This window comes from Anguilla anguilla, chromosome 16, assembly GCF_013347855.1.
Source record: "Anguilla anguilla isolate fAngAng1 chromosome 16, fAngAng1.pri, whole genome shotgun sequence".
Taxonomy (NCBI): Eukaryota; Metazoa; Chordata; class Actinopteri; order Anguilliformes; family Anguillidae; genus Anguilla; species Anguilla anguilla.
In genome coordinates, this window is record NC_049216.1 from 3,126,993 (window position 1) to 3,271,171 (window position 144,179).

Genomic DNA, 144,179 nt, shown 5'->3' on the forward strand with positions numbered 1-144,179 from the left:
ATTCATGTCTGTCCTCTGTGGAGGATGTGAAATTTCAGTTATATCTTCAAGCCTTCATGATAGCTTAATTGTCTCTGTGTCTATAATACATAATGGTCTTTAAATGTCATAAATTTGGATGTGCGATTGCATGTACTTTGACCTGGCGGTCTTTCCAGAGTTAAAATTATTACTATTTTTTTATTTTTATTTTAGTAATAATAATTAAAACTGCACTTAGAAAGCATTATTCCTAACTGATTGATTGTTTTTATTTTTTATATTTGTATTTTTATACATTTGTATTGCTATATATATTATAACACAAAAAATATACGAAAAAAAAAATAATTTTGAGCCTATTTTCTCCTGGGATAAAGCTTAGTTGCTGATATCATTTTAAAATGCTCCCAAACTGCAGACTGCTCTCTGTTCCTGGCTGGTTCCATCCCTGCACAATGTCTCGGATTCTTAAAGCAGTCACTGTGACTCACTAGCTCACGACCAACACAAACTGATTGCTCCCTCCACGAAACCTGCACCAAAGCTTTGCTTCCTTTGAATTAGTTACCAATGCGGTCACATGGTTGCGTGTACCGAATGAAGCTTCGGACGTCATTGATCACGTGTTTATGGCAGAAACTAATCAAGCCTCGGCACATTGTTTCTAGTGCGCTGGTGGTGTTTTTCTGGACACACGCTCCTGAGCTTCAGTGTCAAGGGTAACACCACTCCTTTTGAGATGTCTGTATAGTACATGTTCAGGGCCCATTTAAATTATGCATTACTTCCAGTCAAAACTACACTATATTGTGTGTGTATGTCTCTTTGTGTCGAAGCGAGTGCTCAGTGTGCTCATGTTGTGTGTTTGCAGGCTAATTTGGGTTGGAAGCCACTTGTGGTCCAGTCTGGTCTGATGTGTTCCTGTCTCCTTAGATAGGGGGCGCTGTTTCTAAAATGAATCTCTCAGAGGAGCCAAAGACCAAAGGAGGAACCCTCAGCAGTGAGAGGAAGAGGTACAAATGCATGAATCAGATATTTAATGTGATATGAGTTAGAGCTGCATTAAGAGGATGAATTTAACTGGAATCTCTGTCTCCATGTTTTGTTCACAGGGTCCAGGTAGAAAGAGCAGGGTCACCTGTACCCAGCTGTGTGTCTCTGAAGAGTGATCCTTCATTGGATCCTCCACTCACTTTCAAAGGAGAGTTCACAGGTGATCAAAGGTAATTCAATGGGCTTAAATTGACACTACTATTTAACCCCTTAACCCCAAGCATTTAAAAAGGCAATTTCCGCCTGGTTTGCACTACTCTTAAAGGCCCAGGAAATTGGATTGTGGTTATATTCCCCAGAAGTGACGACAGATTTTCTTCTTAATGCTTCTTTCACGGTTTTAATCAATTAGAACCTGTTACGACCCGAAAACCCAGCAGTTTTGCAATAACATAGAGGGCGGAATTGGTCGTAACATTAAACCACCACAACCTCAACACCAAGACGCAATCGGCACGTAGATGTTTAAATAGAGAAAATGATTATTTATTAATACAGAGCTGAGAAGGGTTTCCTAAACTAGCAGTGTCAGTCTCTAATTGAATAGTCATGGACGCGCATTTTGCAGAGCCTGACTGGGCAGCCAGTACAGCGGTCCGAGTCCCCCTTGAGGCCGGTCCTCTCCACCAAGTCCAACGGCAGGGGTCCCGTGATGTTTTAACGTCCCATGCTGCTAGCTTCTGAACTGCTGGATACAGCGTGCGTCTGATCTAACTTAGAGGTTCTGAGAGGGTAGAGGGAATCTTCGGAGAAGAGCGAAAACGGTCGTGGCTTCCAGCGGCAGGTGGATTGTCGGTTCTCTTTACGATGACGGCGTCCAGCTGTTCTATAGGTCAGCATCATTCTCTTATGCGTTGCTCCGCAACGGTCCCCGGTGTCCCCAGCTACGGCCGCGTCTGGTCCAGTCTTCATGCGACGGCAGCGGCGTCCCCGTCTCCACGCATCCTCCAAATCGGTTTCTCCGCAACAGTCGTCGGTGCGTCCATTCCTACAGCATCCTCCAAGTCAGGTCGCCCGGCAACAGAATGCATGCTCACCTCCACCTGTATAGGGGAACACAAACAAACAGCGGTACCCAGCGAAAACCCCCAAAACAGCAACAGCCTTTAAAATAATAATAATCTATAGCACACTGGGACATAACAGAACCATTGAATTGTAATAGACAGGATTAGATTATTGCGAACTGTTTAGCAGACATGGGCAGGTTGGGTGTGTATCCTGCGCTCATTAACATTCATACCTGTAAGACACATCATACAGTATGTAAACCGTTTCTCATCGCTAGCTAGGTCAGAGCTGGTTAGAGCAGATTGTCCCATGCAGTACCCAACAAAATGAAAGAAAGCAACATAAACTAGGCGTTCCCATCGTATGATTAAACCTGAAGATTATTCAACTTGTTATAGCATTGTAACACTGAGCTACTGTACACTAACGTTACACTTTATAGCAGTCTCAAATTCTGGACATTACACTCAAATAAAGAAAGGCTTTGATTCCACATGTCTTAGCTTGAAAACGTTTTAATTGTCGCTAGCTAATGGTAGGCATCCTTACCGATCCAGCACGTTCTGCGAAAAGTTATTTTGTTCTGAGAAAATGGGCAATGCAAATACTAACTGCACTGGTTATTGTAATACTGGAGTGCCTGTGGGCTCCAGAATTAAAACCCATTTCTTGTTGGTCTCTTCATTTTTGGCAAAATCATATATTGCTTTCTCCACATCCAGAAAAAGGGCAATGCTTAGGCATTTTAAATTTAGCTTGCCTAGCATGCACAAAAGTGGCAAGAGCATTATTTACACATCACATGTAGAAAGAATTTCACTGGACTTAAGGGGTTTGTTACATAAGTAACACCCAATTGCCTGCCCATTGAAAACCTGGCGTTTAGCCAAGGGGGAGAGCAAGCCAATTTCGGCACAGGCTTTTATTTGTTTTTTCTTTTTTTGTTTTCTGCAATAATCGTTTGAAAGTATTTCTGGGCCATTCGTGAATGTAAAACAGTAATAAAATGACACATCAGCAAAGAATTCACAGATTGTTGTACAGATAACTAAATGCAGTGAAATGTTGCAATGGATTTTCCAAGACATCCCAAAACCTTTCCAAATTGCACATTTTAGATAACGTTTTGAACAGGTTGTCTACACTACAAAAGAAGTTTTCTTCTCTCAAAATCACATATTTTCAATAATTAGGTGAGGTGAATCGGTTCTAACGTTTTTGGGAGTTAATTTCTTACAGCAGTTAACATTATGCTGAATGTTGAAATACAAATGTTACAGTAGCTGGCAGGAATTAGCAGAAATTATAACAGAAAACTAATATTAGTTTGAGTTGAACTTGCTTTGCTGCTGCTGCCTTTACTCACTTTGCTAGAGACTTCATCCATTAGAAGCTTTGCAAAAGAAAGAGACGGTCTGTATCTGTCGCTGCTGCAGAGGCTGATTGCAATGTCAGCTGCAAGTGTGTTGTTTACATTCCGAACATTCCACTAGTGTTATTTAATGGGAAATGTTCTTGGTAAACATAAATAAAATATAAATAACAATGGTAAATATCTCAAAAATATTTGCACTACTGGCAAGAAAAGCACAAGCAACTAGGTGAAGCTACGAGATAAAAAAGGTAGGTGTTCCTGAAAAACTGTAGGAGGAGTAGGGTACAGGATGTTGACTTGATGTGGAATAAGAAGAAATAATAAGGAGAACACTAAATTCACTTCAGTAAACTTACATGCCCAGCAGTATGTTCTGACAGCTTAAATGGAATAAATTTTTTCATGCAAAAATTAGAAAGGCAAAGTAATTATGGAAAGTATAAAAAACATGTTTTATGATGTGGGTTAGTGTGCAATGAGTGATTGGGGGATGGGGAGGCTCCTTTCATTTTACTGACATTTATTGCCATTAGCGCTGATAAGGGAACGAGTGGTGTTGTTGGCCAAAAAGGAGGCTGTTGCAGCCGTTGAGCTTGAATTTGTGACGTGTTTGTAGCCCCTTGTAGCCCCTAAATTGCAAATCTCTACTTTATCCCCATTCTGTTTGCACTGCTGCCCATACCACTAGGGGGCAGGGGGGAAATATACCTTTCAGTGTCACTGTCACCTTTCAGGTGTAGGTGGGTGTATTATGTCACATTCAGGTGTATGTGGGGTTTATTATGTCATCGCCAGATGTGCAGTGACATAGTGCTGTGCTTAGATGATGATTTTAACTGGAATCTCTGTCTCTGTGTTTTGTTCACAGGGTCCATGTAGAAAGAGCTGGTTCACCTGTACCCAGCTGTGTGTCTCTGAAGAGTGATTGTTCAATGCCACTTCCAAACAATTTCAGAGGAGAGTTCACAGGTGATCAAAGGTAATTAAATTGGCTTAAATTGAAGCTACTATTTAACCCCTTAACCCCAAGCATTTAAAAAGGCAATTTCCACCTGGTTTGCACTGCTCTTAAAGGTCCAGGAAACTAGATTTTTGTTATATTCCCCAGAAGTGACGACAGATTTTCTTCTTAATGCTTCTTTCACGTTTTTAACTGAATTAGAACCATTGAATTGTAATAGACACGGTTAGATTATTGAGACCTGTTTAGCAGACATGGGCAGGTTGGGTGTGTATCCTGTGCTCATTAACATTCATACCTGTAAGACACATCATACAGTATGTAAACCGTTTCTCATCGCTAGCTCGGTTAATTTTTTACATTTACATACATCAGGTATCAGTGCACGCACCAGGGTGCATTACCCTATCTAACAGGGAGTACTATACATCTCCCCTACTACACAGGAGGAATACCAGTAAACCCCCCAGTATCTAGGAGCAGATCCAAACAGTAGGTGATGATGGGGTGGTGGAGGGTGAGCGCAATTCTGAGCAGTAGCAGTGAAGCAGGCAAAAGCAGTGCAGGCAAGCAGCAGCACTGAGAGGTCTGATTGGTGGTTTAATAAGGCACTCCATTGGTGATGTGTGCCTGTGATTGGATGGGTAAGAGAAGAGTGTTGTGTGTATGCAATTGGATGATTGTGGAAACGCGCGAGTATGCGGTTAATGGAGCCAACCGATTGGTCAGCTGCAATTTTTGAGTTTCCTGACAGAACTTGCTTTGTGCATTCTGTGCGTACCACTCATTCATTTCTAACTCTGATGTGTGTACAAGAGAGAAACTATGCAAATGGTTCAGTACACATTGTGTAAAACAGATTCTTCTGGATAGAGCTGCTGTAAGAGGATGAGTTTAACCTGAAGCTCTGTCTCCATGTGCTGTGAGTTAGAGCTGCAGTAAGAGGATGAGTTTAACTGGAAGCTCTGTCTACATGTGCTGTGAGTTTGAGCTGCAGTAAGAGAATGAGTTTAACTGGAAGCTCTGTCTCCATGCGCTGTGAGTTAGAGCTGCAGTAAGAGGATGAGTTTAACTGGAAGCTCTGTCTTCACGTGCTCTGAGTTTGAGCTGCAGTAAGAGGATGAGTTTAACTGGATGCTCTGTCTCCATGTTTTGTTCACAGGTTCCAGCAGTCACTGAAGTCCAGCTCTTTCGAAGAGAAGAGTTCAGATAAATTATCTTCCACAAAAAAGGTATGAGATCTTTTTTAATTGGTTATGTGTTTTCTTTGTGCAGTAAATCCATTTGAGTATATATAATGCCTATATATTTTAGTGCAAGGATAATGTTTACAAGTGCCTGACATTGCCCTTAACATTAATAATATATTGCACCTTTTTTATATTATTCATGACCATCTAAAGTGGAATATCATATGAACACAATAAACCAGCTTTTACTTAAACATTTTAAAAAATGCAATAAAAAATGCTCTATTTTAATGATCTTAGCGCATGGTCTAAAGTGCATGGTACAAGTGCATTTAGGTTTTGTCCAAACCCACTTATACTCGTTTAACAGTGGATTATTTGAGCGCAATGTAAGGCACAAGGTTCCAATGGGCTGATCCTACTGTCTTAATTTATAGGTGTGTCCTGGGCATAAACATGTGATAAACCAATCAGCATATCATCTCACATTCCTTATAAAAGCCACCTGCACTTGCACCTTGGTGGATTGATAATATAATGGTGGATTTTAAAAGTCTTAGAAAAAACGGATTTACCTCTGTCATAAAAGACCTGTTTCTGTGCGAGTCCATTAAAATTCGGAGATCTAAAAAACGACCATCACGCTCAGTGAATCCCGCAGAACATATCTGAAAATAAATCATAAAAAGGTGATTTAAAATGTGGAAATAAATGCAGTATTCGCTGGGCAATGTTGTGGATTTTTTAAATCAAATGAACCATTCTGTCTGCTTGGCTGGCTATAGATGAAGCTGCTCTTCTGCCAGCTGATTCCTCCTCGCCCGTGCTGCTGGGGTATCCCGGTTCATTAATGTGCATCAGCACATACAGTTCAGCATCACGCCTTCTAAAGTCCTATAATGTTTCCTCATTTATGTCTGAGGCATCCATGACTTTGGCAACGTTATGCAACACACAACACGCCACAAAGAATATTCAGGCCTTCTGAGGGCTGTATTGTAAAGTTCCACCTGACTTATGCTAACATCTGAAGTGCGTTTTCAGCATTCCAAACGTCCTCTCTATTGGGCTACAGTGCATGGTTTTGTGAGTTTTCGATTGAATGACTATTCACAGACTCTATTATATTATCTTCAGCCGTGTCTTTAAAGGATAGCCATTGTCCCCTAACAGCCACCCCTCCAGGAGGGGGATTCCCCTTGAAGACTGCCGGAATGACAGAGTTGGTCAATATAATGGAGTCATGTCTTTATCCAGGATAATTTGCAAATACATTTCTAACCTTACATGTAGCATCGCAAAACTTAAATGTTACTGTTCGCATGTATTATGGCCCATTTTATTTGTCATGTGTTCATTTATTATTGTGATGCAGCACACCTCTTCATGTGTTTATTTCACACTGATACAGATCACCTCTTCATGTGTTTATTTCACACACAGTTACAGCACACCTCTTCATGTGTTTATTTCACACTGATACAGAACACCTCTTCATGTGTTTCTTTCACACTGATACAGCACACCTCTTCATGTGTTTATTTCACACTGATACAGCACACCTCTTCATGTGTTGATTTCACACACTGATACAGAACACCTCTTCGTGTGTTTCTTTCACACTGATACAGCACACCTTTCATGTGTTTATTTCACACTGATACAGCACACCTCTTCATGTGTTTATTTCACACACTGTTACAACACACCTCTTCATGTGTTTATTTCACTCTGATACAGCACACCTCTTCATGTGTTTATTTCACACTGATACAGCACACCTCTTCATGTGTTTATTTCACACACTGTTACAACACACCTCTTCATGTGTTTATTTCACACTGATACAGCACACCTCTTCGTCTGTTTGTTTCACACTGATGCAGCACACCTTTCATGTGTTTATTTCACTCTGATACAGCACACCTCTTCATGTTTTTGTTTCAGTCTCTCCTGCGCACTCTGATGAAGCTGAAGGATGAAAAGCTGAAACTGTTCCAGAGCCATCTGAGTCAGGATTGCCCTGAATGCTGTCTTGAAGATCAGAGTCTGCCTGAAGATCCTACTTGGCTGGATAAGTTTATGAAGTTTATTAATGAATTGTTTGACAGTCATGAAGCTGATGATTACCCAGAATGCATTGAGAGAATGTACATAGTTGAGAAGGTGCTGGAGACCTGTGGTAGTGAGAGGTCTCTGAAGATCACACTCGACATCTTGAGGAACACGAAGCAGAAGAATCTCGCTGATTCACTGGAAAGAGATGAGCGCAGTAAGATCTTTCTTTCATTGCTACTTTCTAATTGTGTCAATTTGAATTTTGAAACGAGTTTAGATAGCAAATCTAACAGTGAGCAATGTTCTGATTTACAGCATCTACACTTTCATAATACTGTTTTACATTGACAATATTAGATACTTTATATAAAAGGCCAATAACATTTATTTATTTTACATTTAAATTTATTAAAATATTGCCTCAAGCTGTGATTACAATGACAAGTAAATGAACAAGATTAAATGTCCCTGAGGGGGGGTTTAAAGGCAGAATCTTGTGCTCAAATACCAGTAACTAGACCATTGTCCCATTAGACAGACTGCCCTGAGTTTGTATCCAGGAATCAAACTCAGCAGTCAGTATAAAAGTATTAGATTAGAAGTACTTCCGGGTGTCTCACGCTGTAAAGAAGCTTGTTCCAAAAGCAAAAGCATGACCCTGCAACGGGGTGTTTGAGTCCTACTTGTGCGCCTGCAGATGTGCAAACCGAGAATATGACGACCTCTTTATCCTCCTTCGTCGTGGGAAGCACATTTGTACTGCGTCTGCAGTGTGGAAAATAGCCCCTACAGGATGAAAGGAAACCAACTAAAAACACACAACCAAGGAACCACCACAAAAATAAAAAGAGAAAAACTCTTCTTCTTCAATACTCCAAAACAAAACGCGACACAACTTCCTCCATTCTCTCTTAAATGCCTTACCCAGCATGGCTTGATGATGTTTGCCCTGATTGGGTGATGCCGAGTTAAGGTGTAGGAGAGAAGGGAAGGGGGGTCAGACTCATTTATAAAAAGGACTGGCCTACCTAAAGATTGCATTCAAACTTAAAGAGGACATGGGAAATGGAATTGTTAGGCTCGTCGCTATGCAGGGGTGAGACCCATAGATTGTCTACCTAGATTAGGGTATCAGTGGATTTTGAATTGCCCCAATCACATTTGCTTTGATGCTTGTGATGGGGGGGCCAGGCCACATTCTTATTCACTGTTTCCCTCTCGAAGGCCATAATCTAAACACTACATATCGTACAATATATATATATATATATATATAATGATAAAAGATTAATTCACCTGTAGCAGAGCAGTTAAGCAATCCCAATAGCAGATACTATATATATATATATATATATATATATCTGTATGTGTGTATATACAGACGGGCACAAATTAAAGGAAAAACCAACATGAAGTCTCTTAGTTAGGTGGGCAGCCACGAGCCGACAGAACAGCTTCAGTGTGCCTTGGCATAAATTCTACAGGTATCTGGAACCCTACTGGAGGTATGGAACACCATTCTTCCGAAAGTATTCCCTCATTTTTGATGATGGCGGTGGAGAGCGCTGTCTAACACATCAGTCCAAAATCACCAATAGGTGTTCAATTGGGTTGAGATCTGGTGACTGCAATGGCCACAGCATATGATTCACATCATCTTCATGTTCATCAACCATTCAGTGACCCCTCGTGTCATTGTGGATGGGGGCATTGTCGTCCTGGAAGAGACCACTCCCATCAGGATAAAAATGTTTCATCGTAGGATAACGGTGATCACTCACATTAACTTTGTATTGATTTGCAGTGATCCTTCCCTTTAAGGGGACAGGTGGACCAACCCCCACAGCATAACAGAGCCACCAGACCCCCTCACTGTAGGGGTCAAGCATTCAGGCCTGTACCGTTCTCTTGGTGTATGCCACACATGCACTCGCCCACTTGTCGAGAATATGGTGAAGGATGACTCTTCTTACCATATCACTTTTTTCCGCATCTCTGTAGACCAGTGCCAATGGGTTTTGCACCACAGAACTCTCAAATTGGCATTTAGGGTTTGTGCACTGTAGCCCTACTATAATATCCCTCTCTATGTAGTTGTTGATGGACTGTTCTTGCTGGCTGTGTGATTACATCCTGCATTGACATTCTCAGTCACCTGAGGAAAAGTTGCCCTTCTGTTTTTCCTTACGCACTAATGCACGATCATCACAGTCATCAAATGTGCGCTTTCGACCCCAATTTCTGACCCTATTTACTGATGTCTTTCCCATAGATCCAAATGCAGGTATCACTTTGGTCACTGTTCCTATTGAAACACTAGGCAGTTGAGCAGTCTTTGAGACTGATGCTCCTGCCATCCGTGCCCCAATAATGAACCCTCATTCAACGTCACTTAGGGATGGTGGCGAATACAAATACCACATTTGTCAACACTCGAATAATGCATTCTCCCCGAATGTTTTCTCCTCTCGAATTTGGCCTATATTATTCAGATTCGGATCTATTTTCTCTTTTATGTGATTTTCTCACAAGTCAGCACCAAGTTTCTCAGTTAGACACACACACATTTGTAGTGAGAGTTTCCTTTAAGACTAGATAGACCAGAGCGTGTCAATCATGCATTGGGGACTTTATAATTAAAATTACTCCAGCACCTATAACATAAATGCCTATATCATCCCCCTTCCATGACTTTCCTAAATATTTGTGCTTAAATAACTGTTTTTAAAATAAAATAAAAATCAACTCAGTACAGAAATACAGGCAGTCTGTGCCATTTTCTTCACAAAGCCCCCCGCTAGACAAGAGACAACAACAGGTGCTTTGACCCAGGTGCGAACGTGTCGCTGTCTACTCTGCACCCTATTGAACAACTGAATGACCTTTACTTTGAGAAGAATTTCCCAATAAAGTGCTGTTGAAAGTACTTTCACACATACAATCATGTAGAATTCATTCACTGAAACTGTGATGACGTTGATAAAGCCTTTAGGGTGGGGATGAACAATTGCAGACGCTGTAGTTATATAAATGATAGGCTTAGAACTCCATGGATGTAACGCCATCAATATATTTTTGTGTTTTCTCTGAAACTGAGACTTTGAATAAACTAAATAAAATAGCTACATGACAACTGAGTGAAATATATCCGATTTGTGTGTGTGCGGTTCCAGCAAACCACCAAAGCTGCACGTTCTCTGTGGAATTGATAAGAGGAGAGTGACAGTGCATATTGCACTTTGTATTTCTTTAACTACTTTTTCTGTTTCGCATTTTGTCATGCACATTTTAGCGCTTTTCTCAGTGTTCCTGTAATATGCCTCGATTCATTTTTCCTTAGCCTATATAACAAAACCGCTAAAAGTTAGAAATACAAATGTTAAAATTGATTCAGTTGTGTACTTTACTTCAAGAAAATAGTTTTGCAATGTACAGTTTTGTAAGCGGTAGTACGCAGCAAAACAACAAGGCCTTACTAGAGTTAAAACATTACAGGTTGTTGGCTAATGACACACCTAGCACTGGCTCATGTGACTCTAAAATATCTGACCTGCCCCCCAACGAGTGTTTCAAGCAACTTTCAACATAGCAAGGGATGTTGTGTCTCCCCAACCAGACTTCCCCCAGCTCATGTGCAGGAGCTTGTCTTTACAAAATAAAACTTGTGGAAGTTTGAATAAAGCATAATGGCTGAAGATGTATTACACCCCTGGAAGCTTTTCAGTTTTTTCTTTTCTTTACCTAAGCTTATGCAAATCAAACATACAGCTAAAGAGGAAAGAAAAAAATATTAACAAACAAAAAAACATCAAAACATTTTAGGCTAGCATTATGTAGTTTTTTTTTTCCATTAGGGGTTCATTGAATACAGTAGTTAATAATCAAGATGAGAAACAATTTTTTAATCATAAAAGCATTTTTTCAGTTTAATTGACTTCACTGTCCCTTAGGTAGGGGTGGTGGGATTCATGCTGTTTGTAAGAGTAAGAATGGGTAACTATGTTTTGATTCATGAAATCATTTTTCCTATGTCTTATTAACCTACGTTTAATGTTACCTGGTCTGGCACCTGCGTTTTCAATACAGTGATTTAGGGTTTCATTTGATGCATTTGCCTCTACAGCAGAGGTTCTGACAGTAGGAGGCAGCAGATTGTAACTTTTTATCTATGTTTTTTCCTCAGAGACAGCTTCCATCATTCTGCATTGAGAAATTGTACTTGATGTCACACTACGTTGTATTTTGGGGTGACTGGCCATCTTTAGAGGAGCGCTTAGCTCTGTGGTTTTGAGATATAATTTGTACGCTATTTGGGAAAAATAAATTCCCAGCTAATAGTGGTCTGGTATCGGGTATCATACTTTAGGATAGTAGTCAGCGTAGTCGCCATTCAAGTATTTTTATGGATCCGATCCCTAACTCTCTTGTCATATTGTAAGTCTGCAATATAAAACCTGTGTAAGACTCTGGTCAATCCCGTTTTGGCGATTTTTCAGAAAACATATTTTTACAGTTCATTTTTCATGTTCAATGTCAGAAATGCTTCAGCTATAATCAAATAGCAACATATAAATTGTTAACTTGCCAGAAAATAACAGCAGTTTCCTTTAATATGATTCCAAAAATTAGCTTCCCTCTTCCGTGTAGCTAGTCACTCTTGTTGGAGGGATAGCTACACATCATCAGACACTGGCAGTAGGTTGGGAACTCAGAATCGAAAAAGTGCGTTCTCCTTTTCACCATAATAAAAAAAAAACCCCATTTGTGTTCATTCAATCAAAAACGATTATAGCGAGAGTGACAGTGACACTGATGCTCGTGCAGCAAGAAATTCAATTTCAAGGATGGAATGTATGTAATACTGTGTGAGTATGGAATGTATGGAATACAGTGTTACACACTGTGATAAAGGCGTGTATTACTATGTGAGGTGTGTAACATACTGATAGAAGTATGTAACACTATGATACAGTATGTGTAAGATACTGTGAACACTGAGTGCACTAATATTTTTATTGATTGTTTCTTCTTAAAATCTGTTAATTGAAAGGGAAATTTTAATCTTATTTTAAACAGTTATTTATCATATTTCCTCTTTTCAGATGAATCCATAAAAAGAGCCCAGCAGGCACTGAAAACTCATCTGAAGAGGAAGTTTGAATGCATATTTGAAGGTTTAGCAAAGCAAGACCACTCAACCCTCCTCAATGAGATCTATACAGAGCTCTACATCACAGAGGGGGGAAGTGGGGGGGTCAATAATGAACACGAGGTCAGACAGATTGAGACAGCATCCAAGAGACAAACCACACAGGAGACTGCAATCCTCTGCAATGACATCTTTAAGCCTTTACCTGGACAAAAGAAACCCAGAACTGTGCTTACAAAGGGCATCGCTGGCATTGGGAAAACCGTCTCTGTGCAGAAGTTCATTCTGGACTGGGCAGAAGGAAAAGCCAATCAGGACGTTGATTTCATCTTCACCCTTCCTTTCCGAGATCTGAACTTGAAGAAGAAAAGAGCATTCAGTCTGATGCAACTTCTGCAGCACTACTTTCCACAACTAAAAGAGATCAAAAGTGTTGATGGTGAAGAAGTCAAAGTTTTATTTATCTTTGATGGTCTGGATGAGTGTCGACTTCCTCTAGATTTCCGAAGCAATAAGAAGTGCTGTGATATAACAGGGTCATCATCAGTGGATGTGCTGCTGACCAACCTCATTAAGGGGAATCTGCTTCCCACTGCTCTCCTCTGGATAACCTCCCGACCAGCAGCAGCCAATCAGATCCCCCCTGAGTGCGTCCACCAGGTGACAGAGGTACGAGGGTTCAATGACCCACAGAAGGAGGAGTACTTCAGGAAGAGAATCAGAGATCAGAACCAGGCCAGCAGAATTATCTCACACATAAAGTCATCCAGGAGTCTCTACATCATGTGTCACATACCAGTCTTCTGCTGGATTTCTGCTACTGTTCTGGAGACAATGTTGGGTAAAGCCGAGAGTGGAGATCTGCCCAAAACTCTGACTGAAATGTACACACACTTCCAGCTAATTCAGACAAATGTAACGAATCAGAAGTATCATAGCACCAATGTGACAAACTCAAAGAAGATGTCAGCATCAGATACAGAAATCATCCTGAAACTGGGGAAGCTGGCTTTTCTACAGCTGGAAAAGGGCAATCTTATATTCTATGAAGAAGACCTGAGAGAGAGTAGCATTGATGTCAGTGAAGCTTCAGTGTACTCTGGGATGTGCACAGAGATCTTTAAAGAGGAGTGTGGGTTGTACCAGGAGAAGGTCTACTGCTTTGTGCATCTGAGCATTCAGGAGTATCTGGCTGCCTTGTTTGTGTTTCATTCATGTGTAAATGAGAACAGAAATGTACTCAGAGCAGAAAAATCAAAACCTCGCAGTGACAGAGTGCAGCTGTCTGAGTTACACAGGAGTGCAGTGGATCAGGCCTTAGAGAGTAAGAATGGACACCTGGACCTTTTCCTCCGATTCCTTCTTGGCCTCTCTCTGGACTCCATTCAGACTCTTTTAGGAGGACTACTGACACAGACAGGAAGCAGATCTGATGGAGGAAGGCACAAAACAAATTCTGTTTTGACTCTCTTTAAAAGACTACAGACACGGACAGAAAGCAGATCACGGAGCATTAATAAAACAATCCAGTACATTAAGGAGAGGATCACAGAGGAATCATCAGCAGAGAGGACCATCAATCTGTTTCACTGTCTCAATGAACTGAATGACAGCTCTCTAGTGAAGGAAATCCAGAATTCCCTGAGATCAGGAAGACTTTCTGCTACAAAGCTGGAACCAGACCAGTGTTCAGCTCTGGCCTTTGTGTTACTGATGTCAGAGGAGATCCTGGATGAGTTTGACTTGAAGACCTACAACACATCAGCAGCAGGTCATCAGAGACTGCTACCAGTAATCAGGAACTGCAGGAAGGCCAAGTAAGTATTACGTCATTAATAATGTAGATGATTGACAGCATATTTACCCACTTTCTATTTCTAGTGAGAATAAAGATTTCTGGGCAGGAGAAAATTTGGTTAAAAAAAGATTTCTGAATCAGAAGTTTCAACTGGTGCCCTTATTTAATGTCTTATATCCAGAACATAAGCAACATCAAATGCAAAACCTCATCACTTACCATATATTTTATTTACTATTACTATTTACTGATTTAATACATTTACTAATTATTTGCAAAGATGGCAATTGTGAAATAAATAAGGAGTTCATTCATATGCAGAGTAATCTGATGGATCAACCTTTGTCAGAACATACAATTCAAGCAGATTAAAATGAAGAGATGCTATATTAAGTTTCAGTATTAAGAAAAGGGGCCCTATTTTGGTGACAGCATAGACACAAACGCAGTTGGGATTGCTAGTGTCATATTTTTCACTTTCACCATGGTTGTTAGTTTTATGGTCTGCGGTTAATCTGCTTGTGTCAACATGGGTTTGTTGGTGCAATCAGGGATGTGTCAATAGAAACTTTCACTATGTGAGTTTGGTGTTGAGTAATGTGTTTGCAGTCAAACCAACCCATACCAGGTTTTAACTCGTGCTATTTTGGGATTATAACTGTGCCACACATGTGAATCCGTACACACATAACACAGATACAAGAAATAGTTTGTTGATTTCAGTTTAACTTTTTGAAAGGAAAGCTGTATTCAGTTATGCAGTCCAATGCTGGCTATTTAGGCAGTGGAGTTAACTGTGTAAACTACTTGAATGAGGTAGGAGGGAGACCGGCTTTACACCCCTCAGATAGTGTTTACAATGAGCCCAGAACACACTGGAAACTTGCTTTTAATAATGTGTTTGGCTGGGCTGGGTCAATGATTGAGTGGACCTTTGGAATGTTGAAAATGCATTTTAGAATTTTGGATGGATTGGGTAGTACATCACTGTACAGCCCTCAGAAAGTCAGTGCATTCTTTGTGGTGTGCTGTGTTCTACACTACATAGCCATACACCATGGATGTGACATAGACCCTCACAGAGGACACATTACAGGACTTTCATACGCAGAGAAGCAGAGTCGCATGTGACAATCACTACAGATATTACAGAGCACAGAGTGTACGAGAGAGCAGGGACTGGTTGCCTGTGGAGCCGTTTCACTAGTGAGTGTACGTTCATCTTATCAAGTGCATGTCTGAAATGAATGACACTTAGTTGAAGTAAATAATTTTTTTGTTTATTTTAAATAGTGGTATTAAACAAAAATTGACAGCAAAGAAACAAAAAAGCTCTAGTAAATCCAGACAAAATGCTTAATTCCTACAGAACCATTTATTATGCCTCTTAGCACTGGCATATGAACAGAACATACACTGTTTTTGTTTAAATATTAACACAATAATGAATCTAAACTATTCAGTTTCATCTTCATTGGTTTGTAGAGGTCCTCATAATGGTTGTAATTGTTCATAATGTTGGGCAGAGAAAATTCTCCCCGTAGAATAACCAGCACGGCGAGGTATATCCATGTAAGAAATAGGATTTATTTCTGCAGAAAGAGTCCGGAACCTACACACAACAAGATGGATAAGCCTGAGCTGGAGAAAGCAGGGGCAGTCCCTGCTTTCATAAGCAAAAAGTGTTTTAACAATAACATACATAATTCTACATCTGATTGGCACAGACAACAAGATGAATAAGTCCAGTCCCTGCTTCTATTAGCAAAAAGTGGTTCACAATAACATACATAATTCTACATCTGATTGGCACAAACAACAAGATGGATAAGTCCGGTCCATGCTTTTATTAGGAAAAAGTGGTTAACAATAACATACATAATTCTGATTGGTACATGATTAATACATATGCATATTGTAAGATGTAACAAAGTAAATGTTTGGCCGTGTCTAGTCATATAGCATGAATACTGAATAAGCACACGGTGACCTCTTAGTCTTCAGTGTTACATAAACAAGCTTTATATCACATATAATAGTTTGGTCTTTATCGATCGGTTGCTTTCAGAGTCCTGGGCAGCATGGTGTCATAGCCGGTTCCTCCCTGGCAGGATGGCAGGGGGAGGATAAGTAGGAAAGCCATGCTCTCCAGAGCTTACATAAGAGACAGAGTTAAAGAAAACCAGACACACACATAGACACACACACACATACATACAATATTTTTAACTTCTTGTTGTCCTTGGGAGGTTTGGTGCCTGGAGACGGAGGGGCCCTGCTGCAAGGCCTAGGAATTTAGTGTTGTACAGACTTCTAGTTATGCTAGAGAAAACTCTCCTCCCTTCAGTAGAGATGATCACAACACGCTTGCTCTTCAAAATACTGCAGTTGGAGAGTGTAGCACAGACATCTTCCTCAGAGCATCATCAACCTTAAAATCCTCAATTTCACTCCTCATTACTGAACACTATCATTGGCACATTTCCCCTATTAGATACATGCTTCATGTATACCTAATATAACAATACTATAATATATTAACTCTTCTTTGCAGACTGAACAACTGTGAACTCACACAGAATTGCTGTAATATTGTGGCCTCAGCTCTCCAGTCATCAAACTCACCCCTGAGAAATCTGGACCTCAGCTACAATAACCTGGGAGATTCAGGAGTGAAGCTGCTCTGTGCTGGACTGAGGAGTCCAAACGGTAAACTACAGAGACTGGGGTAAGTAGTGCTGTGTACTGTGTGATCTTAACACACCTGGAATTGCTTGTGTCATATTTTTCACTTTCACCAGGGTTATTAGTTTTATGGTCTGTGGTTAATTGTTGTACGTCGCTGTGGATAAGAGCGTCTGCTAAATGCCTGTAATGTAATGTAATGTTAATCTGGTTGTGTCAACATGGGTTTGTTGGTGCAGTCGGGGATGTGCCAATAGATACATTTGGCACTGTGTTAGTTTGGTGTTGAATAATGTGTTTGCAGTTAAACCAACCCATACCAGGTTTTAACTCGTGCTATTTTGGCATTATAACTGTGCCACACATGTGAATCCATAAACACATAATACAGATACAAGAAATATTTTGTTTATTTCAGTTTAACTATTTTAAAGGAAAGCTGTATTCAGTTATGCAGTTCAATGCCAGCTATTTGGGCAGTGGAGTTAATTGTGTAAGCTACTTGAATGAGGTAGGAGGGAGACCGGCTTTACACCCCTCAGATAGTGTTTACGATGAGCCCAGAATGCACTGGAAACTTGCTTTTAATCATGTGTTTGGCTGGGCTGGGTCAATCATTGAGTGGACCTATGGAATGTTGAAAATGCATTTTAGAATTTTGGATGGATTGGGTGGTACATTACTGTACAGCCCTCAGAAAGTCAGTGCATTCTTTGTGGTGTGCTGTGTTCTACACTACATAGCCATACACCATGGATGTGACATAGACGTCACAGAGGACACATTACAGGACTTTCATACGGAGAGAAGCAGAGTCGCATGTGACGATTCCTACAGCAATTACAGAGCATAGAGTGCACGAGAGAGCAGGGACTGGTTGCCTGTGGAGCCGTTTCACTAGTGAGTGTTCATTCATCTTATCAAGTGCATGTCTGAAATGAATGACACTTAGTTGACGTAAATCATTTTTTTGTTCATTTTAAATAGTGATATGAAACAAAAATTGACAGCAAACAAACAAAAAAGCTATAGTAAATCCAGACAAAATGCTTCATTCCTGTCCTCTGGTGCACAAGCACCATGCCTGCCTAGCTGAAACAGTAGCGGCAGCAGCAGGATGGAGATGCCGACTGGAGGCTGTCTCTGCCAGCTGCCTCCTTCTCAGAATCAGAATCAGAATCAGAATCAGAATCGAATTTATTGCCAAGTACATTTACACATACGAGGAATTTGCTTTGGTCAACACACCGAGGCAGCCATCTGCGGCGCCAACTTATTAGATGAGAAATGAGAGAACAGGAGGAAGGAGGAGGAAGAAAAACAGTCCTTTCAATGAAACGAGAGGGCACTCGTTTCATTGAAACGAAGAAAAACCTCAGCACATAGCAACATCATAAAAACATTACAAACATTACAAACATTACAACAAAAACTCGAAGACTTGCACATGTGGTAGGGGGTAGGGTGTCGGGGAGGGGAAGTGTCGCAGCACAGACACTGGGGGGAGGGCGCAGCCGCTCAGGCGCAGCGCATCAACGCTCAACAGACTGCACTGTAACGGGGGAGGGAGGGGGGGTGGGAGCCAAGAAGGCGTTGAGTAGGAGGTGGTGTGTGTGTTATCTTCATGTGCGTGTGTGTGTAAGTCCATGGACTTCATCTCCACCACAGTCTCAACATTGTCTCTGCCGTCTGATACTGATGACGAGGACACGGCCGTTGCCGTGGAGATGACCTCGAAGAGTCCTGATCCAGAGACAAAGTTCCATAGGAGCAGGGAGGTGGGGGTAGGGCCGAGCATCTGGCTGCATAACAATCCAGGAGAGTGGAGAGATATCAGCCTTCCAAGGCCGATGTGGGGGAGCCAATGAGGATAAGGATTGTTTTGGGTTCAGGCAGACTTCTGCATTTTTCGTCTACCTTTAGTCCTGTGGTTCTCTCAGCGTTGTTCCAATCATCCGAATTAGTGGCCCATTTCAGTGAGCCGAACCGACAACTTCTCCAAGTTGGTATCCGTCATGCGAATTTGCGATCCAATCGCATCCAGTTTGCGATTGAGCTCACAAATCGCTTGAGTCTGAGTGTTGACAGCCCTGCCCGTTCCCTCAATGGCGGGCAGCTTCCCAATTAGTGCTGCCAACGCCCTCGGCATTTTGCGATAAATCAGGATGCTGCCAGCTCCAAACAGCAGAAAGCCTGTTATCATAATTCCAATCAAGTAAACGTCTTCAACATCCTCAACGGAAAGGATCGACAGGCACACGACCCTCCACTCGTTCCAGGAGTCCATCGTGTATCCGGCTGCAAACGTTCCGTCAGGGCAAGAGGGCTCTCCCTGACCCGTTCTTCTCGTCGAGAAAATACTATCAATTGCGTTGAGAGACCAGTTGATCAGATCCATGCTTTTAGGTTTCGGAGAGAAATGCAGAGAGAGGCTCCGGATAGTTCAGACAGACGCAGCACAAGACAAGAGAGCAGCAAGCAGGGGCAGATAAGGGCAGGGAGGGAGCAGAGGAAAAAGCGTCCGCCTTCGTTGAGAGCAGGAAGAGAAGGCAGAGAGCAGGAAGAGAAGGACTTCTCGTGGCCAGTCTGGGAATATTCTCCCTGCGGAACTGTTCTTGGGAACAGAACCATTTATTATACCTCTTAGCACTGGCATATGAACAGAAAATACACTGTTTTTGTTTAAATATTAACAAAATAATGAATCTAAACTATTCAGTTTCATCTTCATTGGTTTGTAGAGGTCCTCATACTAGTTGTAATTGTTCATAATGTTGGGCAGAGAAAATTCTCCCCGTAGAATAACCAGCACGGCGAGGTATATCCATGTAAGAAATAGGATTTATTTCTGCAGGAAGAGTCTGGAACCTACACACAACAAGATGGATAAGCCTGAGCTGGAGAAAGCAGGGGCAGTCCCTGCTTTCATAAGCAAAAAGTGTTTTAACAATAACATACATAATTCTACATCTGATTGGCACAGACAACAAGATGAATAAGTCCAGTCCCTGCTTCTATTAGCAAAAAGTGGTTAACAATAACATACATAATTCTACATCTGATTGGCACAAACAACAAGATGGATAAGTCCGGTCCATGCTTTTATTAGGAAAAAGTGGTTAACAATAACATACATAATTCTGATTGGTACATGATTAATACATATGCATATTGTAAGATGTAACAAAGTAAATGTTTGGCCGTGTCTAGTCATATAGCATGAATACTGAATAAGCACACGGTGACCTCTTAGTCTTCAGTGTTACATAAACAAGCTTTATATCACATATAATAGTTTGGTCTTTATCGATCGGTTGCTTTCAGAGTCCTGGGCAGCATGGTGTCATAGCCGGTTCCTCCCTGGCAGGATGGCAGGGGGAGGATAAGTAGGAAAGCCAAGCTCTCCAGAGCTTACATAAGAGACAGAGTTAAAGAAAACCAGACACACACATAGACACACACACACATACATACAATATTTTTAACTTCTTGTTGTCCTTGGGAGGTTTGGTGCCTGGAGACGGAGGGGCCCTGCTGCAAGGCCTAGGAATTTAGCATTGTACAGACTTCTAGTTATGCTAGAGAAAACTCTCCTCCCTTCAGTAGAGATGATCACAACACGCTTGCTCTTCAGCCATGGTGAAATTAGCATATGGCTGTGTTTCCTAAAGGGAAATAAATGGGGTGATCTGATTGGCAATAAGGAAACCAAACCCAACTACACCTACAGAACCATTTATTCTTATTGAGCCTCTTTTATAACTGTGCCACAGTTGCGCTAGTGCCTGGAGTCAAGAAATTACTGAAATACCCAAATTCACCAGAGCCTTGCATTGCTGCTAGTGTTTGACAGGTGTGCCTTGACTGAGAAAATAGGGCCCAATTTAACATCTAATTTAATAACACAGGCTCAACTACATGAACAAAAACGATATTAGACAGTCCTGGAAAGGAAGTAAAAGATAATCATGAAAGAAATGAATGAAAGACAAAGACAACACCAAACCACAGCTTGTCTCTCCCACATTAAAACTGTTCAAAGTCAAAGACGCACAGCTGAGAAGAAAGACAAAGCTGAGACACAAGACCAAAGGCTCATGTCTGCTTAACAAGCCAGCACTTTAAAGCCTGTATTCAATCAACATTTGTCCTTAATTTGGACTTGGACTAGTAAATGCACTTCATGCCTTTTCTTCAAAAACTCAGTTTGGTGAATTAATTCAAGTTATTGCTGTAATTGCCAAACTGTTTGTGAAGAAAAAACATTCCTTGCTTTTAATTCTAAGTTTTAATTATAAGAACAAATGTTGTTTGAATCCCTGCCATGTGTTTGAAAGAGGGGGGTTCCCTCTTCCTGGTCTATGCATAATTAATTACTGATTAGAAGAGAACAAAGGAGAGACTTATCTATACCCCTTTTTATATTTTACTTTTAAGCCACTTGATAGGATAGCACTTCTTTTCAATGTCATAATTAAAATTATGTTAAGTTTGGATTGGGAGGGATATGTTTGGTTATTACATTACATTACATTACATTATAGGCATTTAGCAGACGCTCTTATCCAGAGCGACGTACAACAAGTGCATAGGTTTCATGATGTAGAGGCGCAAAAGAAACACTAGAGTGAAGTAAGGATCGTAGTGCCAGAAGTGACCACATCGATCAGGACTCCAACCCTGTAGAGTAAGCTTGTTCAGCAAGCAAGAATCCTACCAAGTACAAACTAGCACTGGAATCACACCTAATCATACAAAAACAATCCTGCCAGATACACTAACAATCAAATTATCCTAGCTAGGTATAGTGAGCTGAACTATAGGCTAGGGAGGGGTGGAGGAGAGGTGCAGCCTGAAGAGATGAGTCTTCAGTCTGCGTTTGAAAGTGGTGAGATTCTCTGCTGTTCTGACCGTCACGGGGAGTTCATTCCACCAGCGAGGGGCCAGGACAGACAGCAGACGGGAGCGGGAAGTGCAGACGCGAAGAGGGGGAGGTGCCAAGCGTCCAGAGGTGGCAGAACGGAGAGGTCTGGCTGGTGTGTAGGGTCTGATGATCCTCTGAATGTACCCTGGTGCTGACCCCTTAGCTGCCTGGTATGCAAGCACCAAGGACTTAAATTTGATGCGAGCCATAACAGGCAGCCAGTGGAGGTCAGTGAGCAGGGGGGTGACATGGGAATGTCTGGGGAGGTTGTAGACCAGACGCGCTGCAGCATTCTGGATGAGCTGCAGGGGTCTGATGGCGGATGCTGGCAGACCAGCCAGTAGCGAGTTGCAGTAGTCCAAGCGGGACAGGACCATCGCTTGAACCAGGAGCTGGGTTGCGTAGGTGGTGAGGAAGGGGCGGATTCTCCGGATGTTGTACAGGAAGAACCTGCACGTTCGACTCACCGCCGTGATGTTCTGGGAGAGGGACAGTCTGTTGTCCATCACCACTCCAAGGTTTTTTGCGGTGGGTGATGATGACACCACAGTGTCCCCCAGGGAAATAGAAAAGTCAAGAAGGTTAGAGGATGGAGCAGGGATGAAGATCATCTCCGTCTTGCCTGGGTTCAGCTTAAGATGGTGGTTATCCATCCAGCTCTGGATGTCCCTCAGGCAAGCAGAGATGCGAGCAGAGACCTGAGTGTCAGAGGGCGGGAAGGAGAGAAAGAGTTGGGTGTCATCGGCATAACAATGATAGGACAACCCATGGGCAGAGATTACAGGACCAAGAGATTGGGTGTACAGGGAGAATAGGAGGGGACCAAGGACAGAGCCCTGGGGAACTCCTGTGGCAAGGGGGCGAGGTGCTGATACTGCACCAGCCCAGGCGACTTGGAAGGAGCGACCGGAGAGGTAGGACTCAATCCAGTCAAGTGCTGTGCCACAGATCCCCATAGCTGCCAGGGAGGACAGGAGGATGGGATGGTTGACGGTGTCAAAGGCAGCAGAAAGGTCTAGGAGGATCAGGACAGATGAATGGGAGGCTGCTTGTGCGACGTGAAGCAACTCATTGACCGAGAGGAGTGCGGTCTCTGTCGAGTGGCCAGGTCTGAAGCCAGACTGGTAGGGGTCTAGGAGGTTGTTCAGGGAGAGAAAAGAGGAGAGTTGATTAGAAGCAGCTCGTTCAATTGTTTTGGATAGGAAAGGGAGAAGGGAGACAGGACGGTAGTTCTGGATGACAGAGGGATCCAGAGTGGGCTTTTTCAGCAGTGGGGTGACGTGGGCCAGCTTGAAAGAAGAGGGGAAACATCCAGAAGACAAGGAGGAGTTCACGAGGGAGGTGACATATGGGAGGATGTCAGGTGTGATGGTCTGGAGGAGAGAGGAAGGGATGGGGTCAAGAGCACAGGTGGTAGGGCGGTGGGAGAGTAGGAGCTGGGAAACATCAGAGTCAGTGAGGGGAGAGAAAGTGGAGAAACAAGGGGAGGGAACAGAGCTGGGGGAGTGGGGAAGGGTGGTGGTGGACGTGAAGGAGCTGCGGATGTCTGCAATTTTCTCATCGAAGAAAACTGCAAAGTCATCTGCAGCGAGGAAGGACTGAGGTGGGGAAGGAGTGCTGAGGAGAGAGGAGAAAATGGAGAACAGCTGATGAGGGTTAGAGGCAGATTTATGGATTTTTGTTTGATAATAATTAATTTTGGCAGAGGTTACAGCGGTAGAAAATGTAGCTAGTAGAGACTGGTAGGCAGACAGGTCGGATTGAGCCATGGATTTCCTCCACTTCCTCTCCGCTGCACGTAGGCTGGCCCGGTTGGTTCGGAGGGGGTCAGACATCCACGGACTGGGAGGGGACGAGCGTGCCTGCCTGGACACTAGAGGACAGAGAGAGTCAAGTGCTGAGGAGAGCGAGGAAGACAGAGTGGAGGATGCAGAGTCAGTGGGAAGGTTGGAGAAGGATTCAAGAGTGGGGAGTGAAGCAGTGACACTGGAAGCGAGAGAGGAGGGGGAGAGGGAGCGGAGATTACGGCGGACCATGACAGTGGGAGTGGATGGAGGGGAGGGAGGGAGGGGAGTAAGAGGGAGGGAGAAGGAAATGAAGTGGTGGTCAGACTGGTGCAGAGGGGTCACTGTGGGATTGGAAGAGGAGCAATTCCTCAGGATAACCAGGTCTAGGAGATTGCCAGCTTTGTGTGTTGGTGGGGAGTGCATTAGGGAGAGATCGAATGAGTGAAGTAGAGGCAGGAAGGCTGCGGAGTGGGAGGCATCAAGGTGGATGTTGAAGTCTCCCAGGAGGATCAGTGGGGTGCCATCCTCTGGGAAGGAGCTCAGCAGGGTGTCGAGCTCATCAAGGAAGCTTCCCAGGGGCCCTGGAGGGCGATAGATAACTACAATATACAAGTTAACAGGATAGGTGATTGAGACAGAGTGGTATTCAAAGGTAGAGATGGAGAGGTGAGAGAGGGGGAGAACAGAGAATTTCCAGGAGGGAGAGATCAGCAAACCTGTGCCCCCACCACGGCCAGATGGGCGGGGGGTGTCAGAGAAGGAGAAGGAGGAGGAGAGGGCTGCAGGGGTTGCAGTGTTGCCTGGTGTGATCCAGGTCTCAGTGAGGGCAAGGAAATGTAAAGAGAGGAGGGACGCGTAGGCTGAAATGAAGTCAGCCTTCCGCGTAGCAGACTGGCAGTTCCATAGCCCTCCTGCGACCGTGAAGTTGTCACAGGGGGTCAATGAGGGATAGCGAAGGTTGGAGGGGTTCCGTCGCCGCGGGGGGCCTCGCCTGCAGAAGCGAGTTCTGAAGGGGAGAGAACAGGTTGGGATGGGATGGGCACATAGCATAGCAGTGAGGACAGGGAGTAGAGAGAGGAAGGGTGATGGTAGAAGGATAGGGATACAATGACACAAACTGGGAGCGAGCGACGCTAGCGTCGCTCCAAGCCAGACTACAAGCCCTAATTAGCATGATTCAAGTTATGAATTAAATGTTTGTGTTTCTATGTTGGGTGACCAGGGCAGGCAGTAAATGTACCACCGTAGCACCACCCTGCTCTCTGCTTTATTCTCTTATAGTCTGACCCAGAATCTCCAGCATAGTGCCTGTAGATAGAGTGCAAATAGGAAGGTAGAGGAATCGTAGGATATAATGGGTGCCAGAGTGAGGTCTTCCCAGGGAACTGTTAAATTTGCCTCTAACCCCAGCGCCTGTTCTTGAGTTAATTCTGAGGCTTGTCTCAGGCTAAAGCCTCACCTGTACAGGGATTCTGAAGTTTCCTAGAGCCCAGAACAGACTGAATGGTGTCTCATTGGGCACTGTCATCAAATGTATCACAATCTCAACAAAATAAACTCAAAGGTATCATTAACAGGTGTTCCCACAGACCTTTGGAATACCTTGTTTCTCTACCTGTCATATGTAATACCAGAAGACCGGACACACAGCTGGTTATATGTGAACAGATCACTTCCTTGTCTTTCTGCTTCTAAAGTGAATCTACTATTAACTGTATTTTAGATTGCAATGCTGTGGGTAGTGTGGCAGGCTCACGGGTGTGGGGTTTCCACGTCACCAATTCAATAACTAAACAATCACACGAAAACACAACTGGAGTGAAATTGGGGGATTTATTTAGGGAAAATTTACACAAGGAGGGGAAGGGGAAATTCAGCAACCAATCCAAAGTCCACAATCCGTTCTCGTTGTCCTTTTCCGTAATCCAGGGATATCCAAAAACCAGGTCCTCAGCCAAAACAGTTCAGTACACAGCGGGGTTTGTCAAACAGTCCGGGTCACAACAGGTAATCACACAGATATTTTTCGCTCTCACTTACTCTCCACAACACGCGTTTCCCTCACGGTACTTTGCGCCGTTTGTGCACTCCGCTTCCCCTTTTATCCCTCTGCCCTTAATGGCTTAATTAGGCCCAGGCTTGCCTCGTTGGGGCAGGAAGTCCATATAAGGCTCGGGGGTGGAGCCAGCGGGCGGCAACGTATCTGCCCTCAATTACCACTCCCCTCACCTCTCCCTGCCGTCTGCCACAGTAGTTTGTCACAGAAAACCAAAACTAAAGAAACAAACTCACTGTCCTCTCTGGAAGATGTGCATTATCATTTTGCATCTTTCCTTTTGGTAGCTGTGCCAAGCATTCAACAGCTTTGCAAGTTAATTCACTGTCCATTTTGAAAGATGGCAGCTGCACTTCTGGAATGGGATGGGAGGGCTAAGCCCAGATAACAGATTATAGAAAAGGTAGAGGAGCCCTTTGCCCCAATTCAGAGAACTTACAGTATAAGAAAAGGGGACATTTGAGTCAGAATTACATCTGTAGAACAGTCAGAGTTCAGTCCAGCAGGATGTTTAATTTTCAGGTCCAAAATACTGCAGTTGGAGAGTGTAGCACAGACATCTTCCTCAGAGCATCATCAACCTTAAAATCCTCAATTTCACTCCTCATTACTGAACACTATCATTGGCACATTTCCAATATTAGATACATGCTTCATGTATACCTAATATAACAATACTATAATATATTAACTCTTCTTTGCAGACTGAACAACTGTGAACTCACACAGAATTGCTGTAATATTGTGGCCTCAGCTCTCCAGTCATCAAACTCACCCCTGAGAGATCTAGACTTCAGCTACAATAACCTGGGAGATTCAGGAGTGGAGCTGCTCTGTGATGGACTGATGAGTCCAAACTGTAAACTACAGAGACTGGGGTGAGTAGCGCTGTGTACTGTGTGATCTTAACTAAATAGAATTTGTGATTATGGTTCTATTCAGTGAAATATTAAAAAGCACTTTCTCTCTCAGTTTACTCCTCTGTCCACCAGCATTCTTTCTTTGCCCATATATACCTTACTCCTCTATCACAACAAGCAAATAAAAGCAGGATGAAACCTTTTGAGGATTGCCAGGTTTGTGGTTCCTGAGCAGAATGTAAGGTTTCAGTGGAGTCTGTAGTATCAGGACACAGGTGATGACTGGATGCTGAGTGTCTGATTGACATGGTAAAAGATTGACCACCTGCATAGTAAAATGTTTCAGGTCTGTCAAACATTGCAGTCTACATCCATCTCCATTATTCACTACCTGCTATGAACTCTAATGAAATCCATACATTTACCCCACTCTCTTTCACACTGACCTTTTGATGAAAGTGAGTTTTACTCCTTCATCACACACCTGTGTGCTGCAGGATTGTGGTGTTTCTGAAAGGAATGTGAATAAAATGGTATTTTATTCTGCTGGTAAAGCCGGGCATTAACTATTGGCCGGCAGGGTATGTGTGTACATCTTGGTGGGAGAGTGTCCATCTGAACAAAATGTGAGCTGCTGTTTGGAAGCAGTGTTACCTCGTTTAGTTTAGTCACTTTTCTGTGGTTCCAGTCCCAAGTAATAATCTGGATATTATACCACTGTAAGCAGGCATGCTGTGTGGAATAGCCTGATTCAGAGATCAATGTTCTGGCTCTAGCTCCTATCATCTAAAGGATAACATCATTTACAGGAGTATTTCTTAGATACGTATTCTAATTCTTTCAAATACCCTGACTTATTACATTTTTTGTGCAGTTTATATTACTCCACAAGGTCTACCAAACATGTTGATAAGGGGTTCTAAAAGAAAAAAATGACTTAATATATCAGGCTTTTATTATCATTATTATTATCATTGTTACAATAATAATTAAATGCAATGCAATAATTAGCCTGTTAGATAATTAGCCTGCGAGAATAAAATGAATGGATGGATTATAGGGCAAGGACACACAGAACATAGGTGCAATGTGTGGAATTTTCAAAAGACACCACGTTTTTAAAAATCTAGTGTCTACCAGCAGTAAAAGTTAGTGGCAATAATCAGTTGTGGTGTTCTCATACAGCCACTAGATGGCGATGCAGTGTAATTCCAGTTGATGCCGTGGTTCAGTGGTACTCACTAATTTTCTTAGGAGAGCCACTTATGAGTAAGACCATTACTCAAAGAGCCACAGAGATTGCAGATATAACTCAGATGTTTTTTTTTTTATCATCACTCTCAAGATATCTCACTCTCATCTTTGTGTATGTTTAAAAAAAATACAGTACCATGCTTTACATCCTTACATCTCGTTTTATTCTCAATTCATTATTGCATTGCATTATTAAAAGATATAATACTTGTGTGTGAGTGTGTAAGGCTGGGAGTGGAACTCATCTTATGTATGTGTGTACATATGCAATTATAGATAAGCATTATCAACATGAAATAAAAAAAGTTCACATAAATGTATTAGCCTACTAATAGAGATGAAAAACGTCTTTTTCTCGGTTATATTTGTATCAATATGTTGAGGCTCTCATGTGTTTTAGCTGTCCCTTGACTTTCTCCATGCAAAACTTGTAGTTAGTGGTTGCAATCCTAGTCAAACAATCAAGATGCACATCTGTAAGTCTACTTCTATCTTTTCTTTTGACAATGCTCATTATAGAAAATTTTGCCTCACATGAGTAAGTGTGCACAAAAAAGCTCATTACCTTCTGCACACAGAGCTTTAAATGTGGATAATCTGAGGCTGGGACCATGCTCCAGAAATGAGCAACGCCTGATCTGAGCTCAGTTTTCAGTACATCGTTGACCTGCAGCTCAGGAATCTCACTCTGTATTACAGCAAGGTCTGGACAAAGGTTTTTCAGAGCAGGTGTAAGGCTTGACAATGGCACATTAAAAGGGTTCTCAATGAAATTGAAAAGCTCCCTATACCCCACAACATCTTGAAATCTCCTTTCAAATTCATTTCTTATTTCCTCCCATATGCCTACAAATTCATCATAGTCAAAATGTTGCAGTAGATCAGGGTTATCAGTTGTGCAGGCTCTTAGATTGGGAAAGTGAAGAACTTCTCTGTCGGGTATGAAGAGAGTGGTGATCTTGTGCTGGAAAGCAGTGACTGCTCTTAGCATGTTACCTGGGTGCTTCCCTTTTCCTTGGAGTTGGAGGTTAAGGGAATTCAGCTGGGATGTGATGTCAGTGAGGAGTGTCAGCTGTAATATCCAGTGTGGATCCTCAAGCTTTGGCTCAGCCCTCCCCTTGCTTGCAAGAAAATCAGGGATGTGAGGAAGTTGAGTACAGAATCGTTCAAGCACCCGGCCACGCGATAGCCATCTCACTTAGTTGTGCATCACCAGATCCTCGTACTCTGCCTCGTATTCCTCCAGAAGTGCACGGAATTCCCAGTGATTAAGTGCCCTGGCCTCGATATAGTTGATGACTCACACAACGAGCTGCATCGCATTCTTTAGCTCTTGGTTTTTAGGTTTTGAAATTATTATTACTATTATATTATTATGCACGGTACATTATCTCAGCTGAGGTCAAAAAGCATTGTTTAACAATTTCAGCATCCGTGAAAGCCTTTTTATGCCTAACTAAAATCCATGCGATCTCCTAAGTGGCCTCGGTCGATTTCTCGGCAACAGAGACTGATCTCGCCATCATTTTTTGCTGCTCAGTCAGAGTCTGTGTCAACTGTTTAATTTTATTAGTCCTGAGGTTGCTACCTGACTTGGCGTGAAAAGCACTAAAGTGGCGTTCAAGGTTAGACTGTTAACAATTGGCACTAGTCTTCTGTCAAATTAGGCAGAATGGAGTGGATTCGTATTGCACAAAGAAAAACTCATCAGTCCATGTATCCTGAAATTTTCGGTGTTTGTCCTGAATTGACCGCACCTTTTTCTTTGCTGGTGCAGCATCGGTGTCTTGGGCTTCTCGGCCAAACTGATCTGCATTTTCCCCCGTTCTTTCCTCACGTTGCTCTTTCTCCTCAGGCCTGTTTATAACTCCGTCACCGTCAGCTAATGAAGAATCACTTTTCTCGTTCTGATTTTTTCTAATTGTAAATCTGTCCATTTTGAGTGGGCAGAGGCCGAGACAATATTTGATATTACCTTATATCAAACGGCATTATGGAATATCGAATTTAGGCTTACGTGCTAAACTTGCAAAACCATTCGCAAATGCAAAGCTACACACATAGACTATACGACTACGTTCTTTGACGTATCTTCAGTATGCTGCCATCTGCTGGATAATTCATTTCAATGTGCTAAATCAGGACATACATGGAACATATAGAAGTAAGTTATAGCTATATTCTTATTGTTATCAGTATATATATTATATATGAGCCGCAAAACAAAGTCTCACGAGCCGCGTAATGAGTAACAATGTGCTACAGGAATGAGGTAGAAGGGTACAAGTGATAAGTGATCCTAGATTGGGAGTGCCCTGCAGAGAGTGCCCTGGGAGTGGTGGCAGTGTAGCACAGTGGGTAAGGAACTGGGCTTGTAACCGAAAGGTCGCAGGTTTGATTCCTGGGTAGGACACTGCCGTTGTACCAAGGTACTTAACCTGAATTGCTTCAGTACATATCCAGCTGTATAAATGGATACGATGTAAAATGCCATGTGTAAGTCGATCTGGATAAGAGCGTCTGCTAAATGCCTGTAATGTAATGTGATGTAATAAGTAGTGATAGTTAGTCCAGGTACAGACTGAAGAGATGCATTTTCAGACTACGGCAGAAGGTGGGCAATGCCTGAGTGGTTTGTAGAGGAACAGGGAGTTCATTCCAATACTGGGGAGCTAGTGTGGAGAAGATCTGTGGTAGGGAGATCCATTCACCCCGAGGGAGTGCAAGTCACCCTGCTGCCGCAGAGTGGAGTGGTCAAGCTGCCGTGTAGGATTGAATCGTGGTCCTATAGGTAGACGGGAGCTGTTCTTTTGGCTGCAGTGCAGGCAAGGGTCAGGACTTTGAACCTGATCCTGGCGGCGATCGGTAGCCAGTGGAGTGACCTCAGCAGGGGAGTGATGTGAGAGAACGTAGGAACGTTGAAGATAAACAGCAGCATTCTGAATCATCTGTAGTGGCTGTATGGCACAAGCTGGCTGGCTTACAAGGAAGGAGTTGCAGAAGTCAAGACGGGAGGTCACCGTAGCCTGGACAAGTAGCTGGGTGGAGTGCATAATCAGGTATGGTCGAATCATCCAGATGTTATACAGGAGAAATCTGCAGGACTATGATGTTGCCTTGACGTGCTCCTTGAAGTCCAGCTGGTCATCCAGGACCACCCCCAGGCTCTTTGCGGAGTGAGAGGCAGTCACTGTGGTGCCGCCAGCAGTGATTAAAGCTCCCGCAGTAGGGAGGTCTTGTGATGGATGAACAGCAGCTCAGTCTTTTTGAGGCTGAGCTTCAGGTGATGGCTGGCCAACCAAGTTGAGATGTCACCCAGGTTGGAAGATATTCTCTCATTAACCGTAATGGAAGAGGGAGGGAAAGGGAAGAGTTGTCTATCATCAGCATAGCAGTGATAAGAGAAGCCATGTAAATTAATGACCGAACCAAGAGATTTGGTGTAAATGGAGAACAGCAGAGGCCCCAGTACAGATCCCTGTGGGCCTCCTGTGAAAAGGGGATGAGGTGCAGAGACAGACCCCATCCAGGTGACCTGGTAGGACCTATCTGAAAGATAGGAAGCAAACCAAGACAGGGCAGTTCCAGAAATGGCTATCTCAGCCAAGGTGGAGATGAGTAGTTTGTGGTCAACCGTGTCGAATGCTTCAGACAGTTTTAGTAGGATCAGGCAGTGGCAAGTGCCTCCGTCAGAGCCAGGAGGGCAGTTTCTGTTGAGTGCTCGGATCAAAAGCCAGACTGGTAAAGGTCAAACAGGTTAACCAGCATTTATTACAGTAAAGAGGACAAAGTTATTATATGAAGGACAAAGGTATTAGATTAACCATTTTTATTATGGACTGCATTTATATAGTGCTTTTATCCAAAGCGCTTTACAATTGATGCCTCTCATTCGCCAGAGCAGTTAGGGGTTAGGTGTCTTGCTCAAGGACACTTCGACATGCCCAGGGCGGGGTTTGAACCGGCAACCCTCCGACTGCCAGACAATCGGTCTTACCTCCTGAGCTATGTCGCCCCTATATTAACCGTTGTTACAGTTGTTCATGTGGCTCTGGTTTGTTTGCTTTTTACCTTAAATAAGGTTTAGCCCTGCATTCAAATGTGACATCAATCCATATTTGCTGGAAAAATAAGCTAAAATTCCCTGTTTTGCATGAGGGTGCAGCCATGCTGCCTACCCTCCCTTCCACGAACATTAAAGGAAACGTCCTTTACGCCACTCTGATACCCTGATCTAGGCAGCCGACCTATGGGTCCCACCTCCTGTCTCGGAAAAAACAAACCAGAAGACAAAGGTATTTACGAGGCCAGAGGCCCATCGTAGCTACAGAACAAGTAAAGATCCGGTTCCGTTTGATCTTAAGTTTAAATGTAATTTGTGGCATTCAATTGAAATCATTGATTGAAAAATCTTTATATCTATGTTAGAAGAAGTAAACTTCCATGCTTTTTATAGGTATACAATAGCTGGACGGAATTACCTCTTATACTACCTATTATATTTCTGTCATGACTATTTAGCCCTGCTTTCAACAACATAAGGTCACTTTAATGTAATAAGTACACTGTCAGCTTTTAGATAGGCCAGTCCTTGTCATAAATGAGCCTGGAAGAGTGGCACTGGAAGAGGGGCATACTTTGATAAGGTCTGGCTCTTCAGTCTCTCTCTCTTTTCTGGTAATCTCAAATCAGAATATTGTTTAATTTCTTCTGTTTTGTACCTTAGATGTAAAAAACTACATTCAATAAGTGCATAATTTCAAGAGTGCATCATTTCAATTCACTATTTTAATTGACTCCTTATTTAATAAAATTATTTAGTCTTCTGACCTGATACAGAATTTGTTTTGGCTTGTAACTTGATTCCACCAGGTTGCTGTCGATTGACCTATCAAAGAATTTGTCTATTTAATTTATAAATGTCATTTTCAATAATAATTGTTAAATTAAGTAATGTAAAGTACATTTTATATGTAGGTTAAGGGAGAGGTTCTTGCACGCATTACCACTTGTGTTCAAGGGCATTGACTGAAAATACTTGTCTGAGGGTGGCACGGTGGTGCAGTTGGTAGCACTGTCACCTCACAGCAAGAAGATTCTGGGTTCAAATCCGGTGTCACACAGCATGACTACCCTAATAGGGACAGAAGAGCTGGACACAGGGAGATGTGTAAATTCCAGATATCTCCAGCATTTTATTGGGATAGCGAGAGAGACCGTAATCACAAACAAACACAAGCGAAAAACCTTTGCCCGTCACCCTCACGGGATCTGGGCAAAGACAATAAACTAAAATAACAAAGAGAAAATAAATGAAATTATATGAGCCCTTTTCAGCCTTTTCTCTGGTCTGTACGTGCTCTCTCTCACCGTCGTGGGGGATCCCGGTCTCAGACGCCTACTGCGGAAAGAAGCACACTTCTAAATCCTGGATTGATTCGTAACATCATCCAGATGTGTGTCTGCTTAACCAGTAGGCGTGGTCCTCTAATTGCCCTGAATTCCTCCCGCAAACTGAGCCCTGCCACATCCGGCCTGGGCCTTTCTGTGTAGAGAATGGCCTTTATTTTGTATGTTCTCCCCGTGTCCACGTGGGTTTCCTCCGGGTACTCCGGTTTCCTCCTACAGTCCAAAGACATGCAGATAGGCTAATTGAAGACAGTAAAGTGCCCATAGGTATGAGTGTGTGAGTGCATGGTGTGTGTCTCCTGCAATAGATTGGCAGCCTGTCTGGCCCAATGCACACTGGGATAGGCTCCAGCACCCCTCACGACCCTGCCCAGGATAAGCGGGTATAGATAATTGATGGATGATGGATGGATGTCGGTTGTCCAACAGTGCTTCCTGGAGTTTTACATTCAATATTGAAATGGAGTGATCTTTGTCTGATGTTACGTGTGCATGTAAATACACTGCTGTCTGAGTTTTAATCACAATATAGACCGCTTGGGTCCGTACAGCCTGCTCACTGCTTATTCCTGTATTTTAATGTATACACACAGCGTGCAGATGTTCCTCTGTCATACAGTACTGCACTGCTGCCCTGCTCTCCCTGGGAGTATCGGGGCTCCCCCACTCCCTGCCCACTGATCCCTTAGCAGTGTGCAGCACCAGGGGGTCCTGAGACGGCCTCAGCACAGGGGCTCAGCTGATCCCTTAGCCCATAGTGATGGATGACGAAGGGATTTTACATTTATGCAACCTCATATTTGTACCCCAGTGAAACAGGAAATTTCTGCCACCTGGGTGTGATTAGGATCAGTGTGAAGGTCTACTCTCTCACTCTGGCTGGAGTGAGAGAGATGGGAGTGAGGGGGGCAAATGCCTGTGAAGAGATCTACAGCTGCACAGCCAAATCTCTGCCATAGCATTTACACAATCTGGGGATGGAGACACCATTCCCCGTACAGTGGGTTTCTCCTTGTCAGCAGATCAGCGCTCATGTTCAGAATTCCTTGAACATCAATCAATCAATCAAATTTTATTTGTATAGCGTATTTCACAGCAATTGTCACAATACGCTTCACAGACAACCCTGGCCTAGACCCCCACAGGAGCAAGCCTAAAGCAACATGGGTCACGCGTAACCACAGAAAGTGACGGCTGCTCCAGACCAACAGTCTGTGGGCTAGACCATGGAGCTGGAGGGAGCGCATGCCACCTTGGTGATTGACATATGCTACCGCAGTCATTATCGCAGCGTACCAGCACATGATGTTGCCTTAGACGGGGAAGAAAATATCTGAGAGCTGTCTATATAGTTAATAGCTAAAAGAAAATTGATTCACCATGTAACCCTCCTGAGACCCCCCACCCCAGAGAGGGATGTGTGTGTCCCCATGTCTTTCCTCATGAGAACGATCCTGAGAGGGGTTCCCTGAGTGTAAAAGTCTGTGTTTTCCCAGTGACACAGAGTTACAGAGAGCTTGTGTGTCACCGTGAGACGGCGATGGAGATCGCACACAGGGCTGAGGTGGAGGGATGAAATCCACCTCATAAAGCCCCTCATTCTTAACAGCACCAGTGGCAAAACCTGAGAGGCTGACACCATCAGCCCCTGTAGTCTGAGGCATGTGTGATACTGCACTCTTGAGCCTGGTTTGAACTGAGAGAGACATACTCTGAGAGATAAAATGCAGTCTGCTGATAGGCAAGCTCACATGGATACAGAGTATAAATCCACTCCCAAGAACGTTTCACTCCGGGATGGGGAGAGATTGCTCTTGGGGAGGTTTACTCTGAAACCAATGTGTCAGATGTGTCAGAACTCACTGAGTGTCCTGCACAACTCTGGGTTTTGAATTGGCAATAATCAGCCAATCGTCTGTATAAATCAGTATTCTGATCCTCATTAGTCTCAGTGGAGCCAGACCCGCCTCTACACAAATACAGAACACCCGTGGACTCAGGGAAAGGCCGAAGGGTGGAACTGTGTATTTGTAGCAAACACCGCGATGGGCGAAGCGGAGGAATTTTGTGTGAGGGGGATAAATGCCTACGTGGAAGAAGGCATCTTTCAGATTTACTGATGTGAAATAGTGATGTTAAGTTAATCAATTAACTGTTAATTCTTAATAAGAATGTTTATTGATGAATTTCTATAGATTAAACAGTTAATTTTCAATGAACCATTTCAATGTATAACCTAATGTTGGTGATTAGATTTCAAATTAGAGACGTTTCTAAAATGTTAAATTAGAGAGTCACGGTTCCCTTGACTGGCAGCATTAGTGAAACGTTATTGGTCCATTCCTGGAACATCAGTGCCATCTGAGCACGTCTTCTCAGCTGCTGGTCTCACCTTCAGCAGACTGCACACCAGACTGACCCCAAAGCACACAGACATGCTCATACTCCTTAACAAAAATGCTTAAGTATTAAGCTAAGCATATTTTAAGTCATTCTTTTTATAGGCCATGGAGTAGATTTTAATCTAATCAGTTAATCATTATTAATCAATTATTGGGTGCCGACGATTGATTAAAAGAATTGCACAAAAGTTTCCAGTCGTTCTGACATATTGAACGTGAAAGAGTGCTGTATGTTAACATTTTGAAATTATATTGCCTCAAATGTTTGTTTAACACTGAGATCCAAGACAGGAAGTTGAGAACCTTCCTTCTTTGGGAGCTGGAAATAATGAAAATAAAAACTATGTTGGGTTCGATCTCTGGGAACCACACGTATTTCCCCCTTTTTGTAAGAAGGAAGGAATTTATTCCTCTTAAACATGGGAGCGCTCTCTTGTGTTTGAGAGTAAATGACTCTGTTGAAATGGGGGGTTTCACTCTGAACTGGAGTCTGTAGCCCTTGGCTATTGTCTGTAGCCCTTGGCTATAGTAGCCCTGCAGGGTCCTATATGCTTTTCCTGGAGGGCGGTAGCCTCCTTTCGCATTGGACGCGCTACTGTCTGTCAGAGCCACACTTGGTGCAACTGGATGCTTCTATGGAGGTCTGGACCGGATGTCGTTCCCTAGAGTTGGCTTTCAAACACAAGATGACGAAAGAGAAGTTTATTTATGGCACCAATGCAGTGATTTGTTCGAGCAGAGATGCACACTTCAGTCAGTGTATAAGTAAGCCACGTACTTTGGATGCGCTGTAAGAGAAAGAGCACTTTATCATATGACTAAATATGAGAGTTGGCAATAACCATGAATAGAAAGCTTTAACAGTGTTAAGAGGCAATCATTTTATTTACCAGACATGGCAAGATGGACTGGACACTATGCTGTAAGAGAGGAAAGGACATGCACCTGAAGAGATTGTAAGATAAAGAAACGGAACACAAAGAAATTGTGATGCATACCAAAATGCTTTTTAAGAAAGGACTTTGGATAATGAAGTAAATTGTTTGAGCTTCCCTTAAATGCTATCCAGAGAACATCTCCCACAATCCACACTAGTTTACATTTGACAAAATAAAGTCTAACCTGAACAAGACTCTAGTATCTACCACCATCCCCAGGAGACCACCCCCCCCCCCCCCCCCACCCTACAGGGACAGGGGTGCTGCATGGTAATTATACTGACAGTAAATAAGGGGCATTGTACTATTGGTGTGCCCTAATGATTGAATATATCATTCCTGTATGTGTTGCATGTCCTCCTGCAAGGGTTTACAGTGATGGTCCTTCTAAGGACTGCTTTATACTTCTGTGTAGTCTGCATAGTTTGCATGATTTGCATTGTGTGCTACATTTGCAAATCATTTATATGGCATGTTGTACAGGTACAGGTTGTGATTTTCCACCCACTTACAGATACCTTCAATTCCATATCTTTCATATCCTTTAATAAACTTTTATCACATCCATACTGTATGCTATAGGAACGAGGCACAGACGAGGCAGACAGTGCTGGCAACATGCCTGTTGAGGACTTTTATTGTGACAGCGGTATCACAATGAATGAAGACGGGAAAAGTGAAACACGAAAGAAGTGGTGAAAGACTACTCAAAGAGAGAGATCAGGCTACTCAAATGTCGGGTGGGTCCAAAGTTCAGGCCACGAGGAGGGGCACGTCCGAGTCTGCCACAAAAAACAAAAAAAAACGAGAATCAGAGACTCTGTTAGTCGATCAGTGAGGGGAAAGCCAGCACGCCCCTGGAGTGAGACCATGAGGCCTATATAGGGCCAGCAGCTACTCAGGCAAAGGGGAAAGTGGTGTGGAAAAAGCACTGGTATGCTGCCGGTGGCCTGACTATATCTCAGGTCCAGGACTGAGTGCGGAGTGGAGGTGCTGAAACTCAGCCCTGTGCCTCCGGCGCTGTCCAGGTCTGAGTGTGGAGTGGAGGTGCTGAAACTCAGCCCTGTCCCTCCGGTGCTGTCCATGGTGCTGCAGGCTGGCCAGTGAGACGCAGGTGATGTGGAGCAGAGTGGTGGCTTATGGCAGGGAGGGGCGGGGCTCCAGAGGCCCTCACCACAATACATATAAATGAGCATGTGCATTACTTCCTGTTTCTACAGTGAATATGCCTTTAGCTGTGTATTAGCTTGCAGTGCTGTGGGAAGTTTGTCACAGAAAACCAAAAAGAAATAAGCAAAATCACTGTCCACTCTGAAAAATGTGTGTTGCCTTTTACATCTTTACTTTTGGTGGTGGCCAAACATCCTACAGCACTGAAAACTAACTCACTGTCCACTCTGATAGATGGCAGCTGCATGTCTAGTATGGGATGGGAGGGTTAAGCCCAGAGAAAAGATCATAGAAAAGGTAGATGAGCCCTTTTCTCCAATTCAGAGAACTTACAGTATAAGAAAAGGGGACATTTGGGTCAGAATTACATCTGTAGAACTGTCAGAGTTCAGTCCAGCAGGATGTTTAATTTTCAGGTGAAAAATACTGCAGTTGGTGAGTGTAGCACAGACATCTTCCTCAGAGCATCATCAACCTTAAAATACTCAGTTTCACTCTTCATCGCTGAACACTGTCATTGGCACATTTCCCATATTAGATACATGCTTCATGTCTTTCCCAATAAACTCGATCCTCCTCATTAATGTCGAATCTGAAAGCTGCAGTGCATGTATTTGCTTTATTATTGCGTCCTTATTGGTGAAGTTACGGTACATTTTCTCAGCTGAGGTCAAAAAGCATTGTTTAACAATTTCAGCGTCCGTGAAAGCCTTTTTATGCCTAGCTAAAATCCATGTGATCTCATAAGTGGCTAGGTCGATTTCTCGGCAACCGAGAGTGATCTCGCCATCATTTTTTGCTGCTCAGTCAGAGTCTGTGTCAGCTGTTTACTTTTATTAGTCCTCAGGTTGCTACCTGGCGGGTACAACATGTTGTACTTGGCGTGAAAAGCACTAAAGTGGCGTTCAAGGTTAGACCGTTAACAATTGGCACTAGTCTTCTGGCAAATTAGGCAGAATGGAGTGGATTCGTATTGCACAAAGAAAAACTCATCAGTCCATGTATCCTGAAATTTTCGGTGTTCGTCCTGAATTGATCGCTCCTTTCTCTTTGCTGGTGCAGCATCGGTGTCTTGGGCTTCTCGGCCAAACTGATCTGCATTTTCTCCCGGTCTTTCCTCACGTTGCTCTTTCTCCTCGGGGCTGTTTCTAACTCTGTCGCCGTCAGCTAATGAAGAATCACTTATCTCATTCTGCTTTTTTCTGCCGAGACAATATTTGATATATCCTTACGACGAAAGGCGTTATGGAATATCTAACTTAGGCTTACGTGCTAAACTTGCAAAACCATTCACAAATGCAAAGCTACGCACATAGGCTATACGACTGCCCATGATCTCTCGCTGTTACATAGCCTATGTTCTTTGACGTATCTTCAGTATGCTGCCATCTGCTGGATAATCCATTTCAATGTGCTAAAACAGGACAATCACGGAACCTATAGAAGTAAGTTATAACTATATTCTTATTGTTATCAGTGGATCTATATGAGCCGCAAAACAAAGTCTCACGAGCTGCGTAATGAGTAACACTGATCTAAGTGTTCTCTGACATTAAGACCATCAGTCATAGGAGGTAAATGTACTGCTCATCCAGGAATTTTGTGATTCATAGACTTCTGCCCTGAAGGAGCAACTTAACCTGTAAAATCAGCAGATGTAAGTGCCAAAGCTCACTACGCTCATACCCAGGAATCTTGTGATTCATAGACTTCTGCCCTGAAGGAGCAACTTAACCTGTAAAATCAGCAGATGTAAGTGCCAAAACTCACTATCACAGTGATCAATCAAATTAAGGCTTATCTGGGTAGTGAGTAGGGGTGGGTGATATAGGCTTAAAATTATATCACGATATTTCATGGTATTGATATAAATGACGATATGAAAATAGTACCATTCAACACTATCTTTTGGCCACAAGTCACATCAGCATACAGTCTTGAGAAACACAAACATTGATACAAAAAAGTAAAACTTAATCCTGACCATCATCAAATACTAAACTATACCAATTAAGTAGGCTAAAAAATAGAATATGAATTTTATTCACAAATTAAAATTCCAGTGAAAATGCAAACAACAATACTCGCAGGATTCATAATCTAACCCCAGGAAAAACAAATGGAAATGTTGTAAAAATACTTTTCTTCTGTAAAAGTGCAAATAATGTTTAAATAGTGCAAACTTAACAAGTCTTAAACTATGCTGCAAAACATCAGAACAGTATATAAACACAGTAATGATTCAAGTCAAGTACAAGTTTGAAATGTAAACACTGACTTTAATCATAAACTACATACAACAAATGAAAACGTAAACACTTATTCAACCTCTGTTGTACTGTCATGGCACAAATAGTCGTAAAAATAGTGCAAACAGAAAATCAAAAAGTAACAATCCCAAACATGTCTTCAGTTAGGTTACAAGACTGCATAACAGTGCAAAAACAACCTGATAAATTAACAGCAAATTAACAAATAAAATACAAGTTCAATGAAAATGTAAACACTGATATACTCTGAAATTGTAAATAAAATAACTTATGTGGAAATGAGGTTGTGGCTGGAACATGCCACAAATTAGGTAGTGCAAGTTATCACACACATACTACTGAAGCATGTGATTCAGGAAGAGGTAGCTATCAAAAAGAGAACAGGACATCACAGCTGAAGATTTTTGGTTAAGAAGACTATCATATTAACTGTGGCTGGTTTCAGAGCAGACCTTTGGCATGTTACTATATTTCCCCCAGCACTGAATAGCCTCTCTGAGGCTGTACTTGTGGCAGGGATACACAAGTACTTTTTTGCTGAACCACTGATCTGAGGAAAATTCACCTCGTGTAGCTTCCACCATGCGAGGGGATCGCTCTCGCCATCTGCCAGTGGACAAAGCAAATAGCTGTTTAATTCAGCCTCAATTTTCTCTGTGTCAGAACGGCTGGTCAGCTCAGCAGCTGGTTTCTTGAAAAAGCTTCCAAGACTCTTCCTCTCCCTCTTAGATGCACTTTGGGCTTGTCCTGTAGATCCAGGTGATTTTTCAGAGGCAGCAGTGTCACTTGGCATGACAGAAAGGGATTCCACCTCTCTGACTACTCTGGCTTTGATGACCAGGATCTCTTCTTGACTCGTGCTGAGTGCGGAAGCGTGGATCAAGCATTGTTGCCATGTTGATCAGTTTCTCAATCTCTGGCTCCTTGTACTTGGTGTTCAGATAGTCCAGTATTGAACTTTTAATTGTCTTGGTGAGATCTGTGTCTTCATCTTTCCCCTGTAGCAGCTCACTGTTGAATAGCTGAAGAACAGGCTTCAAGCATGACACAGTGACATAATTTTCAGCAGAGAGAGCATCTGTGAAATCAAGGAGAGGCCCTAGTGCCTTACTCACAGAATCAAAGACATCAATGTCCTGCCATGTAGGCACCAGATGCCTGGTTGACCTATCAGCAGCTAAGACTTGTGTGAGGGCCTTTTCTTGTTCAAGCAGTCGCTGAATCATCCTTTGCCGTGATCCCCATCATGTTGGAGATTCTATCACCAGTTTATGCTGAGGGCGGCCAATTTCTTCTTGAGCATCTTTGAGTGCCCGCTGCCTTTTCCAGCTGTGTGAGAATGCACTGACGACCTTTTTACAAACTCCCACAGCTTTGTCAATCCTGGCAGCCCTCATGCTTCTCTCTGCAAAAAAACAATGAATGAGAGTTCAGTTACATATTAATTTCATCATAATCTTAAATACACACAATACATACATATATAATTACCTCTTATGTCTGTGCCACGTGTCTGTATGTTTTAATATCTTTTTTTGTAATGTATTACTTTTCAAAAAGTATAGTTATATGACTGTGGGCAACAAAGGAAGTTGTCTCTGAAGAACATTTAAGATTAAGCTCATGCATGCTCAACGTGCATCAGTTTTGGTTTCTTCCAAAAGTTGCTGGATGAAATCGGTTCGCAACAGCAGGTACGCACACACACACACAGCACTCTGATGCGCATCAATGCTGGAGGAGATGTATGCTACAGCTTAATGGTGTGTTGCTGAAGTGGTTAGTAGAGCATCAATCCCTTTTTCAAACGTGTGAAAATGAAATGCAATTAGTTATAGACACTTAATTGCATTTGAGAAAATATAGGCATAGTTTGCTTTGCAAGATAGTTGGCTAGTACCAGCTAAAGTTAGTAGCTATCCCTCAATCCGGTTGTTTAGCCTTCTGGCTCGCTAGCTAGTCGTGATTTGTGATAACATAGCATCCTATTTAATATTGGTAAAGGAGAGCTGTGTGAATCTCATGACAGTGAGCTGATAGATACCACCACTATCACAGGTTATAGTTAGCAAAACACTGAATTTCATTTGATATCTCCAGGTCAAGATGTAGAGGAAAATCTTGTCATTCTTTAAAAAAACGACAGAAAGCCCCAGCCCTGTGCTCAGTCAGGAGGTTGATAGTGCAAGAGGTAGGTTTATCTTAGGTGAGATTTATAGTGATAGGCTATTTTTCCTTCATGGAAATGTATGCAGATTGAATTGTGTGTAGGTGTGGTTACAGGTTATATCTACTTAGGCTAGTGGTGATGTTGGATCTTTAACGGAGGCTGAGCAGTTTGGAAAATAGGTTACTACTGCTCAGTCTGAGCTTTTATTTTCAATGGAGCAGATACTGCTATGTGATGTCAGCACAGTCTCGTATGTACTCATGCTGCTTCCTATGCATTGTGTTTGAAAATACAAGCTATTACCATGTTGGCAGGTTCCTTTCATCTGTGGCTTTATTATCTATGTTCTCTAAATTAATTTGCATTGTGGATATAGTCTTTTTATGTGAATTTATGTCCCTTAAAATTTTTGGGTGAAGCAGACAAGATTTAGCTCTTTTTCAAGAAAAGTGGCAGCAGTGTAGAAGCTAGTGTAGAAGTGAGTGAATAAGTGAGTGTCATTTCCAATAAACATAACAGCACAAATAATTGACATGAAAATCTCCAAATAAATATACAGTATTTACCCTAATATAAAGTGGGAGCTTCCTGTGCTACAAAAACTGATTTAGTGACGTTTTAAAATAATCCCCCCAAAGTCTTTGAATGTATATGTCAGATTGCAGAAAATTGCATCATTATTTTCTTTCTTTTTCTGGGGAAGGACTCCCCTGCTCTAATTGTGCCCCTCCAGAATTCTGCATGACGCCCCTGCATGCACGCATGGATGCATGCGCGTGTGCGGTCACAGCTATTGCAGATTGGCGCTTGTTACCTTAAATAAGATATGGCCCTGCATTCAAATCTGAAATTGATCCGTATTTGCCAGGAAAAAAGCTAAAATTCCCTTTTTTACATGAGGCTGCAGCCATCTTGGAACAAGCTAGTTTGTGACATCATTGGCATTAGTCTCGGCTGCTCAGTTCCTATTGGTAGATGGCTGACTTTCAGTGAGCTCAGCGATGAATCAGGAGGAAAGAAACAAAACAAAAATGCATAGAGAGTCCTTTTGTATTGCCCCAGGGTGCTCAAATGAGTATTACTACACAATCATTTTCATGAACTGCCTCTGACGAGACTGCAACCACTGAGCTGCTGGCTGCTCAGAAATGGTCCACCTGTGGGATGGGGCGACGGGTCTGCAGTGATGATTTGTTCTTCAGACCAAGAACCGACTGAAGCCAGACGCTGTGGTTGGGCGGGAGGGCAAAATTAGCAATGAATTTATCTACAGTATGTCAGATATCAAGTGTTTAGATTATGGCCTCAGAGAGAGAAACAGTGAACTGGATACAATATTGGCTTGAAGAATGCTGCCTACCCTCCCCTCCACGAACATTAAAGGAAACGTCCTTTACGCCACTCTGATACCCTTATCTAGGCAGGCGATCTATGGGTCCCACCTCCTGCAGAGTTTGTCTCAGGAGAGACAAACCAGAAGACAAAGCTATTTACAAGGCCAGAGGCCCAGTGTGGCTACAGAATGAACAAAGATCCTGTTCTGTTTGATCTTAAGTTTAAATGCAATCTGTGACATTTAATTGAAATCGTTGACTGAAATCTTTATGTTTATGTTAGAAGCACAAGTAAACTTCCATGCTTTTTATTGGTATTCAGTAACTTAACTGAATTACCTCCTAATATATTCATGTTTGGTCTTGTTAGAAAGGGACTAAATTCCTGAATATTTTGGTAATAATATGGTTCTTAGCCATGCTTTCAACAACATAAGGTCACTTTAATTAATAAGTACACTGTCAGCTTTTAGATAGGGCAGTCCTCGTCATAAATGAGCACGCCCCCCTTCTACAGCTGAACTCAGCATTGCCCAAACAGGGCAAACATGCTCAAGCCATGTTGTGTCAAGTGTTTATGATGGCCTCAGGAAAAAGTTGTGTTGTGTTACAGTTGGTCTTTATTTTGGTTTCTTGGTTGTGCGTTTTAGTTCATTTCCTTTGTTCCCGTGGCACTGGAAGAGGGGAATACTTTGATAAGGTCTGGCTCTTCAGTCTTTCTTTTCTGGTAATCTAAATTTAGCATCTTGTTTGATGTCTTCTGTTTTGTTTTGTAACTTAGAAGTAGACCTGATACAGAGTTTGTTTCGGTTTGTCAGTTGATTCCACCAGGTTACTGTTGACTGACCTACCAATGATTGAATTCATAATTGTCATTTTCAATAATACTTATAAATGATACAATAAATTAAATCACGTAAAATATATTTTATATGTAGGTTAAGTGAGGGGCTTTAGCACGCAGTACCACTTGTGTTCAGTATTCAGAGTGCTGAACATTTTAACAAGGGCATTGACTGAAGCACTGGATTCAGAAAATAAACATATTTTTACTTAATTGTTGCTTGCCCGACAGTGACTCCTGGAGTTTTAAATACACTGCTGTCTGAGCTTTAATCTCAACATAAACTGCTGCTGGGTCCGTACAGCCTGCTCACTGCTTATTCCTGTATTTTAATGTATAAACACAATGTGTAGATGTTCCTCTGTCATACAGTACTGCACTGCTACCCTGCTCTCCCTGGGAGTATCGGGGCTCCCCCACTCCCTGCCCAATGATCCCTTAGCAGTGTGCAGCACCAAGGGGTCCTGAGACGGCCTCAGCACAGCTGATCCCTTAGCCCATAGTGATGGATGACAAAAGGATTTTATATTTGTGCAACCTCATATTTGTACCCCAGTGAAACAGGAAATGATGAAAGGCAGCAAACAGTTCTGGGGGACTGAGATCAATTTTTTAAAATCAAATTTCATTAGATGCCACTTTGTTTGGTTTTATTTTAAATATTCTTTCAGGGTACCAATAATTTTGACCCCTATGTTTTTGAGAAAAATACTATTTATTAAAGTGAAAGTAAGCAGTTTCTACAAATGTTTGAGCAGAAAATTTGAATCATTATGTTAAAATGTTTCTTTTATACAATCATTTATGCTCATTTTAATGAAGAGTGCCAATAATTCTTCTTTACTTGAATATATTAACTCTTCTTTGTAGACTGAACAGCTGTGACCTCACAGAGAAGTCCTGTGATAGTGTGGCCTCAGCTCTCCAGTTATCTAACGCACCCCTGAGAGATCTGGACCTCAGCGACAATAACCTGGGAGATTCAGGAGTGGAGCTGCTCTGTGCTGGACTGATGAGTCCAAACTGTAGACTACAGAGACTGGGGTGAGTAGTGCTGTGTACTGCGTGACATTAACTAAATATAATTACTGATTATGGAAATGTAAGGGTTTAAATTTTGTCACAGGGAAGACTAATTTCCTGACTCCATTCATTTTCAGAGCCTGTAACCTGAATGTTTGTGTGAATGTGAGTTTGCATATAAGATTATTGACTGGGATGTGCTATGAAATGATGGGCAGCTTGAACCTGTATCCTGGAGAGAGAGACTAGCTACTGCTGCCAGGCATTCATCTAAGTGTTCTCTGACATTAAGATCTTCAATCCTGGGAGGTAAATGTCCTGCTAATTCAGGAATCTAAAACCAACAACTATCCCTGGGATTAAGCTAATAAAGATTTACCCCGTTTGGGTAGCGAGACTATATAAATATCAGAAGGCATGACTTCTGCATTATTCTATTAAATTACATTTTTGACCCTAGCAGCTATCCATGAAGAGCTGCATATCCTGCTAGTGAATCTAACAATATGCACAGTGAGTACCTCAGTAAGGGTGTTACCCCAAAACTTTAAGTTACTGTCGCTACCCTGGTTCTCTGAAACGCAGAGTAGAGAGATCCACGTATGGGGAATGACATCCGGTCATCCAATTGCACCGAGTGTGGCTTTGACAGCCAGTAGCGCATTCAATGTTACAGGAGACTACTGCCCTCCTGAAAGAACATATGGGACACTGCAGTGCTACTACTCTTCATATTCACTTCTCATGCGCGGCAAGCAGGGCAGTTTTGGTGGATCTCTCCCCCAGGGTTACAACAGTAACCTAAAGTTCTCTTTCATCATCTCGTGTTTGAGATACACCTACGGAGAGATATAGACAGCTCCCAGAATGCCTTATGCTCACAGCTGAGATGCTGTCAGGCCAGCAAAGCATGCCTTCTCCCCTGAGGGGAGGGTGGTGTCTGGCACATCCCATGTAGAGAAGTACTGAAGCCTTTCCACTGCCCAAAGCTATAGCCAGGTGCCGGGAACAATGTGAAGTACTAAAACCCATAGCAGATGAGGGGAGATGTGTGCACCTCACACAGAGCTCACCCCCAGAACTGAGTGGGCTACCGGCCTCAGGCAGTGGAACCTAGCAACAGTATCTGGAGAAACCCAGCCCGCGGCTGAATAAATTTCCTGCAAGGAGACCCCATGAATAGGGCCCACAATGCAGCCATGCATTACATTACATTACATTACATTACAGGCATTTGGCAGACGCTCTTATCCAGAGCGATGTACAACAAAGTGTATAACCATAACCAGGAACAAGTATGACGAAACCCCTAGAGAGAAGTACCGGTCCAAGTGCAGGGAACAACCGCATAGTTCAACTTGGACCCTGAAGGTTAAACTGATTAGCACTAACAACGAGAACGGCAACAAGGCAGTCTATGGAAAAAATACAAGCAGTAGTTAAGACAGTTAATGCACCTAAGTCACCTACGAAACAGCTGCCTAGTTACAACCCTAAGCTTACAGTCATTTACAGGGGGGTAGGGAGGGATGGGGAGAGGTGCAGCCTGAAGAGGTGAGTCTTCAGTCGTCGTTTGAAATGGGTCAGTGTCTCAGCTGTTCTGACCTCCACAGGGAGGTCATTCCACCATCGTGGGGCCAGAACAGACAGGAGACATGTTCTGGAAGTGCAGGTGCGAAGAGGGTGAGGTGCTAGGCGTCCTGAGGTAGCAGAACGGAGGGATCTGGCTGGCATGTAGGGTTTGAATATCTTGTGGAGGTATGCTGGGGCTGATCCCTTGACTGCCTGGTATGCTAGGACCAATGTTTTAAATTTGATGCGAGCTATAACAGGCAGCCAGTGGAGGGTAGTGAGCAGGGGAGTGATGTGGGAGTATCTGGGGAGGTTGAAGACCATGCCCCTCGTAGCATGAGTCCTGAGGCCCAAGAGGGTGTTATCCTCTTTGAATCATATGCCATAACAGTAGCTTCCACAAGCCAATGGGACAGCTGCTGCATAGAGATGCTTTCCCTTTGCAGGCAAGTGCCCAGGTGACTAAGAGCTGGTCGCTTTTTCTAAAAGCCTTAGTCTTTGTCATATACGTGTGGAGAACACAGCTTATGCAGCCCATGCTCCTCTTCAGAGGAGAAAGGTGGTGGCTGAAAAGCTTCAACACCTCACATGTGAAAGGAGGGAAGCTTTTAGGCATAAATGCTGGATTGAGTTTTAGAAAAAGCCCATCCATCTTAGGGGAGAATATTGTGCATGAGAGATGCACTGAGAGCGCATGGAGGTCACTGACTCACTTAGCTGAGGCTAGTGCAAGCAGCAACGCTGTCTGGAGAGACAACAGTTTTAAATTTTAAATCTCCTGTATAGGCTCAAATGACCTTAGAGACAGAGCCTCCAGCTCCAGTGATAAATCCCAAGGGGAAATGAGCTTTTTAGCAACAGGCAGAGAACCGTGAGGCCCCTTCATGAACCTGTGAATGTGGGGGTGCTGCCCCACTGCATAGTTTCTGAAACCAACATGACAAGCAGTGATAGCTGCCAGGTAGATCTTAATGGTAGGAAAGGATTTCTCTTTATCCATAAGGTTCTGTGAAAAGCACAGCACATCAGAAACAGAGCTCTGGTAAGACACTGACTGACGAGAAGCACACCATCTTTCTAACACCTGACACTTATTGTCATAAAGTGGCCTAGTAGAGCAGTTATCCATATAGTTAGTAGCTCCAGATAATTTATGTAAGCTGAGCACAGCTGGGTTGCCCACATCCCATTCACCATGTGACCCTCCTGAGTACCCCCCCCCCACCCCCCAGAGAGGGATACATCTGTCCTCACGTCTTTCCACATGAGAATGATCCTGAGAGGGGTTCCCTGAGTGTACAGTAAGAGTCTGTGTTTTCCCAGTGACGCAGAGCTGCATAGCGCTTGTGTGATACTGTGAGACAGTGATGGAGATCGTGCAGGGGGCTGAGGTGGAGGGATGAAATCCACCCCATAACGGTGAAACCACACTGTACGCAGTAATGCCAGGCAGCGACACCGCCTGCATTCATTTAAATGAGAGGTGGCAGCACATCAGCAAGGCAGTGGGAGAGATGACCAAAGTTTAACATCAAACCCCAGGCGGCACAACTACGCGTTGTGGTAACCAATCAGATTTGACCTAAAAATAAGTCAAGTAAATTGTCCCCCTTTTCATAATTTAGTTCCACATTCTATAGTTCCACATTGGAGGACTCCCTTTAATTGTCGTAAATCCTGCGCTGCCCTCCTGCAGAGACGCTGACCAGAGGAACGCAGCGTGGAGGAAAGTCTCTGAAGTTGTCGGTGGCTCTGCTGTGTAGACAGTCATTACTCTATGTACAGTGTAAATTTCACAGAAGATGCAATGCTGCTGACGAGCTAATGGCTAGTCGATATCAGATAAGCTAATGAAGTTTGTCTGCATGAATGCCAATGAATGTATATTCTGCTATATTGCAAACAATTTTTTTTTCAAACGTCTGTTTATTAGTATTTTAGTTAATAAACAATCAGTAATCACTGTATACAAATTATATAAAATGTTGCAAAAAACAATGCAAAGATTTCATACACATAGGAGAGGCATAGTACATATACAGTATACAGTGTAAATATCAACCAAGGTACAAAGCTGCTTTACGTGGTGATTATTGACATCTTATATTAGGTATAGCCTAGTTATTGTAGTAAAGAAATTAAGAGGGTGTTTATTGCCTGGCCTCTACATAATCAATTAAGGGTTTCCAAGTCTTATGGAAGTTCTCAATGGAACCTCGTAGGGTGAATCTGAGTTTTTCCAGTTTAAGGTGTTGCATTACATCTTTGACCAACGCAGTGTGAGTGGGAGGCTGTGTCTGTTTCCAGTTCAATAGAATTAATCTGCGTGCCAGAAGGGTTATGAACCTTGCCACAGTGGAATTGAGTCCTCTAAGAGGACTATCCTCTCCTGGCACCCCAAATACTGCCAATACTGGGCCAGGTTCTATCATGTGCCCTAGGATATCAGACAGAGTTTTAAAAATAGAATTCCAAAAATTGGATAGTTTTGGGCACAGCCAGAACATGTGCCCCAACGAGGCAGGAAATACACCGCAACGGTCACACAAAGGATCTATATTAGGATACATTTTAGAAAGCTTGACCTTTGAAAGATGAAGACGATGCAACACCCTGAACTGAACAAGACCATGCCTGGTACATATAGCTAGATGCTGTGTGCACACCCTCCTGTGCCTCTATCCATTGCTCCCCCATTAAGCTAATGCCTAAGTCCTCCTCCCAAGCGGATTTCAGAAAATCTAGGGGTATGTCTAATTGTTCGGACATATGGTTATAGATATAAGATATTATCCCCCCTAGATGAAGGATCAACAGAAAACAAGGATTCCATCTGGGTGTTATTAGGTGCATTAGGAAAGGTAGTTGTATTAGATCTAATATAGTTGCGAATTTGTAGAAATCGAAAGAAATGGGTTTGAGGCAGATTGAATTTACTGCGTAGTAATTCAAAAGAAGGAAACGTGCCATATATATTTATATTATATATTGCAAACAATTTTATTTAAAAAATAAAATAAAATAAATGATAGCAGCACAAATGTTTTACCAAAGAAACTGGTGATTTGAACAAGAACGTTTATAGGATAACAATGAAGCACATCCTGATCTAGTTGTGAGAGAAACGTAGACTAAGTGAAATCAAGGTGACCATAAAACTAATAATATATTAGTTGCTTGCTGTTTGTGATCATTTCTACCAGCCACCTAGCTAGCTAACCAGATCTAAATTTGATGACATTAGCTGGCTAATCCAATTCAGATAATGATAAAAACCAATAATCCTACTTCTCTTTATAAAGTTCTCTCCCTCCAAAAATTTGAAAACAAGCAGGAATGGATTCTATTTGATATTAAATTTAAATCACAAAATGAATAAGGGAGCCTAGCCTATCATAATAATTGAAATACAATATCTTACATTTTCATAATTTTTAAAGTTTATTCAAACTGGACAATGATTTGAAACACATTAAACCCGTTCAGCATTTAACAAACACAACTGTCTGTCATAAAATAGGTGACACGCCCACAAGCGGCCGATTGTGGGACGCGGGAGCGGTGCCAGGCGGCTTTGCCAGAATCAGTGTGGCTTCACCGTAACAGCCCCAGTGGCAAAACCTGAGAGGCTGACACCATCAGCTCCTGTAGTCTGAGGCATGTGTCATACTGCACTCTTGAGTCTGGTTTGAACTAAGAGATGCATACCCTGAGAGATAAAATGGAGTCTGCTGATAGGCAAGCTCACATGGATACAGAGTATAAATCAAGTCCCAAGAACATTACACTCCAGGATGGGGAGAGATTGCTCTTGGGGAGGTTTACTCTGAAACCAAGAGACAACACATGTGGCAGAACTCGCTGAGTGTCCTACACAACTCTGGGTTTTGAATTGGCAATGATCAAGGACGGAGTGTGGCACAGTGGGTAAGGAACTGCGCTTGTAACCGAAAGGTCGCAGGTTCGATTCCTGGGTAAGGACACTGCTGTTGTACCCTTGAGCAAGGTACTTAACCTGCATTGCTTCAGTATATATCCAGCTGTATAAATGGATACAATGTAAAGTGCCAAGTAAAAGTTGTGTAAGTCGCTCTGGATAAGAGCGTCTGCTAAATGCCTGTAATGTAATGTAATGATCAGCCAATAGCCTGGAGCCAGACCCGCCTCTACCCAAAGACAGAACACCCGTGGACTCAGGGAAAGGCCGAAGTGTAGAACTGTGTATTTGTAGCAAACACCGTGATGGGCGAAGTGGAGGAATTTTGTGTGAGGGGGATAAATACTTACGTGGAAGAAGGCATCTTTCAGATTTACTGATTTGAAGTAGTGATGTTAAGTTAATCAATTAACTGTTAATTCTTCATAAGAATGTTGATTGATGAATTTCTATAGATTAAACAGTTGAATTTCAATAAACCATTTCAATGAATAACCTAATGTTGGTGATTAGATTACAAATTAAAGAGACATTTCTAAAATGTTAAATTAGAGAGTCACGGTTTCCTTGACTGGCAGCATTAGTGAAACGTTATTGGTCCATTCCTGGAACATCAGTGCCACCTGAGCACGTCTTCTCAGCTGCTGGTCTCACCTTCAGCAGACTGACCCAAAAGCACACAGACATGCTCATACTCCTTAACAAAAATGCTTAAGTATTAAGTTAAGCATATTTTAAGTCATTCTTTGTATAGGCCACGGAGTAGATTTTACTATAATCAGTTAATCATTATTAATCAATTATAGGGTGCTGACGATTGATTAAAAGAATTGCACAAAATTTTCCAATCGTTCTGACATATTGTACGTGAAAGAGTGCTGTATGTTAACATTTTGAATTTATATTGCCTCAAATGTTTGTTTAACATTGTGATCCAAGATAGGAAGTTGAGAACTGCCTTTCTTTGGGAGTTGCAAATAATGAAAATAAAAACTACGTGGGTTCGATCTCTGGGAACCACACGTATTTCCCCCTTTTTGTAAGAGGGAAGGAATTTATTCCTCTTAAACATGGGAGCGCTCTCTTGTGTTTGAGAGTAAATGACTCTGTTGAAATGGGGGGTTTCACTCTGAACTGGAGTCTGTAGCCCTTGGCTATAGTAGTGCTGCAGTGTTCTATGTGCTCTTCCAGGATGGCAGTAGCCCCCTTTCACATTGGACATGCTACTGTTTGTCAGAGCCACACTTTGTGCAATTGGATGCTTCCATGGGGGTCTGGACAGGATGTCATTCCTTAGAGTTGGCTTTCAAACAGATGATGATGAAAGAGGAGTTTATTTATGGCACCAATGCAGTGATTGGTAGGAGAAAGAGCACTTTATGACACAATATGACAGTTGCCAATAACCATGAATAGAAAGCTTTAACAGTGTTAAGAGGCAATCATTTTATTTACAAGACATGGCAAGATGGACTGGACACTATGCTATAAGAGAGGAATGGACATGCACTTGAAGTGATTGTAAGAAATAAAAGGAACACAAAGAAATTGTGATGCATACCAAAAATGCTTTTTATGAAAGGACTTTGGATAATGAAGTAAATTGTTTGAGCTTCCCTTAAATGCTATCCAGAGAACATCTCCCGCAATCCACACTAGTTTACATTTGACAAAATAGAGTCTGACCTGACCAAAACTCTAGTACCTACCGCCATCCCCACCAGGCTAACCCCCCTCTGTCACGGGCAAGGGGTTTTGGACCCAGGCGCAGAGTGGGGAAAAAAACACGAAACTCAAAAATGTAGATACAAAAGACTTTACTAACAAAAACAGAACAAACAAAGAGCCACGATGGGCAAAAATACAAACTCCAAAAATATCTAAGATAAAACGGAAAACAAGAGGAACTCAAAACATGGGCAGGGCAGAACACAGGCAGGCAGAGTACACGGGTAATACATACAGTAAGGAACTAACACAAGTTGGAAACAAACACAAGGAACCAGCACCCGAGTCAAGGGGACAAAGAACTTAAATAGACAGGGGTAACAAGACACAGGTGAACTCAAAGAACAATCAAACCAGAGGGAAGGAAAAACGAGGCAGGTGGAGATGATTAAATAACGAGACAATAATAAAATAAGTGAAAGCAATAGTCCAATTAACAGGGGAACGAGCAGGACACAAAACAGAAGTGGGCCGCCATCTGGCGGCCCAACAAGGAAAGACAGACGGAAACACAGAACCATGACACCCTCTCTACAGGGTTTGTGGGCACTGCATGGTAATTATCCTGACAGTAAATAAGGGGTATTGTACTACTGGTGTGCCCTAATGATTGAAGCTATAATTCCTGTATGTGTTGCATACTCCTCCTGCAAGGGTTTACAGAGATGGGCCTTCTAAGGACTGTTTTTTACTTCTGTGTAGTCTACATAGTTTGCATGATTTGCATTGTGTGCAACATTTGCAAACGGGCAGAGCATTTATATGGCATGTTGTACAGGTACAGGTTGTGATTTTCCACCCACTGACAGATACCTTCAATTCCATATCTTTCATCTCCTTTAATAAACTTTTATCACACCCATACTGTATGCTGTGGGAATGAGGCACAGACGAGGCAGACAGTGCTGGCAACATGCATGTAGAGGACTTTTATTGTTCATAACAAGAGAAATCACCGCGCTCACCCGTTTTAATTTGTTTGATGCGTAGAAACCGAAGAAATATCATCAATTGAAAAGAAATTGGTTCGCGCTCAAAAAAATGGCTACAAAGCTTCAAAAAAATATCATTATTTTTTATTAGTTTTCTTTAATGCAGATTCATGCACAAACGTTTTGGTGTGTTGCCTTCTTCAGTGTGAAGGTACAATGATTAAGACATTCCACCTTCTTATAAACAGGTAACAGCTGCCTTTCATTAGGGCTGCTGGCCAATTATTATGAGACAATTATTTATTAAGGCTGCTAGACAATCATAGTGAGACAATAGATCAATTGGTAAATTGGTTAACAAGAGCTATCTTGGAATTTAAATATCTCTCTGTGAATCACCCTACCATACCTGTACTATATGCATTGCCTAAGATTCATAAATCCCATGAAGATCCTCCTTTGAGGCCTATAGTATCAGGCATTGGCTCTCTTACTGAGAACATTTCTCGGTTTGTGGACTTTCATGTTTACCCCATATTTAAGCTATTACCATCATACTTGAAAGACACCACAGATTTTTTAGTGAATTTACAAGCATTGTCAAACATAGATGAAGGTGACTTTTTAGTTACATTAGATGTTGGTTCTCTATACACCTCCATACCTACGAATACCAGCCTGGAGGCTCTGAGATTCTTTCTTTCCAATCATGAAGGTAGTGTGCCTACTGAGTTTATTATCAGTCTCACTCAATTATTTTCTCTTTGATAAAGATTACTACTTGCAAACACATGGCACTGCCATGGGGACTCCATTAGCCCCCAACTATGCTAATCTGTTCATGGGAAAATTTGAACTTGATTATATTTATGAGAACAATCCTTACATAAGTTCTATTAAATACTGGACAAGGTATATTGATGATTGTTTTATGATATGGAATGATTCAGAAATGAAGCTGATGGAATTTGTTAATTACATTAATTCAGAACTACCATCTATTTCCTTTTCAGTTGAGAAGAGCCCAGAAGCTATTCACTTCTTAGATGTCTTGGTCACTAAATAAGGCAATTCCCTTAGTACTACGGTATATAGAAAGCCCATTGACATACAATTTTGTCAGCTGACAGTTATCACCCATTACCATTAAAGAAAGGGTTACCTGTGAGTCAGTTGCATAGGCTTCGCCATATCTGTGACACTGAAGAAGAATACGACAAACAATCGGAGCTCCTCATTGAGCATTTTCGCTCAAGAGGATACTCTGAAGTATGGCTTAATGACACTAAACAAAAGGTCAAAGGTCTCAATAGAAATGACCTGCTAAATAAAACACAGAGTAAGCAAAAAAAAGACATTCTCTGTTAACTATGTTCTGACTTACAATGACTGTTCTAATAAAATTAGATCTATCGTAAACAAGCACTGGCATATTTTGTCCTCAGACACTTCTTTAAACCAAGCCTTTCAGAGCCCCGCTCTATTTACTTATAAAAGAGCAGGGAATTTGGCAAATATGCTAGTGAAGTCAGACGTAGTTAAACAGAAAAAACAAGCTTTTATAACTGGTTGTTTCCCTTGCAGGAGCTGTGCATCTTGAGGTAATATGATGAAAGGACATAATTTTGTGTGTCCCCAAACATCCAGATCTTATCAAATTAAATCTTGTATCACTTGCAGTACAAAAGGTGTAATCTACTTGTTGAAGTGTCCCTGCCCCAAGGTGTATATAGGTAAAACTACACGTGCTTTAAAACAACGACTTGGGGAACATATCACATCTTCTTATAGATGATTTATCACCTCACCAGTGGCAAGGCACTTTATAGAACAGGAACACTCTATTAAAGACCTTCAATGTATGGGTATAGAAAAGGTAACGCCAGCCCGCAGGGGAGGTGACTTTGAGAAAAAACTACTCCAAAGAGAGGCCTTCTGGATATAGACTCAAATCTGTGTCACCAGGGGGCCTCAATGAGGAGCTGGACCTTATTCCTTTTCTTTAGATTTCTGTGTATGGCCTTTATGCCTGCTTTTTTGTTGATTTCGATTTTACAGTGTATAACCTGAATGCATTTGTGATTGAGGGGCGTGACTGGGCTCACGAGTGGCCACATGGATTTATGAACGGCTTAGCCTGATGTCTTCTATTGTGGCCACTTGTGGATACATTCACCCCTCTACTATTCTCCTTGATTGCCCCTGTTAACCAATTTACCAATTTATCTAATTGTCTCACTATGATTGTCTCGCAGCCTTAATAAATAATTGTCTCATAATAATTGGCCAGCAGCCCTAATGAAAGGCAGCTGTTACCTGTTTATAAGAAGGTGGAATGTCTTAATCATTGTACCTGCACACTGAAGAAGGCAACATGCCGAAACGTTTGTGCATGAATCTGCATTAAAGAAAACTAATAAAAAATAAATTATGACGTTTTTTTTTAAGCTTTGTAGCCATTTTTTGAGTGAGGACATTTATTGTGACAGCGGTATCACAATGAATGAAGACAGGGGAAAAGTGAAACACAAAACAAGATCAGGCTACTCAAATGTTGGGGGAAGCAAAAGTGCTAGGGAAGTGCAGGCGGGTCCAAAATTCAGGCCACGAGGAGGGGCACGTCTGAGTCTGCCACAAAAAAAAAAAAAAACGAGAATCAGAGACTCTGTTAGTCACTCAGTGAGGGGAAAGCCAGCACACCCCTGGAGTGAGACCATGAGGCCTATATAGGGCCAGAAGCTACTCAGGCAAAGGGGAAAGTGGTGTGGACAAAGCACTGGTATGCTGCCGGTGGCCTGACTGTATCTCAGGTCCAGGTCTGAGTGTGGAGTGGAGGTGCTGAAACTCAGCCCTGTCCCTCCTGCGCTGTCTAAGTCTGCGTGTGGAGTGGAGGTGCTGAAACTCAGCCCTGTCCCTCTGGTGCTGTCCAGGTCTGAGTGTGGAGTGGAGGTGCTGAAACTCAGCCCTGTCTCTCCGGCGCTGTCCAGGTCTGAGTGTGGAGTGGAGGTGCTGAAACTCAGCTCTGTCCCTCCGGCGCTGTCCATGGTGCAGCAGGCTGGCCGGTGAGACTCAGGTGAAGTGGAGCTGAGTGGCAGCACATAGCAGGGAGGGGTGGGGCTCCAGAGGCCCACACCACAGTACATATATATGAGCATGTGCATTACTTCCTGTTTCTACAGTGAATCTGCCTTTAGCTGTGTTAGCTTGCAGTGCTGTGGGAAGTTTGTCACAGAAAACTAAAAGGAAATGAGCAAATTCACTGTCCACACATGGAAAATGTGTGTTGTCTTTACTTTTGGTGGTGACCAAACATCCTACAGCACTGAAAACGAACTCACTGTACACTCTGAAAGGTGGCAGCTGCACGTCTAGTATGGGATGGGAGGGTTAAGCCCAGAGAAAAGGTCATAGAAAAGGTAGATGAGCCCATTGCCCCAATTCAGAGAACTTACAGTATAGGAAAAGGGCCCATTTGGGTCAGAATTACATCTATAGAACTGTCAGAGTTCAGTCCAGCAGGATGTTTAATTTTCAAGATTGTGGTGTTTCTGAAAGGATTATGAATAAAATGGTATTTTATTCTGCTGGTAAAGCCGGGCATTAACTCACCGGCACGTTATGTGTGTACATCTTGGTGGGAGAGTGTCCATCTGAACAACATGTGAGCTGCTGTTTAGATGCAGTGTTACATCGTTTAGTTTAGCCACCTTTCTGTGATTCCAGTCCCAAGTCATAGCCTGGATATTATACCTTTGTAAGCAGTCATGCTGTGTGGAATAGTCTGATTCAGAGATCAATATTCTGGCTCTAGCTCCTATCATCTAAAGAATAACATATTTTACAGGAGTATTCTAATAATCTTCAAATACCCCCACTTATTAATTTTTTTGTGCAGTTTATATTACTCCACAAGGGCTACCAAACATGTTGATAAGGGGTTTTAAAAGAAAAAAATGACCTAATACATCAGGCTTTTATTTTCATTATTATTATCATTGATACAAAAATAATTAAATGTAACGCAATAATTAACCTATTATATTCGCAAAAGCGTGCGAGAATAAAATGATTGGATGGATTATAGCGTAAAGACATGGAGAATATAGGTGCAATGTGTGGAAGTTTCAAAACACAGCACATTTTTGAAAATCTAGTGTCTACCAGCAATAAAAGTTAGTGGCAGTAATCAGTTGTGCTGTTCTGATACAGCCACTAGATGGCGATGCAGTGTAATTCCAGTTGATGCAGTAGTTGCATTGCTGTAAGATCGTGCCAGATGAACTGAAGTATAGCACAGCTCGTACACGGCTCCGGCACTGCTTCAGCTGTTAGCAGGTACAATATCGCAGGTCTGGCCAATAATATCATGACTGGTTAGATAAAACCTTCATGTTATTTTATATACTGGTGTATATATTTAAGTTGTCTGTGACAGTTAGCTGCTTAGTTCCTCACTGGCTCCGCTAGCTAGGTTGGGTCATGAAGTAACGTTAAGGTAGGTTGGGCTGGCTAGCTAGCTAACTCGTGCCTGTGACTGTGAGTCAAAGCGAAAGCTGAACTTAGAACAACGGCAACAGGTGTCAACTTGAGGGTCATGTTGTTTGATGTAAATGGTAAACAAATGATATTTGCGAAGTGTTAATAGTTATTATCAAATAATTGTGTCATGTAACTGTAGTTCTGTATTTTCAAAGAATGAATTAGCTGAGGTAACACAGTAAACAGCTCAGAGCGAGCTGGCATCGCCATGGTAACCAACCGACCCTCCTAACGGCCACGTTTTAAACAGCGTCGTCATGGTTACCGTCACGTTACTTTGATGAGAGGTAAATAAGGAAGAGCGCAATTTTGTATTGAATGCGGTTTCATTTCACCTTGCTGAATATTTTAAAATTAATGTCAAAAATCCTGACAGACTGTATAATTTGTTAAACTTAAATTGTTTGATAACTTGATGGTTACAAGATTAGGAAGGAAATATTATCATTATAACAGTAATGTATTTAGCTAATGGGTTATACGAGTAGTTATACATTAACAGTTATATTTATCTATTCAGAGTGATGAATATTCAGCGTCTTTGAAATGTATAGATGTTTATGAACTGAAGAACATGTCAGGTGAGGTAAAGTGCACCATAAAAATGCTGTTTTTTGTGTTTGCAGATGAAATTAATATGTTTGCAAATAAGATAAGTTCATCACATGGAAAGGGTTATTAGAGCCCAGTAATTGCCTTAGACTATTGTGGATTAGTCAGAATACTTTATGAACTTAATTTACACACCCCCCTCCCTGTTTTTGTGTGTACATCTCAGGAATGCGTAGGTACATATGTATCAACTGTCAAGGTGAACAATGTCACAAAGAATTTGTGCGTGTGTTTGTGTGCGTGCGTGTTTGTGTGTGTGTGGTCTCTCCACAGGCTGGGTTGGTGTAATCTCACAGAGGGCTGCTGTGATGTTCTGGCCTCAGTCCTGCGTTCTCCTCACTCAAAGCTGAGAGATCTGGAGCTCAGAGACAACGAGCTGCAGGATTCAGGAGTGAGAGCGCTGTCTGCTGGACTGGAGGACCCACACTGTAAACTGCAGAGACTGGGGTGAGTACAAACACAAACCCCTTCAATCCAAAGGGCTACAATGTGACTAAATACAACACTGATGTCAATGTTCCTAATGTGAAAACAGACACTTCACGGAACTGAAACAGCATGTTCCTGTTCTTCCTCTTGGTAGAATTTGACTACACAAATGAATGAAGAAAATGAATTAGTCCTGTTTACTGAACTGTAGTGGGGTGTAAACTCAAATGTGTTTGATAATGACTCATTCCACATTCATGTTATTTTAGTTTAACACGCACAGCCCTGTTAGTTTATATTATATTACATTTATTTGCCAGACGCTTTTATCCAAAGTGACGTACAATAAGTGCATACAAAAGGTAATTGGAACAACTACATAACACAGGTCCAATAAGGTACACAGGGTTCGTACGGTCATGAAAAACCTGGAAAAGTCATTGAAATTTAAAATGCAATTTCCAGGCCCTGGAAAAGTTATGGAAAATAATATTTTTTGAAAAGTTTTGGAAAAGTAATGGAAATATAGCTAAAGTTGCATCAAATATAATTACTAATTAATCCAATCATAAAAATAGTATGTATAGTAATAAAATGTAAATTGGCACGTAACCTTCGCGGTATTTTGGTGGTGTGAGAAGTTAATTCGGTCCGGCTCAGTCTGTTTACAGGCACGCCTCTGCTGATGTAGCAGTTAGTAAACGTAGGCCCTACTGTGCCGACAATATGCCAGGTGTGCAGCTTCAGTAATATATCAGGGCTCGAAATTAACTTTTTTACTTGGTAGCACTGGTGCTCCCAACTTCAAAAACTTAGGAACACCCACCGAAATGTAAGGAGCACCAACAATATATGCAATAGATTTTTTATTAATAAAAACGACAATATAACAGTACGGTTTACAAGGAACAGTTAAACTGTCACGCATAAAATGTGTCGACTCTTCAAGGAATTGCGTGTTATCCATTCAAACGACAAAGCGCTTCTCGTCACATTAATTACGCTAATTAAATCAGTAAACTGCATCGGAGAAATTAGCTGTTCCAACCGGGTCGCTACACAAAACGTCCGCTTCAACTTTTCAGCTTTCGATAACGCTAATAAATTGAACATAAACTTTTGTCTTCAGGTAACATTAGTTACGCGTCGCGTGACAGTGGAGTGCAGGGAAAGGGAGTGATTGAAGGCTAATATTAACCTATTTAAAATCAGCATTAAAGGTAAGAATGTCAAGCTCGCGATTGGTTAGAAGGGTCACCGTCAGCTCACAAGGGACATGCTGAGCGTATTAGCGAATGTACAGAGAAAGAGACGTTCGACTGGAAAAAGAAAAAAAAAAGGTCGCACCAGAACAATTATTTGCACTCGCACAAATGCTCCCAATTATATTTCGAGGTCGCACAGATTCAATTTCGGGAGCATATGCGACCAAAATGGTCGCAATTTCGAGCCCTGTTTGAGACATTGACAAAAATGTTAAACTATTCGAATTAAAATATAAGAGAATGTATCTAAGTGTGTCTGTCTGGTGTTTGTTTGTTTTAGAGAGGCACCATATGTTTCAGATGCAGACCTAATTTTACTTAGTGTTATTTATTTATTTATTGACCTTTCAGCATTATTACAGGTTCATAAAGACAGTTGTCATTAAAAACACTGAATTATTTTGCTGTTGCAATAAAACATCAATACTAAGTAGACAAAAAATTTTAAATATTGCAATTATCTAAACTGAGATCTAATCTCGTATCCCAAATTTAAATTTAAAATCCGCTGTCATTTAGGAGTCTGCACATATAGGGGATTGGTGATCTCCTGTATCTCTCAGTTCGACATCTTGGGATGGCCAGTTTGTCATGTTCCGGTGTTCCTGTCTGCGTTTTCCCTGTTGGGCCGCCAGATGGCGGCACTTCTGTTTTGTGTCCTGTTCCCCCCTGTTAATTGTATTATTGGTTGTCTCGTTATCCCATCATTGTTCCCACCTGTGTCTTGTTATCCCCTCCTTCTGGTTTGATTGTTTTTTGAGTTCACCTGTGTCTTGTTACCCCTTGTCTATTTAAGTTCTCTGTTCCCTTGACTCGGGTGCTGGTTCCTTGTGTTTGTTCCCGATATCTGTTGGTTTCAAGCGTATGTACCTGCCTGTGTTTTGTTCTGACTTGTGTTTTGTTTGACCTGCCCTTGTCTGCTACCTGCCTGTGTTCTGCCCTGCCCATGTTTGTGAGTTCCTCTTGTTTTCTGTTTTATTTAGATATTTTTTGAGTTTGTGTTTTTGCCCCTCGTGTCCTTTCTGTTCCCTGTTTGTTTGCCTTATTTAGATTTTTTGAGTTTGTGTTTTTGCCCTTCGTGTCCTTTTCTGTTCCGTGTGTTTGCCTTTCTGTAAGTAAAGTCTTTGTTAATTTTCTCCCCTTTGAGTTTCGTGTTTTTTCCACTCTGCGCCTGGGTCCCAGCACCCGTATCGTCACAGAAGGAACCAGCCAGTTTGGGACCCAGCAGAGGTTTTTTTTTTTTTTTTTTTTTTTTTTTTTTTTTTTTTTTTTTTTTTTTTTTTTTTTTTGTTTAAAATGCCATCGGGGTGGTGGGAGCTTCAACCTCCCAGTGCCCGGGGCGGACGGTCGCGGAGGCGCCGTGGTCGGGCTGCCTCCCGGTCGGCCAGACCTCCAGCTGATCAGCCGGCGGATCCTGACCCTTTTGAGGGGTCGCGGCTTGCAATCTTCCCAGGGTCCGGCCCGCGGGGGTCCCGCCGGTCCCGTCCGGCTGCCCAGCCGGGTTCCCTACAGCTGTGGTCTGTGTTCCTGTCCCCTGCCCAGCCCAGATGGCAGGGCCCTCGGCCTGCTCCACCCCAAGTCCCAGAGGGACCTTCATGGCCTGCTCTGCCCCGAGTGCCGGAGGGACCTTCACGGCCTGCTCTGCCCCGAGTGCCGGAGGGACCTTCACGGCCTGCTCTGCCCCGAGTGCCGGAGGGACCTTCACAGCCTGCTCGGCCCCGAGTGCCGGAGGGACCTCCACGGCCTGCTCTGCCCCGAGTGCCGGAGGGACCTTCACGGCCTGCTCTGCCCCGAGTGCCGGAGGGACCTTCATGGCCTGCTCTGCCCCGAGTCCCGGAGCGGCCTTCACGGCCTGCTGTGCCTCAAGTCCCGGAGCGGCCTTCACGGCCTGCTCTGCCTCAAGTCCCGGAGCGGCCTTCACGGCCTGCTCTGCCTCAAGTCCCGGAGCGGCCTTCACGGCCTGCTCTGCCTCAAGTCCCGGAGCGGCCTTCACGGCCTGCTCTGCCTCAAGTCCCGGAGCGGCCTTCACGGCCTGCTCTGCCTCAAGTCCCGGAGCGGCCTTCACGGCCTGCTCTGCCTCAAGTCCCGGAGCGGCCTTCACGGCCTGCTCTGCCTCAAGTCCCGGAGCGGCCTTCACGGCCTGCTCTGCCTCAAGTCCCGAAGCGGCCATCACGGCCTGCTCTGCCTCAAGTCCCGGAGAGGCTCCCAGATCCGCCTCGAGCCCCGGAGAGGCTCCCAGATCCGCCTCGAGCCCCGGAGAGGCCCCCAGAGCCGCCTCGAGCCCCGGAGAGGCCCCCAGAGCCGCCTCGAGCCCCGGAGAGGCCCCCAGAGCCGCCTCCAGCCCCGGAGAGGCCCCCAGAGCCGCCTCCAGCCCCGGAGAGGCCCCCAGAGCCGCCTCCAGCCCCGGAGAGGCCCCCAGAGCCGCCTCCAGCCCCGGAGGCCTCGCCTGCTCTGACCCTTCCGCGGAGGCCGCCTGCTACACCCAAGTTTCGGGCTGTACTTGTGCCTCGAGCCCCGGGGGGGCCTCCGGAGCCGCCTCAAGCCCCAGGGGAGCCTCCGCAGCCGCCTCGAGTCCCGGGGGGGCCTCCGGAGCCGTCCAGAGCTCCGGAGAGGCCTCCAGAGCCGTCCAGAGCCCCGGAGAGGACAACGGTCCCATGTGTTGTCCCGCAGGGGCCGCCGCAGACTGCTCTGGCCGCCCCGCAGGCTAAGCCGCCTGCCTTGCCCCCTAGCGTTCATGCTCCCCCTGGCGTTCGTGCTCCCCCTGGCGTTCGTGCTCCCCCTGGCGTTCGTTCTCCCCCTAGCGTTCGTGCTCCCCCTAGTGTTCTCGCGCCCCCCAGTGTCCGTTCTTCCCCTAGTGTTCTTGCTCTCCCTAGTGTCCACACCTTGCCCCCTGGCGTTCGTGCTCCCCCTGGCGTTCGTGCTCCCCCTAGTGTTCTCGCGCCCCCCAGTGTCCGTTCTTTCCCTAGTGTTCTCGCTCCCCCTAGTGTCCACACCTTGCCCCCTGGCATTCGTGCTTCCCCTGGCGTTCATGCTTCCCCTGGCGTCCGTGCTCCCCCTGGCGTTTGTGCTTCCCCTAGTGTTCTCACGCCCCCCAGTGTCCGTTCTTTCCCTAGTGTTCTCGCTCCCCCTAGTGTCCACACCTTGCCCCCTGGCGTTCGTGCTTCCCCTGGCGTTCGTGCTTCCCCTGGCGTTCGTGCTTCCCCTGGCGTTCGTGCTTCCCCTAGTGTTCTCGCTCCCCCTAGTGTTCGCCCTTCCCCCAGTGATCGTCTCTCCCCCGGTATCGTCGCTTCCCCCAGTGGTCGCCTCTTCCCCGGAGTCTGTCCTCCCCCCAGTGGTCGTCCCTCCCCCGGTCTCGTCGCTCCCCCCAGTGGTCGTCTCTCCCCCGGTGTCGGTCCTTCCCCCAGTGATCGTCTCTTCCCCGGAGTCCGTCCTCCCCCCAGTGGTCGTCCCTCCCCCGGCCTCGTCACTCCCCCTGGTGTCCATTCTCCCTTTGGTGTTCGTCCTCCCAACCGTGTGTCCGTGTGTTCCCCGGCCCCCCTGTCTAATTGTCTGCCCGCCTGTTTGTCTGTTGGTCTACCCGTATGTGTGTCAGCCAGTTTGTTGGCCTGTTTGTCTGCCCCCCAAGCCGTCAGCCCATCGGCCAACGTGTTTGCCCGCCTGTCTGCCTGTCTGTCAGTGTGCCAGTCCGCATGTGTTTTGTCTTGTTTGCCTGTGTGTCAGTCCCTATGTCAGTTGTTGGGCTCCCCCCTCGCCTTCCCTGTCTGCCTGTCCCTTTGTGTGTCCGTCGGTGTCGCCGTGTGCCTCCCCGCCTGCTTGTCCCTGTGTCTGTCCTTGTAGGTCTCCCGATTGTGCCAGTATCTGGCAGTCTGTTTCCCCCTCAGTCTTGTCCAACCCAGTCCTGTGTTGTCGTGCCCCGTCTCGTTGCTGTTCTGTGTCTACCTCGCCCCAGTCCAGTCCTGTGTCCACCTCACCCCAGTCCAGTCCTGTATGTCTGCCTTGCCCCTGTCCAAGTCCCCCCTGGTTTCCTGAATCCCCCTGTCGCCCGTGTGCGGGCCCTGAATTTCCCCGTGTCGTCCGAGTGCGGGCCCTGAATTTCCCTGTGTCGCCCGAGAAGTGCGGGTCCTGAGTTTCCCCCGTGTCGCCCGATGTGCGGGCCCTGAGTTTCCCCCGTGTCGCCCGATGTGCGGGCCCTGAGTTTCCCCCGTGTCGCCCGATGTGCGGGCCCTGAATTTCCCCGTGTCGCCCGATGTGCGGGCCCTGAGTTTCCCCGAGTCCTGCCCAGCCCTGAGTCTCCCCGTGTCGCCCGGGTCCTGCCCAGCCCTGAGTCTCCCCGTGTCGCCCGGGTCCTGCCCAGCCCTGAGTCTCCCCGTGTCGCCCGGGTCCTGCCCAGCCCTGAGTCTCCCCGTGTTGCCCGGGTCCTGCCCAGTCCCGAGTCCTGTTCCCCCGTCCTAGTCCAGTCCCGAGTCCTGCGTCCCGTTCCAGTCCCGAGTCCTGCGTCCCGTTCCAGTCCCGAGTCCTGCGTCCCGTTCCAGTCCTGTGTCCCGTCCTGTTCCTGTCCAGTCCTGTTTCTGCCCTGAGTCCTGTTTCCAGCCCCGAGTTCCCGTCCAGCCCCGAGTTCTCCTCCAGCCCCGAGTCTTATTCTTGTTTTGTTCCTGTCCTGCCCAGTCCAGCCCCAAGTCTTGTTCTTGTCTTGTTCCTGTCCTGTCCAGTCCAGTCCTGTTCCTGCCCCAGTTCTGTGTCCAGTCCCTGTTCTTTTCTGAGTCCTGTCTCTAGCCCCCACCCTCTGTTGACTCCCTCCCCGGGTCGGCCTCCTGGGACGTCAGGAGCCGTCCCTTGGGGGGGGGGTACTGTCATGTTCCGGTGTTCCTGTCTGCGTTTTCCCTGTTGGGCCGCCAGATGGCGGCACTTCTGTTTTGTGTCCTGTTCCCCCCTGTTAATTGTATTATTGGTTGTCTCGTTATCCCATCATTGTTCCCACCTGTGTCTTGTTATCCCCTCCTTCTGGTTTGATTGTTTTTTGAGTTCACCTGTGTCTTGTTACCCCTTGTCTATTTAAGTTCTCTGTTCCCTTGACTCGGGTGCTGGTTCCTTGTGTTTGTTCCCGATATCTGTTGGTTTCAAGCGTATGTACCTGCCTGTGTTTTGTTCTGACTTGTGTTTTGTTTGACCTGCCCTTGTCTGCTACCTGCCTGTGTTCTGCCCTGCCCATGTTTGTGAGTTCCTCTTGTTTTCTGTTTTATTTAGATATTTTTTGAGTTTGTGTTTTTGCCCCTCGTGTCCTTTCTGTTCCCTGTTTGTTTGCCTTATTTAGATTTTTTGAGTTTGTGTTTTTGCCCTTCGTGTCCTTTTCTGTTCCGTGTGTTTGCCTTTCTGTAAGTAAAGTCTTTGTTAATTTTCTCCCCTTTGAGTTTCGTGTTTTTTCCACTCTGCGCCTGGGTCCCAGCACCCGTATCGTCACACAGTTGGTTTGAATTCCTTGTCTGACGACCTGTGAGCTCCTCCCTGAGGGGGGGTAGCCAGTCACTGAAGTTGGACTTGAGCAGCTTTCAGGCAAAGCCAAGACACAGCTGAGTGCGTCTCTTTGATAGAGTGCACAATCCGAGAGTGCAGAGAGCCTCTGGGTACCCTGAGTACCTCTGGCCAAGTATGATTTTACAAGGCCGTTTCTGCGTGCTTTCCAGCCTTTTAGCCTGGTCTGTAGTGAGGGAACTGTGCCAGACGGGGACTGCATACTCCAGCACCGGGCGTACGTAGCCTATGTAGATGGAAACCAGTTCTGGGTCTCGGACACCAAATTTCTTCAGGCGACACAGAGCAAAAAGCTTCCTGTTCGCTGAGGTCAGCATGTGGTCCACCTGACTGTCCCAATGCAAATTACTCTGGATGGTGACCCCCAGGACCTTGACAGTGTCACAGACTTCCACGATGTTCTGGTCAATGGAGAGAGTCGGCAGGGCGGGTGGATGCCTCATGTGGGTGACTTTACATTTCTTTGGGTTGAGTTTCATTTTGTGCTCCTCTACCCAGATATCAAGACCATTCAGGGTCTGTTGGAGGGTACAGGGTAGTTGGAGCTGTTACAATAAATAATTTTAAATCGTCCCACTGAGATAAAGTCATTTGTTTTGGTCATGGAAATTCAGTTAAGTGGTTGTGGAGAAGTCATGGAAAAGTCATTGAAAATCATTGGTGAAAAAGTGTATGAACCCTGGGTACAATACTTTGCACAGTTATTCATAGCCATGAACATATTAAGTCTAGTTCACACAGTGAACATTACTCTGACCTAACCTATGCTAAGTCAAACTAGGAGGCATTACAAGCAACATCTAGACAATGATACAAGGCACAATAAGTGCTGGATGGAGGTACATGTAACATGAGTGGCACAGGAGGTACATGTGTAGAAATAGGGGGATTTAAGTGATAGAAATGATCTACAGAGTGGTGATAGTTAGTCCAGGTATAGTCTGAAGAGATGCATCTTCAGACCACGGCGGAAGATGGGTAGTGAGGGAGAGGTTCGTAGAGGAACAGGGAGTTCGTTCCACCACTGGAGACCTAGGGTGGAGAAGCTCCATGGTAGAGACAAGATTGAACCCTTTACCCGGATGGCAGGGGGTGCAAGGCAGTGGTCAAGTGGCCGTATAGGATTTAATCATGTGCTGTAAGTAGACAGGGGCCGTCCTGTTGGCTGCAGTGTAGGTGAGGGTCAGGACATTGAACCTGCAGTGACTGGTATCCAGTGGAGTGACCTCAGCAGGGGAGAACTTGGGAAGCTTGAAGGCAATTAATGTGTGTAAGGTGTGTAACACACTACTATTTGTTTGACACACACAGCCCTGTTAGTTTATATTAATGTGTGTAAGGTGCGTAACACACTACTATGTGTTTGACACACAGAGCCCTGTTAGTTTATATTAATGTGTGTAAGGTGTGTAACACACTGCTATGTGTTTGACACACACAGCCCTGTTAGTTTATATTAATGTGTGTAAGGTGAGTGACACACTACTATATGTTTGACACACACAGCCCTGCTAGTTTATATTAATGTGTGTAAGGTGTGTAACACACTACTATGTGTTTGACACACACAGCCCTGTTAGTTTATATTACTGAGTTTAAGGTATGTAACACATTGCTATGTGTTTGACACACACAGCCCTGTTAGTTTATATTAATGTGTGTATGGTGTGTAACACACTGCTATGTGTTTTACACACATAATCCTGTTAGTTTATATTAATGTGTGTAAGGTGTGTAACACACTACCATGTGTTTGACACACACAGCCCTGTTAGTTTATATTACTGAGTTTAAGGTGTGTAACACATTGCTATGTGTTTGACACACACTGCCCTGTTAGTTTATATTAATGTGTGTAAGGTGAGTGACACACTACTATATGTTTGACACACACAGCCCTGCTAGTTTATATTAATGTGTGTAAGGTGTGTAACACACTACTATGTGTTTGACACACAGAGCCCTGTTCATTTATATTAATTTGTGTAAGGTGAGTAACACACTGCTATGTGTCTAACACACACAGCCCTGTTAGTTTATATTACTGAGTTTAAGGTGTGTAACGCATTGCTATGTGTTTGACACACACAGCCTTGTTAGTTTATACTAATGTGTGTATGGTGTGTAACACACTGCCATGTGTTTGACACACACAGCCCTGTTAGTTTATATTAATTTGTGTATGGTGTGTAAAACACTGCTTTGTGTTTGACACACACAGCCCTGTTAGTTTATATTAATGTGTGTAAGGTGTGTAACACACTGCCATGTGTTTGACACACACAGCCCTGTTAGTTTGTATGAATGTGTGTAAGGTGTGTAACACACTACTTTGTGTTTGACACACACAGCCCTGTTAGTTTATATTATTGTGTGTAAGGTGTGTAACACACTGCTATGTGTCTAACACACACAACCCTGTTAGTTTATATTAAAGTGTGTAAGGTGTGTAACACACTACGATGTGTTTGACACACAGAGCCCTGTTAGTTTATATTAATGTGTGTAAGGTGTGTAACACACTGCTATGTGTTTGACACACACAGCCCTGTTAGTTTATACTAATGTGTGTAAGGTGTGTAACACACTGCCATGTGTTTGACACACACAGCCCTGTTAGTTTTTATTAATGTGTGTAAGGTGTGTAACACACTACTTTGTGTTTGACACACAGAGCCCTGTTAGTTTATATTAATGTGTGTAAGGTATGTAACACACTGCCATGTGTTTGACACACACAGCCCTGTTAGTTTTTATAAATGTGTGTAAGGTGTGTAACACACTACTTTGTGTTTGACACACACAGCCCTGTTAGTTTATATTATTGTGTCTAAGGTGTATAACACACTGCTATGTGTCTAACACACACAACCCTGTTAGTTTATATTAAAGTGTGTAAGGTGTGTAACACACTACTATGTGTTTGACACACACAGCCCTGTTAGTTTATATTAATGTGTGTAAGGTGTGTAACACATTGCTATGTGTTTGACACACACAGCCCTGTTAGTTTATACTAATGTGTGTATGGTGTGTAACACACTGCCATGTGTTTGACACACACAGCCCTGTTAGTTTATATTAATGTAAGGTGTGTAACACACTACTATGTGTTTGACACACAGAGCCCTGTTAGTTTATATTAATGTGTGTAAGGTGTGTAACACACTACTTTGTGTTTGACACACGCAGCCCTTTTAGTTTATATTAATGTTTGTAAGGTGTGTAACACACTGCTATGTGTTTGACACACAGAGCCCTGTTAGTTTATATTAATGTGTGTAAGGTGTGTAACACACTGCTATGTGTTTGACACACACAGCCCTGTTAGTTTATATTATTGTGTGTAAGGTGTGTAACACACTACTTTGTGTTTGACACACGCAGCCCTGTTAGTTTATATTAATGTAAGGTGTGTAACGCACTGCTATGTGTTTGACACACAGAGCCCTGTTAGTTTATATTAATGTAAGGTGTGTAACACACTGCTATGTGTTTGACACACGCAGCCCTGTTAGTTTATATTAATGTGTGTATGTTGTGTAACACACTACTTTGTGTTTGACACACGCAGCCCTGTTAGTTTATATTAATGTGTGTAAGGTGTGTAATACACTGCTATGTGTTTGACACACAGAGCCCTGTTAGTTTATATTATTGTGTGTAAGGTGTGTAACACACTGCTATGTGTCTAACACACACAACCCTGTTAGTTTATATTAAAGTGTGTAAGGTGTGTAACACACTACGATGTGTTTGACACACAGAGCCCTGTTAGTTTATATTAATGTGTGTAAGGTGTGTAACACACTGCTATGTGTTTGACACACACAGCCCTGTTAGTTTATACTAATGTGTGTAAGGTGTGTAACACACTGCCATGTGTTTGACACACACAGCCCTGTTAGTTTTTATTAATGTGTGTAAGGTGTGTAACACACTACTTTGTGTTTGACACACAGAGCCCTGTTAGTTTATATTAATGTGTGTAAGGTATGTAACACACTGCCATGTGTTTGACACACACAGCCCTGTTAGTTTTTATAAATGTGTGTAAGGTGTGTAACACACTACTTTGTGTTTGACACACACAGCCCTGTTAGTTTATATTATTGTGTGTAAGGTGTATAACACACTGCTATGTGTCTAACACACACAACCCTGTTAGTTTATATTAAAGTGTGTAAGGTGTGTAACACACTACTATGTGTTTGACACACACAGCCCTGTTAGTTTATATTAATGTGTGTAAGGTGTGTAACACATTGCTATGTGTTTGACACACACAGCCCTGTTAGTTTATACTAATGTGTGTATGGTGTGTAACACACTGCCATGTGTTTGACACACACAGCCCTGTTAGTTTATATTAATGTAAGGTGTGTAACACACTACTATGTGTTTGACACACAGAGCCCTGTTAGTTTATATTAATGTGTGTAAGGTGTGTAACACACTACTTTGTGTTTGACACACGCAGCCCTTTTAGTTTATATTAATGTTTGTAAGGTGTGTAACACACTGCTATGTGTTTGACACACAGAGCCCTGTTAGTTTATATTAATGTGTGTAAGGTGTGTAACACACTGCTATGTGTTTGACACACACAGCCCTGTTAGTTTATATTATTGTGTGTAAGGTGTGTAACACACTACTTTGTGTTTGACACACGCAGCCCTGTTAGTTTATATTAATGTAAGGTGTGTAACGCACTGCTATGTGTTTGACACACAGAGCCCTGTTAGTTTATATTAATGTAAGGTGTGTAACACACTGCTATGTGTTTGACACACGCAGCCCTGTTAGTTTATATTAATGTGTGTATGGTGTGTAACACACTACTTTGTGTTTGACACACGCAGCCCTGTTAGTTTATATTAATGTGTGTAAGGTGTGTAATACACTGCTATGTGTTTGACACACAGAGCCCTGTTAGTTTATATTAATGTGTGTAAGGTGTGTAACACACTGCTATGTGTTTGACACACATAACCCTTTTAGTTTATATTAATGTGTGTAAGGTGTGTAACACACTACTATGTGTTTGACACACACAGCCCTGTTAGTTTATATTACTGAGTTTAAGGTGTGTAACACATTGCTATGTGTTTGACACACACAGCCCTGTTAGTTTATACTATTGTGTGTATGGTGTGTAACACACTGCCATGTGTTTGACACACACAGCCCTGTTAGTTTATGTTAATGAGTGTAAGGTGTGTAACGCATTGCTATGTGTTTGACACACACAGCCTTGTTAGTTTATACTAATGTGTGTATGGTGTGTAACACACTGCCATGTGTTTGACACACACAGCCCTGTTAGTTTATATTAATGTTTGTAAGGTGTGTAACACACTGCCATGTGTTTGACACACACAGCCCTGTTAGTTTTTATTAATGTGTGTAAGGTGTGTAACACACTACTTTGTGTTTGACACACAGAGCCCTGTTAGTTTATATTACTGAGTTTAAGGTGTGTAACACATTGCTATGTGTTTGACACACACAGCCCTGTTAGTTTATACTATTGTGTGTATGGTGTGTAACACACTGCCATGTGTTTGACACACACAGCCCTGTTAGTTTATGTTAATGAGTGTAAGGTGTGTAACGCATTGCTATGTGTTTGACACACACAGCCTTGTTAGTTTATACTAATGTGTGTATGGTGTGTAACACACTGCCATGTGTTTGACACACACAGCCCTGTTAGTGTATATTAATGTTTGTAAGGTGTGTAACACACTGCCATGTGTTTGACACACACAGCCCTGTTAGTTTTTATTAATGTGTGTAAGGTGTGTAACACACTACTTTGTGTTTGACACACAGAGCCCTGTTAGTTTATATTAATGTGTGTAAGGTGTGTAACACACTGCCATGTGTTTGACACACACAGCCCTGTTAGTTTTTATGAATGTGTGTAAGGTGTGTAATACACTGCTATGTGTTTGACACACAGAGCCCTGTTAGTTTATATTAATGTGTGTAAGGTGTGTAACACACTGCTATGTGTTTTCCACACATAACCCTTTTAGTTTATATTAATGTGTGTAAGGTGTGTAACACACTACTATGTGTTTGACACACACAGCCCTGTTAGTTTATATTACTGAGTTTAAGGTGTGTAACACATTGCTATGTGTTTGACACACACAGCCCTGTTAGTTTATACTATTGTGTGTATGGTGTGTAACACACTGCCATGTGTTTGACACACACAGCCCTGTTAGTTTATGTTAATGAGTGTAAGGTGTGTAACGCATTGCTATGTGTTTGACACACACAGCCTTGTTAGTTTATACTAATGTGTGTATGGTGTGTAACACACTGCCATGTGTTTGACACACACAGCCCTGTTAGTTTATATTAATGTTTGTAAGGTGTGTAACACACTGCCATGTGTTTGACACACACAGCCCTGTTAGTTTTTATTAATGTGTGTAAGGTGTGTAACACACTACTTTGTGTTTGACACACAGAGCCCTGTTAGTTTATATTACTGAGTTTAAGGTGTGTAACACATTGCTATGTGTTTGACACACACAGCCCTGTTAGTTTATACTATTGTGTGTATGGTGTGTAACACACTGCCATGTGTTTGACACACACAGCCCTGTTAGTTTATGTTAATGAGTGTAAGGTGTGTAACGCATTGCTATGTGTTTGACACACACAGCCTTGTTAGTTTATACTAATGTGTGTATGGTGTGTAACACACTGCCATGTGTTTGACACACACAGCCCTGTTAGTTTATATTAATGTTTGTAAGGTGTGTAACACACTGCCATGTGTTTGACACACACAGCCCTGTTAGTTTTTATTAATGTGTGTAAGGTGTGTAACACACTACTTTGTGTTTGACACACAGAGCCCTGTTAGTTTATATTAATGTGTGTAAGGTGTGTAACACACTGCCATGTGTTTGACACACACAGCCCTGTTAGTTTTTATGAATGTGTGTAAGGTGTGTAACACACTACTTTGTGTTTGACTCACACAGCCTTGTTAGTTTATATTATTGTGTGTAAGGTGTGTAACACACTGCTATGTGTCTAACACACACAACCCTGTTAGTTTATATTAAAGTGTGTAAGGTGTGTAACACACTACTTTGTGTTTGACACACAGAGCCCTGTTAGTTTATATTAATGTGTGTAAGGTGTGTAACACACTGCCATGTGTTTGACACACACAGCCCTGTTAGTTTTTATGAATGTGTGTAAGGTGTGTAACACACTACTTTGTGTTTGACACACACAGCCCTGTTAGTTTATATTATTGTGTGTAAGGTGTGTAACACACTGCTATGTGTCTAACACACACAACCCTGTTAGTTTATATTAAAGTGTGTAAGGTGTGTAACACACTACTATGTGTTTGACACACAGAGCCCTGTTAGTTTATATTAATGTGTGTAAGGTGTGTAACACATTGCTATGTGTTTGACACACACAGCCCTGTTAGTTTATACTAATATGTGTATGGTGTGTAACACACTACTTTGTGTTTGACACACGCGGCCCTGTTAGTTTATATTAATGTAAGGTGTGTAACGCACTGCTATGTGTTTGACACGCACATCCCTGTTAGTTTATACTAATGTGTGTATGGTGTGTAACACACTGCCATGTGTTTGACACACACAGCCTTGTTAGTTTATATTAATGTAAGGTGTGTAACGCACTGCTATGTGTTTGACACACAGAGCCCTGTTAGTTTATATTAATGTGTGTAAGGTGTGTAACATACTGCTATGTGTTTGTCACACACAGCCCTGTTAGTTTATATTATTGTGTGTAAGGTGTGTAACACACTACTTTGTGTTTGACACACGCAGCCCTGTTAGTTTATATTAATGTAAGGTGTGTAACACACTGCTATGTGTTTGACACACAGAGCCCTGTTAGTTTATATTAATGAGTGTAAGGTGTGTAACACATTGCTATGTGTTTGACACACACAGCCCTGTTAGTTTATACTAATGTGTGTATGGTGTGTAACACACTGCCATGTGTTTGACACACACAGCCCTGTTAGTTAATATTATTGTAAGGTGTGCAACGCACTGCTATGTGTTTGACACACAGAGCCCTGTTAGTTTATATTAATGTGTGTAAGGTGTGTAACATACTGCTATGTGTTTGTCACACAGCCCTGTTAGTTTATATTAATGTAAGGTGTGTAACACACTGCTATGTGTTTGACACACGCAGCCCTGTTAGTTTATATTAATGTGTGTATGGTGTGTAACACACTACTTTGTGTTTGACACACGCAGCCCTGTTAGTTTATATTAATGTGTGTAAGGTGTGTAATACACTGCTATGTGTTTGACACACAGAGCCCTGTTAGTTTATATTAATGTGTGTAAGGTGTGTAACACACTGCTATGTGTTTTCCACACATAACCCTTTTAGTTTATATTAATGTGTGTAAGGTGTGTAACACACTACTATGTGTTTGACACACACAGCCCTGTTAGTTTATATTACTGAGTTTAAGGTGTGTAACACATTGCTATGTGTTTGACACACACTGCCCTGTTAGTTTATATTAATGTGTGTATGGTGTGTAACACACTGCTATGTGTTTTACACACATAATCCTGTTAGTTTATATTAATGTGTGTAAGGTGTGTAACACACTACCATGTGTTTGACACACAGAGCCCTGTTAATTTATATTAATTTGTGTAAGGTGAGTAACACACTGCTATGTGTTTGACACACACAGCCCTGTTTGTTTATATGAATGTGTGTAAGGTGAGTGACACACTACTATATGTTTGACACACACAGCCCTGCTAGTTTATATTAATGTGTGTAAGGTGTGTAACACACTACTATGTGTTTGACACACAGAGCCCTGTTCATTTATATTAATTTGTGTAAGGTGAGTAACACACTGCTATGTGTCTAACACACACAGCCCTGTTAGTTTATATTACTGAGTGTAAGGTGTGTAACGCATTGCTATGTGTTTGACACACACAGCCTTGTTAGTTTTTACTAATGTGTGTATGGTGTGTAACACACTGCCATGTGTTTGACACACACAGCCCTGTTAGTTTATATTAATTTGTGTATGGTGTGTAAAACACTGCTTTGTGTTTGACACACACAGCCCTGTTAGTTTATATTAATGTGTGTAAGGTGTGTAACACACTGCCATGTGTTTGACACACACAGCCCTGTTAGTTTTTATTAATGTGTGTAAGGTGTGTAACACACTACTTTGTGTTTGACACACAGAGCCCTGTTAGTTTATATTAATGTGTGTAAGGTGTGTAACACACTGCCATGTGTTTGACACACACAGCCCTGTTAGTTTTTATGAATGTGTGTAAGGTGTGTAACACACTACTTTGTGTTTGACACACACAGCCCTGTTAGTTTATATTATTGTGTGTAAGGTGTGTAACACACTGCTATGTGTCTAACACACACAACCCTGTTAGTTTATATTAAAGTGTGTAAGGTGTGTAACAGACTACTATGTGTTTGACACACAGAGCCCTGTTAGTTTATATTAATGTGTTTAAGGTGTGTAACACACTGCTATGTGTTTGACACACACAGCCCTGTTAGTTTATACTAATGTGTGTATGGTGTGTAACACACTACTTTGTGTTTGACACACGCGGCCCTGTTAGTTTATATTAATGTAAGGTGTGTAACGCACTGCTATGTGTTTGACACACACAGCCCTGTTAGTTTATACTAATGTAAGGTGTGTAACGCACTGCTATGTGTTTGACACACAGAGCCCTGTTAGTTTATATTAATGTGTGTATGGTGTGTAACACACTACTTTGTGTTTGACACACGCAGCCCTGTTAGTTTATATTAATGTAAGGTGTGTAACACACTGCTATGTGTTTGACACACGCAGCCCTGTTAGTTTATATTAATGTGTGTATGGTGTGTAACACACTACTTTGTGTTTGACACACGCAGCCCTGTTAGTTTATATTAATGTGTGTAAGGTGTGTAATACACTGCTATGTGTTTGACACACAGAGCCCTGTTAGTTTATATTAATGTGTGTAAGGTGTGTAACACACTGCTATGTGTTTTCCACACATAACCCTTTTAGTTTATATTAATGTGTGTAAGGTGTGTAACACACTACTATGTGTTTGACACACACAGCCCTGTTAGTTTATATTAATGTGTGTAAGGTGTGCAACACACTGCTATGTGTTTGACACACACAACCCTGTTAGTTTATATTAATGTGTGTAAGGTGAGTAACACTCTGCTACGTGTCTAACACACACATCCCTGTTAGTTTATATTAATGTGTGTAAGGTGTGTAACACTCTACTATGCGTTTGACACACAGAGCCCTGTTAATTTATTTTAATTTGTGTAAGGTGTGTAACACACTGCTATGTGTTTGACACACACAGCCCTGTTAGTTTATATTATTGTGTGTAAGATGTGTAACACACTTCTATGTGTTTGACACACAGAGCCCTGTTAGTTTTTATTACTGTGTGTAAGGTGTGTAACACACTTCTATGTGTTTAACACACACAGCCCTGTTTGTTTTTATTAATGTGTCTATGGTGTGTAACACACTGCTATGTGTTTGACACACACCACTCTGTTAGTTTATATTAATGTGTGTATGGTGTGTAACACATTCCTTTGTGTTTGACACACAGCCCTGTTAATTTATATTAATTTGTGTAAAGTGTATAACACACTGCTATGTGTTTGACACACACAGCCCTGTTAGTTTATATTAATGTGTGTAAGGTGTGTAACACACTGCTATGTGTCTACCACACACAGCCCTGTTAGTTTATATTAATGTGTGTACGGTGTGTAACACACTGCTATGTGTTTGACACACACAGCCCTGTTAGTTTATATTAATGTGTGTAAGGTGTGTAACACACTGCTATGTGTTTGACACGCACAGCCCTGTTAGTTTTTATTAATGTGTGTAAGGTGTGTAACACTCTGCTATGTGTTTGTCACACACAGCCCTGTTAGTTTATATTAATGTGTGTAAGGTGTGTGTGTCCTTCTCTCTGCAGGCTGTCAGGCTGTAGAGTCACACAGAGAGGCTGTGATTCTCTGGCTTCATCTCTGTGTTCAAACCCCTCACACCTGAGAGAGCTGGACCTGAGATACAATCACCCAGGAGACTCAGGAGTGAGAGCGCTGTCTGCTGCTAAACTGGACACACTCACACTGCTGTAAGTACAGAGAGTTTCCACACTGCACCTCACACACACACACACGCACACGCACACAAACGGAGTTCGGGGGGGGGGGTGTCATGGAGGGCACAGTTCACACCAGCGTTACTCAAGAGGGTTGGGGATCTCCTGTGGAGGGTGCTGCAGCGGATCACTGCAGTATATAAGATGTGGTTGTTGTAGTTAGGGGTTTGATCAGGGACACAGTGATGGTGGAGTTTCAGTATTACAAAGCAACGGAGAACCTGAGTGTGTTTCATAGTGTGTGTGTTTTATGTTCAGTGGAGAGAGGGGAGCTATTTTTGCACATGGAATAGAGTGAGGGAATGGAATAAGTTTCCTTTGTGACCGATTTGTGTGTTTTTCATATGATCTTGGTTTTGTGTTTTATTGTGTCTTTGTTTTTATTTATGTGATGTCATTGGTGTGTTGAGAGTGGAAAGAAAGGATGGTTAAAATTCAGAATTCTGTTCTGCTGTTCTTACAGTGTGGACCATGGAGGAGAGAACAGGACCAAACCAGGACCCAGGAAATGTGAGTGTGTATCGACACAGAACACTTTCCATGGGTACACACTCTGCTGTGTGTGTGTGTGTGTGTGAGAGAGACTTCTCTCTTTCACACATAAACACACAAACAGAAGCACACTTGTACACAAACACACACACAGAGATACTATCACAGCTCTCTCTCTCTCACACACATAATGAGGTGAATATTAATAATGATAATTAATCTCATTAATGTCTCTGGTGTGCAGATGGCTGTCAGCTCACACTGGATCCAAACACAGTGTACAGAGGGCTGTCTCTGTCTGAGGGGAACAGGAGGGTGACAGACACACCGGGGAGAGTGGAGCCATATCCTGATCATCCAGAGAGATTTGAGTCTGTGCCCCAGGTTGTGTGCAGAGAGAGTGTGTGTGAGCGCTGTTACTGGGAGGCTCAGTATGAGTTCAGTGTGTCTGAGCGGGAGGGATGGGTTTGTATAGCAGTGACATATAAAGGAATCAGCAGGAAAGGAGGGGGTAATGACTGTAGGTTTGGACACAATAAAAACTCCTGGAGTCTGAGGTGCTCTAAACCCAGAGACTCTGATAAACTCAGTTACTGTGATAAACTCAGTCACTCTGTCTGGCACAATAAGAACCCAACACACATACCTGCCCCCCCCTCCCCCTACCGCAGAGCAGGAGTGTGTGATGCTGGTAGAGGAGTGTGCGTGTGCAGGGTAGGAGTGTGTGTGGACCGTCCGGCCGGCACTCTGTCCTTCTACAGCGTCTCTGACTCTGACACACTGACCCTCCTGCACAGATTCCACACACACTTCACTCAACACACACCCCTCTGTGCTGGATTTTATGTGTTTGACTCCTCAGTGTCCCTCTGCTAACTGGAGTAGACACACACAACACACACACTCATACACATACACACTCAGATACACAGACACACACACCCACACCTACACACACACACTCTCACACACACCCTTTCTCTCTCATACTCACACTCATACACACGCACTCACACACCTACGCACACACACACTTGTGCGCACACACTCACACTCTCTCACACCCACTCACACACCCAACCACACACATGCGCACACACACCTACACGCATGAACACACACAATCTCTCGCACACACAAACCCACACATTCACCACTACACTCTCACGCGCACACACGCATGCATGCATGCATACGTACACACGCTCATAACCGTATGCACACACACACACACACCCTTTCTCTCACACACACACACACTCACATCCACACACACACACATACATGCGTGCAGAGATACAAACACGTGTCAACACACATTCACATTCCCATATGCATGCACACATGTATAAACACACACACATTCTCTTACCCATGCACACACACACACACTGATGTACACTCATGCACACACACATACACACTTTCTCACACCCAGTCACTCACACCCCCAATCACACACATGCACACACACCTACACACGGACACACACAATCTCTCACACACACAAACACACACATTCACCAGTGCACTCTTAAGCGCACACACACATTCATGCATACGTACACACGCTCATAACTGTATGCACACACACACACCCTCTCTCTCTCTCACACACACACACTCACATCCACACACACACACATTCATGCGTGCAGAGACACAAACACGTGTCAACACACACATTCACATTTCCGTACGCATGCACACACATGTATAAACACACACACATTCTCTTACCCATGCACACACACACACTCCTCAGTGTCCCTCTGCTAACTGGAGTAGAGACACACACACATGCGCATACACACTCGAACGCATGCACACACACACACACACACACACACACATACACACACTCATATACACATACACACACACACTCAATCACACACATATAAACACAAACACTTGTATACACCTAGACCCTCACACACCCACACACACACACACACACACATACACACACACACTTATATACACACACTCATATACACATACACACACACACACACAATCACACACTCACATATATATATACACACACTCATATGCACCTAGACCCACACACACACGCACTCACACACCTACACACACTCTTGCACACTCAATCACACACACCCTCTCTCTCTCACATACACTTATATACACACACTCATATACACATACACACACACACACTCAATCACACACCTACACACACTCTCAGTCATGCACACACGCTCACACACCTACGCACGCACACTCTCTCACACCCAGTCACTCACACACACCTACACACAGACACACACAATCTCACGCACACACATACACACGCATGCAAACATACACACGCTCATACCCGTATGCACACACACACACTCTTTCTCTCACTCACACTCTCACATACAGTATACAGACACACACATTCGCAAACGCATGCGCGCGCACACACACGCACTCACACCCAATCACACACACACACACGTCGACACACTTGCAACCTTCCTTGAGCAAAGCCTTACCACTGCAATTTCAGCTGTGCCCAATATTAGCCTCAGTACTGCTTAAACCCTGTACATAAGAGTATGATCTTTTAGCAGGTTCAGGTTAAGCACTCGCTTTCTAAATATGATTTTATTTTTTTACATTTTGATAAATTTATATTGAAAATGTTCAAGGTGTGTTTATGTACTTTTGATTATTAAAACATTCATATAACATTGAGAGTAATAATGCCAGAAGATGGCAGAGTGAAATGTTTTTGAAGTAATAATTCTGTCTCCTGTATCTGCATCTTTTTAAAAAAGAAGCCAGTGGCAAACTCCTCCATGTGCATTTTGCTAGTTTTTACAGTTTCTTTCATACATACAGTGTTCCAATGTGCAAATTTCTGTGGGCTGATGCATCCCATGAGAATGCAGAATGGTCACTGCAGTGTACTTACTTCCTTTCATTACTGTAAACAATGATGGATTGAGTTTCCTTATTTATTCTGTTAGGGTTGATTTTTTTTTTTTGTTGCTTTAATTTTCTGTATTTTCAGACAATAATATGCAATGATTAAACCTGAATTATAAAAATATCAAATGTTTTGCTGTTGTGATTTATTATTGTGTTATGTATTGAACTCCTGTGACACTGGTACTTATTACATATTCTGTATGGGATTATGTTTGGACTCAGTATGAGTGGATCAGCATGGGGCTAAAATCAGTTAATCAATGCAGTTGAAGCAAGGACATTCATCTACAGTAGTGGAAATAAAATCTGTTATAAGAAACGTTGTGTAGTGTCTGATGAATGCTTGCTTCTGTTACTGTAGTGTAACCACAACTCAATACATTTTGAAAAGTCACTGCTTGTCTATTGAACTGGTATATTTATGTTACCTCTGAAATAAATGGTTTTCCTGTAGGTTTGAACCTGGATCTACTGCACATCAGTTGAATGGATTAGACCACTAAGCCAAAATCAGGGCAGAAGTGTGGTTTGCATGATATCCAGTCTCTTGAGATGTTCCTGAGACCCTACAGTTTCTCTCATTTTTTCAGATGCATTTCTAATATCTGCAGTCACACATTACAAATGCATTACAGTATGTTATGATTGCTTTGGCTCAATGTGGAAAACTCAATTTGCCAAACTGACTGGCAAAATTCTTACCCTAATACACTAATTGTACCTACCAACAAAGTGCACAACTCTAAATCACACTCAGTTTTCACAATACAGTCGTCTCGTATTGGTACAGTGTTCCAATGCTTATTGCTAGACAAGCAGATTGTGAAATGAAGTCAACATATTTGCACTCCTGTCTCGTCACTTCCAGCAACATTGCCCAGGTGAGTCACATTGCAGCACGATTAGTAATCCCAACATAAAAGGCTGTTTTACAGCACTACATTCAGCAGTGTCTGACAACATGGAGCAGCCCAATGCAGTTGGTACTGAGGTTGTGGTCAAGCAGGTAGAAGAAATGTTGTATCAAATGAATTTAGAGCCACAGTGATTTAGAGTCAACAGTAATAAGAGCTTTTGGACTGAACATTGATAAGTCAATAATTTACTGCAAAATGTGATACTGTAATTACATTACAGGATTGTTGTGTTCATGTCATTTTATATTATTTCTGTTCCGTGACGAGCCCGTAAGCCATGCTAATCATTTTTATTAGAGATCGCGCAACTCTGTTTTTCCAAAATGCCGGCTTATTCCACATGGGGGAAAATTGCGTTTGTGTTAGGTATTCCTGTGGCAATGTCTGTTCTGTCTGTTCTGATAATGTGATTATTTTTCTTCTATCAGATAAGGCCTGCTGGTGCAAGTTTGCAATGTTGCATTTGTATGTGTTATTTTTACTGTTTACATGTCAAATGTCTAGAGTGTAAATGTTTCTGTTTAAATGATTGGTTGAATAACACATAACGCTATTTTCACTGACCATGTTAAACGTACTCACTTGCGCGTCTCAGCTCCAAAGGCATGCTGATGTTAAACCCATATTCCAATCTGTTTGAAATGACACAAATTCTGCCTAGTGTGTTCAAACATCAGACATTTTTTTACTCTACATATTGTTTATGCCCTGCATCTGAACAAATTGGATGTGCCCATTCTACTGTACCATCTCCTTTGTAAGCTAAGAAGTTCCTTTCAGCTGACTACATCAGAATCTGTACTACTGGCGTTTTATGAGAACTTAAAATGTACAACATTGTTAATCAGAAATTATATCTGGGTGGGTAAATTGCTGGATATGCTGTAGAAGATAGTTTGTCAGTGATTTATAAATATACCAGTATATCCTGGGCTTTCACTGATGGTTTAATTGTGGTACATATAGCAGTGGCCTGATATGCATTCTGTGTTTGCAGTTTGCTTCTACCTGACTGCTTCCCCCCAGCAGAGAAACAGAGGGGTACAACCCCCCAGCAGGGAAACAGAGGGGCACAATCCCCCCAGCAGGGAAACAGAGGGGCACAGCATCCCCCGGGAGGGAAACAGAGGGGCACAAGCCCCCCAGCAGGGAAACAGAGGGGCACAGCCCCCCCCCCCCCCCCAGCAGAGAAACGGAGGGGCACAACCCCCCAGCAGGAAAACAGAGGGGCACAGCCCTCCCAGCAGGGAAACAGAGGGGTACAACCCCCCCAGCAGGGAAACAGAGGGGCACAAGCCCCCCAGCAGGGAAACAGAGGGGCACAACCCCCCAGCAGGGAAACAGAGGGACACAGAAGACTCTGGGTCATCCCATCATGGATGGCACAGGAGAGGTAGCAGGTTTTAGCAGTTTGCTAAGGGGGTCTGGGAGGATGGACAGCGTGGTAAAGTAGGGAGGACCGATCGCTCAGTGGGTCAGGCTGGTGGAAGATACCACAAGCCAGGCTTAGCTTCCTGATCAGGGCCAATTATAACACCCTGCCTTCTCCTCAGAACCTGCGCTAATGGTTTGGTGCAGATGAGACCGTCCGCTCTGTGCTGCCCCCAAACGAGGCCTGTGGCACATTCTGTCAGGCTGTGAGACAGCTCCAGCACAGGGACACAGAGCAGGCCTCCAGCACAGGGACACAGAGCAGGCCTCCAGCACAGGGACACTGAGCAGGTCTCCGGCACAGGGACACAGAGCAGGCCTCCAGCACAGGGACACAGAGAAGATCTCCGGCACAGGGACACAGAGCAGGCCTCCGGCACAGGGACACAGAGCCGGCCTCCAGCACAGGGACACAGTGCAGGCCTCCAGGACAGGGATGCAGAGCTGGCCTCCGGCACAGGGACACAGTGCAGGCCTCCAGCACAGGGGTGCTACAGATGGAGGTATGACCAGCTGCTGCGAAAGCTTCTGGAATTACTGGAGACCAGCAGACAGGAGGCAAATAGAGACGCCTCTCCTGTGAAAGAGCATCAAACCCACTTTGTGAGGCAAGCAGAGGAGGAGGGGACCGTAGGACACAAAGGTGGGAGTAGAGTCCTGGTACCAGGCAGGGGGTGGAGCATGCATGTAGATCTCAATCCACAGCTCCGTTTCCCAAATGAGATCAGCACAGCTTCCTAACATGGAGACGTGGTCTACTCGGGTGAAGGTGGTGCTCCTTATATGGAGACGTGGTCCACTCGGGCGAAGGTGGTCCTCCTTATATGGAGACGTGGTCCACTCGGGTGAAGGTGGTGCTCCTTATATGGAGACATAGTCCACTCGGGCGAAGGTGGTCCTCCTTATATGGAGACGTGGTCTACTCGGGCGAAGGTGGTGCTCCTGATATGGAGACGTGGTCCACTCGGGTGAAGGTGGTGCTCCTTATATGGAGACATGGTCCACTCGGGCGAAGGTGGTCCTCCTTATATGGAGACGTGGTCTACTCGGGCAAAGGTTGTGCTCCTTATATGGAGACGTGGTCCACTCGGGCGAAGGTGGAGCTCCTTATATGGAGACGTGGTCCATTCGGGCGAAGGTGGTGCACCTTATATGGAGACGTGATCCACTCGGGCGAAGGTGGTGCTCCTTATATGGAGATGTAGTCCACTCAGGTCAAGGTGGTGCTCCTTATATGGAGATGTAGTCCACTCAGGTCAAGGTGGTGCTCCTTATATGGAGATGTGGTCCACTTGGGCGAAGGTGGTGCTCCTTATGGAGCTCACCCTCCCATGGGAGGAGGGGGCAGAAGCAGCCTATGAGCGGAAACGCCTGAAGTACTCCGACCTGGCAGCGGAGTGTGAGAGTGTAAGGAGGCCGTTTGGAGAGTGACAGTATATCCAAAGAAGGTGGGACGCTGGGGGTTCACCCGCCAGTCAGTGCTCCACCTTCTGGAGAACACGGGCATGGCAGGGGCAAGGCTGAGGAGGGCAGCTAGAGGGCTGGCCGAGGAAGCAGAGATGGGGGGGGGGAGAGTCGGCAACTGCCCACTGCACCCAAAACAGCAGCAGAGGGTGGCAGCTGGTCTTCTGGATCAGTTTGAGCCTCTTTGTGTCCCTGGAGTAGAGGCTCCCAGCCCAGCACACACAGGTGTAGAACAGGACACCGGCCACAATGATCTGGTAATACATGGCCAGCATCCTGCTACACACACCAAAGGAGCGTTGCCTCCCCAGAAAGAAAAGCCTTCAGTCTAGTAGGGCATCCAAAGACACAAACCACAGTATCAAACCATCTATCTATGTGATCAGGAGAACATGGTGTGTATGTGTGTGTATGTGTGTGGGTGTGTGTTTGTGTGCATGTGTGTGCATGTTGTGCATGTGTGTGTGTGTGTATTGATGCGCTGTGTATGTGCTCTGTGTGTACAATAAGAGCAAGTATCTTCAGTGCATCTACGCATTTCTTTGAAATTACACCCCATCCTCGTGCTAAATGGATTTTAATAAAACCATTATGTGCCGTGGCAGGAGCTTGAAATGGTTGAGAGTATCGGAGTATTTACTTTTGCTATCAGACCTGTGGGCTGTGTTGGAATACTGGAAACACAAAGTGGATGCATTCTGCCATCCAGTGGTCTTGTGACACTACTACAAGGGACTGAACTCCAGAGGGTGAGACTCAAGGCAGAAGTTGGGAGTTTCTAAAACGCTGACGCTGTCTAATATAACATTTTTTGTAAAGATATGAAACTAGGCACTAATATAACAAAGCAGGATGGGGGAAAATATTTTTCATGGCACTGTACATGAGGTAGACAGGTTTCCTTTAACAGGCTTTAATACAAAGGGCACCAGGGAGACACACACTACACAGCCTGCAGAGGAATTCTCAGAAGTTTGCTAGAGAGCAATGAAACACAGATCCCTGTCTGACTGAACCCTCCCGTATCCTGGGCAACATAGGCACCAATAATGCATCTCCCTGTGGAGCTACTGGACCCAGTCGGCACTGGCACGGTCCGGATTCAACCCGAGGCCGTGAGGCTCATCCATGCAACTCAGCATGGTGCCTTAACCGAATGAGCCATCCAGCAGCCCCAAGCCTACTTTCAATAAAATTACAACTTATCAGCATCCTCAAGAAATGCTAACTACCATACAATGTGCTAAATAATCACTGCATTGATAGGAACCAATCAAAGCAGGTACATGAGGTAGACAGGATATCATCAGGCCAGACAACATTTTCCCACTGTTACAGACTTTAGTACAATATGCACCAGGGAAATACCCACTACACAGCATGCAGTGGCATTCTCCAAAGACTCACTAAGTTGTCTCAGTCTTGATAGTAGTTTCTCAGCATCACACCTCATAAGGTCACATCTCACAAGCATGTTACATCAGTAATTAGGCATTTCAGCACGCAACACAACAGCACAGTATAGTGCCTGGGACGGGGGTGGTGTATCCCCATTGTGGGTGCCAGAGCTTTTCGGGTCCACTCAGGAGTGCACTTGGGACGGCCCTGAGCTGCATCCCATCCTCCCTGTAGCTCTCCATCGCTCTTTGCCCTCATCGCCATGGTAACTGGGAATGTGGAGACTGGGGCAAGGCCGCAGGCCTAGGCAGAAGTGGCCAGGAGTGCATACAGAAATACAGAAACATACACTTCCCCTCACTACCTTAAGCCTCCAAGCAGCTGTACACTGCAGAACACAGTTTGAAGTGCATTAATCACTGCAGATTTCCCACTGAATCTACAGGAACTGAGGCGGAGCAGTGAAAGAATGGGCAGTGATTCACTATGTGTGCTCATATAGACATGGAAACTGTTTCTCTGACCAATCAAACATTGTCTGGATTATTCGCAAAACATTTTAGTTTAGGGCCATATCTGCTGCAATTACTTTGACATAAGAACACTTATGTAGTTGTGGAAATTACTGAGTTTTGATCACCAGAGTCAAACTGTAATCCAATGTTTGGGCTGTGACAAAGGCCGATAACAGAATAAGCAGAGCAAGTACATGAAGCAGTAATTTTCTGAGAGCTAGCCTTGTAATAACTTGTCACTAGATGGATTACAGGAGTTTTCTCTGGTCAGAGCATCACAGGCATCAGTATGAAGGTTGGCTTTTTGTGTATTACTGCATGGTTTCAGCAAGAACAGGGACACTGATGTTTCTTATTCTTAAGGGACCTCCTATGTTGTGTAAAATTATAGATTCAGAATACAAGTAATCATTGACAAATAAAGTGGTCTGTAAATGCACACCCCCAATGGTCCGTATGGGGGACAACCACACGTCGCCACTGAGCACAGGACACATTCCACATTTCCCTACCGGGCATGAACGCATCCCCACATACTGTCACTAAGCTGTGAAACCCCAGCCAATCTGTGCCCAAAATCAGAGGATTCACAAGGCGGGAACTAACCGCAGCCTTAATACTCTGCATTTTGCCCTTGTAGATAATTTCAACCGGTACAACAGGGTACTTGTAAATATCCTCATGCACACACCTAGTAGATACCCCAGATGCCTCTACCAAAGCCCCGGGCCGAACCAGGCTCTGGTGGATTATATACCGCATGCAGCCCGAATCCACCATCGCCTGGTGAATACATCCTTGGATCCTTACTGGAACGCTGTATGTCTCTCCTGAACCGGGGGAGGATGCTGGTGGGCCAGCAACCCGGATCACTTGGCCGACCTCCATTAGTGGGCACTCGCTGCAGAAGCGTCCGAGCTGCCCGCACTGCCAGCACTCCTGCCCCGACGTTTGAGGAGCCCCCTGTGAGGTGGGAACAGTGCCCGTAGCGGCTGGAACCTGTGGTGGAACAGGAGAAGCAGAGGGAGGGTTAGTGCGGGGGCGAGGGGGAGGGCGAACTGAAAATGAAGAAGGGGAGGGAGGGGGCTTTCGTCTTGGCGCTGGGGTAGGACGCTGCGTCGCCGGTGTCCTCCCCTCTTCTGCTGGGCGCTGAGGGTGCTCTGCCAGGTGGTCCTCCGCCAACGCGACAGTTGCTTCCATGTCCCTCGGCCGATGGCACCGGACCCAGGGCGAAGTGCTGGCCAGTAGCCCCTCCACAAACTGCCCCAAACCAACTACTCCCAGCACCCGTTGCTCCCCAGCGGACTCCCCCGGCTTCAGCCACCTGGTCGCCGCGTCCCTTAGGTGTTAGCTAAAGACAAATGGCCGGTCCGACGGCCCCAGCTTCGCCATCCGAAACCGGCGGCGGTGGTCCTCGGGGGAGTAACCCATCCTGTCCAGGATAGCCCTCTTAACATCCGCGTACCTCCCCTGAGACGCAGCTGGTAGGCTGCACGCTGCAGTCTGCGCCTCCCCCGTCAGCAGAGGGAGCAAGCGCATGGCCACTCTGCCGCCGGCCAGCCACATGCCCCTGCTGTAGCCTCGAATATGTCCAGGAATGACTGGGGGTCATACGCCGGGGACATCTTAGGTGGAGCCACGTTCAGGAGCGTTGAATGTGGAGGGGCCGAGGAGGCAGCCGCCGTGGCTGCCGTCTGGATCACCAGCTGCTGGAGAATCTGCGTCTGCTGGTGGGTCTGTTGGCGGAGCGCATCCAAAAACTGGTGAGTCACTGCTGACTGCTCTCGGAGCACGGCTGCTTGCTCTTGGTGCACAGCAGCCACCTCCCCCACCATCTGTGCGAGGGAGGACACTGGCTGGGCAGTTGGAGGTGAAGGACGGGGTTCGGTCATGTTTATTTTGCTGAACTACAAGCTGGACGCCAGTTGTGGCAATTCTCTAGCCACCGTGGGTTCAGAATCAGCACAGGACCGACAAATGACACGGGAAGTGCAGGGATGACGTCTTTTATTTTCACACACACACACACACACACACACACACACACACACACACACACACACACACACACACACACACACACACACACACACACACACTCAAACCACAGTTCATAACAGAAATGCCAGTGCAGCTCCTAAACCATGCTGCCGCTCTCTGCAGGGCGTGTGTGTGCCTTTTTCATCCCCCCAGGCCCAGCCGCTACTGCATATATAAAGGGAGAGAGTAATCAGTGACAAGGAACACCTGTGCTAATTAACTCAATCAGTGACAAGGAACACCTGTGCTAATTAACTCAATCAGTGACAAGATACACCTGTGCTAATTAACTCAATCAGTGACAAGGAACGCCTGTGCTAATTAACTCACTCAGTGACAAGGAACATCTGTGCTAATTAACTCAGTGACAAGGAACACCTGTGCTAATTAACTCAATCAGTGACAAGGAACACCTGTGCTAATCAACTCAATCCTGGCATTCTTCCCGTGAGCCCCCCCCCCCCCCCCCACCTCCCCCCTATAGCTAAGCCACAACCACACCGCTCCACAGGCTTCTCCTTGTATTCCTTCAAATTGAACATGATGACTTAGCTCTGATTCCACAAGTGTAACTCCATCCAACTGTAACATCAATCAAATAATGGACACAGATACACTATGTACAATCATACAGTTACAGGCCAAATTTGTACTCTTTTGTTTACAGCTTACTGATACTATGTCTGCTGATGAGATTTTTGTGCTCCTTCTTTTCATTATACAATACCTGGCTGTATTTTAAACATGTCAGCAGTCGCTTGCACTCCCCCTGCTACCCCTACCCACCACAGGTGCAAGGATCCACCCACCACGAACAACCAAGACACAGGGATAAGGTAAGCAGAGTCTGTATTGAATTTATAATAAAAACAGTTCATGAACAGGCAGCTGCCCTGCTCTGACCCCCCTCCCTTCTTTAACTCCCCCCCGCTTGTACGGTGACCCCACCAACGACTGACCTCGTGCCGCGCGAGCCGAGCCCCAGGAGAGGGACTCCCCATCACACACAGTGATAAGTTACCTCGTGCCCCACACTCACTCCACACAGTGCTCGTTCTCTGACCCTGTCTCTCGGGTCTGCCCGCACAGCACAGACCAGCCCCCACTTGACCACCCCAGGGGGGGTCAACACACACAGGGAGAGGGAGGTCACACACACACACACACACACCAACAGAACAAAAAGGGTGGGACGTGACTGGGCCCACGCTACGAAATGCCAGGCCTCCTCCACATCCCACGCCGCCACGCACGCGCCACACACACCTAAAAGAAGTCTCCCAAAAGGAAATAACAAAGAAAAAGAAAAACAAAAGTAAAACCAAATCCAAAATCCTCAACAAAAAAACCCGGCTGCAATAACTAAAGGAAAAAGAAAAAGAAAATCCAAACAACAAAAACAAAAAAAACAAAATCCCAAAAAAACCCCCAAGTTAAAAAGTCTACAGAGCCTGTTCCTTCCTGGCTGCCCAAACACAAACTGCCGCAATCCCTGCTCTCTTCTCCCTCTCCCTGCGTCCGAAGAAACAAGCGGCAGCTGTGTGAGCTCATTACCTGGCGAAGTGGAGGAAACCAATTAACCCTAGTCCACATACCCACACGTGCTCCACACAAACATTATCATACCCACACACACACTCACACGTATACACATATACATTCATTCTCAATCACACACACACTCACGTCTAGTCATTCACGCAAACATACGTATGCACACATTCACAAATGCATGCACACACACTCAGCAGAGGAGCCAGTACAGATCCCTGTGGTACTCCTGTAACAAGGGGATGAGAAGCAGAGGCAGACCCCATCCAGGTGACCTGGTAGGACCTATCTGCAAGATAGGAAGCAAACCAAGACAGGGCAGTCCCAGAAATGCCCATCTCAGCCAAGGTAGAGCGGAGTAGTTTTGGTTGACCGTGGTTGGTTGAATGACTGATTGGAATATTTTAAGCCAAATTTTGATTGGCAGTATAATTTGGGTATCTCTCTTCATGGCACAGAATGCCCTGCGTGCTTTCTCGCTTCCTGTTGAGCTGATTTTTAGGCCTAAATAAGTGTAACTCTTAGTGTTTTCTATTGTTTTATTTGCTAATGAGAATCTGTATTTGTTTCCCTGAAGCCTGGATCTTCTTTGAAATATCATAATTTTGGTTTTAGTCATATTCACTGTCAGGGCCCAGGCTTGACAGTGTTTCTCTACCAGGTCCAGGCTCTGCTGCAGTCCATGCTCAGTGGGCGACTGCTGAACCAGATCATGGTAAATGGTAAATGGACTGCATTTATATAGCGCTTTTATCCAAAGCGCTTTACAATTGATGCCTCTCATTCGCCAGAGCAGTTAGAGGTTAGGGGTTAGGTGTCTTGCTCAAGGACACTTCGACATGCCCAGGGCGGGGTTTGAACCGGCAACCCTCCAACTGCCAGACAATCGGTCTTACCTCCTGAGCTATATCGCCCCATCATCTGCATAGAGAAGGAATTTGAGTTCTTTATCATTAAGGGTCAGTCCAGGTGCTGCAGATTGTTCCAACACTGTCGCCAATTCATTGAAATAAATGTTGAACAGAGTTGGACTCAAGCTGCAGCCCTGCCTCACTCCCCGCCCCTGGGAGAAGAATTCTGTTCTTTTGTGTCCAATTTTGACTCCACATTTGTTTTCGGTGTACATTGATTTGATTATATCATAGACTTTACCCCCTACACCACTTTGGAGAAGTGTGTAGAACAAACCATTGTGCCAAATTGAATCAAAGGCCTTCTTGAAATGTATAAACCAGGCAAATAGTTTTTATTTTTGTCGATGTGTTTTTCTATTAGTGTGTGTAGGGTGTAAATATGATCTCATAAAAAACACGTTTTCAACGTACAAAAATTCCAAGTTACTCATACATACAAGACTTACACTGTCTATAACTCATTCAATCAAACTGTGGCTGTGGCTGTTGTGGTTATTTCTGTGGGGAACCCTGAAAAGTGCCAAACTCTTGGTCCTGTATAGGCATGTGGCATGCCGCCCCGCCAAGGCGTAACTTGGCGGGATGGCATACCTGCCATCCCAATCCCAATCAGTTGTACAGTGTTTAGGAAAAAATCCAATTTGACTTTTACTCAAAACATTGTACTCAATAAGGAAGTCTAAAAGTTGTTTATTATGCTACATAGAACCTTCCCCAGATTACTGTTCACACAAATGCCTCTGTAGTTATTGGGGTCTAATTTGTCTCCACTTTTAAATATAGGGGTAATTAATCCTCGATTCCAAATGTCAGGGAAAAGGCCCACGCTCAGATCCAAAATGAATAGCTTTAAAATTGCCTTTTGTAATTTTTGATTGCTGTATTGTAGCATTTCATTTAAAATGTCATCTAGCCCGCTGGCTTTTCCAGATTGAAGAATGTGAAGTTTGTTAATCAATTCCTGCTCAGTGATTGGGGTGTCCAATGGATTCTGATTGTTTTTAATGCTTAATTTGAGTTTGTTTAATTTTTTGCAAATCTCATTTTGTTCTAAATTATTTTGATGTGATATACTTTTATATAGGTTTTCAAAATAATATATGTCATATGTCCATATGTTACCATTTTGGATGGCCAATTCCTCTTGTTTTGTTTGGTTTAATTTTTTCCAGTTTTCCCAAAATCTGATGGACTTCTCGATTACTGTCAGTTGTGCCCTTCTGTGTTGCTCTTTTTTTTGTTCTGAGGGTATGCTTATAGTGTTTTAGTGTCTCAAGTTTTTTTCTTATTTCTTTGCAGTCTTTGTCAAACCATGGTTCAACTTTGATCTGTTTTGGGGAATTGGATTTTTTCTTTAAATTTGATATCAAAGCTGCCTTTTCAAATATGTTATTTACATTGTTGACTGCCAGATTTAGTCCTTCTTTATTCTGAGGGTATGTAGTATCCAACAGTGTTTGAATTTCTTGATTATTGATTGCTTTCTGGTATTCTTCTGTGCTGTCTGGCTCCCATCTGTAGGATTATTCGATGTTGTACAGCTTACTGGGATGGTAGTGGGTGCTGGTGTTAGGTTCTGTCCTTTTGAGATAGACTGTGATTTGGCTGTGGTTGGACAGAGGGGTTAGTGGCTTGACGGTAAATGCTCTGAGAGAGAATGGATCTAGGGCTGCGACCGCATAATCTACTGTACTGTTACCAAGATGTGAGCTGCAGGTGCATCTTCCCAATGAGTCACCTTGTATCCTACCATTGACAATATATAGACCTAAGTCATGACAGAGCTGCAGTAGATGTTAGCCGTTTTTATTCATATGGTGGTCAGTTATTTCTGGGTAAGTTTGTTACATTATTTAGTAAATTTGGTCCAAATATGTGCTTGTTCCCATCTTCATTGATAAAGTCTGGCTGTGTGCCTGTCCGGGCATTTAGGTCCCCACAGATCAGTACATTCCCCTGGGCCTGGAAATGGCTGATTTCACTGTAGAGGTTGGGGAACGTGTCCTCCTTGTAATAAGGAGAGTCGGAGGGTGGGACATAGATATAGGTCATTTTTTGATGTGATTAATTTTTTGCTTATTTTAAACCAAATATGTGATTCAATTTTTTAAATTTCTGTGATGTAGTTTTTGAGCTCCGATTTAAACCAAATTATTATACCCCCAGAATCTCTTTCGCAGTTGGTTGGGGCTTTTTTAATTGATGGGACAATTGTTTCTTGGTATCCTGAGGGACAGTGAGTATCTTCATCGACTCTACACCAAGATTCCTGAAGGATGATCATGTCAGTATTTTTAACATTTTCTTGGAATTCCAGGGTTGAACTTTTTACGCCAAAAACTTCAGGCCCTGGATGTTCCACATGCAGACAGGAAATGATTTTATCATTTTTGGCACTAAATGATCTTGTTTGTTTTAAATAAGACAAACAGTGTTGGAATATATAAAATTACAAAGATGATAATACAATGATACTAATATTACTATTTTGACATATTACAACATGAGTAGTTTAACATTTAGAAAGTAAACTGCTACATTAAATATTTAGCACGTCTATATCACTGTTAGCTAGCATTTCTCCTTTGTCAAGATAGTCCATCTCCTGCACAGGTGTGGCATATCAAGATGCTGATTAAAAGCCATGATCACTACACAGGTGTTTCTTATGATGGGGTCAATAAAAGGCCACCCTAAAATGTTTTTTGTTGTTCAACACCATGTCACAGATGCCTCAATAGTTAGGAGATCATGCAATTGGCATGCTGACTGCTGGAACGTCCTGTAGAGCTGTTGCCAGAGTAATGGGCCTCAGGGAAGCTCATCTGCATGCTCGACATCCTCACCGGGGTCTTGATTTGTCTGCAGTTCAGTGTCACAATCGACGTGAGTGGGCAAGAGCTCACCTTCGATGGCCACTGGCACGCTGGAGAATGGTCGTCTTCACTGATGAATCTCAGTTTCAGCTGTACAGGGCAGATGGCAGGCGGGTGGGTGAGCGGTTTGCTGATGTCAACGTTGTGAACAGAGTGGCCCGTGGTGGTGGGGTGTTGGTATGGGCAGGCATATCCTATGGGCAGTGAACTCAAGTGCATTTTATCCATGGCAATTTGAATGCACAGAGATATCGAGATGAGATCCTGAGGCCCATTACTGTGCCATTCATCCACCGCCATCACCTCATGTTTCAGCATGACAATGCATGGCCCCATGTTGCAAGGATCTGTACACAATTCCTCGAAGCTGAAAATGTCCCAGTTCTTCCATGGCCTGCATGCTCACCAGACATGTCACCCATTGAGCATGTTTGGGATGCTCTGGACCGGCACATACGACAGCGTGTTCCAGTTCCCACCAATATCCAACAACTTCATACAGCTATTGAAGAGGAGTGGGACAATATTCCACAGGCTACAATCAACAATTTGATTGATTCAATGCAAAGGAGATGTGTTGCGTTGCATGAGGTAAATGGTAGTCACGCAGATACTGATCGTTATTCTGTTCATTTCATGGTATCTTCTTTTTTTGGGGAATCTGTGACTAACAAATGCATATCTGTATCCCCAATCACATAAAATCAATAGATAAGTGCTTAATGAATCTACACTGCCTGGCCAAAAAAAATTTTCCATTTGGATTTAAATAAGCAAACACTTAAGAGCCTATTATTAGATCATTATTGCAGTGATTAATATGTTTCAGCTGGCGACAATTCTTTTAACCCTAACTGATGCAGTGTGTATCTTCTCATTTCTTAATCAACCATGTCGGAAGACATATTCTGTGGTCATGGAAAAGATGTTACTGTGTTTCAGAAGGAGCAAATTAATTGGCCTGCATCAAGCAAAGAAAACAACTATAAGGAGATTGCTGAAATCACTGGAATTGGGTTAAGAACTGTCCAACGCATTATTAAAACCTGGAAGGATAGTGGTGAACGGTCAAGAAATGTGGTCGGAAAAAAATCTTGAATGGTCGTGATCGGAGATCACTAAAATGCTTGGTGAAGTCACATCGTAAAAAATCGACAGTAGAACTCACGGCCGTGAGTTTGATCAATGGAGTAACCAATAAGACGAGCTGCTGGGCAATGGTAATTTGACTTTGGTTTTATGTTACAAAATACTTAACAAATAAATTAAATCCCTGAAATATGCTGTTTACATATGTATTCAATCCCTCTGCTCTAGGAGCTCCACGTTTTTCATCTACAGGTGAAGAACAGTACACACTTGCCTTACCATTGGCCTCGACCTGAGAACCATTTATGTAAGTGTCAAATGTTCTGTGTGTGTACTGGTCACAGGCTGTGAATGGGAAGAAAATGCATGAAAATGAAGACTAAGGGCATTTATAGAACTTAAAGTATACAAATGCATAAATTCGGAAAAGGGTACAAAATAATGGATGTGTAAATAAAAAAACAATAAGCTTAATATATATGGTTAATGGTGGCCATTCACCTCAGTTAGATCACATTTAACAACATAAGTGTTATTCAGTTTTTGTGAAAAAGATGTGATTTATAAAAATCCTGTAATGCAAGTCATGGGTGCATAAATTATGTCTATGTGAGAAAAAAAAAATGAAACAAGGTTTTTATGTGGTAGAATATTAGTATTTATTGTTTTGAACTGACATTCCCAGTTATTTTTCATCTCTCATGTTATTACATTCAATGAAACCACAAAGGCAAAAATACACACAGAAAATACAAATGGTGAAGAATTAATAGAAACACAAAACAAGAATTTATTAAACCAGATTTATACACTGAACATGAAATTCATTTCCCAAATATGTCATTCCTCTTTTCATAAAAGTTTACACTTAAAACTTAAAAAAACTAAAAAATGTTGATTAAAATGACATTCAGCTGAACAGAAATACTACATAATGCATGTGTGGTTTCAACAGTTTATTCAAGTACATAAAAAATATTTATTTTGGTCATTCTATGAAAATGTGCCATTTTACATCCGTAGGACAAATTGCTCTGTTAATCTGAACTAACAATAAATGAACTACATTTATTGTATGTTCACAATGCGTATCTGATAATATAAAGTCAAATCAAATGATTTCTTAAAGCTCGATGTGTCAGCCCAGTGATCATGAATACAGAGAGAAACATTTTTTTTAAATATTCTAAATTACAGAAACAGCTGTTTCTGGGTTGAGTATCTCCATTTTCAGCTGTGCAAAATTAATCTCACAAATAACTGACAGGTGTTAACTGTAGCTCAAGTGTTTCCTTTTGCCTGCATTGTTCATGCATAAAAGAGCAGTAATTCTCTAGTTTTAGTTTTAGCCTTTGTTTTCATCTGTGGAGCCCGAAGACCAGAGAACTAACTATGGATAAAATCAACTATTCTGTAAGCTGAAAGAACAGAAGAATTCATTTAGAAGGATAGCACAGAAACTGGTTATTTCAAGCACAGCAGTTGGGAAGATCCTGAAAAAGAAAGACACCTGTTATGGTCTCAGAAATATACACCATACAAGTTGGCCAAGGAAGACAGTTGATGACAGATGAAACTTGAAGCTATGAAAAAAACCCCTAAAACCGTGGCCATTGTCATACCTTTGGAGGCCTCAACAACCTCATTAGGCTTACCCACAGAAACTGAGGAGCAGAACAGGAGTTTAACAGAAAGCACTACCACTGAGGAACTGAATGCTGCCATAACTAAACTTAAGGGAAACAAACACTGACGCACCCATGGGTACATCTCGTCGTGATATAAATTTCATTCAGGGTGCCACTTACCCCCATGCTATTAAGTGAATTTAACTGAGTGTTGGAGAAAGGTGAGGCATCACCATCATTGAAAGGGGCTATCATTTTAGTCATACCAAAAAGAAGGGAATGATAGTTTGGAGTGTGCAAATTACAGACCTAGATCAGTGTTGTGAACCAGGACTATAAATTGTTTGCCTTAATTTTAGCTAGAATGATTGAGAACATTTTAACAGAGAATTCAGGCAGACTAAACCGGATTTGTTAGACAAAGACAGACGCAATACAACATTAGATGCTCACTCCACGTATTGCATGAAATAGAACTTAAGAACTACTTCTATACTACACAAATACGGCCATTGGTGTGTATATGCAACCCCTCCTACACAGCCAGATGAAAAGAAAATGAGTGAGAAGTAATTGATGAAATTCCAATGAAAGCACTGATTGGGAGGTGTAGTTTGGTGGAGCACATAATTGGGATGCCTATTACTAACCCATGGAACATGTTGACATTTAAGATATGGTAGGATACCAACAGAGTGAGCTGAATGAAAGAAGTTTGAAAGATGTAGCAAGGGTGTGCTTATGACTCTGACCTTGTCCCAAATAGGTTTGATCACAGTTGTCAGACAGTGGACTAGGAAGAGCCTCACAGCTCACAGCACTGTTTTTTAACCAAGGAGCAATTAAAGGTTTTCAGGAACTAAAAGATCAAGATGGGCTAGCCAATCACGATTCATATAGATATCTACAAGTACGTCATTATTTGGAACAGATAATTAGAGGAAGAGGATTCGGAGCTTATGGAATCTGAGGTACTGAACGTGTTTTCAGCAACCTATGAATCTGAATCAGGCAATAAGATCATCTCCCAAAAAAATGAAAAGGGGAAAACACAATATGCAGTAAGGACAAATGGGAGAAAGATACTGGATTCTCCATACTGGGAGGGGATCCCTGAAAGCATGGTGGCCATTCTAAAGGTAGAAATGCCATTGACATTTGTAGAGCTATACTTCAGAAGGGCAATCTTTGATCCTACAAAGAAAGCAGACGAGTACCTTCTCAAAGTAATTCAAGTGGCAAGCAAAAAGGCCATAACTAGAAAATGGTTGAAACCAAAGGCACATACAGTATGCAGATGTAATGCATGAGATATTTGTGATGGAGTGATGAACATTTTCTTAGAAACATTGGTATTTGAACATTGTCCACTTGCCAATGCAAATAAACTTCTTTTATGCAAGACAGTGCCTCATACTCCCTTTTTAAAATTGCAAGGATGGGATAACAATATCCAAATTATTTACCAGCCTGACTATTTATACTTCAGCAATACGATCAGAGTACCAAGGGGCCTTTCATATTTTGTAATCTGTGGAATTAGTTTCAATATTACTTTTAAACATTTCAAATTTCACAGTTATTGTAATGCATTGGTAACAGGTCCAACAAAATGGGATACATGGACACATGAAATCTAAAATGACACATTCTCATAGAATGACCCCTTGTCTTTTCTACAGTGTTCATATCATACATTTGAAATAACATCAGCAAAAAAACATAAACATGCCTGGCTGTTCCATGCTCTTGGAGGTGTAGAGAGGAGCAGTTTCATTAAAGAATGGCCATGGTCTCTGTTCCATAGAGGTCTCTATTCACCAGCAGCCCTACAACAGACATCAGCCCAGTCACACTACCAGCAAACCTCTCCCAACACACTGGTGATTCTATATTCATTCTAAAAGACAGAAGGCACAGACCTACAGTCAGAAGCGGTACACACCCAAACCCTAACCCCCCATCCCACCCCATCCCAGACCATCATTATTTTCCATCAGGGCTAACAACAGCAACCTGTCATTATGGCTGATTTAGGCTTTGGAAACAATATTTCCAGGTTCCTTATACAATCAGTGACGTACAACACTGAGTAAAGGTGCTGAAATACACCAAAAAGCAGCAGACACCACAGCACTCCAGGACGGCAGTTTGAGATCCCTGCATGTAAGTGATTATTAAGATAAATTAATGGGGTAGTCCCAGGGAGGAGCAGACTTTGGCTACTGCCGCTCTACTCTTTCACGGCCCTTCCTCTTTCTCGTCCTTCTCGTCCTTCTCTCATTCTCTCTCTCTCTCCCTCCTTCTCTCTTCACCACAGAGTAGCTTTTCTGCTCTATTCTGTTGGGCGTACAGCCCTCCACAGGTGTCTTCTTTTCGGCTTCAGGGGAACCAAACAAAACCAAAAACAACATCAGACCTCATCACACTACCAAAGATTCTACACACTTACCCCTCAGTTCTGGATTCCTAACATTGAGTTACAGGTTCGGCAGGTTTCTGTGATTTCCTCTAAAACAGCAGCCAATATAGGCCTTGGAGCCAAGGTGTATGGATCTCTTACCAAAACAATTAACTAATTAAGACTTAAGTGTGGAAACACACCAAAAGCCCACAGACACTGGGGCACTTTAGCAGCACACTCTGACACTCTGGGCCTAACTTGTTTTCCAAATCACAGGAAGTGAAATTGGTTGGAATGAGTCTCACGCATAAAATGCAGCACCCCCTAGTGAAGGGGAGGTTTGAAAGAAATCCCCATGGGTGAGGTGGGGCTTGGCCATCCCTGGAAAGCGAACGTTGGCCGTGCTGTGGGCCTGCAGGTTGAGCTGTGGGGAGATGTGCAGCCAATCGTGCAGCTTCACCAGGTTCCCTCTGGAGTTAAAGCTGAACCGTTTCAGCTGCATGACCAGCACTCTGCACAGATGCACAGAGGAATCCTTTATTTAAACCAGGTATGTGGTCATTTAACTGGCCCAGACGTGCGGAAAGACAGAAAGACTGAAAGAGAGGGGAGGAAGCTGCACTTACTGAGGCAGTGACTGCAACGTCGGCTCCACAGTGGCCAACTGCCCAGAGCACAACTCGCACCGACACTCTACCTCATAGCCCTTTGACAGAAAAGCATAGTAACACAGTCAACACAGAGCTGACAGACCAGAAAGCACAGTAACACAGTCAACACAGAGCTGACAGACCAGAAAGCACAGTAACACAGTCAACACAGAGCTGACAAACCACAAAGCACAGTAACACAGTCAACACAGAGCTCGCAGAGCACAAAGCACAGTAACACAGTCAACACAGAGCTCACAGACCACAAAGCACAGTAACACAGTCAACACAGAGCTCACAGAACACAAAGCACAGTAACACAGTCAACACAAAGCTCACAGACCACAAAGCACAGTAACACACTCAACACAGAGCTGACAGACCACAAAGCACAGTAACACAGTCAACACAGAGCTCGCAGACCACAAAGCACAGAAACACAGAGCTCACAGACCACAAAGCACAGTAACACAGTCAACACAGAGCTCGCAGACCACAAAGCACAGTAACACAGTCAACACAGAGCTCACAGACCACAAAGCACAGTAACACAGTCAACACCGAGCTGACAGACCACAAAGCACAGTAACACAGTCAACACAGAGCTGACAGACCACAAAGCACAGTAACATACTCAATACCGAGCTCACAGCCATGTGACAGCAATGCACAGTAACACAGTCAACAGAGCTCACAACCCTGTGACAACAAAGCACAGTAACACAGTCAACACAGAGCTAACAGACCACAAAGCACAATAACATACTCAACACCGAGCTCACAGCCATGTGACAGCAATGCACATTAACACAGTCAACACAGAGCTGACAGACCACAAAGCACACTAACACACTCAACACAGAGCTCACAGCCATGTGACAGCAAAGCACATTAACTCAGTCAACACAGAGCTCACAGACCAGAAAACACACTAACGCACTCAACACAGAGCTCACAGACCAGAAAACACACTAACACACTCAACACAGAGCTCACAGACCACAAAACCCAATAATACACTAAATACAGACCACAGAGCACACTAACACACTCAACACAGAGCTCACAGACCACAAAACCCATTAATACATTCAATACAGACCACAGAGCACACTAACACACTCAACACAGAGCTCACATACCACAAAACCCAATAATACACTCAATACAGACCACAGAGCACACTAACACACTCAACACAGAGCTCACAGCCTGGAAAACACAGTAACATACTCAGCACTGACTTTGCACACCACAAAGCATAGCAACACTTTTAACACTCTGCTTGCAGTATTTGGAAGTCTCCCTGGTGGATACTTACCTTGAAGTAGAGGGCCAAACTGTCTTGTACGAAGCCCCCAGGGACTAAGTCCACAGCAAGTTATACGACTCCGTTCTATGCACCTTCTCCCCACAGCTTTGGAGAGGGAACCACAGACACACAGAATTGAATGCTAACAGGCACGGGTGGGGATGGAGACAGTTCCAGTCAAGGAGTGAAATCCAACTGTTCAGTTTAGCCGAGCACATGGGAGAGACCGCACATGGGCGGCTAACCTGAGGCACGTTCTGGTAGTCAGGAGGTCAAATTCAAAATTTGCCTCAATGGAACAGGTATAGGGGTGCAGCCCCTCCCTTGTCCTCAGGGAAACCCCCTCCACTTTAAGCTGGGACAGGGGAACACTGAGGAACTCATGAGCATCCTGCAGTGAGACATAGAAAACCCATGAGAGAAGGAAAGGGTGTTCAGCTTTAACAGTGACCTGGTCCTAGCCTTTGGAGAACCCTTGCCTTTTGGATCAATTCTTTTCTATGCTACATCATACACCATATCTCCTCAATCTTGATTCGCTACTTAAAGCACAATGCTCTCAATCTTCCTTTAACATAAAAATTTGATTCAATCGATCTGTCAAAGAAGGCAGCTACTTTATTGACATGCATGTAGAAAACATCTTATTCATGCCGATGTTTATAAAGGTTACAGAAAATTTTTTGTATTTTTAAAAAGAATCTTTCCTGCGGGAAGAAATATCTGAAGAACACTAGAATGTGTGTACGTGCATTTGTGTGTGTGAGTGCATGTCTCTCACCTGCTGCTCATTCCCACAGAAGTCGCTGAAGTTTGTCACGATGGTCTGTTTTAAGGTCTTCAGCAGGCTGATCTTTGCCTTCTGCTGTGACCAGCCCTTGCTGAGTGCAGATCCACAAAGCACCTGCAGGGGGCCAGAAAGGCAGCAGGCAGTCAGAAAGTTGCTACTTGAGTTTAGGGTAATTATGGCTGGAAGGAAACCCAGCCAGCATACACACTGGGCTGGGAACCCATAAATTTAATCTATGAGGAAAATATTTCATACTGCAGTTGTTGCAATATCTTTATTTAATAGAAAAAGAATATATGAGTAAAACATTTCATATAGGGACACAAAAACAGTTTTCAGCTGTCATTCACAAGCTTTTCAATAAAGATAGTTAAAATGTAATTTCATGCGGATTCTTGGACTGAGTACATTTTTAATAGTAGATAAATAGACTTACATAAAATCCACAATTCCTGTTCCACCATTAATCCATAACCAATATAAAAACACTGACATAAAAGTTCCATCCTTAACAGCAGTGATATCTGCAGATCAGTAATGATAGATACCTACGTACTTCAGTAAAGTGGTCATATTTGACCTCCAGCAGCCTTCCTCTCCCCTGATGTCCTGGGTGAAGATTTGGAGACTGAAGAGACTCTGGAGAGTCGCGTTCATGTAACATGTGTTCCCGATGTTTGGGAACCTGTGGCAGAGACATGAACACATTCCTACTCTGTTACTGTGTGGAAGCCAGATAATAGGTCATTCATAGCCAGTAAATGGGCTTGTTTCTACATCTTCAATACATGAACTGACAGAGTTTTCCAAAGAAAGACTGGGTCTCAGAGACGGGTTGGGAAGATGAAGAAATTATACAATAAAATGATATAGGATGGAAGAGTATGAAAATCAAGCAGTCTAGATAGCACACCAATTCTAATCTACATATCTTACTCCATCTGTTTTTACCTACTCCTGAAACAATATAATAAATATAATAGAATTCTAATCAACAATAATTTCTGGAGAACATTTAAGATTAAATATAAGCACACTAGAGAAAGGGAGTTCAAAAGATGCCCCAGTGAGAACAACTGATTTGTTTTCTTCGGTGCCTGTCAATAGGATGCAGCGCATTCATCCCATTGTGCAGCTTGAATAAACTGATTGTGATTCTTACCCGATAACAGTGTGATCGATCGTAATCCTCTGGGTCTCCTTCTGGATGCTGTGTTCCTCCAGGAACTTCCTACAGCTTTGGAATTCCAGCCTATGAAACAGAAATGAGTATAGGATAAACATGCTCAATTTTGTTTTTGGAAATTGAGTGCCCGGGCAGCAAACATAAGTGCCAAAATGAAATCAAACGAAATGAAGTGGAAAACACTACCTTTGTTGTTTTGTACAGTCAATAGACAGAGCAGGCTTTTCTACACAGCCAATAGGAAGAGCTGGCTGCTCTGCACGGTTGATGTTCTGGATCGATGCCTGCTCTGCACGGCCGATGTTCTGGACCGATGTCTGCTCTGCACGGTCGATGTTACAGGTCGATGTCTGCTCTGAGCAGTGGAGAGTTAGGACTGGCTCTTCTGAGCAGTGGACTGTTTTTGTCCCCTTCCTTCCTTTCTTCAAAGACCATTTTTTCTTCTTTTTCTTCTTTCGTTCTTCTTCCTGGTCAGTATGACCAACAGACAGGGACGGTGGCTTTGTGCAGGCAATGTCAACAGGAGGTTGTTCCACACAGTCGATGGCAACAGCTCTGTGCAATTCTGCTGTGCAGGCAATGAAACGAGCTGGCTCCTCTGCACAGTCGATGGTAGGAGTTAGCTCCTCTGTGCAGTCGATGGTAGGAGTTGGCTCTTTCATACAATCAGTAGTAAGATCTTTCTCAGCGCAGTCAGGTTTAGATGTTGGCCGCTCTACAGAGTCAATGGTAGGAAGTGAGTCTTTCATACAGTCAGTAGTAAGATCTTTCTCAGCGCAGCTGATGGTAGGAGTTAGCTCCTCGGCGCATTCGATGGTAGGAGCCAGCTCCTCTGCACAGTCGATGGTGGGAGTTAGCTCCTTGATGCAGTCAATGGTAGGAGTTAGCTCTTCAGCGCAGTTGATAGTTGGAGGTCGCTCCTCTGCGCAGTCGATGGTAAGCGTTGGCTGACCGGTGCAGTTGATGGTATGCGTTGGTAGGCAGTCGATGGTAGGCATCGGCTGCGCAGTGCAGTCAATGGTAGGAGTCAGCTCCTTGACGCAGTCGATGTTAGGAGTTAGCTCCTCTGCGTAGTTGATGGTAGGCGTTGGCTGCTCGGCACAGTCGATGGTAGGCGTTAGCTCCTTTGCACAGTCAATGGTGGGATCAAGCTCCTCAGCGCAGTTCTTAGTTGGAGGTTGCTCCTCTGCGCAGTCAATGGTAAGAGTTAGCTGCTCGGCGCAGTCGATGGTAGGAGTTAGCTCCTCTGCGCAGTCAATGGTGGGAGCAAGCTCCTCAGCGCAGTTCTTAGTTGGAGGTTGCTCCTCGGTGCAGTCGATAGTATGCGTTGGCTGCTCGGCGCAGTCGATGGTAGGTGTTAGCTCCTTAGCACAGTTGATTGTGGAAGGTTGCTCCTCGACGTAGTCAATAATGTGAGCTAGCTCCTCTGTGCAGTCGATGGTATAAGTTAGCTCCTCGGCGCAGTCAATAGTGCGAGCTAGCTCCTCTGCGCAGGCGAGAGTAGGAGTTCGCTCCTCAACGCAGTCAATAGTGTGAGCTAGCTCATCTGCGCAGTCAATGGTAGGAGTTAGCTCTTCAGCGCAGTTGATGGTAGGAGTTAGCTCATCGGCGCAGTCGATGGTGGGAGTTAGCTCTTCAGCGCAGTTGATGGTAGGCGTTGGCTGCTCGACGCAGTCGATGGTGGGCATTGGCTGCTCGACGCAGTCGATGGTAATATCTGCCTCTTTCATCCATTCTATGGTCAGAGCTTGCTCTACGCAGTTGAGGGTAATATCAGACCCCTCCACGGAGTCGGCGGTAAGAGTTTGCTCTGTGCCGTTGATGTTAAGAACTGGCACCTCTGCGTAGTCAATGTTAACAGCTCGCTCCTCTGCGCACCTGATGACAGGAGTGGGTACCTTTGCGCAGTCAATGGTAGGAGTTGGCTTTTTCGCACAGTCAATGGTAAGATCTTGCTCAGTGCAGTCGATGTTAGGAGTTAGCTTCTCTGCGCGGTCGATGGTAAGAAGTGCCACTTTCATGCATCCGATGTTAAGAGCTGGCTCAGCACAGCCGATAGTAACCACTGTCTTCTCGGGGCAGTTGTTATTTAGGGCCAGCTGGTCTGCAGATGCTGACTGTGCCTTTCTTCCTTTCCTCCCTTTTTTTACATTTCTTCTTAGTCTTCTTCTTCTCATCATCCTTTACCTGGGCCAACGTGTTTTAAAAATTATTAATCATATGGATACCTGTTTACCTGACATAGAGATGATGTTTTACACACCACAATATGGTGCATTGTTCTTGTCATTTGAATGAAGGATATTGTTTTACTGCCAGTTTAAACCTCAGCCTAACAATTATGGAAGATCATATTTCATAATTAATTTTACTCCATGATTATAGGTTATTATAGAATTCTGTTTATGTTAAACTATATCCTAAATAATTCTACGATAAAAACAAAACCAACAAAATACTCTAAATTGAAAAATGCTATTTAGAGAAAATATTTTTGCATTTTATTATTTTTAAAATAGTTACTCCATTATACATTATATTAATCCCAGGTCTGTTTTGTGCAAGAGAACGACTTATGAGATGAAACTAATAGATACGAATGTACAGAAAAAGCCGATAACGTGGACAATTAAATATAAAGGTTAAGTACTAACCGGACAACCGCATGAATACTTGAAGCATTTTGGTAATTGTCTGCAGTGTATCCGTCTTGTTCAGTGAGCTGAAGTAAATGAAGTAGTGATCAATGATGAACTGGTTGCACATTTTCAGTGTACATGTACGTCTGTCACATCATTGTGAAGATAAAAGAGCGAATTTACAATGATTCTTGTTTCACTGTTACGTCGGTTATTTTTGCATTGTGTTGCCTAGAAATGTTCGATACCTTAGGTTACTAGTGTGAACAAACAAGTTTCGTTAATAAATTTAGTTACCGAATTACTACTACTGGCCACCATTCTCCTCGGTCTTCTTAGGGGGCTGTGAGCTGAAAAGCAGCGTTTCTTTCCCATAGGTGTTATGTTATTGTTATTGTAACTAAATAAAATTGTTTTGTTCAAGCTCAAATTTACATTTGAAGGACATTGTTTTTGACACCTCGATGGCATTAAATCAATGACCATTTAAAACGCAATGTGTTATTATTGTTTAAAAACATCCGGATTCCGGAGTTAGTTTTTAACACAATATTTAGGAACGGTCGCTAAGTAACAATATCTCTATATAACAACCAAATTCGGCGAATACAGATCAATAAATACCCTTCAGTCTATCCACTTGTATATGTTTATGTTCGGTTTTATATGTTTTGTTAATTCTTCTTTCTGACTCGGAGGCTGGTTGCAGTAAATTCAGTGCAGTACAGAGTCAGAGGCTGAAAACATGCGGCACAGCGACCCACAGAAATAGATTCACCTTGGATTCCCATAGACCTGTAGAGATGCCCCGACCAGTAAGGAGGCCAGTAGCTCCCGAGCCCCCGTGAATTCGAAACATGCAGGCGCGCATTTTACGATATTAAATATGTCGCGAGCGTGTAGGCTATTTTAAAAGGGAAGAAGTGACACAGATTGAATCAAATACAGGCTGCGTTTAAACTATGGTGCTTCCAATCAGTTGATTTGCGAAACTTAGAAGGGCTGGCAACGATCTGAGTTAGAGCTTGACCAAGCAAAGTACCATAGGTGATTTGTGACATTTCAATAAAATGCAACAGGTGCTTGACGCTTACTTTGGGGAAACGGTTTTCCCAAAACCAGAGTTATATGACCTTTTAATGAAACGTGAATCAATTTACACAATGGAAAAGGAGACTGTAAAATCCTTAATACATCAGTCTAATAGTTTTCAACTAATTGTTTTTTTTTTTTTTGTTTGTTTTTTTTAATACCTAAAACGAATCACTTGCAAATAAATGGAATTATGTGCAAGAGTCGTGTTGCAGAAATGCATGGTTTCAGGCTGACACCTAAAAAGAAAATCAGGGGTAAAAAGTTTAGTACACATTTTCTGAGGGTGACTGGTCCATCTGTGATTTGGTCCTAGATGGCAAAGCAATTGCTCCTTAATTTCTATCATTTAGAATGTTTTCCTTAGGGCAGATGGTATAGTGATTATGTCAAATTATGGCCATTTCTGTAAAACAAAATGCAATGAACACTACAAATGAACACTACATTTGTTACCATTCTGTCACTATTAATCCATGCCAATTTAAAAACCACTACTCTGCATTATATCATCACAGCCACGTATCATTTTTAACCATTAAAAATGACATGCTGTCTGTTCCAAGTAAAATGCTTTACAGTTCACCAAAAACACATTGTCCTCTGTGGCCGTTCGTGCAGAAGCTGGACAGGATGCTAACCCTTGTGCATGTCAATGTAAAGCTGTGTATGAACAGCTGTGCGCTGAGCCACCACTGTTTAAAGGCCCTGTCAGTCAGAGGAACACAGTCCAGTCAGCAGCTGCATCTAATTGAGTAGTCTAGGGACATTGATGATTGCTGAGGACAGAAGTACAGCAGTTGCTTTTTATAAAGGAGCTTGAGGCCTGACTGCATTCCAGATTTAGATTTTAGAGGTATAATTTATAGGTTACACATTTTAGTAAAATCCACGCCACCAGCCAAATACAAGTAATTCCACGGTTTAAGGTTTATTGGTTCAATTGTTTTATGTACAAATGACATAAAAGAAAAAAGAAGAAATAAAACAACATTCTTAATCGATTTTTCTGTATGTTTTGCCTAACAATACGGAATTATAATAATAATCTCAGCCTCCGGTACGCCTGCTGATTGCACAGACCATTGCTCGCAAAACCTGTTCTGATGAACAACCGACCGTGGCAGCAATGGCCCGGTGTGCATTTAAGGATAAGCATGCATACTACTTGTGATTTTAATTTTCTGTCAAATCCTTCCATTTCAGCAACAGCAGCATGAGAAAGGTTCATGAATGGTTAACCGAAAAGTAAAATAAGTACAACAAAGTAGTCTAGCTAAAACCCCGACCAGTAAGCTTCAGAAAAGTCATAAATGTGTTATAACACATGAGGTTTATAGATATGCTGTTATGTAGCCTATAGTCGGGTTTCAAAGAGGCTTATGTTGCTAAGGGATTTTAATGTTATTGTTATCTCTAAAATGATAAAAAGCTAATGCAAGTGTTCTAAAAAAAAAAAAAAAAAAATTATATATTTTATTCTGAAGATGAATTAATTTGTTGAGCTGTATTTTTTCCAGTGTATATCTGATCACATATTATAGTGCTACCGATAATACTGTGTAATATACGTTATTAATATCAGTACATACAATTCTGTCATTCTATTAACAGAAATAATAGGATTGACGTATGATATTGAATAATGCCTAAGAGAGATGCAATACATTTTTACAGTATGTATCATTAATGCATTTATTAGAACTAATATATAAACCTGTAATTTTTGCAAATAATTTGTCAAGAAGTTAGATTAGAATACCGAAGTTCACTGACCTGCACCCTCATTGATCTTTTAAAAGGATGAAATGAAAGCCGAAAGCAGAAGTAGATGCATTTTGGTTTTTATTCAGCTCGTCCAAACCAAGGGAACACAATGAGACCTTTTTCGAATGTGATCACATTCTTACAGTCCTATACTCCATCACCGTTAGACCACAAGTCTCACCAGGAAATAAACAATGGCCCCTTCCCTTCGGGCTATACCTCTGATGAATACCTTTACTGATAAACGCCTGGAAAAATGCAGTCAATTTATCGTATTTGTGGATTTATGACAGCTTTCCACCCCTATGTCAATATTAAATTATGTTTAAAAGTACATTTTCAGGATAAAGAGAGTCAACTATAGAATATGAAAGCAGCCACGTCGAAAAACATTTTTAGTGTCAATGAATGGTGGTTCTTATTTTACTGTGTAACATAAGTCTGAATGAATTAGGATTAAAACAGTTGCAAACACACACACATGCGTACACACATGCATTCACAGACACACACACACACACACGCACACACACACACCATGACCCACCATATTAGCAATGTCATTTTTTATTGATTGACAGAGTTTCGGCTTGTGATATCTATAATTATGTATGAATGCCTTTAAATAAGAAGTACCCCCCATGTTCTTTAAAGAAACATCAGCAAAATAGCTCATATTGGACATGACAGCTTTAGCGCAGAGCTCTGCCCCCCTGCACTCCAGAGAGTGTTCCTTTTCAGGAAAGGACTGCATGATCCCATGAACCCCCGCCACCCCACCCCTCCACCCCACCCCCCAAACTCAATGCCTGTTGTGTGGAACTGTGAAGGCACTACGTGATAAAGCCTGATCTCTGCCGTAAGACCAGCAACCTGCTTTCCTTTCGGCTGCTTTTCAGCTCACAGTCCCCTGAGAAGACCGAGGAAAATGGAGGCCAGCTACACCACCTACAGCGTTCCTGTCATGGTCCTGTTTTCCTGTCTGTGTTTCCCCTGTTGGGCCGCCAGATGGCGGCACTTCTGTTTTGTGTCCTGCTCCCCCCCTGTTAATTGTATGATTGTTTCATTGTCTCGTTATCCCATCATTGTTTCCACCTGTGTCTTTTCCCCTCCTTCTGGTTTGATTGTTTTTTGAGTTCACCTGTGTCTTGTTATCCCCTCCTTTTTTGGTTTGATTGTTTTGAGTTCACCTGTGTCTTGTTACCCCTTGTCTATTTAAGTTCTCTGTTCCCTTGACTCGGGTGCTGGTTCCTTGTGTTTGTTTCCGATGTTGCAAACTGTATGTACCTGCTTGTATTTTGTGCCTGACTGTGTTTTGTTTGACCTTCCCTTGTGCTCTGCCTTCCCGTGTTCTGCCCTGCTTGTGTTTGTTCCCGATTTGCGTTTCCTCAGACCCATTGTACCTGCCTGCGTTTTTTACCTGTTTGTGTTTGTTTCCTGACCGTATATACCTGCCTGTTTTGTTTGACCTGCCCTTGTGCTCTGTTTGACCTGCCCTTGTCCTCTACCTGCCTGTGTTCTGCCCTGCCCATGTTTGTGAGTTCCTCTTGTTTTCTGTTTTATTTAGATATTTTTTGAGTTTGTGTTTTTGCCCTTCGTGTCCTTTTCTGTTCCCTGTTTGTTTGCCTTTCTGTAAGTGAAGTCTTTGTTAATTTTCTGTAAGTAAAGTCTTTGTTAATTTTCTCCCTTTTGAGTTTCGTGTTTTCTTCCACTCTGCGCCTGGGTCCCAGCACCCGTACCGTCACAGTTCCCTTCAACTGACTGCCTTTTTCCTCCCTCTGGACACGGTATCAGGTTTAATCTTTTTTAAAAGCTTGATTTTTTTAGTCTTGAGGACCTGAAAACAAGCGAGCAATCTGTTTGACTTGTAGCTATATCTCCTGATCAGAGCCTCCATTAAGACCAAACTGACCTTATAACAAGCAATCAATCAATCAATCAAATTTTATTTGTATAGCGTATTTTGCAGCAGTTGTCACAATACGCTTTATAGACAACCCTGGCCTAGACCCCCACAGGACCAAGCCTAAGGCAACAGTGGCAAGGAAAAACTCCCTGTGGCAGATGGGAAGAAACCTTGGAAGGAACCAGGCTCAAGGGGGAAACCCATCCTCCTCTGGTCGGCTCAGAAGTGAGCAGGGTGGAGGCAATGATGAAAGAGGGGCTGGACCGCAGTGGTGGGGGAGACCAGACGACAGCACTCTCGAAGATTGGGGCAAGAGCCCCGCTGGCAGCGTGGGGTAGAAACGACAATTAGGGAATTTGCAATAGATAGTGGCAGTGGTATGAATTGGGGGGACCCCACCAGGAATAATATATGGCTGCATAGCTAATAGGACAGGGATGGAGAGCCCATGCAGTCATGAGGGGGGACAACCATACCCACCTATCAAAAGCTACCCTATGTAAAGTCGGGTCACAGCTGATTGACAGGTGACAGTAAGGAAAGGATTGCCACCCTACAATGCTCTATGACTACAGGCTTCTCCCATCCTGTCTCCAGACTATAACTGATTATAAGCCTGAGCATAGAGGTGTGTTTTTAATATAGATTTAATTATTGAGACTGTGTTTGGCTCCTTTATAAATTTTGGAAGCCTGTTCCACAGTAGTGGGGCTCTGTAGGAGGAAGCTCTACCACCTTTTAGGTTTTTGGAAATTCTTGGGACTACCAAGTAGCCTGCGTCTTGAGAACGAAGTGACCTTGTGGGCTTATAAGATAGGAGCATGTTGGTTATGTACACTGGTGCACGTCCATGCAGGAGGTCATGAGCAAAAACTTGAAATCAGACCTGCCAACCTCAGGAAAATATTTACCACAATAGTCAGCGTAACGCTTAGTTCACATGCTTTCGCACCACTTCACTTTGCACGCACACACGCACACACAAGCCTTTCTTCATAATTCTAGTTTTGACTGTTAAAGTGATCAGGCAAAATTGTATAATTTGACCTGATTCTAAAATATCACTTGCACTGCACTGGCATTTGATAGAGAACTGAAGAGCACGTGAACAAACCACAAAGTCGGCGTGAATTTAAACGAATGAGTTGGACAGCAAATATGCATTAGAATTAGCCTACCTTTTAGGCATTTTTCTACGCTGCACCTGTAGATGGAAGCTATGCCTCAAATAATAAGAGACCGCGGCGAACAGTGAAAGCTCAACACGAGAATTAACAAACGACCGCGACTTTAATGTAGGGATATGGGCCGACATGCACTTTAAATTTAAATCTCCATGCAGTTTTTATCAAAATGCCTATGGCTGAGCTGTCCAACTCCCTTCCTGGTGAAAGAGGCCTTTTTAGGCTCCTCGAGCCTAATTTGGCATACCTGTTTATACTACTCAGCAGCTCAACGAGCTATCTAGCTGTGGAATGCGATATGCGTGGTTATGCTTGGAGTGAAACCTGCAGGACGATCTCCAGGAACAGGGTTAAACAGCTCTGCGCTAGAGTTCTGTATTTTTTTATTTTCTAAATGTCCTTGTTCGATTTGCAGCCCGGGTTACGCCATTTGGGCAGGGCAGAGTATCAACCAATACACCAATCCAGAAACAGCATTTTTATCTTTGTTGAAACATTCTTCATGAAGCTGAAATTAACCCTAGGAGGCATAATCCAAGCTGCAATTCGAACGCATTGAGACATTTGCCCTGTCTCTTATCAGCAAGCGGTCTGCGAGGCGGTGGCTGAAGTGGAACAGCGCTCTGCTAAACTGCGAGATGGGGGCTACCGGGACTGTTAGCTCTTAGGTAAATCCCTGAACTCATAGTACACCATTCTAACATTTTTGGGGCCACGTCTTAAACAAGAACATGCTTCGTTGCATCTGAATGGAGTATGTATGGTAAATATTGCCTTCTTTTCGTGCTATCTTAAGATATTTATACCCCTGGATCCTGACCCCAGATCTAAACCTGACCCAGAAGAGAAACAAAAATAAATAAATAAATAAATCCCACAATTTTGATATGTCCTTCCAGAGAAAAAAGGGGAATTGGCAAGCTAACATCCTTTTATGATTATTATTTTTTATCGCTAATTTTTCTACATGATTTGGTGGATTTCATTTTGATCGACCTACATTTTGGTAGCAATATTTTGTAGTGTAATACAATTTCATTTGGGGTATTCGGTATCGAAATGCATTTTGATGCATTTTCTCCCAAAAACTGAGGAAAAGTCAAATTTTGACTTCCACACAGCTCAGACAAAAAATATTTCATATGCACAACTATAATTCTATCCATCGCACATTGAAGAGACATGAAATTCTAGGGCAATAATCGCCGTGTGAAAATCAATTGGTTCGGATTTTTTTTCTTAATATTAAGTTTAATATACAAGGGGTGGAAAAGAAAGGAAAAAACACGGACAGAATGGCTGATTTAATATGGAAGCTGTTTAATAAACACCGTTACGTTGATTACATTTAGAAAAATATTCACAGAAATTAAATCCACGGATGGTAGTCCTGAACCGTTACTTTAATTATATATTACCCACGTCGCTTTTATTTATTTAGCTATATCTATTGTTAAACCAAGTCGGAATTCTATGAGTTAAACACAGGATTAAACCTCTAGACCAGAATTGTGTTATGACAAGAAAAACTATTCGAATCTCACAAATAAGAGTTAGCTGTTCCATTTGTTGGCTAACAGAGTTCTGTGGCCTAGGGCTAAACCCGCGGTTTAAACTCCAGCTAAGCACATTACAGTTGACCCACTAAGCCTAATAATTTCTTGATATTAAGTCTACCACACAGAACAACAAGTACGGAATTTACGCTGAAGTCACGCATGATTTCACAGACAAAAATCTATGTCGGTTTGATTCAAGGTTTGTTACGTTTTTTTTTATAAAAGTGGCAGTTGTCAAAATGCACCCAAGCCTTTCTAACAAAACGGCACGGCCTGTGACATAAGTCATATCCAGCGAGGTATGCAAAAATGGTCATGATAAAATGTAAAAAAAAAATAAAATAAAATAATAATAATTACTGAAATACACGTAAAACTTAACTTTTTGTTTGGGAAAGGTATATTAGGAGGGAGTGTGGCACAGTGGGTAAGGAACTGGACTTGTAACCGAAAGGTCGCCGGTTCGATTCCCGGGTAAGGACACTGCCGTTGTACCCTTGACCAAGGTACTTAACCTGCATTGATTCAGTATATATATCCAGCTGTACAAATGGATACAATGTAAAATGCTATGTAAAAAAGTTGTGTTAGTCGCTCTGGATAAGAGCGTCTGCTAAATGCCTGTAATGTAATATTACACAACCTAAATTGCGGCATTTTAATCAATTCGCTTTTTGTGGACTCTCACCTGATTCTTATCACTCCTGATACAGAGTGCCATCTACAGGCTATAACTATTATGACATGTTAGCTGTCAACTCCAGAGTTCTTAAAGTAACTTTGAAATGATTACAGAAATAAATAATTAAAAAATAGAATAAAGGGGTACCCTTTTTAATGCAGATAAAAACTCAGTCCTCTACACATTTTCTCCTAAGTATTTTTGACATGTTGCAAAGCTAACTCGGCAGTGGAGTCTGGAAGAGGCAACACATGCTGACATTTCCTCCGTCGCCAATGCGTGAGCGTTGGCTGGCCGTCTCTCCTGCTTTATTTAATTCCTTTGCTTGTAGAGGTGGCAGACAGCGGGGACAGAGAGGTTTGCGGGGGAGAGTCAATGGAGGAAGAGGATGGTGGAAGTTCTTGGAGTAGTGTTCAGGGGAATAAGAGGAAGAGATTCAGCGAGAGTGGCGAGGATAGCCCCAAAAGCAATGCTAACATAAGCAATAATGTTTCTAATCCGATGAGATTGACTAGTGGGGGAATCTGTGGGGATGGTGAGATCTGAGAGTTAAGCAGGCAGGGGCAAGGTGATTAATTTCTGTGTGGATAAGAATCACAGGAGAAGCTCTTAAGATCAGGAAACTCAGAAAGGTGGAGGTGGAGTGTTCAGTGCCAGTGCCAGGAATGGGGTAAGAGGAGCCATTGCAGGTGCTCCCTTCTCAGTCACTGAGGATATGCTGAAATCATGTGTGCAGGGGGGGAAGCTGGTTAAGGCCGCTCACTCTGGAACCACTGGAGAGGGGTAGAAAGGGGCTACTAAGGCTGTCCTCCTTTACCTCCGTGATGCATGACTGCTGGAGAGAGGGAAGATGGGTTATGTCCGTTACCCAGTCAGGCCGTTAGTGCCAGCCCCGCTGCGGTGCTCAGGTGTCAGAGGTTGGGTCATGTGACTTCAGTGTGCAGAGAGGCGCTGCTGCAGGTGTGGGGGGAACCATGACTACTCAGTGTGGGGGAGGAGTTGGGTCTAATTTCAGTAATCAATGCAGCCTTTAGGGGATGTGTAATGCAACAGCAGGTGCAGGAGATGCAGGTACAAAGCTGTCAGTCAGGTACCATATGCTGAAGCTGTGAGGGAAGTCAGACAGGTGTGTGGTTCCACAGCACCTTCAACAAGGCAGGATGGGAGATCAGTGAAGAGAACACACAGGCCTGTACACACAGGTGTAGAACAGGACACCGGCCACAATGATCTGGTAGAACATGGCCAGCATCCTGCTACACACACCAAAGGAGCGTAGCCTCCCCAGAAAGAAAAGCCTTCAGTGTAATAGAGCCCCCAAAGACATAAACCACAGTATCAAGCCATCTATCTATGTGATCAGGTGGACAATGAGTGTGCGTGTCTGCGTGCGTGCGTGCGTGCGTGCGTGCGTGCGGCTGTGTGGCTGTGGCCAGCTGTGTGTTAATGTACTGTGGGGCTGTGTCCATCAGTGTGCTGCGTGTGTGCTCTGTATACAACAACGAGCGTCTTCAGTGTGTCTACCAGTGCATTTCTTTGAAATTACACCTCCATCCTCATGCTAAATGGAATTTAATAAAACCATTATGTACCGTGGAAGGAGCTGGAAATGGGCAAATGTTTCAGAGTATTTTTTTGACGACTTTCAGACCTGTGAGTTTGTTGGAATACTGTAAACACAAAGCAGATGCATTCTGCCACCTGGTGGCTTTGTGACAATACTGCAAGGGACTGAACTCCAGAGGTTGAGTTTCAAGGCAGAAGTTGACAGGTTCTCAAGAGTTCACTGAACTGAAATTAAATTACAATGTAAAATAAAGAGAAAAATTACAGAACCATCAATGTCGTGCCTCACCTTGTGTGGAAAGAGCAGTTGGTCCATCTTGTTTTTGGTATCCTTGAGTATAAAAGACAGCACTATTCTCTCCAAAAGATCTATTGCAAGTGATGTCAGAGTGATCATGCTGGCTTTTTAACAAGATTGGACAGTACTATGCTTTAGAAGTATGTGGTCACAGTGTAACATTGATCAATGAAAGGGCACCGATTGACTATGTATAATCCCATCAATATACATACTGTTCTTGATTGTTCAAACATCATCTGGATCGTTTGTGAAACATAGTACTTTACAGCCGTATCTCCTGCAATGCTTAAAATATGAGAACAACTGAGGAGTTTGCTTACGGCCATACACAGATACACAGAATCGCTGTAGTTATGTTGCAAAGTAGCATCTAAAACAGCATACTTATGTTCCAGTTCTTCCAATTTAGCTGTGCGTTCTTTATTGCGGGCTGACACATACAGAGTGGTATTACGTCTTATAAACCCCTTCACTGCTTCCCATAGAATCCTTGGATCTGAAACTGAGCCCTTGTTGAATTCTAAAAAGACACGGAGATTGGTCTCAAACTGAGATTTGTTCGTTTCCTCGCGCAGCAGCGATGAGTTAAAGCGCAATCTGGGTGCTCTGGATGGAGGAGCCCTTATGGTGACCGCACAGTAAATAGGTTTATGATCAGACCAAGTGACTGGTATATAACAAATATTACGTATATTATGAAATAGGTCTTTAAACACAAAAAGAAAATCAATCCTTTAAAACGATCTATGTCTGCCCGAAAAAAAGGAGTAATCTTTTATAGAGGGGTTCATCGAACGGCAAATGCCGATCATACCTGTATGGGACGCCCACTGGCACAGTGCATCAGAAGCAAGATGTTGATCTCTATTCTGTGCCCCACCTGTTCTATCCATGTTATTATCCCAAACTGCATTAAAATCGGCACCCACCACCATCCAAAAACCTGTGAGGTCCAGGACAGTTTTGGTTAATAAGTCATGAAAGCCAGCGTCAAACTTATTTGGAGCATAAACAGAAATGAATGCGATGTTTTTTCGGTCCAACCGAATCTTAGCAATGGCCATCCGCCCCTCCTGATCAGCCCAGGAGTCAATAAAATCAAATTTCAGCTTGCGCTTGCAAACTATCATCAAGCCCCTAGTTTTTGTAGGAGCAGAGGAAGAAGCAATAGGAAGATAGAACTTATTCGCAAAGCGACCAGTATCTTTGCGGAGTAGATGTGATTCCTGAACCATGGCAAAGTGAACATTCTGCCTACGAAAAAATTCTAAAATAGAAGTCCTTTTATGTGGAATATTAAGGCCCCTGGCATTTACTGAAATGAAATTAAGATCAGTCATGTATTGGCTAGTGGAAAATTAAAGGTCATACCTCAACTGTCAGGATAGGGTGGCCTGGATCCCTAAAATAACAAACCCCAAAACAAAAAGAACCTAAACCAAAAATTACTAAAAAAAAACAAAAAAAAAAAAAATTAAGAACAGTGAAGAGAAAAAAAGATACTTTCATTCTTGATAAGTCCACAACTGGACAACTAACTTAAATATCCGGCCGCCCAAAAGAGGAAGCACCATCGCCAACTATTCGGACAGATACAACAACTGTTAGCTGATGACATCAAATAAATATTGTGCAATACCATTTTACAATTAACAGGTGTATATTAGCCAAACTAAATAAATAATAATAATAATAATGATAATAATAGTAGTACTACTCAGCCCAACTCCTGGTCCAAGCAATGGTACTATCCCGCCTGGACTACTGCAACTCTCTTCTGGCTGGACTACCGGCTCGTCTGGTCTTCAACCTCTCCAGACACTCCCACGTCACTCCCCTACTAACTACCCTCCACTGGCTGCCCGTTATGGCTTGCATCAAATTTAAAACATTAGTCCTAGCATACCAGGCAGTCATGGGATCAGCCAACATACCTCCTCAAGATCTTCAAACCCTACATGCCAGCCAGACCCCTCCGTTCCGCTACCTCAGGATGCCTGGCACCTCCCCCTCTTTGCACTTGCGCTTCCCGATCACGTCTCCTGTCTGTTCAGGCCCCACGATGGTGGAATGACCTTCCCGTGGAGGTCAGAACAGCTGAGACCCTGACCATCTTCAAACGACAACTGAAGACTCACCTCTTCAGGCTGCACCTCTCCCCATCCCCCCCTACCTCCCTGAAGTCTGTAATTGTCTATGTTAGCTTAGGGTTGTAGCTAGGTAAGCTGTTTATCTTAGTTGCTTAGTTGCTTGTATTATGGATTGTATTATTTTCTTAGACTTAGTTGCTTGTATTATTGATTGTATTATTTGCTTAGACTTAGTTGCTTGTATTATTTGCTTAGACTGCTTTGTTGCTGCTTTTATTTGTGTTGATCAGACTAACCTACAGGGTCCAAGCTAAATTACACAGTCGTTCGCTGCACTTGGAACTGTACTTCCCTCTAGGGTTTTCAACACACTGGTTCCTGGTAATGATTATACACTTTGTTGTACGTCGCTCTGGATAAGAGCGTCTGCCAAATGCCTGTAATGTAATGTCATGTAGTAGTTCCCACAGACATGAATTTAATGAACTTACAACCACATGTGTGTGCGCAAGGCTTCATATATGTACAGAAGAACGTGTTAGTAATCTTCCAATATAGAAAGACCGGTAGGCAAAATATACTATACTATATACTATAATCTATAAGAAATGTGCTATTATATACTATAAGAAATGTGCCTGCATGTGCGAAAATATTGCACCTGGTCGCATGTGCGTATAAAATGCATATATAATAATATACACACATTTATGCGCACACATGGTGCTTGTGAACATACACTCACAAGTTAAGGCACTAGCCACTTGTATAGCCACATTTACTTTAACAGAGAGACATAAGCATACCTAGTGGGAGGCCAGCTGGCCACGCAAGACACACAATCATCGGCTGTCTGCTCATATATATATATTTTAAAAATAAATAAATAAATAAAAATACCAATCTAAGTTACGTGGCTGATAATGGGGGGGAAAAAACAGCAGGATATACAAAACATTTGTCCTGTAGCCTATACATGGTGAAATGATGAGGTAGAAATTACTTTATCAGACCCACAATACATGAAGCAGTCCAAAACCAACGGTCCGAGACAGGTTTAGAAAACAACCTGTATGGTTGTAAGTTACATGGAGTCTCTCCCTCCCTCCTACACGTCATAGTTCAGTAGGTAAATAATAGTGGTAAGTAATAGTGGGAGGTGAATGAAAACACAAAAACAAAGAGAGTTCATATGCATTTTCTCTTATTTAAGGAAAAGAAACAAAGTGGCATAAAATGGCAATTCAGGTAATCTTACCCACAACTTACCCACAACAGTGTTCACCTGGATGGAGGGATAAGGGTGATTTGGTGACCATACAGGCATACCGTTATCGGAGGCAACTTTGAAAAATTTTGAAAGTTTTTAATGCACTCTAGGGCATTCTTCGGGTTGTCAAAATGGTGTTTAGTCCCATTGGGTGCTGTGAAGGACAGCCAGCTGGGTAGGCCAGGGCAAAGGGGATCTGTGCAGTGCGAAGAAGGCCTTTGCAGTCCAAGAAGGTGTAGCGGCGATCCTGTGTGGGTTTGGAAAAGTCCTGGTAGAAACGTATTTTATTTCCACTCCAGCGTACCTCTCTGCGTTCCCTGGCAAGGCTCCTCACACGTTCCTTTTGTTGGAATCTCAAGAACCGAACCACAAGGGTCTCGGAGGACCCCCGGTCTTCACTGGAACCAATGCCCGTTGAGCCCGCTCCAAATCCAGGCCCCCCGGGAAATCATCCCCGAGGATCTCTGGGAGTGTTAGTTTGAGAAAGGCTAGGGCGTCTTTGTCCTCAGAGTACTCCGGAAAGCCATAAATGCGAAGGTTATTCCTTCTTTCCCTGTCTTTGTATTCGACTAGCTTAGCTTTTAGCTTCTCCAGCTCTGGCGCTGTAGCAGGAGGGCAGTCACGTTGTTTGTTTTCGGCCGCCTCAAGCCACTCTAGCCGGGCCTCAACGTCAGTCACTTGAGTTAGCACGTGGGCTAGCTTCCCTTCGATAGCAGCTACAGCCCTCCGTGTCTCCGACAGTTCCCTCTGAACATTTACAAGATGTCCTTCCTGGTCTGCAAAGTGTCTTTCTTGGTCCGCCGAGAGTTTTTGGATGAGCTCAAAGATCAGGGCATTAGATGTAGTCTCGACCACAGCAGCATCCAGGGTAATGGCCGCCGGTTGTTGCTGCTCAGTGTTAGCCGACGCCGCTTCCGCTTCTGTAGCTTTAGCACGGCCCTGGTCCCCGGTTGTTGTTGGGACGTTTGTGTTTTTCTGTGTGTTCGGCATCTCGCTTTTGAGTGAGATGAACGCTGGGTCTGGTAACTTGTGAACAAAGTGGAAAAATCACCAAATTTAACAGTTCATTTCAAGTTAACTGGCGAGGTGCGGGAGCCTTGTTTCAAGCGACCGTCACCGTCGGCGCCATCTTAAAAACCTGTGGTCAATACGTTTAAACACTCCAGAGCTAGGAAGAGCCCCGGGCCTGACAGTATAGGCAGCCGCCTGCTCATCTCCTGTGCAGAGCAACTAGGTCCCATTTTTCATTACATTTTCCAGCTGTCCCTCAGTCAACAGAGAGTGCCAAAAATTTGGAAACAGTATACAGTTATCCCAGTGGCCCAACACAATCACCCCAAAGTAGTAAATGACTTTAAGTCAGTTGCCCTGACCTCCTTAGTCATGAAGTGTTTTGAAAAACTGCTGAAAAAAGAGCTCCTTACAGAAACAGAGAATCTTCTTGACCCGTTACAGTTTGCCTATAGGGCTAAGTGAGGGGTAGAATATGCTACTGTCACTCTGCTAAACCTGTTATTCAAACACCTCGAAGGTAGTAAAACACATGCTAGGATTTTATTTGTTGATTTTTCATCTGCTTTTAATACAATTCAACCCCACATTTTAGTACATTACATTATTACATTACAGGTATTTGGCAGACGCTCTTATCCAGAGCGACGTACAACAGTATGACCCCTAAGTACCGGTCCAAGTGCAGGGAACAACCGCATAGTTCAACTTGGACCCTGATGGTTAAACTGATTAACACTAACAACGAGAACGGCAAGTAGTAACAACTTTGACCTTGATTTTAACATAGTGGGCTGGATTCTTGACTTTTTAACTGACAGAACTCAGAGAGTAAGGGTGAATGGTTGCTTGTCTGAGGAGATGTCATCATCCACGGGGTCTCCTCAGGGGTGTGTCCTTTCCCCACTCCCCTACATTCTTTATACTGATGATTGCCACAGCCAGCGTGACAACAGACACATTTTAACATTTGCAGATGACTCTGCTATTGTCAGTCTCCTCCACGCCGATGAAAACGATCATGGTCCTGCCGTAGATGATTTCGTACACTGGTGTGATGGGGCATTCCTGCAACTAAATGTGGCAAAGACGAAGGACATGCTCTTTGATTTTAGGTACAAGCCCTCTGCTCCTCAGAGCACTACCAAGGGGCAGGTGGTAGAAGTTATAGAAACATACAAGTACCTTGGCAGCTTGATTGACAGTAAGATGAATTTTAACTCCAACACAGAGATGCTTTGCAAAAAGGGCTCAGCAACGACTGTTCTGCCTTCGTAAACTGTCAAAGTTCCATGTTGATAAGACCCTTATGACCCTTTTGTACAAATCCTACATTGAGTCTGCATTAACATTATCTGTAATCTGCTGGTATGGCAATCTTAGCATCAAGGCCTAAACTGCTCTTTTCAAAATAGTGAAAGTCAGCAGTAAAATTCTGGGTGTCCAGCAAAGTAACTTCACTGACCTATATAACAGACAGGTAGTGTGGAAGGCTAAATCCATCCTATCAGTCAGCGCCCACCCCCTTCACTCTGAGTTTCAGATCCTACCTTCTGGCTCCCGGTCCAGATCTCCCCCTGTAAAGAGCAATAGATACAGGCACTCATTCATTCCCACCGCCATTTCCCTTCTGAACTCAGGCCAGGGGGGTAGATAGTACTGATGGTGTTGTTCTTTAATGATGATGATGGTGACGATGATGATGATGGTTGTGACAATGTTTCACGATGCTGTCGACCTTTGCTATGTCGATTTTGTTTTGTTGATGATGACATTGTTGGCTATGTTGTTTACATATAGTTGTTGTATTGTATTTACATACTCATGTTCTATTTATATTGGTGACATGTTTGATATTGTAACTGATGTCCCGAAATTCAGCACTTTATTCATGCATGCAATCTATGATTGGGAAGGTCAACCTGGGACCACTGTTGTTCTCCCCATGTCTGCACCATTCAGTGCTCCCCACCTCCCAGTACTTTTATTAACAGGAGCGAGCTCGTCTGAGTAAATGTTTCCCTGTTGTAATTACATGAAACACCCATGTGATGGAGCCAGAAGCATAACATGACCTTATATTTAATTTTGATGCTTTGCTTTAAAAAAGAAAAAGAAAAATCACACCTAAGGTGTAATAACAAGCCTACACGTTAATAGATTATTTTACTCTGCTTGGATGAGAAAAAGAAACATTTACCACATTTCAGCTTGTGTGCATATATATTTTGTAATGGAATAGAACAGAAAGCTGTTTTTCATGCCGGAGGAAGACCTTTCATAAGCGGCTCTGACATGCAGTCATACGAGCGCCCAAGGGGGGTCACTAGAGAGCAATGAAACACAGATCCCTGTCTGACTGAACCCTCCCGTACCCTGGGCAACACAGGCACCAATCGTGTGTCTCCCTGTGGAGCTACCGGCCACAGTCGGCACTGGCACGGTCCGGATTCGACCCGAGACCGTGAGGCTCATCCATGCACCTCAGCGTGGTGCCTTAACCGAATGAGCCATCCAGCAGCCCCAAGCTTACTTTCAATAAAATTACAACTTATCAGCATCCATAAGAAATGCTAACTACCATACAATGTGCCAAATAATCAAAGCAGGCACACGAGCTAGACAGGAAAACATAGGTCAGACGACATTTTCCCACTGTAACAGACTTTAGTACAATATGCACCAGGGAAATACCCACTGCACAGCATGCAGAGGCATTCTCCAAAGACTCACTAAGTTGTCTCAGTCATCATAGTAGTTTCTAAGCATCACACCTCATAAGGTCACATCTCACAAGCATGAAGTCTCTGTCTGTGGTCACACACGTTTGTTACCTCACTAATTAGGCATCTCAGCACACAACACAACAGCACAGTATAGTGCCTAGAACGGGGGTGGTATATCCCCATTGTAGGTGCCAAAGCTTTTTGGGTCCTCTCAGGAGTGCACTCGGGACAGCCCTGAGCTGCATCCCATCCTCCCCGTAGCTCTCCATTGCTCTTCTCCCTCATCACCACGGTAACAGGGAATGTGGAGACTGGGACAAGGCCACAGGCCTTGGCAGAAGTGGCCTGGAGTGCATACAGAAATACAGAAACATACACTTCCCTTAAGCTGCCAAGCAGCTGTACACTGCAGAACGCAGTCTGAAGTGCATTAATCACTGCAGGTTTCCCACTGAATCTACAGGAACTGAGGCGGAGCAGTGAAAGAATGGGCAGTGATTCACTATGTGCGCTCATATAGACATGAAAACTGTTTCTCTGATCGATCAAAAATTTAATTATTTGCTAAGCATTTTAGTTTACAGTAACATCTACTGCAATTATTAAGACATGAGAACACCTGTGACTCAGGCAGTCAAGGGATCAGCCCCAGCATACCTTCACAAGATATTCAAACCCTACATGCCAGCCAGATCCCTCCGTTCTGCTACCTCAGGATGCCTAGCACCTCCCCCTCTTCGCACCTGCACTTCCAGAACACGTCTCCTGTCTGTTCTGGCCCCACGATGGTGGAATGACCTCCCTGTGGAGGTCAGAACAGCTGAGACTGTGACCCATTTCAAACGACGACTGAAGACCCACCTCTTCAGGCTGCACCTCACCCCATCCCTCCCTTCCCCCCCTGTAAATGACTAAACTTAGGGTTGTAACTAGGCAGCTGTTTAATAGGTGACTTAGTTGATGCGCCAGTCTTAACGAGTACTTGTATTTTTATTTATTTTTATTTTTCCATAGATTGCGTTGTTGCCGTTCTCGTTGTTAGTTTTAATCAGTTTAACCACCAGGGTCCAAGTTGACGGTTGTTCCCTGTACTTGGACCGGTACTTCTCTCTAGGGGTTTCGTCATACTTGTTCCTGGTTATGGTTATACACTTTGTTGTACGTCGCTCTGGATAAGAGCGTCTGCCAAATGCCTGTAATGTAATGTAATGTAATGAGTTCTAGAAAAGACTGTTGTTAAAATAATATTGTAGTTCCTCTAAACAGCCACTAGATGATAGTGGAAGTTCAGTTTCACACTAAACTGTTGTCTCATGGGCGCTCACTGGTTCGAACCGCAATCTCACGTTTGGGCTGTGGCAAACATAATAGAATCTGCATAACAAGTAAGCAATAATAATTTTGCAGAGTTCTGAGAACTAGCCTAATAGCTTGTCACTAGACGGATTACAGGAGCTTTCTCTAGTCAGAGTGTCACATGCATTGGTATGAAGTTCGGCTTTTTTAGCCTTACTGCTGCACCAAGAGTTCAATCAAATTGTCATTATTGCAGACATCATAAATGGCTGCATGTTTTCACTTGTGAGCAAGAACATGGACACTGATGTTTCTTATTCTGAAGCGACCCTTTATGCTGTCTTCAATTATAGATTCATTTTTGGCTTTTTAACGTCTGAAGACAGAATTGTGTAATTCTTTACTTATTTGGAGTATATGGTCAAAATGACCACAATATTGTCAGGACGTCTGCCTGAGTTTCCGTTGTGTTTTCCTTCTTTGTTTTTTGTATGCCTGCATGAGTTGTGTGTGGGTGCGCGCATGGTGTTTGCTTTTGTTTCAGATTCCTTGAGTTCCTGGTTCCCACCCACGCTCCGCCCCCCATTCCTGCCTGTCTGCCTCAGCAGAATTATTCAATCAAGCCTCTGCCGCTGTCTCCACCTGCAACTCATCATCTGCTCATTTCTCTAGCTATATATTCTGTTAGCTCAGTTAGTCTGTGCCAGATTGTGCCTTTGTGTGACTATTTGATAATAAAGCGTCAAGTTTTTCTCTGATTTTTCGGGTCTGTCTTTGAGTCCTACCCCAGAGCCTGACAAATATACATTATTGAAATCAGATTTCTGTGATCAGATTCAGATACAAGAAATCTTAGACAAATAAAATGGTCTATAAATGTCACGTAACGGGTAGGGGGGACCCAAACGCAGAGGGAAAAAAAACACAAACTCAAAAAGGGACAATTAACAAAGACTTTACTTACATGACAGGCAAACAAGCAGGGAACAGAAAAGGCCACGATGGGCAAAAACACAAACTCAAAAAATATCTAATAACACAGAAAACAAGAGGAACTCAAAAACACGGGCAGGGCAGAACACAGGCAGGCAGAGTACACGGGCAGATACATATGGTCAGAACAAACATACGTAGGAAACAAACACAAGCAGGTCAAAAACACAGGCAGGCAGATACATTTAAGTCAAACAAACACAGGCAGGTACATACGGTCTGAAACAAACACAAGGAACCAGCACCCGAGTCAAGGGAACAAAGAACTTAAATAGACAGGGGGTAACAAGACACAGGTGAACTCAAAAAACAATCAACCCAGAAAAGGAGGGGATAACAAGACACAGGTAGGAACAATGATAGAATAACAAGACAACAATAATACAATTAACAGGGGGGAGCAGGACACAAAACAGAAGTGCCACCATCTGGTGGCCCAACAAGGGAAACACAGACAGGAAAACACAGAACCATGACAATAGATACACCCCCGTCCCTTGTCACAAAGATTTAAGGGTCACTGAATCATAAATGGCTTCTCCTTGTATTCTTTCTCATTGAATCTGATCATGAGATCTGATTTCACAAGTGTAACTCTGTCCACTGTAACATCAAATAATAGCCACAGATACACTATGTACAATCATGCAGTTACAGGCCAAATATATATATTTTTTTGCTACAGCTCACTGATACCATGTCAGCTGATGAGATTTTGTGCTTGGTCATTATATTTCATTATAACTGGCCATATTTTAAAGGCCTTTTTTGACAAATCATTGTTCATAATTATGTTGATGTATTCATCAAGTTGGAAACTCAGTTGATTATCCATTGAGTAAACATGTTATTACAAACAAACTGCAGCTGTTTGCACTGAATCAAAACATGATCTTTTAATTCTGGCAATGACCCATCTACTGTGGTCCTGAGAGATGACATTAGAATTCTTTGGCCAAGCATAGCTGTTATTTCATTTGTGGCCTTTCTGTTAGTTTGAACTAGTCTGCCCATTCTTCTCTGATCTCATTAACACTGTTTTTCACACCATTCTCTGTAGACTCTAGAGACTGTACTGCATGAAAATCCCAGGAGGGCAGCTGTTTCTGTGATGCTGGAACCACCACATCTGGCACCATCCATCTGGCACAGTCAAAGTCGCTTAGATCACACATCTTGCCCATTCTAATAGATAAGGAGCTGGCCTTGGAACCTATAGGTCACAGGTTCGAGTCCCAGGTAGGACACTGCCGTAGTACCCTTGAGCAAGGTACCTAACCTGCATTACTTCAGTATATATCCAGCTGTATGGATGTAATGTAAAACAATATGTGACAAAAAAGAAGTTGTGTAAGTCGCTCTGGATAGGAGAGTTTGCTAAATGCCTGTAATATGATGTAATGTCTATATTGAGTTACAGCCATATAATGTGCTGTTAGGAGTAGCCTATTTGCATTAATGAGGGGGTATTCCGAATCAATGTGCCGGTATATAACACAAAGGATATAGGTTTGGTGTTAGTTAGAGTCTTTATTGTCCCCATGAGACAGCTTGTACTGCAGCATAGTATATAATAAATAGCAATAACTATATTTGTGACAACAGATAAATATTAAAATCATTGCAAAACATATCACTATAACTTATTAAGAAAGCCAGTGACACTTGGGATAAAAGAGTGTTTAATCCTGTTTGTTTTTAACATAGGGATCCTATTTTAAAATAGGGAGCCTACACCGATCAGCCACAACATTAAAACCACCTCCCTAATATTATGTAGGTCCCCCTCGTGCTGCCAATACCGTTCTGATGGTTCTGTTTTTTTTATTGTATTTATTTATTTATTTTTTTAATAAAATTACTTTATTTCAATTCTACAGTTACAAAAGAGGGTGAAGCCGCTTCAAATCCCTCCACCAACCCCTGGCTTCCCCTAACCCCTGCCCACCCATGTTATCCCCCCCCCTCCCCCCCCCCCCCAAAAAAAAATAAAAATAAAAATAATAATAATAACAATAATAATAACATCAACAATAATAATAATAATAATAACAATAGTAATCATAATAATAATGACAATAGTAATAGCAGCACTAATAATAATAATAAAGACACTAGTTGTTGGGAGATGGATAAGTCAAATAAATCAAGTTATGGAGGAGTATAAGTATTTCTGTGGATGTGTTTTGACCATTGCTGATGGTGATATCAATAGAAACAACAACAATAATAATAATAATAATAATAATAATAATAATGGAGAGAAAAAAGAACAGAAACAAAATAATAATAATAATAATAATAATAACAATAACATCAACAATAATAATAATAATAATAGCAGTAGTAGTAATAACAATAGTAATCAAAATAATAATGACAATAGTAATAGCAGCAATAATAATAATAATAATAATAATAATAATAATAATAATGACACTAGTTGTTGGGAGATGGATAAGTCAAATAAATCAAGTTGTGGAGGGATATAAGTATTTTTGTGGATGTGTTTTGACCATTGCTGATGGTGATAACAATAATAATAATAATAATAATGGAGAAAAAAAGTAAAAATAAAAAAAGTGTACAATACTGTGTGTGCGTGTGTGTGTATGTGGGTAGAGTAGTAATGGGGTTAAGAGGGTGTGTGTGCGTGGCCTTAGTTCACCAGCAGTTGTAGAGATTTTAGGAGTGGTGAGAAGTTTTTATTAAATTTTTCATTTTATTTTCTGATTGAGGCTGATAATTAATATATGTTCTGTTAGCAGGTTTAACCACTGTGAGATGGAGAGTTGACCTCTGTTTTTCCGGTTTAGTAGGATTGTTTTCTTGGTGATACTTAGGGCTGCAAGTATTGGAGTCGTGTTTTGGTTGGAAGTGTCGATTACTGATGAGTCTACAAGTAAGCACAGTGATGGGGATAGTGGGAGGCTGCATCCCAGACGTAGTGATATGTTGGTGATGATTTGCCAGAATTGATTGACTGAGGGCATTGCCAGTCACATCTACTGCAATTATTAAGACATGAGAACACCTGTGGAGTTCTAGAAAAGACTGTTGTTAAAATAATATTGTAGTTCCTCTAAACAGCCACTAAATGATAGTGGAAGTTCAGTTTCACACTAAACTGTTGTCTCATGGGCGCTTCCTGGTTCGAACCGCAATCTCACGTTTGGGCTGTGGCAAACATAATAGAATCTGCATAACAAGTAAGCAATAATAATTTTGCAGAGTTCTGAGAGCTAGCCTAATAGCTTGTCACTAGACAGATTACAGGAGCTTTCTCTAGTCAGAGTGTCACAGGCATCGGTATGAAGTTCGGCTTTTTGAGCCTTACTGCTGCACCAAGAGTTCAATCAAATTGTCATTATTGCAGACATCATAAATGGCTGCATGTTTTCACTTGTGAGCAAGAACATGGACACTGATGTTTCTTATTCTGAAGCGACCCTTTATGCTGTCTTCAATTATAGATTCATTTTTGGCTTTTTAACGTCTGAAGACAGAATTGTGTAATTCTTTCTTTATTTGGAGTATATGGTCAAAATGACCACAATATTGTCAGGTTGTCTGCCTAAGTTTCCGTTGTGTTTTCCTTCTTTGTTTTTTGTATGCCTGCAGGAGTTGTGTGTGGGTGCGCGCATGGTGTTTGCTTTTGTTTCAGATTCCTTGAGTTCCTGGTTCCCACCCACGCTCCGCCCCCCATTCCTGCCTGTCTGCCTCAGCGGAATTATTCAATCAAGCCTCTGCCGCTGTCTCCACCTGCAACTCATCTGCTCATTTCTCTAGCTATATATTCTGTTAGCTCAGTTAGTCTGTGCCAGATCGTGCCTTTGTGTGACTATTTGATAAACCGTCAAGTTTTTCTCTGATTTTTCGGGTCTGTCTTTGAGTCCTACCCCAGAGCCTGACAAATATACATTATTGAAATCAGATTTCTGTGATCAGATTCAGATACAAGAAATCTTAGACAAATAAAATGGTCTATAAATGTCACGTAACGGGTAGGGGGGACCCAAACGCAGAGGGAAAAAAAACACAAACTCAAAAAGGGACAATTAACAAAGACTTTACTTACACGACAGGCAAACAAGCAGGGAACAGAAAAGGCCACGATGGGCAAAAACACAAACTCAAAAAATATCTAATAACACAGAAAACAAGAGGAACTCAAAAACACGGGCAGGGCAGAACACAGGCAGGCAGAGTACACGGGCAGATACATATGGTCAGAACAAACATACGTAGGAAACAAACACAAGCAGGTCAAAAACACAGGCAGGCAGATACATTTAAGTCAAACAAACACAGGCAGGTACATACGGTCTGAAACAAACACAAGGAACCAGCACCCGAGTCAAGGGAACAAAGAACTTAAATAGACAGGGGGTAACAAGACACAGGTGAACTCAAAAAACAATCAACCCAGAAAAGGAGGGGATAACAAGACACAGGTAGGAACAATGATAGAATAACAAGACAACAATAATACAATTAACAGGGGGGAGCAGGACACAAAACAGAAGTGCCACCATCTGGTGGCCCAACAAGGGAAACACAGACAGGAAAACACAGAACCATGACAATAGATACACCCCCGTCCCTTGTCACAAAGATTTAAGGGTCACTGAATCATAAATGGCTTCTCCTTGTATTCTTTCTCATTGAATCTGATCATGAGATCTGATTTCACAAGTGTAACTCTGTCCACTGTAACATCAAATAATAGCCACAGATACACTATGTACAATCATGCAGTTACAGGCCAAATATATATATTTTTTTGCTACAGCTCACTGATACCATGTCAGCTGATGAGATTTTGTGCTTGGTCATTATATTTCATTATAACTGGCCATATCTTAAAGGCCTTTTTTGACAAATCATTGTTCATAATTATGTTGATGTATTCATCAAGTTGGAAACTCAGTTGATTATCCATTGAGTAAACATGTTATTACAAATAAACTGCAGCTGTTTGCATTGAATCAAAACATGATCTTTTAATTCTGGCAATGACCCATCGTATAAAACTTCTAGACACAACTCAAGAAAGGTCTATAAAATCTGCAAGGCATCAATACAAGGACATGTTAGTGACTCGAAGAGAAAGAATAATTAATCCTCTGCATTTGACTCATTCTAACTACTTTTGGTGGGCAGCCGCAGTGCAGTGGCGTTGGCCAAGGGCAATGGCAGGAGTTTACTGAACCTGACATGCATGTCTTTGGTGTGGGAAGAAACCAGAGAACCCAGAGGAAACCAGCACGAATATGGGAACATGCTAGCTCCAGGTAGAGAGGACATGAACCCCCCCCCCCCCCTTTTTTTTTTGAATGAGGAAAGTGCAAGCTCCATGGAAAATCACCTCCTGTTTTTATCCTATTTTTTAATGACAGACACAGATATGATGAAAAACATACAAACAACAAATGACAAGTAACCTTAAAAAACTGACTTAAAAAGAAAACTAACAGTCAACGATTGGAGATGCACATATCAAAATTGACATAATAACAAACCTAAATTTACAAACAAAAATAGACTGTTAAGAACAGAGATAACAAATAGCCTCGTGATAACAGATTCCACTCGCCACAAACATAAGCACGTATACGGATATAAATGGTCATGAGGAAGTGAATGCGTCAGTGATTGTGTCAGGGACACTGAGGGAGACAGATGGTTTATTTTTATTATTTTTTATTTTCTGTCGATCGTCATATTGTGCATCTTGAAAAAAGAAAATTTCTGACAGTGACGCGGATGTTCGCTACACTCGAACAGGCTTACTTGCGGGTTTAGCCTACAGATGGTACCAATATATTGGAACAATTTAAGTCCCAACGGAATTGTAGAATTTTTCAATAGGCTTAGTACATGTACACGTTAAAATTAGGCAAATGTCTACATGCAAGGAATGTTTGTATTTTCTGGGTAACTAATTGACTACAATAAATAAATGCAACCAATAAAAATAAAAAGACTTACTTGAACCAGTAAAAAAAAGTAAAGAAAAAAAAGGGTCAAAACAGACAGCGAAACTGTCTCAAACTCAAACGTCATTTTGAAGACGGAGGACAAAGAGGATGCAGTAAAAAAGGAATACAACTGGATAAAAGAACGGAGTAAGTAGTCTGTTTTAGAGTGGGATGGGGGAGAATAGAAGCTAGATGAGAAGGGGTGTTTGGAGGAATAGGACTCTGCAACTATGATCGCAATAACGCTTAATTTAGTGAAATAAAACAGGTAATAAAATGGTGCCCGGGGAGTAGACGAGGAGTATGTTTTTTTTTTTTTTTTTTCCAAATTCCCCATTTGGGACCAAAAACAAGAAATACCCTTTCAAATGACTTTTAAAAAGTTTAACGTTTATTTTTAGCATTTATTTGGTATTTCATGATAATTTTAAGTGCTACTGTAACAAAAACAGACCGAACATTTTAACTGTGCGGATTGTGAAGTCAAAATGTTATTTTTGCTGTGTATTCACAGTTTGGATTAAGACAAATTAACTTGATGCCTGCCATGTTAAAGTCGGTGGTCGGTAGTTAATTCACGTATGGAGCTTTCATAGCTGGTCTTCTATTGTTTGAAACGAGACATTAGCTTCCGTATACAGGAGCATGCTAAGATATGCTTAAAGGATATTCGATTACATATTTGCTACTCAACTCTGCCTAGTTTCAATTCACAAAGACCTAGTGGCCATGTCCTTACCAATTAATTATGCTCTATTGAATTCGTACACGTTTCAATGATAATAAATTAAACTACTTTAATAGTAGCATGAACTGAAAAGAACTGTGGTTATCACTGCATTAAGACGCCGTTTCTTGTGTGAACCACAAGGTAGCAGCATGTAGCTGTGCATGTAGGTCTACTTAACCTTCCTCCAGTGTTCGTTGCTTCGCCCCGTATTTTAGTGTTCGCGGCCAAATTTGGCCGGTCTGTTTTAACTGCTCTTATATTAACACAAAAACTATAAATCATCACCAAATTGTTTAACACCTTTTTAAGCTGTGAAACAATGTCTTCAGCTAGTGGTTAACGTGAGTAACTGTAGTGAATATACAAAGAACAGACACTGAAAATGTACACTCCTGGGCAAAAAAAAAAAAAAAAAAAAAAAATGGGCCAATCCCAAAATGGCAAAAAATTAAGCTTTTAATGGTCTTAACAACAAATCATTGGTCAGAAAATTAGCAAGAATTTAAAAAATGCACTCCTGAGACCTCCTGTGCCACCATTTGTCAATTTACTTCTGCTGCAATGATCAGTTTGGGGAAATGCTAGAAACAGGTAAATTCACTTATACGGTGGACAAATTAACATAATGTCAAATAAAATAGTCATGTTTTGTATTTGGTTGCATATCATTTTGCATGCCATGACTTCCTGATGTCAGTGACCTATCAACATCATCAGAGTCTGGATATTTTATTTTCAGGTTGTGCTACAAGCAAAACAAAAACTCTGCATTTGAATGGATCTCTTTGGGAATTGGGGGGTGGGACTAGATTCAGCTGTAAATTATGCTGATACAGTATGGAACACATTTGTTGGCTAAATGGCTTTAAGTCATCAAGGGTCCAAGGCATCAAATGATCCTCAAACCACCATGCTGCTGCTAGATATGCAGTAGATACTACAAGCATTGTTTCTCCTGATTAATTTTCCTGTTGAACTCAATGGAAAAAAAATATTCTATATAAGATAGTCATCTGCGTTGTGTCCACCTTGAAACTTCGGAGTAATAACTATTAAATGGGGAGAGGAGGTGCTCATGCAACATTGAACAGGTCATTGAAATAAAAGGTTATTCTTGTATGTATTTATGTAATCATTTTCTCTCATCTTTCTGAGACAAAGACTTTCATGTTTTTCCTCTGTGGAGGATGTGACATTTCTAGTTGTATCTTCAAGCCTTCATGATAGCTTAATTGTCTCTGTGTCTATAATACATAATGGTCTTTAAATGTCATAAATTTGGATGTGAGATTCCATGTTCTTGGACCTGGTCGTCTTTCCGGAGTAAAAAATGTAATGTGTATTTTTTAAAATTGTTGTTATAATAAGTAAAACTGCACTTAGAAAGCATTATTCATAACAGATTGTTTTTATTGTTTTTTATTTTATTTAGTTTGTATTTTTATACATTTTTATTACTATATATAGTATAACAAAAAATATAGAGAAAATGTCATTTTGAACCTTTTTTCCCCTGGGTCTCAGGAGGATAAAGCTTAGCTGCTGATGTCATTTTAAAATGCTCCAAAACTGCAGACCGCTCTCTGTTGCTGGCTGGTTCCATCTCTGCACAATGTCTCGGATTCTTACAGCAGTCACTGTGACTCACGAGCTCACGACTGACACAAACTGCGTGCTCTACCCACGAAACCTGCACCAACGCTTTGCTTCCTTTGAGTCAGTTACCAAAGCGGTCACATGGTTGTGTGTACCGAATGAAGCTTCGGACGTCATTGATCACGTGTTTATGGCAGAAACTAATCAAGCCTCAGCACACTGTTTCTAGTGCACTGTGGTGTTTTTCTGGACACACGCTCCTGAGCTTCAGTATCAAGGGTAACACCACTCCTTTTGAGATGTCTGTATAGTACATGTTCAGGGCCCATTTAAATTCTGCATTATATCCAGTCAAAACTACACTATATTGTGTGTGTGTGTGTGTCTCTGTGTGTCCAAGCGAGTGTTCAGTGTGTGCTTATGTTGTGTGTTTGCAGGCTAATTTGGGTTGGAAGCCACTTGTGGTCCAGCCTGGTCTAATGTGTTCCTGTCTCCTTAGATAGGGGGCGCTGTTTCTAAAATGAGTCTCCCAGAGGAGCCAAAGACCAAAGGAGGAACCCTCAGCAGTGAGAGGAAGAGGTACAAATGCATGAATCAGATATTTAATGTGATATGAGTTAGAGCTGCAGTAAGAGGATGAGTTTAACTGGAAGCTCTGTCTCCATGTGCTGTGAGTTAGAGCTGCAGTAAGAGGATGAGTTTTACTGGAAGCTCTGTCTCCATGTGCTGTGAGTTAGAGCTGAAGTAAGAGGATGAGTTTCACTGGAAGCTCTGTCTCCATGTGCTGTGAGTTAGAGCTGCAGTAAGAGGATGAGTTTAACTGGAAGCTCTGTCTCCATGTGCTGTGAGTTAGAGCTGCAGTAAGAGGATGAGTTTAACTGGAAGCTCTGTCTTCATGTTTTGCTCACAGGGTCCAGGTAGAAAGAGCAGGGTCACCTGTACCCAGCTGTGTGTCTCTGAAGAGTGACTTTTCAATGGATCATCCAATCAAGTTCAGAGGAGAGTTCACTGGTGATCAAAGGTAATTAAATAAGTAAGAGGATGAGTTAGCGCAAGTGTGTTGTTTACATTCCGAACATTCCACTAGTGTTAATTAATGGGAAATTTTCACGGTAAACATAAATAAAATATGAATAAAAATGGTAACTATCTCAAAAATATTTGCACTACTGGCAAGAAAAGCACAAGCAACTAGGTGAAGCTACGAGATAAAAAAGGTAGGTGTTGCTGAAAAACTGAAGGAGGAGTAGCATACAGGATGTTGACTTGATGTGGAATAAGAAGAAATAATAAGGAGAACACTAAATTCACTTCAGTAAACTTACATGCCCACCCGTATGGCTCTCATATGGATGGTCTAGACTCTAGAGCACACTCTCCAAACCAATCGGAACTTTCTAAATATGGAAATAATACCTCTAATTGAGATTTGCTTTTTCAAGCTCTTCAATTACTGTTATCACAGTGAAAAACCCTTTTCTTCGATCCACCATAGTTATGAATTCATTTCATAGTACAATGCTAAGCTGTTTTGAGAGCGAGCTCACTTCAGTCTGCATGCACTCTCTGCTTGTCAGCACAATCTGCATTACGCACAGGGAGTGGAGGCAGATACGCACTTAGGTTGCTAGCAAGTGGCAGGACCCACAGACAGCAACGAGGGCTCATTTAACAGGTGACAGTCTTGTTTAATTCATTCTGTAACTTGATTGACTTAAAAGTAAACATATCGCTGTTCAGATAACCAAATGCCTACTGAACAAAATAGTATATGTAAAGACAGCATCGGGTGGTCAGATATGCCGGCCAAGTTTCAGGTGGATGCTTGACAGATTGAGTTGAAAATGGCACCTGAACTGGCTAACAGTCTTAGCTTGAACATGAGCAAGGGCATTTGGGATTACAGAAGCTCTTACATTGACAAAAGAGCCATAAAGATGCAAGTATTGGATATACCAAAAGTGACTGCAATGTAAGTACATTACATATGGAGTTTAAAACTTTTTTTCTGAATGATTGTTTTGGTGATCTGAGGTGCTGTTCTGACAGCTTAAATGGAATACATTTTTTCATGCAAAAATAAGAAAGGCAAAGTAATTATGGAAAGTATAAAAAACATGTTTTATGATGTGGGTTTGTGTGCAATGAGTGATTGGGGGATGGGGAGGCTCCTTTCATTTTACTGACATTTATGGCCATTAGCGCTGATAAGGGAACGAGTGGTGTTGTTGGCCAAAAAGGAGGCCGTTGCAGCCGTTGAGCTTGAATTTGTGACGTGTTTGTAGCCCCTTTTTTAATAAATTGCAAATCTTTACTTTATCCCCATTCTGTGGGCGCTGCTGCCCATACCACTAGGGGGCAGGAGGGAAATATACCTTCCAGTGTCACTGTCACCTTTCAGGTGTAGGTGGGTGTATTATGTCACATTCAGATGTATGTGGGGTTTATTATGTCATCGCCAGATGTGCAGTGACATAGAGCTGTGGTAAGAAGATGAATTTAACTGGAATCTCTGTCTCTGTGTTTTGTTCACAGGGTCCAGGTAGAAAGAGCAGGGTCACCTGCACCCAGCTGTCTGTCTATGAAGAGTGATCATTCAATCAATCCTCCACTGAACTTCAGAGGAAAGGTCACAGGTGACCAAAGGTAATTAAATAGGCTTAAATTGACACTACTATTTAACCCCTTAACCCCAAGCATTTAAAAAGGCAATTTCCACCTGGTTTGCACTGCTCTTAAAGGTCCAGGAAACTAGATCTTTGTTATATTCCCCAGAAGTGAGGACAGATTTTCTTCTTAATGCTTCTTTCACGTTTTTAACCAAATTAGAACCATTGAATTGTGATAGACACGGTTAGATTATTGCGAGCTGTTTAGCAGACATGGGCAGGTTGGGTGTGTATCCTGCGCTCATTAACATTCATACTTGTAAGACATGTCATATGTAAACCGTTTCTCATCGCTAGTTAGATTAGAGCAGATTGTCCCATGCAGTACCAGAAAAACCGAAAGAAGGCAACAAAAACTAGGCATTACCATCGTATAGTTAAACGTGATCATTCAACTTGTGATAACGTTGTAACACTGAGCTACTGTATACTAGTATTACACTAGATAGCAGTCTCACACTCTGGACATTACACCCAAATGTGAGCAGAGGCATTTTGGATTACAGAAACTCTTACATAGACAAAAGATTTATAAAGATGCAAGTATTGGATATACCAAAAGTGAATCCAATGTAAGTACATTACATATGGACATTGAAACTTTTTTCTGAATGATTGTTTTGGTGATCTGAGGTGCTGTTCTGACAGCTTGAATGGAATAAATTTTTCATGCAAAAATTAGAAGGGCAAAGTAATTATGGAAAGTATAAAAAACAAGTTTTATGATGTGGGTTAGTGTGCAATGAGTGATTGGGGGATGGGGAGGCTCCTTTCATTTTACTGACATTCATCGCCATTAGCACTGATAAGGGAACGAGTGGCGTTGTTGGCCAAAAAGGAGGCTGTTGCAGCCGTTGAGCTTGAATTTGTGATGTGTTTGTAGCCCCTTTCTTAATAAATTGCAAATCTTTTCTTTATCCGCATTCTGTGGGCGCTACTGCCCATACCACTAGGGGGCAGGAGGGAAATATGCCTTTCAGTGTCACTGTCACCTTTCAGGTGTAGGTGGGTGTATTATGTCACATTCAGGTGTATGTGGGGTTTATTATGTCATCGCCAGATGTGCAGTGACATATAGCTGTGGTAAGAAGATGAATTTAACTGGAATCTCTGTCTCTATGTTTTGTTCACAGGGTCCAGGTAGAAAGAGCAGGGTCACCTGTACCCAGCTGTGTGTCTATGAAGAGTGATCATTCAATGGATCTTCCAATCATGTTCAGAGGAGAGTTCCCAGGTGATCAAAGGTAATTAAATAGGCTTAAATTGACACTACTATTTAACCCCTTAACCCCAAGCATTTAAAAAGGCAATTTCCACCTGGTTTGCAGTACTCTTAAAGGTCCAGGAAACTAGATTGTGGTTATATTCCCCAGAAGTGACAACAGATTTTCTTCTTAATGCTTCTTTCACGTTTTTAACCAAATTAGAACCATTGAATTGTGATAGACACGGTTAGATTATTGCGAGCTGTTTAGCAGACATGGGCAGGTTGGGTGTGTATCCTGCGCTCATTAACATTCATACTTGTAAGACATGTCATATGTAAACCGTTTCTCATCGCTAGTTAGATTAGAGCAGATTGTCCCATGCAGTACCAGAAAAACCGAAAGAAGGCAACAAAAACTAGGCATTACCATCGTATAGTTAAACGTGATCATTCAACTTGTGATAACGTTGTAACACTGAGCTACTGTATACTAGTATTACACTAGATAGCAGTCTCACACTCTGGACATTACACCCAAATGTGAGCAGAGGCATTTTGGATTACAGAAACTCTTGCATAGACAAAAGATTTATAAAGATGCAAGTATTGGATATACCAAAAGTGAATCCAATGTAAGTACATTACATATGGACATTGAAACTTTTTTCTGAATGATTGTTTTGGTGATCTGAGGTGCTGTTCTGACAGCTTGAATGGAATAAATTTTTCATGCAAAAATTAGAAGGGCAAAGTAATTATGGAAAGTATAAAAAACAAGTTTTATGATGTGGGTTAGTGTGCAATGAGTGATTGGGGGATGGGGAGGCTCCTTTCATTTTACTGACATTCATCGCCATTAGCACTGATAAGGGAACGAGTGGCGTTGTTGGCCAAAAAGGAGGCTGTTGCAGCCGTTGAGCTTGAATTTGTGATGTGTTTGTAGCCCCTTTTTTAATAAATTGCAAATCTTTACTTTATCCGCATTCTGTGGGCGCTACTGCCCATACCACTAGGGGGCAGGAGGGAAATATGCCTTTCAGTGTCACTGTCACCTTTCAGGTGTAGGTGGGTGTATTATGTCACATTCAGGTGTATGTGGGGTTTATTATGTCATCGCCAGATGTGCAGTGACATATAGCTGTGGTAAGAAGATGAATTTAACTGGAATCTCTGTCTCTATGTTTTGTTCACAGGGTCCAGGTAGAAAGAGCAGGGTCACCTGTACCCAGCTGTGTGTCTATGAAGAGTGATCATTCAATGGATCCTCCAATCATTTTCAGAGGAGAGTTCCCAGGTGATCAAAGGTAATTAAATAGGCTTAAATTGACACTACTATTTAACCCCTTAACCCCAAGCATTTAAAAAGGCAATTTCCACCTGGTTTGCAGTACTCTTAAAGGTCCAGGAAACTAGATTGTTGTTATATTCCCCAGAAGTGACAACAGATTTTCTTCTTAATGCTTCTTTCACGTTTTTAACCAAATTAGAACCATTGAATTGTGATAGACACGGTTAGATTATTGCGAGCTGTTTAGCAGACATGGGCAGGTTGGGTGTGTATCCTGCGCTCATTAACATTCATACTTGTAAGACATGTCATATGTAAACCGTTTCTCATCGCTAGTTAGATTAGAGCAGATTGTCCCATGCAGTACCAGAAAAACCGAAAGAAGGCAACAAAAACTAGGCATTACCATCGTATAGTTAAACCTGATCATTCAACTTGTGATAACGTTGTAACACTGAGCTACTGTATACTAGTATTACACTAGATAGCAGTCTCACACTCTGGACATTACACCCAAATGTGAGCAGAGGCATTTTGGATTACAGAAACTCTTACATAGACAAAAGATTTATAAAGATGCAAGTATTGGATATACCAAAAGTGAATCCAATGTAAGTACATTACATATGGACATTGAAACTTTTTTCTGAATGATTGTTTTGGTGATCTGAGGTGCTGTTCTGACAGCTTGAATGGAATAAATTTTTCATGCAAAAATTAGAAGGGCAAAGTAATTATGGAAAGTATAAAAAACAAGTTTTATGATGTGGGTTAGTGTGCAATGAGTGATTGGGGGATGGGGAGGCTCCTTTCATTTTACTGACATTCATCGCCATTAGCACTGATAAGGGAACGAGTGGCGTTGTTGGCCAAAAAGGAGGCTGTTGCAGCCGTTGAGCTTGAATTTGTGATGTGTTTGTAGCCCCTTTCTTAATAAATTGCAAATCTTTACTTTATCCGCATTCTGTGGGCGCTACTGCCCATACCACTAGGGGGCAGGAGGGAAATATGCCTTTCAGTGTCACTGTCACCTTTCAGGTGTAGGTGGGTGTATTATGTCACATTCAGGTGTATGTGGGGTTTATTATGTCATCGCCAGATGTGCAGTGACATATAGCTGTGGTAAGAAGATGAATTTAACTGGAATCTCTGTCTCTATGTTTTGTTCACAGGGTCCAGGTAGAAAGAGCAGGGTCACCTGTACCCAGCTGTGTGTCTATGAAGAGTGATCATTCAATGGATCCTCCAATCATGTTCAGAGGAGAGTTCCCAGGTGATCAAAGGTAATTAAATAGGCTTAAATTGACACTACTATTTAACCCCTTAACCCCAAGCATTTAAAAAGGCAATTTCCACCTGGTTTGCAGTACTCTTAAAGGTCCAGGAAACTAGATTGTTGTTATATTCCCCAGAAGTGACAACAGATTTTCTTCTTAATGCTTCTTTCACGTTTTTAACCAAATTAGAACCATTGAATTGTGATAGACACGGTTAGATTATTGCGAGCTGTTTAGCAGACATGGGCAGGTTGGGTGTGTATCCTGCGCTCATTAACATTCATACTTGTAAGACAGGTCATATGTAAACCGTTTCTCATCGCTAGTTAGATTAGAGCAGATTGTCCCATGCAGTACCAGAAAAACCGAAAGAAGGCAACAAAAACTAGGCATTACCATCGTATAGTTAAACGTGATCATTCAACTTGTGATAACGTTGTAACACTGAGCTACTGTATACTAGCATTACACTAGATAGCAGTCTCACACTCTGGACATTACACCCAAATGTGAGCAGAGGCATTTTGGATTACAGAAACTCTTACATAGACAAAAGAGCCATAAAGATGCAAGTATTGGATATACCAAAAGTGAATCCAATGTAAGTACATTACATATGGACATTGAAACTTTTTTCTGAATGATTGTTTTGGTGATCTGAGGTGCTGTTCTGACAGCTTTAATGGAATAAATTTTTCATGCAAAAATTAGAAGGGCAAAGTAATTATGGAAAGTATAAAAAACAAGTTTTATGATGTGGGTTAGTGTGCAATGAGTGATTGGGGGATGGGGAGGCTCCTTTCATTTTACTGACATTCATCGCCATTAGCACTGATAAGGGAACGAGTGGCGTTGTTGGCCAAAAAGGAGGCTGTTGCAGCCGTTGAGCTTGAATTTGTGATGTGTTTGTAGCCCCTTTCTTAATAAATTGCAAATCTTTACTTTATCCGCATTCTGTGGGCGCTACTGCCCATACCACTAGGGGGCAGGAGGGAAATATGCCTTTCAGTGTCACTGTCACCTTTCAGGTGTAGGTGGGTGTATTATGTCACATTCAGGTGTATGTGGGGTTTATTATGTCATCGCCAGATGTGCAGTGACATAGAGCTGTGGTAAGAAGATGAATTTAACTGGAAGCTCTGTCTCTATGTTTTGTTCACAGGGTCCAGGTAGAAAGAGCAGGGTCACCTGTACCCAGCTGTGTGTCTATGAAGAGTGATCATTCAATGGATCCTCCTTTCTATTTCAGAGGAGAGTTCCCAGGTGATCAAAGGTAATTAAATAGGCTTAAATTGACACTACTATTTAACCCCTTAACCCCAAGCATTTAAAAAGGCAATTTCCACCTGGTTTGCAGTACTCTTAAAGGTCCAGGAAACTAGATTGTTGTTATATTCCCCAGAAGTGACAACAGATTTTCTTCTTAATGCTTCTTTCACGTTTTTAACCAAATTAGAACCATTGAATTGTGATAGACACGGTTAGATTATTGCGAGCTGTTTAGCAGACATGGGCAGGTTGGGTGTGTATCCTGCGCTCATTAACATTCATACTTGTAAGACATGTCATATGTAAACCGTTTCTCATCGCTAGTTAGATTAGAGCAGATTGTCCCATGCAGTACCAGAAAAACCGAAAGAAGGCAACAAAAACTAGGCATTGCCATCGTATAGTTAAACGTGATCATTCAACTTGTGATAACGTTGTAACACTGAGCTACTGTATACTAGCATTACACTAGATAGCAGTCTCACACTCCGGACATTACACCCAAATGTGAGCAGAGGCATTTTGGATTACAGAAACTCTTACATAGACAAAAGATATATAAAGATGCAAGTATTGGATATACCAAAAGTGAATCCAATGTAAGTACATTACATATGGACATTGAAACTTTTTTCTGAATGATTGTTTTGGTGATCTGAGGTGCTGTTCTGACAGCTTGAATGGAATAAATTTTTCATGCAAAAATTAGAAGGGCAAAGTAATTATGGAAAGTATAAAAAACAAGTTTTATGATGTGGGTTAGTGTGCAATGAGTGATTGGGGGATGGGGAGGCTCCTTTCATTTTACTGACATTCATCGCCATTAGCACTGATAAGGGAACGAGTGGCGTTGTTGGCCAAAAAGGAGGCTGTTGCAGCCGTTGAGCTTGAATTTGTGATGTGTTTGTAGCCCCTTTCTTAATAAATTGCAAATCTTTACTTTATCCGCATTCTGTGGGCGCTACTGCCCATACCACTAGGGGGCAGGAGGGAAATATGCCTTTCAGTGTCACTGTCACCTTTCAGGTGTAGGTGGGTGTATTATGTCACATTCAGGTGTATGTGGGGTTTATTATGTCATCGCCAGATGTGCAGTGACATATAGCTGTGGTAAGAAGATGAATTTAACTGGAATCTCTGTCTCTATGTTTTGTTCACAGGGTCCAGGTAGAAAGAGTAGGGTCATCTGTACCCAGCTGTGTGTCTATGAAGAGTGATCATTCAATGGATCATCCACTCTGGTTCAGAGGAGAGTTCCCAGGTGATCAAAGGTAATTAAATAGGCTTAAATTGACACTACTATTTAACCCCTTAACCCCAAGCATTTAAAAAGGCAATTTCCACCTGGTTTGCAGTACTCTTAAAGGTCCAGGAAACTAGATTGTTGTTATATTCCCCAGAAGTGACGACAGATTTTCTTCTTAATGCTTCTTTCACGTTTTTAACCGAATTAGAACCATTGAATTGTAATAGACACGGTTAGTTTATTGCGAACTGTTTAGCAGACATGGGCAGGTTGGGTGTGTATCCTGCGCTCATTAACATTCATACCTATAAGACACATCATACAGTATGTAAACCGTATCTCATCGCTAGCTAGGTGAGAGCTGGTTAGAGCAGATTGTCCCATGCAGTACCCAACAAAATGAAAGAAAGCAACATAAACTATGCGTTCCCATCGTATGATTAAACCTGAAGATTATTCAACCTGTAATAGCATTGTAACACTGAGCTACTGTACACTAACATTACACTCTATAGCAGTCTCAAATACTGGACATTACACCCAAATAAAGACAGGCTTTGATTCCACATGTCTTAGCTTGAAAACGTTTTAATTGTCGCTAGCTGATGGTAGGCATCCTTACCGATCCAGCACATTCTGCGAAAAGTTCTTTTTTTCTGAGAAAATGGGCAATGCAAATACTAACTGCACTGGTTATTGTAATACTGGAGTGCCTGTGGGCTCCAGAATTAAAACCCATTTCTTGTAGGTCTCTTCATTTTTGGCAAAACAAAAGAATGTATTGCTTTGTCCACATCCAGAGAAGGGGCAATGCTTAGGCATTTTCAATTTAGCTTGCCTAGCGTGCACAACAGTGGCAAGAGCATTATTTACACATTACATGTAGAAAGAATTTCACTGGGCTTAAGGGTTTGTTGCATAACTAACACCCAATGAACCCTGCCCATTGCAAACCTGGCGTTTAGCCAAGGGAGAGAGCAAGCCAATTTCGGCACAGGCTTTTATTTGTTTTTTCTATTTTTGTTTTTTGCAATAATCGTTTGAAAGTATTTCTGGGCCATTCGTGAATACGTATACGAATTCGTAAACCAGTAATAAAATGACACATCAGCAAAAAATTCACAGATTGTTGTGCAGATAACTAAAAGCAGTGAAATGTTGCAATGGATTTTCCAAGACATCCCAAAACCTCTCCAAATTGCACATTTTAGATAACGTTTTGAACAGGTTATCTACACTACAAAAGAAGTTTTCTGCTCTCAAAATCACATATTTTGAATTAATAACAGAGGTGAATCAGTTCTAACATGTTTTTGGGAGTTAATTTGTTACAGCAGTTAACATTATGCTGAATGTTGAAATACAAATGTTACAGTAGCTGGAAGGAATTAGCAGAAATTATAAAAGAAAACGAATATTAGTTTGAGTTGAACTTGCTTTGCTGCTGCTGCCGTTACTCACTTTGCTGGATATTTCATCCATTAGATGCTTTGCAAAAGAAAGAGACGGTCTGTATCTGTTGCTGCTGCAGTGGCTGATTGCAATGTCAGCTGCAAGCGTGTTGTTCACATTCCGAACATTCCACTAATGTTAATTAATGTGACAATTTCTTGGTAAACATAAATACAATATGAATAAAAAATGTAAATAAAAATGGTAAATATCTCAAAAATATTTGCACTACTGACAAGAAAAGCACAAGCAACTAATTGAAGCTACAAGATAAAAAAGGTAGGTCTTGC

General features: G+C 42.7%; 1 protein-coding gene across 1 annotated transcript; it reads left to right on the forward strand.

Moving 5' to 3' along the window:
* Positions 1-10,679: 10,679 nt before the first annotated feature.
* Positions 10,680-78,857, forward strand: LOC118215534 (NLR family CARD domain-containing protein 3-like). The gene is made up of 8 exons (XM_035396428.1): positions 10,680-10,685; positions 12,780-14,237; positions 14,310-14,596; positions 45,551-45,724; positions 59,297-59,470; positions 77,301-77,427; positions 77,957-77,999; positions 78,226-78,857. The coding sequence occupies exons 1-8, from the start codon at positions 10,680-10,682 to the stop codon at positions 78,855-78,857; spliced, it is 2,901 nt and encodes a 966-aa protein (XP_035252319.1).
* Positions 78,858-144,179: the final 65,322 nt, after the last annotated feature.

Coding starts and splice junctions, on each gene's coding strand:
- LOC118215534 (XM_035396428.1), top strand. Junction 14,597..45,550: donor AGGAACTGCAGGAAGGCCAA/GTAAGTATTACG, acceptor TCTTCTTTGTAG/ACTGAACAGCTGTGACCTCA. Junction 59,471..77,300: donor TGTAAACTGCAGAGACTGGG/GTGAGTACAAAC, acceptor TTCTCTCTGCAG/GCTGTCAGGCTGTAGAGTCA.